Raw genomic sequence first — 109,346 nt, forward strand, 5'->3', positions numbered from 1 at the left:
CTGTGCCACTGAACTATATCCCTGGCTGGTGCATTTCAGATATACATAATGATCACATTCATCATAGGGAATTTGTACCTGTACATGGTATATCTTGATTCCTCTTTTCGCCCCAATGCCCTCTCCTCCCTTCAACTCTTCTTCCTTATTTACAAAAGCCTTGTTTCCAATTTTGCCTCTTTTCTCTTTTTTTCTTTCTTTTTCCTTTTCCCTCCTTTCCTTTCTCCCCCCCCCTCTTCCCTTGTTCCCCTTCCCATTTGAACATTTTCCATCCCTTTTGCTTTTTGGTCCTTACCCTTTCAGTTTCTCACAGCAGAGTAGGAGCTGCACCACTTGTACATCTTTTGCTTTAGTGCACTTTGATATGTATGTAGTGTGTTCACTGAGAGTGAAGATTTGAGTTTATAGCATAATTCTTACCGGGATGTAAGATAGTTTACTGCAATTCTTCATTGCTACTTGTTCCTACAGCAGTAAGTGGAGATTTGGAAGTTTAAATATTACTAACTATGTCTGTCCATCAGGTAGTGTCTCCCCCTGGTGAATTGCCCCAGGTGGTTTTATGTTAGATGCATCCACTTTCTTATTTATTCAGGCATGCCTGTTATCTTTCAAACCTCTGAAAACCTAACCAAGCAGATTCTTCCAAATATCTATGGGTTTCTATTTACTGGTAGGTTTATGTAAAACAAATAAATATGCATTTTGAACTAATACAAATAAAAATAATAAGAAAGCAAATCATTCTTGATATTCATTTTTTTTTCTGACTGGCTTCAAGATGAAAAACCTTTATTAATTTTCAGTAGAGTTAAACATCAAGAAAATCATGATGCTTACAGTGTGCTTTAGGGAGTGACCCATTAGGCACAAAGGTTCAACTAATGATGTCCCTGTGGTCAGTTCTGGGCTATTCTCGTCACGGATCTGCCACGTGGACACCTATTTTAAGTCTTGTTGATGTTATCAGCTGCTGTGAACCACTTACCACTAGCTCTGTTGACTCTCTCCCCATGTGGAGCTTCCAAAGCCAGGAGGAACTGTAAGAGGAAAGTTGTGTAAATCAAAACAAACAATGACCAACTGGGTCCCTAGGGAAGGAAGCCCAAAGAAGTACAAGTAGCAATTTCTGTATTAGAGTGAAAAAACAAAAGAACCCACATAGCGCAGTGAAGACCCCCTGCTCCTCAGTTTGAAATTAGGCACCCTCCATTTGAATAGCCATGAGGTCCTGGGCAAGTTACTCTCTTCTCTGGGCCTTATCCTCATAAGCCTCATTTTTTTTTTTTTTTTTTTTTTTGACAGGGTCTCACTGTGTAGTCCAGGCTGGGCTTGAACCCACTATGTAGCTTAGGCTGGCCTTGAAGTTGCAGTGATCCTCCTGCCTTAGCCTCCCAAATGCTGGGATTACAGGTGTGCATTAATACACCCAGGACCAGATGGGTTCTTAACGCCTTTGCATTTGTAAACTTTGTGTTTGTGCTGATTCTCCAGTGTCTTGTTTCCGGTACCACACAGAGGTACCCCGTGGCCCTTCCACCTGGCCTGGTTTTGGATGTGGTCCTCCATGTTTCCTTTCTCCCATCCTCATGCCTCACCTGCAATTCTTCTGTTCCTGGAAGGACAGGGCATTTGATGTTGGTTTTGGGCTATTTCCCAGCTTCCTTAGTCAATTCCCTTCCTTATTCAGAGATAAAGAACTGACTCTGTATGAATAAATTCTGCCAGTGTTGTTTGTCTTCTTAGTCAAGTTCAGAAGCTACAGAATCAAAATTGGACACTGAACGTCAGCAAGTCAAACCATTCATTTCCTCTCTGCATCACTTCCAAAAAAGTCCTCTCTCAGGCTGGGTGTGGGGGTGCCTGTAAGCCCAGCAGTCAGGAGGTTGAGGCAGGAGGATCGTTGTGAGTTTGAGACCAGCCTGGGCTACAAAGTGAACTGCCGAGCAAGTGCCTGTCTCAAAAAGCCAAAAAGAAGTCCTCTCTCTCAAGGTTTGGTTATCTTGTCACCAATACCTGACATGCCCTTGCACCCTTATTCATCCAACTAGTACCTTCTTATCTGTAAGATTCAGTTTGGGGGCCCTCTCCTCAGGAAACCTCATTTCCCACCCCACCTCCGCCTTCAGCCCTCCTCTGATTCCCCTAGCATCTCTTCTAGGTCCTCAGTATCTCCTCTTACCATGCCAAACCTTCTTGCAGCTTGTGTGTGTCTAGGTCACCTATTACCAGCTCTCGGCAATGTCCTTTGCTCTTAATTTGTCGTGGTTGTGCAATTATTGTTTAGTACAGTTCATTTAGGTCAGTGGTATAAACCTTCTCCTTCCCAAGGAGCCTCATTCTCCTGCATGCTATGAAATCCCTCCACACACTGGGCGGAAGCACCCCTTTTCCACTTGGGGCCATACAAAACAAAGGCGAACCCTTCTCCATCTGACAGTTGGAAAGACTTTTTAAGGCATTGTCAGAAGTCCTTGGAGTGAGGCCAAATATCCTCATTTCCTTTCCACCGTATGCTCTCAGGGTTTAAAATCTTTTTACCTTTTACTAACTCTAAGCAAATTAGTGTGCAGTCCCCAAGCAATTTAGGATAGGGATGGATGGACATTTGATGTATTGCTGGATGTGAATGAATTACTTTGGTCCCATTAACTCATCAGACGTCTAAGATCCTGGTTTTATTGTGAGGGTTCAATGATATAATACATGTGCCCAGCACAAAGAGGTGGTCCATAAATGTTAATCTTGATTATATCATTCTTCTTCCTCTTCTTGGTCTGTATTTTATCATGAGGGCTGACAGCAGACATTGACTTTCAAGTCAGTGAGTAATTGTGAAGTCCTCTCATTTGCTATCTTTCCAGGCTTTGAATCAATGGAGCTTTAGATAACTCATGTAATTAGAGACACTATGTCCTAAAGTCATTTGTTCTCTGAAATAAGCTTCAGGGGTTAACTTGTGTTTATACAAGACACAATATACAGTAGGACATGTGTCCTCACGTGGCCTGTTCTTCCAGCAGTGCTGATGGGTGAATGCTCTCTGATGATCTTTTCGTTCATCCTCCAGTTGTAACCAAAGGACACATGGTTTTCTAATGCTTGGTAGAATTACGAATTCCATTTGTGGGTGCAGAACGAAAGCATTGCTGTATGCAAAGGTAACCTCTCTCTGATTTCAACTCCTTGGCTCTGTGCTGCCGTAGTGGAGCCAACTGGCTCAGTCAGAAACTCCTTTGGACGTGGATTAACTTTTGCCCCATGGGAACTTAATTCTGCATTGAATTTGAAAACATTGTAGATTATTATGATCTAACAAATGCTGTGAGAAAAGCTTAGGAGGTGGATGAGTTAAAAAGAGACCCTTGGATAAAATGGTAATGCACTGGGATTGGTTGACTGGCATGTGAGACTGTTAGCAATGAAAGGAAAGGTAGCGATTAACAGCATCACAGGAAAGCTCATCCTTGGGGAAAGGATAGCAACATCCCTTAACAGGGGAACAGTGAGGGAACACCATGAGAGGCCAAGGCTTGCAGTTCAGAGAAGATACATACGAATGACTTACAGGGATTGAAGGAGGAAGCTCCAGTAGACAGTTGCTGTATTTGATAGAAGGAGGGATAGATGGAATCAGTTTTTACTTTGTTTTTAGACAGGGTCTCCCTACATAGTTCAGGATGGCCTTGAATTCACTAGGTAGCCCAGGCTGGTCTTAAAGTAGTGGTGATCCTCCTGTCTCAGCCTTCTGAGTGCTGGAATTACAGATGTGCATCACCATGACCAGCTAGATAGGATGAATTTTGATGTCCAGCTTGCTGAAGGAGGGGACCCCCACAGCAAAATAGGGGTAGGAAGACTTCCTCCTGGATTCATGACTAGTCTGGAAGCACAGAGTAAAAGATGGAAGGGCAGAGCACGGTTTAGGAAGTGGGAACCAGAAGAGCAAGAGTCAAAGCGGTGCTGGACCTCTGCTCAGAGGCTCGAGGCAGAAACTCATTCATAAGTTTTAGAAACTTCTCTCTTCTGAGAAGCTGTCAGAAGTGCCCTCGACCCTGTTCAAGGATTTGTCAAATTGCTGTAGGTCAGCCTGCAGAAGTGTTTGCTGACGTGTTCAAAGCAGTGGAAGTTTGAATCTTGCATAATTCAATTAAAATGTGTATTTTCTTGATAACTGAACCAGAAACCAACACAAAGAAAACAGGAAAAGGGGTGTGGGAGGATGAACGGCTGTGTGTCCCCTATGAATGCATTCACTGGGTAAAAACTGGAGCATTGCAGTGGACACAGCTTCTGCTGAGTCTTTTCTAAGGGGCCACTTGTCATTAGCCCCGGATCATTATGAAGGACAGCAGTCTTTGGAAGGACACACAGTGTTTGCTCATCACACGCCCCAGAGGAAGCAGTTTATGTTCCTCACAAAGTGAGAAATTGCTGAATCTAAAGGCTTCCCATGATGAGCAGCTTCTACAGTCAAGTCCAATCAAATTGACCTTCTAGCTTCTTCTTATCCATCTTTAGATTGGCGTTATAATAGCATGGGGCTTATGAAGTGCGGTAAGTATTTGAAAAGCTCTTTGAAGATAACAGAAATCTTTTAATTAAAATGAAGATATTATCATCTTCAATTATGTTTCTTTGCTCTCCATGGACCATGGCATGCTGGGACTTGTAGTTTCTGGCAGTTTCTTCTCCCATAAGTCAAGAGGAGCACTTTAGCTCCTGGCAGATACTGATGCTGATGACAGCCTGCTGCAGTGTGCAACAGTCAAACATTGAAACATTTTTCTTTTTCAAAAATTTCTTTTATTCATTGCTTATCTTGTTTTGGTACTATGTCGAAGGGTATGTGACAAAGGAATCTGAAAGTCAAGACTGTCTTCAAAGAAATTATTTTCATTGGCATAGATGACAATTAGTTCCTGCACCTAGACTTCCAGCTTACCACTGCCAAAATCTGGTTTCTCAAAAATCTTGGGTTTTGCATTCACAAGAATGTGTGAAGAAGTTGTTTTTAAAGTCAAGAGCAATGAAAAGAATATTTGCCTAAGAAGGAAAGCGCTGCCATGAAAATGAAACGAAATGTTCTCATGTGTCTATGATTTACCTGGGGAAGGTTATGGGAGGGAAAACCCTACTGGATAGAGGGGAACGCCCACAGAGTAGATAAGACTGTGGGGTAAGACATTGCACCCCCTGATCCCTCTTTCCTAGTGAGTTAAGATGATATTTACAGTTCCTTCCAGCTTAAGAATTTGATTTAGTTCTTATTTAAATGACAACAAACTGGATCAAATAAATAAAAAGCATGCAAAAATGGAAACGAGCCCCTTACTGCTTAATACTTTAAACTACTTAATGCATAATAAAGGGTTTGACTGGGGATTCTGAGAGGTGTGTATAGGGTCATTACCTCTAAGAAGGGAGGGGAAAATTCCATATTGGGGAAGCCATGGGTGGCCACAGAACCAAACAAAAGAGAACTGATCTTTGTTCCTATTTCTTGATACCATGTATGCTATGATGCTGTACTTCATTTTACCTGCCTCTCTCTTTACCAAAAGTTCTTCCCCCAAATATGGCACCACCCTGAGCTTCCTTCCTGAACTGAATCTTGTCATGGAAGTGATAGGTTCTCAAAGGGAATCCAGTTTCATTCTTGCACTTTATAGAGGAAAAAACAATGTACTCAGGATTACCATGTTGTGGCAGCATTTATATTGGGAGCACAGGCCTTCCGCCTCTCAGGGTGTCTTCTGTTGTGTTGTGGGCTCTCAGGAGAGAGAGACTGTGGCAAGTGCAGACCCTTTGGTTGTGCGTGGTGTCTGGATGTGACTGCTAAGGCACAGGATTTTCCAGAAAACCTGTACTGTTGACCACAAGCATCTTCGATGTCCCCTCTCCTCTGACAGGCTAGCTCTCCAGTTGGAAGGTAGAGAATGTGGCCAGAAAGTCAGTGGACATTTAGACTAAACACCTCTTAATTTCATGGTTTCAGCATGGAAGGAGAGGAGAAGAGTTCATGTTACTGTGGGGCGAGAAATTGCATTCATCAAAACTGAAAAAATTAGAGAGTGCCTTGAATTTACTCCAGGGTAGGAGATATTTCTGAGGAAACTCCTAGAGTGGGCTGCCCTCCATGTTCAAATTTATGATGGCAATACAACATATAATGCTTTTGAAGCTAATTTTCTATTTGAATTTGCTTGAGTGAAGAGACAACCTTGTTTTTCATACAAGCATGGATAATTAAGATAATAATTACGTATTGACTATGCTCTTGGTCCTAGTTCTTTAAGTTCAAAATTACTACAAGAACAATACCTGCAACTTTAAGACCCTGCAGATGGAGTCAAATAAAAGCAGGAAGGCTTGGTAAAGAAGACTCTTCTCCGTGGGATGAAAATTCTTAAGCAGTCTTTAGTAAAACAGCATAATATTTTGATGGCAGATCAGCTTCTGCATCAGTGTGGAGAAGAACTTGGGCCATGTTGCTTCACTCTCACTTTCCTCTTGAGGATCACTACTAAAAATCATAGCTGAGCTGTAATACCAGCTACTTTGGAGGTCAAGGCTGGAAGATGGTAAATTTTTGGCCAGCCTGGCAACTTAGTGAGATCTTGTTTCAAAGTTAAAAAATGTAAAGGGCTGAGGATGTAGCTCAGTAGTAGAGCACCCCTGGGTTCGATCCCTAGTACTGAAAGACAAAATGGAAACAAAAACTCAATAGCTAACTTTCACTGAGCACTGACTGAGTCCTCGGCGGTCTATCACACAACCCCTCATAGCCAGAATAAGACATTCTTTTCAAAGAAGAAGCAGGTTTAGGACCACATAAGCTCGGGCAGGTGGTAATGGTGTTTGTGTCTGAGCTCAGTCTGAGTTCAAGCACAGGAAAGAAGTATTTTCTAAGAGAAGTTTCTTAAACCTTGTAGTGGGCTGCCGGCTAGCACTGACCCTCCAACTCCACGGGGCTGAGAGTGCTGTGTATCTGCCCATCCAGGGTACTGAAAGGGGCCCTCATGCCTGCTGGATCCACGGTGTGGAGTGTGGCTAATGCACCCAGCAACTGGACTTTCCATTATATTTAGTTTTAGTTAATTTAGACTTACACATAACTACCTGCATGTGGCTAGTGCCCGTACTTGAACAGTGCTGTAGACAAAGAGTCTCATGGTAGTTCTAGAAGATTTGGATCTCCATTGCTGGCCTGCGTGCCTTTGTGAGCCTGAAGACAGTAAAGCTAAAGCAAAAATGCATGAAAAAGTGGAAGAAGAAGAAGAAGAGGAAGAGAAAGAAGAGAGGGAGAAGCGACTCTTTACTCCCAGAGAATAATTTGAACCTTAGAGCTTTGAGAGTGGGATTACTGGCCTGAGAGTTGGGGGTCTGTATTTGAAACTTTTCAAAGTTTTACTCTAAAATTATAACAATTAACAGTCTCTGTCTCTTTCTATCTATCTCTGTCTCTCTATCTCTCTCCCTCCCTCTATCTCCTTTCTTTTGTGGTACTGGGGATTCAACTGAAGGCCTCACAAATGCTTCACAAATGCTGTACCCTTAAGCTACATCTCCAGCCCCTATCACAAGTTTGAGGCCAGCCTGGGCAACAAAGTATAACCCTCATCTCCAACAAACAAACCGCTCCCAGTGGAACGCAATTGCTCAGCCTAGTTTGAATTTTATCAAGAACATCACTGTGGTGTATGATCTGGTGGCTTTGACTTTTAAAAATAAGTTTAAGAACAGTTAGATATTGCAGTTCAAAATTTTTTAGTTACTTAGAACTAAAGTCAATCTGAAGTAAATGACCCATATCTGTGTATGAATCTTTCATTCTATCTGAACTCTTTTTTTCATGATAGACTTTCTTAGAGCTGGAAAAGACATTGGTCAACCACATCTTCACTTTCCTTAGTACAAAAGTCAAAATGCAGAGAAATCAAGTGACTGGCTGGAGGTACTTTGGCTCTCTGCTGGAGCTAGATGCTGTCTCCTCACCGCCCCAGGCTTTGGGCTTCTTTGGACAATCTTTGAATTCTAATGGGCCCGCATTGAGGGTTTCATAATAACAACCCTCTGAAGCCTCCCTAGAAATTTCCCAATCAGAGATCTTTCCAAATAGCTGACGTTCTTTCCCTGTGTCTCAGTCTCTTATTACTCACCGGAGCTCTGATAAGCCCAGGACGAAAAAGGAGAGTAGATATTTTGTGATCCAATCTCTAGGATAAAATAATGTTTTCTAAAACCTGTGTGCAGAGATTTGACAAGAGCTCTTTGGAGCCTTCAATTTGGTTTCCAAAAGGACTAGCAAAACAAATTTTTCAGAGAGTTGATGTGGAAGCTTGTTACTAACTTTTACCATCCCTGAGAGTCCATGAAGATAGGAATGAACCTTCTCTAGGAACTTGTTTTTAGGGAGATAGAGGGAAAATCCCTCAACATTCCCTTAAATGGAAACCTAGTATGAGTTTTAAACAGAACAAGTGCATTGCTGCTTAGAAAGCTTGCTGTGATAAATTTTGAGAAACATAACGCACTAAAGAAAAATGTGAAATTGGAGTAATTTAAGGAGTTTTTAAAAACCCAAAGAATTATATAATTTAAGGATTGAACACTGCTTTAACAACACCAGCTAAGTTGTCTGTACTTTTCTTTGCAAGGAAGGTTTCTAAGCTGAACATGTGCTGAGCTGGGGATGATTTAGATGGCACATGTGTCCATGTGGGAAGGAGTGGTGGACTGGGGAACTGGGCAGAATCTTCTCTGACTACCAGGGCCGGTAGCAGGGGTTAGACACTGAGGTTAACTCAGTTGGATGATGTTAGATGAAGGAATTTTTCTTGGATCTTAAAATTGTTTGCTAGGGTTAAATTGGAAGGGGAAAGAGGAGGTAATTAGAACAGAAATCACAGCCATCTAGGAGCCAGAAAACTCAGATATCCCATTCTCCTAAAATTCCAGAGTTACTTTTGTGTCTTATCTCTCCAACCAAGTCCCTTAAGGGCACACACCTTGCCTTATATATTCTTTTTATTCCTTCTGCCGCCATCCTTGGGATTACACAATAAGCATTTGTTGGGCAACTAAGTTGTTTAGAAACTGGAATTGCAAGACTATTTTCCATTGTGACCTTACCAAGGAAATATGAGTCTTGAGAAAAGAAGTTTCAAGAGAGGAAAACGAAAGAAGAAGAATGAAAGGGCTAGGAAGAGCAGCGGCGGGGCCAATCGATTGTTTGAGGAGAGTGCAGGGATGACAGTCAGAAGATAAGTGCATTCAGAATTCAAACACAGCCTGTTTGGTAACCAACTATAAATTGAAGTGATGGCATGGGAGGTGTTGGTACCACTGGCAGCATGTGATCTGGGAGTGATACAAGAGGGCTGATCGGTTCTGGGGGAGAATCCAGTTGGCAGGAGCATTAAGATCAGGGCAAGAGAACACGAGGACCTCCGGGCATCCACATCGTGCACTCTGAGCCCGCCCTCCGTCTTCTGTCTGTGTCTCTGCGTGAGCTGACCTCAGTGCTCCCATCCTCGCCTCTGACTCTGTTCTTATTTCACGTCCTTTTCTTTAGCTCTGGATTAAAGCAGAGCTCAGACTTTCCCTTCAATACCGTCACATTTCTGCTCATCAGCCCTCTAGAAGTTGCCACAGTTGTTGGAGTCATTTTCCCTGAGAGAAGGAAGACACAGAGGAATTGCTCTTGTCCTAAGCTTAGCACTCAAACTGAATGAATGTGCCGGTGTTTTATTTTTTACAGGAATGCTGGCCTAACACATGAGTGAAGGACTGAGCGCTGGAGTAAGTCATCCCAGGTGTGAAACCCAACTCCCCAGCTCTCTGATCCCAGCTCTTCGGCTTCAGCAAAGTGAGCTGTAGTGCCTACCCGCTGTGGTGCTCTTGCCGGTGAATGAGACTCCACGAGAAAAACTCAGCGCCGCATCTGCTGCGCTCTCACCGTCATTACAGCACTTTGGGGCCGTGGGCTCAGAGGACAGCAGTGGAGTTGGTGCCAATCCTAACCCTGCCAAGCAATGACTGTCTTAATATTTTGAATCTAATGTTGGGCATTTGAAATCTGTCTCCAAACTAGAAATAATACAACCATTTTGTCTTCATTTTGCTGATGCTGTGATAGTAGGATTCTGAATCTTTGGAAGATAACGGTATTACTGATCCTGTCGCCTAATTGCCTTGATATTTTAAGATTCAGAGCACTTCTGTGTGAAGAAGAAAGCCCCTGTCACTAGCGTGTTAGTTGGAAAGACAAAAATATAACCCTTGATGTGGTGTAGCCAAATGATTTGCCCCACGAAGTGCTGAAATCCAGGCCAAGACAAACATTTCAATGTCATTTCACGTCGGCCTTTGTCTGCTGGTCCAAGTAAATTAGGAAATATGTAAAGAATTTAGGGGGCACAGTTACTGGGCATAGGAAAGAGGGTTTTCAGCTCACAAGAGTAACTGTTGCCTAACGTTTATATTAATGGACAGTAACAAAAGAAGAGGGTCCTTAGGGAAGGACAGTGCAGCTAGCACCAATAGGAAGGACTGAATAGCATTTCTCTACTTGAGAGGTCTACTCACATCTCCAAGCAGTCTCCACTACGGCACTTTCTGCAATTCAATGGCCAGGCAGCTGTCCCACCCCCGGAGGATGAGTGGGAGTACGTGGGTGCCGTGGAGAGCACCCTGCTACGCTACACCTGTGGAGAAAAACACTACTGGGATTTAGGGAGTGTTTTCCACCTCAGATTCTTTTCCATTCTGTTTTCCATAGTTTCACTTTCCTACTGGATCGGTAACACAGGCTCGGTTCTTACAACCCCACCACCTCCAACATTTGCTTTGGGGAAAGAACATAATTTTAATCCCTACCCATGCAACCTACGATTTTAAAAAACAACGCCGTCTGTGTTACTACATTCTTCCTCCACTGGGGCAGCTGGTTAAGGTACTTGAATTGAGTGGCAGAAACGTCCGTGTACCAACTTTGAATTTAAAGAGAAAAATAAAGGTAGGGTGATAGGAAACAGAGGGGGTAGACATTTTTAAGATGGGGAAGGGGCTCTGGGGCAGGAAGGGGGAGGAGAAGAAGGAATGTACCAGTTCCTCAAACTTATGTAATTAGTATGCATTGAAAACATATGTTAATGCAAAAGCAGTAATTCAGCAGCAAAGACACCGTGTCTCCTCCCCAGGTCGGACAGCCAGCTCCCTCTGACCTGCTCCCGGGACCCCAGGTCATTCTGGGCTCATCTGCTCCCCCTCCTCAGCCCCCGGTCAGGCTCCAGATGCACAGTTACGGGAGCCAAGACATAGGGGCTGAATCTTCACTAGGCTTTGTGCCCAATGCCTCTACCAAATCTTTCCTATGCAGAAATTCTTTTTTGGCTTTTGGAACCCTCCCAGGTATTATTTGCTCTTTTCCAGCTGCCTTCTTTCCCACCCACTTCACACTCCTGTGCTGCTCCTGCAATCCCAGCGTCTCGATGGCCATCCACTGCCTCCCTTCGCAGGCTGAGCATCTCCTCCGGCTAGGTACTTCTTTACTGCCTCGTGTCAGTTTGAATAAAAAACCGGCCGAGGCATCTCTGACCGTGTACTCCCAGCCTCCCTGAAGGAGGGAACCGGTTCTTCTCAGAATCCGCTCTGCCGGGCTTGCTGCAGCCTAGAGTGAGACTAGCCTGGAAGTGAGGGTTCAGCTTATAATTTCTGCGCGGAGGAACTTCTTCTTCATTCCATCCTCCCACGATCTTTGTTCCCTCTTCCCATCCGAGAGCAAGCATGCTTGGTCTTCTCGGCTGTTCTCAGGGCCTGTCCCACAGCAGGCTCCACAGCAGAGCAGGAGTATCTGTCGAGTGGGTGCACGAATCCCTTGTCTCAGGCGCCTTAGGACCTCCAGATCTTCATTCCATCTGGTCTCTCCATCTTCTCATCAGGAGCATTGGCACCCGAGATGCACACTCACACACCAGTGTTTTGATCTACTGTGGGAAAGGTCACTACAGGGAGACTGGAAGCTTTCCATTCCCCCCGCATGCCCACCTCTGCCTCCCTCGGGTAAGCGCATCCTAAGACCCGTCAGGGGAACTTCCCAAATCCCCTCTTCTGTGTGTGCACGGTGGAGTCCAGCTAATGCTGCAGCCAGTGAGCGAAGTGGCCTGAGCCAGGTCGGAACGGGCGCCTGTTGATGAGTGTGACGGCGGGTGGGGCCCTGGAGGCTGGCAGCTGCCGAGTGAGTGGCTGCAGTGTGTTTCAGCTGTTGGAGGGCAGGTAGTCACAGCGTCGCTGCGGTGTGTGGGGTGACCATCCTCTGTCCCTGGAAAGGGCTCACTGTTTACACGTACTTTCTATGTGCAACTTGCTGTACCTCTGTTTAGATTCATGGCTACTGACTGGGAGCAGGAAGGGGAGACAGGCAGCCCCAGACCAATCACCTTCTGCTTGCTCCTTTGCCATCATGGATGCAGTCGTTTAAGACAAGTTACCATTTGTTTTCCACGTGCTACCGAGTCAGCCTACATTCTGTACCTCCAACAGGACGCGGCGGCGCGGGAGAGGCAGGACCTGGACTTACAATTAGTCATGAAGTGTATGAAATTTATAATAGCGCCTTGGTATCCTTCAGGATGAAAGGTGCTCTGTAAATGTAAGCCATGATTATTTCTTGACAGCCAAATACAACATTTCCACTAAACACTACTTAACAGTGTTGCTTTAAAGATATTAACTGAGCCTTTCAACTATACAATGCAATTATCAGTCTAATTGAAAATAATTGGCTGATGTAAAGGATGAAAAATACCTAAAACAATCGGGTAAGCAAAACATTAAGAAAGTTAAGACTCCACTAAGTTAGAAGTTTACTGTAGTTAAAAAAAAAAAAAGAACGCCAATCAACCTGCTTTGTCTTGACAGTAAACATCCAAGTGAAGTGTGAGATTCAGGTAAGCCTATAATTAACCCTGAATACAATGGCTGATAGAGGGAGAAGCTTCATGAGTTAGCTTACGCATCCCTAACGGAGCTTTCCATCAAAAATGTTTCCTCTCGCCTTGCAAATGCCATTTTGACATTATTTCCATGGAATAAATCAAATGCGTCAACCACGCAGCTCCCTTGCTGCTGGGGGGAAACGAGGTTTCAGCTTTAGAAAACATTTGTTGTTGTTGTTGTTGTCGCCATTGTAGACTAACAAAGCTCGGTGAATTTTTTCTTTTTTGAAGGAAAGAAGAAAAAGTGGCGGGAGAAATGCGAGCTGCAGACGGAGGCAAGCCTTACAAACTGGCACAGCCTTATCAACTGCATTTCATGGTTTTCTGGAATCTTTTCAAGGGAGACTTTCCTTTGTCAGAGACGGTTTAAGCTTTATATTATTTAAAGCTGTATTTGAGAGTTTATGAAAATTGCTTTTCAGTTTTCCAGACTCTTACAGCATCGACACTGATGTTTGCTTCTTGTGAACGTGCCTGCTTGCTGACAGGACGGCTGTGGGGTTAGCCCTGCGTTTTACTTTCTCCTCCCTTCTGCTCTCCTTCCCGCAGAACCCGGGGAGCGGGGAGCATCTCTCAGGGCTCTGCCAACTTCCCCTTGCCACGGAAGCAGGAACTATGGCCAGAGCCAGGCTTGTGTTCCGTAAGGTGACTGTCAGTTTTGTTCCTCAGAGGTGGGTCGTAGACAGACATCCTTCTGGTGTCCGGACGCTGCACAAAGCCCCCCACGCCTCTCTTCTTTCCTGTGCGCTCTTGGGGGGCAGGGGCCGAGTTTCTTCTGCGTCGTTTTCAGCTCTGGGCTCTCTGGGACACATGCTCTCCTTTGAACACCCGCATGACCAGTCCTGTGATAGAATATAATTAAATGCACAATCTGTCTAATTAAACAAAACAAAACATCTCCAGCCCCAGCCAATGAGTCATTTATTAAAATAATACATAACAATCAGAATCCTGCGATCAAAGAACTGAGACACCTTTGTAGTGCCATGCGGTATTTTACCCGGAGAGTCATGACTTGTGTGCATTTGTCCCCCAAGAGGAGCTATGACAAGGACACTGAATTTTAAGACATTTATTTGGCTTTAGACTTACTGTGGGTGCTAAATGGGTTGTAAAGAGTAGATACGAATTGCCTTAAGAGGACAGCCCACGGCCAGAAAATGTACTATTTTCAGAATCAAGTCTTATGGCATTTGTTCTTACGATGAAGAAGTAGGAGACTGCAGAAGTGTAATCTTGGTTAGATTTAATTCTCCCTAATCTGTAAAATATTATTCCTAATGAGCTATTTTATATATATATATTTAAATATAAGAATATATAATTACTTATTGCAGTAGTCTCCAAATCTATCATCATGTATGCATGTGCATATGTATGTATGAATCCTCTATCGTGGTGTCTACACGTTACCAAGGTGACATGTTTTGGGGACCAGTATTATAACATTGTAGTTACAAAATAATAAGTGAGAAGGAAGTATTTTAGGATGGACCAAAAGGTAGCACCTTGAAAGGAGAATGCAAGGTTGAGCTGAGAATTGAGAGAGGAAAGACTTCCATAAATTGCAGCAATGCTTTTCTTGATAGGAGAGCGTCTGGTGCCATGGAAGTGGTGCTCTTAAAAAATGAAAGTATTTGCTAAATATGGCATTAGGATGGATGTACGTGCCAATGAACAAACTTTTTTAATTATGGGAGAAATTAGTTACTGTTTTAATTACTTAGAAAGTGATTATATTGAAGCGTTGCCCGACCCCCCCTGCCCTCTGGGTTGCTTGAACAATTTACTATGCTCAAGAACATTTTCAGAGAAGAGTTTCTTTAAAAACAAAACTCAGTTTTGGGAAATGAAATTCCTGCTCCTTTCTTGCATGACAAATACCCATTTTAGTCCATGAGATTCTTGCCTGAACCTCATCTTAAGTGCTGTGATGAAAAGTGAAATTTAAGTATTTGGAAAGCTCTGCAGGAGGTCAGGGAAATGATCGATAATAAGTGTGATTTGTTTTGGCTATTGTTTGAACTTCTAAGCAGGGTCACTTGAGACATCTGCTGACTTAATGGAAACCGAAGGTACTAGAAAAACTTGTGAGCAGTAGTGGAGAATCAGATACGTCCTGTGGAACATTGTCCCTGTGACTTTCAAACAAGGACATGCGTGCATCATGCAGGCAAAGTATTCCAAGTGCCAGCAGTGTGTACCATCTTCACTGACTGCATGAATTGTTCGTTTGTCCTGTAGCTTATTTATTACTTCCTTCCTGCTCTTCCCTCCCATACCCTCCTACACGTGACTTAAGAAGTCATCCTTAGAAACCAGGTCCACACTCGGAGTTGCCTGGAGGCTTTTGTTGAATGACCATGTAAATAGCAAGAGCAGTTCCTTGAAAGTTCCAGGGAAGACTCTTTTTTGGAAGGAACAGGAATGTAAGAGTTGAACATGTAAAGCAGAAATTGCCCAATGAGCTTGTTAATATGTGGGGGCTGAGACTTGACCCCATAAGAGTCACCAACCACAATGGAGGTGTTTTGGCCATTTGATATTCATGAGACTGGAAGGTTTAGGATGAGCTGAAGGACTAAATACAAGGGGGTTGGCTTTCTACTGTAAACACCATTATCATTTGGAAATCAATTAGCTGCTTGCATGGAGGGAATGAGAAGACGGGGGGCTTCTGAACTGCTATTGTGAGCTGGGCTATTTGCTTTAATTAAGAGGAGACAGAGTGGATTACTGTCTCCAAGCAAGGAGTTGGGAAGAGTCAGAAAATTACACTTTACCCTGTGAGCAACAAAGCCCAAGCAAGAGACAAGCTCTGCATCAGGCCAGTCTAAAGCAAATTAGCTCTTAACCTGGCAAGTTTCTGAAAGACGCCTGCCCCAAACAATTAGGAAAAATGCAAAGGCTTGGCCTGTCTCCAGCTTTCGGCTTGTGTCTAGTAGGTCTTGTTTCCCATCAGGAAGATGTGTGACAAGCGCTCCCTTGTCATCTACTATTCAGATGTAGAACTGAGGGGAGAAATTAATTTCAAATCAGATCCTCAGTGCAAACATTGGTGTGGAATCGTTTTACTAAAACATGAGTGCAAGTTAATAAATTTCTTGATTGGTCAAATGAATGTATATCCTTTTGAGCTACAGTGTCATCCAAATAGGTGTGTGTGTGTGTGTGTGTGTGTGTGTGTATTTTCTCTTGTCTTTCTGGATTCTCCTAAAAACCAAGTCACTCAGAAGAGCTGCAATCAACTTTCCCATTTGTTTGCTCTTTAGTCCATCTATGAAATAAGTAAATGTTAAGGGCCAACTCCTGTAGGTGTCAGGGGCCCAGGTTCTGGGAGACCCTTGAGAACCAGATGCAGTGCGTCCTTGGAGAGGGGCAGGAGTAAACGAGAGGTCTCCTGAGCACACAGGAGGAGCGGCCTGTCTTTGGGAGACAGGAAAGCTCTAAATCTTGAAGGAGAGTTAGAAATAGTCAGAAGGCAGTCTTGCTGGAAGAAGAAATTATAGGCAAAGCCACAAGGTGCGACGGAGTTCCAAGCCTTGAGGAGCTGAGCGGGAAGAGTGTGTGTGTGTGTGTGTGTGGTAGCAGGCTGGAGCGGTGGGCCATCACCAGACACGGCGTGGGCTTAACAGGGAGGTGAACTCATGTTTTCCTAAGGATTGGGGGATCCACTGAGTCAAAGGAGCACAGTGATTAAACACAAGTACAGACTGTAAAAGATGATTCTGGGGGGAAATGGTTTGCAAGGGTGCAGTAGGAGGTAGGCAGGTATCTCATCATTCAGATGGTAAATGTTGGTCCCTTGGACAAGAGCATAGTTGGGATGAAGAAATAAAGGACTCTTTTTAAAAGAGAGGAACCAGAGGCAGGTGTGGTGCTACATGCTTGTAATTCTAGTACTCTGGGAGGCTGAGGCAGGAGGATCACAAATTGGAGCCCAGCTCAGGCAACTTAGTACCTTAACACAACTCTGTCTTAAAATTTAAAAGAATTAAAAAGGGCGGGGGGTGTAGCTCAGCACAAAAGTCCTGGGTTCAACCTTTACAGCACAGAGAGAAAAAGAGAGAGAGAGGGAGAGAGAGAGAGGGAGGAAGAGAGAGAAACAGAGAGAGAGGAGACAGGAGAGAGGAGAAGGGAGAGAAGAGAGAGAGAAGAGAGAGGACTCAGCTGTTAATTGGAAGGAGGTCTAGGAAAGAACATGGAGAAGTCAAAGATGACCGCAGATTTCTGGTGGGTCCGCTGGGCGGATGGAAGTACCAAGTTTCCCTGATAAAGAGCATTCGGGAAGAGGACTGCCTGTCCCTGGTGGGGGTTAAATGTTCAACCTGAAGCAGTTTGGGCCCTCTGAAGGTAGTGTGCATGCAGGAGTTTAGTTCTGCAGGTGGCCAGAAAGAAAGCAACTCCGAGAGAATAGAAGAAGCTGAATTACCTTAATGTCACTACAACCAATCGTCATTCTTCACTGATTGGTGTTTGAGATCTTACGTTTGTGTGACCATTCAGTATTCACTGGAAAAAAACGAGGGTAGTCTGAGGTTTGGTGCAGGAAGCATCATTACGTAAATAATATTCCCTAAACAAGAAGAATAAATAATTCCCAAGTGGGTTACTTGTTTTAAAGAGAACTAGGTGGTTTTTCTGATGTATTAACACATTACATTTCCCCTTCAATTGTTTCATTGTGGTAAAATACACATATTGTAAAATTTACCATCTGAACCATTTTTAGGTACCACTGATTTTACCATTTTTTTACCACTGATTTTAGTGGTATTATAATGTGCAATGGTCTCCACCATCCCCCCATGGCTCATCTTACACAACTAAACCCAAACAATTTTGAAGTTAAAGCCATGGGAGAATGATTCTCATTCTCCCTCCCCAGCTCCTGGAAACCGCTCATCTACTTCCTGTCTCTATGGTTTAGACCTTAAATACCCCACACAAGTGGGATCACACTGTACTTTTTCGGGTGATGGGCTTCTTTCGCTTACCACAATCTCATCAATATTCACCCATGCCATAGCAACTACCGGAATTTCCTTCCTTAGTGCTGAGTAATATTCCACTGTACTTCTATATCACATGTTGCTTGTCTGTCCCATTTCTTCATGGACAAGTGGGCTGCTTCCTAGTTTTAGCTATGGTGGACAGTGCTGCTGTGAACATGATGTACAAGACTTTTTTCAAGGTCTTTTCATAGACCTTGCTTTCAATTTTGTTGGAAAAATTCCCAGAAGAGATTCCATCAATCCACTGCTAATTCTCTCTTCACATGTTTGAGGAGCTGTTACATATTTTTACTAATGGTATGCAAGGATCCTGATTTCTCCGCATGTGTGCCAACATTTCTTATTTTCTGTGTTTTGTATAATTATGCGTTTAATTAATAAGACTGATTTTGTGACACATTTAATCATAATATTTTGTACAGGTTTATTACTAAAATGATAATTAATGATTTCATATACAATGTTTCCTTTAGTTTTTGGAATGAACATTATAAAACTTAAAATTTTCTGTAATCTGTCAGTTATCTAGAAATAGCTCACCAGGGAATGGTCTCACAGACAAGATACTAGTTAAAAGACATCTTTAACTTTCACCCAAGTGCTGAAATAACATTTTAGACAATTATTGCTACTTCACTCCAAATGGGAAGAATTAGTTACAAATTTAAACTATCACTTGATAATCTCTAGGCAGGCAGTACTTTTATGGCTGCTGTTTTAAGACAGGGTCTCACTATGTGGTCTAGGCGGGTCTTGAACTCGTGATTCTCCTACCTCAGCTTTCTGAGCACCAGGATTACAGGCATGAGCCACCATACCCAGCCACCAGTGAGTTTCAACCAAAGCAAACTGCTTATTCAAAAATGCTCATGCACCAGCTCCTCGCGAGGATGAGAAACCACTGTCTGCCCAATAGATTTAGTCCTGTCTGTAGTGAACTCAAACGTTCTGTATTTAGGAAAGGCAAACTAACTCTAGTACCCATCAGTGCAGAAAGACGGATTTCCATTGAGTTACAGAGCTGTTGTACGAGGTCTCCACTGGGACAGACCCACTTCCAGGGCCATCTGTGCTTGATCCTTCCCTGGAGCAGTGCAGATCTCCTGCACACGTGGCACTGTCTTTCTTTCCTGGTGTGTGGAAATGCTCTGCACACTCGTCCTCAGCTGAGCGTACCATGCCCCCTTGCTCCTTTAGACACATCGCACGCTGCCCGCAGGCAGGACCCACTCATGCGCCTTGTGTAGCCGCCCCCAGTAAGCAACCGTCAACACCCCAGTGGTGCCATTCCTCTGGGTGTCAGGGGGGTGAGGGCGCTCTTGGACCACTGCCTGCTGTGGTTCTGCAGATTAATCAGTTTTCTGGATGGATTTGATGGAAATCTCACATTGTTTTTACCTTCAACATCTATATGTCTATTCTATTAAGTTGTGATTGCTCAGAACTAAGTTTTCAAATTTGTTTTCCGTGTTTTATAGCTCTAGCAATCCTTCGTATGCTCTGCTATGCGCTAACGTGTCCTTTTACTTGTTATCTTTCTATCACTGTCTGATTGTAAGCACCATAAAAGAGATTAGGTCTCCTACTTTCCTAGCGATTCTCCATATGCTCTTATTCTCAGAGAATGTGACAAGATCCTAGTAGGAAACACTCAGCCGGGGCTGGGGATTTAGCTCAGCGGCACAGCGCCTGCCTGGCAAGTGCAAGGTCGTGAGTTTGATTCCTGGTACTGGAAGAAAAATGAAAACAAACAAACAAAAAAAAAAAAACCCAAAATGAAACAGTCAGCCCTGATTGATAAAAAGTGCAGAAAGTTGATTCTAAGGTAGAGATGAATAAATAGTGAACAATGTAATGTGTATCGAGTATAGTACTTGTTCAAGTTCAAGACAGGAAGTATCCCATTGAGTCATCCTACCAATCCTGCAACTGGGGTTATAAATGTCATTATTAACCTCATTTTACAGGTAAGAAAACTCAGACATGAAAAAAATAAGTCCTTTGCTCAATGTCACCCCGCTAGTAAATGATGCACTTGTAATTTAAACCCAGGTCAGCCTGCCTTAAAACCCAGGCTGTGCTTTCAGCTATCTACATTGTGCCGAGGGCCAAGGGTAAGATGTAAGCTTGTGAACACTGCTTTCCACGTGTGACCGGAAGACAACTTCACCTTTCACAGCTGTGCCTGAGATCCCTCCCTATCCAGTGCAGGAACAAAAGAAACACCATTTAAGGCAAAGATTAGCATCATTGGGAGTGATTTGTATTTGTGGGTTCTTTGCGGCTAACTTGTTGTGTATACTAGTCTTGGTATTCTCGACTGAAAAGAATCTGAACCAATATAAATCTTTAAGCACAGGCTCCCCAGACAGCTGGCCACTCTGCACTAAACTAGTAATCATTGTCTCTGAACAATTAAAGCTGCCTGGTTGGCCAGCTTTTGTGCTCTGGTGTGAAGACCTACTTGGACTGACTTGGTGCTTAACCTATGTTACTGAGCAACTGATCAGATCAAATAAAGAGAGTTTTATCCCTTTTATACCACTCAATTCCGCAACACATGTTTCTCTAAAGAGCATAAGTTTTCCTGATAAAGCCAAATCATTCAACATTTATATTCATTACCACCTTAGTGTATAAACAATCTCAGGCAGAGAGAATTCACTTGCGTAAAATATTGATTGATGTAAATTATTACTCTACTGTACTTTGGACACAATTGCTGGGCTACTGCTTTGAATTCTTGATACATATAAAGCAGCTACAGTCAGTGGTTAGAGGCAAATTCAGCATCTCTGTCCACATTGCTTTAGTAGACTAACAATACTTCTGCGAAGAAAGGATTTGTTTCTTTTTTTCAGTCCATTGCAGACAATGTAAAAGACAACAGAAGTATTGCTATAATATCAAAGCACAATGAAAGTTTCTAGGTATTTGTGCTCAAGTTTTGGCTTACCTTGTGACCCCCAGTGATCAACAAGTCGTGGTGGACCACACTTTGAAAGTCCCTGTCCAGAAGATCTCTCAAGGTTGTTTTGTTCACATACCTGGGCCTTGGCTATTGTGCTGTAATTGTCTTACAAGAGAGTGACAGAAACTTCATGATGATACATTGCCCGCCCCCCAGATCTGGATATTTTGAGACACCCGAGGAGCACTGCAGTCAAGAATGGGACACTGCCAGCTGAAAGGCGCTCTGCACCTCAAGCTTGCTTCAGGCCCTCTACTGTTTCCCACAAATGAGAACGGCCAGGTTTCATTTTTCTTTAAGACAAACACTGAACTAAAAATTATTCTAGTCATATGCAAGAGAAGTCAGCCCTTCTTTGCAGAGGTAATCACAGCCTTCCTCCGGGGTCTCTCCCTTCTCAGGGAAGATTTTGCCCTTGCTGCTGCTTTAGTTTCAAAATGCAGACCTTACAAATGGGCTAGGATTTCTCCTCTTCTTGGAAATGTGAGCTCGAGTCCTGAACTGCCTGTAACTTTGGGCTTCATTCTGTATCGTTAGCAGGAGGAGGAGCAGCCCAGCAATGGGGTCAGAATGTTAGTAGCAGTTGGCCTCAAAATGTTGACGTTCTTTGATCCAACAATGATCATGTCTGAGAATTTACTCCAAGAATATATCTATTCTTGAAGAAAATAACCACATAATGAAGACATTAGCTGATTTATCACTTGAAAATAGAGAAATGGAAATAACCTGAAGATGCAAGTCTATGCAAATGACTAAGTCACATGGACTCATATGTAACAGGAAGATGCCCAGAAATTTAAAATAATAGTTACAGTAATTATGTAGAACACAAAAATACTCATGTGAATGTTATGGGAAAAAATTCAGCACAGCGCTGTCTAAATCAAGATGAACGTATGTGTTGGGCTCAGCTGCACTGCTCTGTAGTCTGCGTTGCTCTGCTCGGAGCCACCGTGGGGTGTGGATCTCCACTGCCCTCCCTGCCCCTAGTTTCCAGTCAGGGGGGAGCTTGGCAGGACGAGACGGGTATGCTCCTTCCTTTGTCTCCCGGGTTCCTGCTCCCTCCCACGGACACATCTATTTAGGTTTCAGCTTCTGCTGGGAATGGTGGTCTCTCCCTTTGGAAAGATTGTTCCTTTCCTTGTTTTCCCCAACCTAAGAATAGAGGAGTTATCTCATATTCTTGGTTTCTCAGCTTTGCTGTCATTTGTGCAAGTAATTCCTTATTTTCATTGTATTTTAAATAGGTATAGGTGATCTGTCCATCCCTCCCTCCTTCCGTCCCTCCCTCCCTCCGTCCCTCCCTCCCTGCCTTCTTTCCTCCCTCGTTTGTTTGGACTGATGAAATGTATATGTACTTTGGAATCTGCTAGGGCTATATGGGAGACACTTCCCAGGTGACGAAGTGGTATAGAGAAGAACCACAGTATGGGAGCAAGCCAGCCAGGACACTAGAGGTTAGCAGGGGTGGATATAGTGGAAATACTACCCTGAGCGTCAGAACTGGGAAAGAAAAAACACATGTAAAGGTAGACTTTCCCTACCCCCACCCAGGACAGAGAACATGGGAGAGACTGTGATGTAAAACTAGAGCAGTGGTGTGGGTTCTTTGAGCCTAGAAGACCGGAGGATCCGTACATGTTGTGGAAGCCCCCAAGGTGACGTGTTGGTGTCCTTATGCGGTCCTTCCACTTGTGTCCCCGGGACCTGTGGCGGAAGTGTGTGTGACTTCTGAGGCTGGGCATAAGAGATACAATGGCTCCACTCTTGGACACTTTGCTCTGGGTAGAGGTGCCTGCTGTGCCAGTAGGACCTTTAAGCAGCCTTGGACAGGGGCCCCCGCAGCACGACAGGGACCTCCTGCTCACAAGCAGCAGCAGAACTGGCAGGGGTCACCCGGAAGGAGGAGCCTGCTGGCCCAGACCACCTTCGGACGCCTGTAACAGCTTGGCTGAAACCTGGAGAGCAAATCTGAGCCAGAACCGGCCAGCTGCTCCTGAATTCCCGGCCTGAGACATTGTATGATATAATAAATATTCATGGCTGTTTTAAGTTGCTCAATTTTGGGGTGATTGATTAAACAGCCGTAGAAAACTAACAGGCACTGCACATATTTGGTACATAGTTAGTACTTCAGATAATGCGATGCAGATAGCCCAGCATTCTTTCTTCCTTGTAAATTGTAATGCCTTCCTTTTAATCTATACTTTTTGCTAATCTGGTGTCCCAGGGGAGTTCCTCTTTCCAGATTTCCTCCCCCAAAGCAAACCATGGGAGTAGCAATAATTTCAGATTAGTTGCTGAAATTAAAGATCAGTGCAAAACTTCTTCACCTTTTACCTTTTAAACTTTTTCATAGCTGAAGGTTAAATCAGTCTTTAGCTGTTTCCAAAATGTTTACAGATTCACTGTGGCTACCGATTGCTTTAATTTCAATCAGCACATCCTTAGGACTCCTGTGAAGCAGTGCGGGAGAGTGTCCATGAGGACACCACTCCCAGCATTCACAGGGGCCACTCAGAGGTATGGGAAAGGTTGTCGGGCAGACAGGCAAGCGTCTTCTCAGGGCCCATCAATGCCCTGGTGTGCCTTTTGATTAGCTGCTGTGTATTTCCTCCTCCTCCTCCTCACAGTAGCCTCCCGCCCATCTCTCCACTTTCCCCATTGGAAAATCCATACCCCAACCTTTCCCAGCCTTGAGTCTGCCTCTGGAGATTTGGGGAAGCCACTGGGATCATTGTTCACCTGGCAACCAGGCTGCCTCCCAGGGTACAGAAAAGCTTGGTGGGCGTGGGTGGCTTCGGTAGCCTGTGAACGGGAGAAGCCATGAGTATTGTACTTCGTGCCAAAGGTTAGTGGCTGCCCCTCCCTCGGGAGGCTTGGTTTGGGATCCTTTCTGTTCACAGTGCTATGTGTAACCTTGGCATGCAATCAGCACAGAAAATATTCATTATTGCCTGACTGTCTGCTGAAGACAATTTCAATTATTCTGGCATTTCAATGGATGAAGAAGCCCTTTAGGCTGGCCCAGGAGATTAGCCTTAAAGGCTCTGTAAATTAGGAAAGTTACAATCAGTATATTATCTGGCAGGCAGCTGCAGAATACACCATTGCAAGCAAAGGGAGACAAATTGCTATATTCCGGCTGTGGTTTTGATATATCAATTTACAAGTTGAACATACACATTTGTGAAAGAACGATTTTGCCTTTCCTAAATCACTTTTAACTGCCTTGTACTCGAAGTTTCTCAACCTGTAACTTGAATCGTAGCCTCGCATTGCTGACGTTTTGTTTTAAAGCCCAATTTCAGCCAGGAAAAAATATTGCTGGGCACAGAGCTTAGGAATTAATCTTTCCTAAAGTTATTCAAATAATATAATATATGGCAGTTAATCAGAAAATTCCATTTGCAGAAATGTGAGTAATGTCCCATATAAAGGCTTTTCCTTTAATGGGATGTTTTTCATGTCTTTTTCCTAGATTCACTCCCTTGTGATAATTATATGTGTTGAATACATCTTATTTTATAAACATGCCTGATGTGATAAGTATGAAAATAAAAACAATCACCACTATAACATATCGCAATATTTTACAGATAGTTACATAAGTAAGGTCCAGTGTTAAGTAAGTTTTTAGTGATTCTTCAAGAATACTCTGAACAATTCTCAGAGCTCAGATATTGATTAAACAATAGTTGCTTTTAAACTTAAAAAATATCTTTAAGGTACCTTTGATTTTGATTAATGCATGCATCTATGCCTAAAATAAAATTTATATTACCTGGCTGAGTTTTAAGACATTTTAATTTTTCAGATTTTAGGAAAAATTGTTTAGGAAATGCTGTGATTTTGTGTCAGATAGTTGAAGTTGTATAATAGGCTTATGTGCCATATGAAACAAGTCAAGAGATGTCAATCAGTATTGAAATATGGATAATTTTACAAAGTTATGTTCTCCTGTAAATATCTGAGATGATTTTCACTGCTTGCCTATGAAATTAAGAAAAAACACCCCAGTAAATAAAACTCCAAAGTCAGCTTCTTTGTTTGGGAAATATTTACATTTACTGGAAAAAGCAGATAGACTGGTTCGGCTATATCCTTATTCTCAATTTATTTAATAAATTTTTATAAGTTTAATTAAAAAATGTATATGAGGTATTCGTTTGATGGTGAAGGGTTCTCTTCAGGTGAGAGACGTCTGGGGACCCTGCTCCAGGGACAGTGTTCAGAGCACCTATTCCATCACACTGTCCCACAGAGCTTGTCAGAAAGGTGTTTATCAATCGATAACATGGGATTCATTTCTCTTTCTTTCTTGTTTACAGAACCGGCTTACCCACCAGGGACAGTGTCTCGTCGTTTACAATACCCAGGAAGTGCCCTTCATCACAGCCCCCGAAGTTTCGTTCTGTCCTTCCACTGAGCGCTGTGCTGACATATTTTCTCATGGGAACCGTCGGGCTAGTTCAGGCAAGCATCTGCAATGCTTAAACGGACAGTTTCAGCCTGGAGAATTTAAGAGACAAGCAAAAACAGTTTTAAATGCCCTGTAAGATAATAATGAAAGACATTTATGAAGAAAAAAAAAAAAAAAAGAAAATTCTAGTTAGTTTGAAAGCCAGGGCCCTCACTCTAGTTTGACAGCAGATGGATGGCCAGCTCAACTAATCCTGGTTTACTTCCCAACTTGGATTTGTCTCACTGGTCCAGTAAGATTGTGAGGGTTCCCCCCAATCTGGTTAATGTTCTGAACCAATGTTTGAGTTTTAGACTAATTATGGGCCAACCACTGACATTTTTTCTATAATGTGAAGACTGCTGCCAGCAGTAACTCAGTGAGATTTAACATAAAAGCAAGATAAAACAATTAAACTGGAAGAATATTTGATTAAGTGGATCACTGATTTATAGTGAGGTAAATTGAAATTGAAAGGAGAGTGAACTTTTTATGGCAATCATATATTATGTTCATTATGAGAGACTCTGGGTCCTTTGTGCTTTTGTGACTTAAAAAGAAGTAAACCAGTTTAAGGAGAGTAATCCTGGCAGGCATCATTTTTGTCTTCTCTTGAGTTATAGTTTCTTTTCATTGCAAAGGTTAAATAAATCATACACAAGAAAACCCATTGCAGAACATGCAATCAACATTTGAATAGGCAAAAAAGTGTAGGAACAGGCCACACTTGGCAAACACGCGTGCAAACAATTTTGTTTTGGTGATAGAGCTCGACATACACGTCAGTCGTCATTTATTTAGCATTTACAAGAATTGTAACCTGGGCAACATCCCTTGAGGGGTCTTCAGCCTGCCGTCTAGTGGAGCCATGAGCTTGGTTATCAGGGTTGGGGAAATTGCTCAGTGGCAGTGTTCACATGCCTCCTCTTGCTCTGTGCCTGGCTCCACTGCAAGCTCTCCTTCACTTGGAGTTAGATTGTTTCTAGAGCCGGCTTCGGCAGGCACTTAGCGTGCTCTTGATGTCCCATCCACCAAACATCTGGCACTTGATTTATCTAAACAAACAAACAAACAAACACACACACAACTGCTACAGCTGTAGTGTTGGTGTGACGTCCGTGGTCTACTAGAGGGTTAGCAACCTAGAGGGGTGGGTTCAGCAGAGGGGAGAGAAAAGGAGTGGAGACACATGATTTGGGGAACTCAAAGAGCTTTTAAAATAAAATAATGAAAGCAGTCTACAGTCCCAACACTCTGGGAGGCTGAAATAGAGGACTGTGAGTTTGAGCCTAACCCTAGGCACCTGGGGATCCAGCTCAGTGCGAAAACACTGCGTTCAATCTGTAGTGTCACAAACAAAACAAAACAAAACAAAACAAAACAAAACAAAACAAAACACAAACAACCAGTAACTTGGTGTCCCCCCCCCCCCAGGGCCTATTGAGGAGGGAGGAAGGACTGGGGAGATGCCAGGGGGAAAGGACAGTATTTGCAGAGGTCCAGAGTGATGTAATGAGGTCATTCTCACGTGATTGCTCTCACACGCTTGAAGGGACAGAGGAAATCCGAGGAGGAAACACTGACTGCACGCAGACAGCATGCAGCTCATCAAATTGTCTAGTCACAGCCTTGATTCTTTGATGGCACCTCTAAGTGACACTCATTCATTTCTACCCAAATGTTATTTTATTGCTATTAATTTTTTTAACAGGAAGGAGCCACCAACACAGTTAATAACTCAAAGAAAAGTCTAAGTTGAGTGCCGGTCCCTGACGCTTCCCTCTGCGGGTGTGTGGTCCTGCAGGGGCCTCACACTTATTTCTCCCTGGCCCTGGCTTACCTCTGAGCACAAGGTTGGGGTGATCAGACAAACGGTGCCCCTGAGATTGCTAGTTCCAGTAGGGAAGAGATGGCTATACTGTCAGCTAAATCAGGTTTCAAATTTCTGCACCTCCCCCAAAGAAAAGTTCAATGAGTACAAATGCTGGGGGCTGATGAGCAATTAGTCTAAGCAGAGAAGGTATTTTCTGCCTTTCAAAGGAAGCAGTGGTTAGAATTCCCGTGACCAAGGCATAAACAAATACACAATAGAGATCTCGTTTTTGTTGTTCTTGTCAACAGAGTGAGCAATGACATCCACTCCAATTTTGTCAGCATGCTTTTCATTGCCAAGAAACGTCACCATTGTATCAGGGGATACTAAGGCCATCTGCGCATTCATTTACCCCGACATTTTTCCTCTTGGTACCTTCATTCAGGACACCTGCTTTGGAGTCATTTAAAACAAAGTGGTGATTCAGAGATGAAAACTGGAGAAGAGTGAACGCGTAGTAAGGGGAGAGGGCAGTGAGGAAAGAGGGTTGCTAGGATGGCATCTGTGTCCTTGGCCATTCTGCACCCCAAATCTGCCTTTTGCAAAACAATTTTTGCATCAACATTGTTGGTCCATGAACACTCTTAAGCTTGTGAGATCCAGTGCTTAACAACACCTTTGGATTGTTGAAGGTCCTATAAAGAAAAATGTAATGTATTTATAAGTGGGCTTCTGCTGAATGAATTCATTAAGTTTATCTACTCAATTGGCATGTACGTGCCACGGCTCTTTGCACTTCTGGAGTTACCCTGTGCAGTTCACAGAGGTAGAGGCACAACACCCACATCTTAAATTTAGCTCACGGTTTGAGGAGATCCAGTCCATGGTAATTAGACTCCAAGGCAGGAACTTCATAGAAGAAAGACAGCAGAGCAAATCTCCTTATCAGAGCAGGTTAACAGTGCCAGACTGAAATGGGAAAAGGACCATATCTAGTACCTACGGCCATGTCTCCACGACCCATCCAAACATACCCAAAAGCATGCTTTACCAATCTGCTGGGCATTTCTTAAGCAAATGAAGTCAATGTATCAAGATTAGTGGTCATGGTGAGGAAGAATGAGGGGTGAATGGGAGGAGAATTGCTACATTATAAACTTATGTACACATGATATAAGCATATTTTTCACACAGGCAAGGTCTCAAAACTGCTACCTTCCACGGAACTTCTGGAGGAGGATCTCCCCCAAGGCAACTAAGGAAACCAAGCAACAAGAAGATCTAAGAACCAGAACCATTCTATCATAGGGGTGAACCCAAGAGAGAGGAAATGGAAGCCCTCTAAATGCTGGTGAATGGAGATGCCAGCATATCAGTGGGGGGCGGCAGCCAAGGGACCATCAGACTCTGTCAGGAAGATTGAGTGCCCAAGAGGAGTGTTCAGGAGAAAATGAATTGCATAAACTATCAGACATACTTGAAGAACAGGACAGAAATTTTAAGATTCTTTGGAGCTGTGTAGAATTAAGTAGTGGTAGGTTCATAGAAAACTAAGCAGCTTAATTACAATGCAATCATTAATCTTAGGAAATACAAAAAGTTAAATAAGGAAGGAAGTGCAAAGGCCGTATATGTACAGCTGGACCTTAAATTATTTTGCTTCAGTAAGAATAAATTAAATGATAAATTCCTGATTTAAATAAAATTATAATGTGACTTCAGTGGAAGTGTAGGGGAGGGGAACTGAAGTGAGAGTGAGAGAGAAACTTCTCAGAATAGGAAGTCATAAAATAATTAAAAAGGAAAAACCAAGAAATAACAAAATATTGTTTATGAATGTCAAGGTAAATACTGCAAATGAGGGCCAAAGAATTGCAAAATGTTAAGTAAGTGGCTTCAGGGAGCAGAACTTACGCACTGAAGGGTTGGGACAGGCACTGGAGTTTAATTTTCTAGGTTTTATAGCACCATCTAACTTTGGGGACAGTGTGCACTCTCCTTTGGTAAAACATTACATAGTTTAAAAGCCTATCCGGTAGAAGGATATACCCTAAGGAAGTGGTGATTTGAATTTGACAAATCCATTTGGGGCTTGTGGGCCAAACCCAGAAGTTTGAGGACCATCACTTACCTTCCACTTGCCAAGGTTCAGCTTTGGGAGGAGAACACAGCGCATAAGGGGCATATTTGCAGTCCTTGCCCGGAATTTTATCTCTGCTTCCCCTATTTAAGTTGCCTAAAGTCTTCTTTTCCTTTTGAGCATAGCACATTCTTCAGAAAGGGATCTTGTATCTGGAAAACCCATTCAACTCTTCCCTTTTGTGGTCCAATAATTTTACAAGTATATAATTAGGATAAATGGAACATTCTTTAAAGTTAACCTTCGTCAGCCTGAGATTGTGTTTGCTTTTATTCACAAGCCCAATGCAATATCTGGTACTTAGTAAATGCTCAGTGAAAGGATGTAGAATCAAAAAGCCAATCAAAACCATACACGGAGCGCTTAAGAAGTCCCCAAAGCCCCCTGAAATGAACATGTCACAGCTAGTATTCTTCTCACCACCTTTTCCTTCTTAATCTTTTCTGTCTTGGATCCAGAACAATGATTTCCAAATGTAACTCTGATCAGGACACCGCTTTGCTTAACAACAATGGATTCCCATTGCTCTCATGTAAAGAACAGGCTTCCTGGTGGGCCCCGCATGGCAGGCACCTGCCTCTCCGAGTTCATCTAGGATCACTCTCTTCCCCCTGTGCCTTGTTCTCACACTGTGTTCCAGACTGGAGTCTCCAAAGTGGTCCTTGCTAAGCTTGACAGCATCCTTCCTTCTTCCTGTTATTAGGCTTCAGTTTGCAGGTGATCATCATAGGCTCTGGGGAAGTGTTGTCCACCATCCTCAGCCAATGCTTTCTTTCCAGGTTTCCATAGCAACATCTGCCTCTGCTGTGTTCTGTCACTGTTGTAGTGTTATACAAATTGACATGATAATTTTACTAATATCTGTCACCGGCAGGAGAATATAATCACCTCGTGGTCAGGAACCATGTCCAAGCAGGCATTTTCATCCTCTGTACTAACGCAAGGCACTTGCCCAATAAAGAAAAGACAGAGACAGGTGCTGGTAGGCTGAGGCAGGGAGATGCTAAGTTTGAGCCAAGCCTGGGCAATTTAGTGACTTAGCAAGACCCTGTTTCAAAATTTTAGGAAGAGCTGAAAATGTAGCTCATTGAGAAAGCCCTGGGTTCAATCCCCAGTACTTGAAAATAGAAAGGAAGGAAACACAGTGAAGAAAAGAAAGAAAGAAAGAAAGAAAGAAAGAAAGAAAGAAAGAAAGAAAGAAAGAAAGAAAAGCAAACAAAGAAGGAAAAGGAAAGACAGGAGGATAAAAAGGACAAGTTACATTAGTAGGGACGGCATCAGAATGGGGATGTGTTCAGTGGTTAATAATGGTGGCCATGGTAGTCTGAGGTCTGACTATGTACACAGAAGACTCAGATGTTTTAAGAACAAGCTGACGAGCCACCGTTTTCCTCTGCCTCTGAGTCACTGCAAGTGCAGGTAGCTCAGGGTGTGTGCACCCCTACCCCGCCACCCCCACACAGCCAGTGCTCTGGCCTCCAGGTTGTTCTACCAGGACTGTGGTGATGACTCAGCATCCCACCACTTCCAACGCTCTTGTCAAAACCAGTTTTCTGTGAATCTGAAATTCAGAAATTTGCCAGGACAGGTGGTTGGTGGGAGTTTGGGGTGGGTGAGGGGGAAGTGCAGCGACCTCTCCGAGTCCTGGGAACAAACACTTCCAGAGCTTCTTGCACCTCCAAGTATTTAAATACCTATTTCATACTCCTGAGATAATAAGCCTTAAGCTTCCAAAGATGGTAACTGTTGAACGTTTGGGTGCTGGGCTATTTGATTTCTGGCTGCTTAGAAGGTACATGCTAGTTCTGAAATGTGGCTATTGTGGGCAAAATACTGACTCATACTTTTAACATTACAAAGAGCCATTCCATCTGAGAAGCTGTGAGAGCAAGAGCTGACTTCCTTATGAGAAGGAGCACATCAATCTAGGACAAATCAAGTTGTTGAATAGGCTTGTCTATAAATATAGACCTTTCCTATTCCTTCCTATAGGGCAGAAATTCCCCCCCACTGGGTTCAGAGTGAAATTATTTTCTTTGGCACTGCTTTTTGGACTGTTTGCAGTCAAGGTGCATGATGCAATGTTCACTAGCTCAGTGTGATTAATATGGAAACTAAGAAATTCATCCCTATTGAAAAGGTGTGATTATGGCTTTCTCAAAGTTTTATGCAACCCCCCCCTCCAGAAAACAAGTGGGTTGGAACTTCAGAAAACAGCACCAGAGAATATCACAGAAAATTCTTCCTCTTCTTACCTCAGTACAGAACTTCTTGTGAAACGTTTAGCTAAAAAGGATTTTTAAATCTGTATGGTCTTTCTTTACAGTGTTATTCTGCTGATGTGAAGGCACCATCTTTGCAGGCCAGTTTTCTCACTGTTTTTGGGGAGCTCGTTTCTATGCTGTCAAACAGTCTTAAAGAGATGCTTCTCTGCTATCAGGAACACGACATCTTTCCTTTCAGTGCACTGGATTTACAGGTCTTTCCTTCTGTACCTTACTATGTCAGTAACAACATCAACAATGATATTATCAATGACAATAATAAACACGACCAACCAATATTGAGTTCTTGCCCTACTTCAAACAATGAAGGAAACTCTAGACTGTTATTATGCCATTTCACAGATGGGGACAACAAGGCTGAGAGCAGTTGTGCAAGTGGTAAGTGAAAGTGGGACCCAAATGTCAGAAGCTTTTAAATAGCATTTTGAATCATCCTTACCATTGTTACTTGGCCGTCCATGTTCCAGTCATTCTTCTCTGGACAAGGAGGTCAAAATTCTGTGGCTGGCTTACTACAACTGGTCCCTGCAGACCCTTCTCTAGTCCGATGAGTGCCTGAGGGTGGGGAGACACAGCTGATTCATTTTATATCTTTAATCTTAGATCCGAGACCAGCAAGGAGCAGGTGCTTCGTCTACATTTGGTGAGTAGATACACAAAAGTGGTATAAAGAACAGCTGAAGTATGTTAAACAGAACTTCCCTTTTGAAGTTGATATTGCTGTCTTTTCATAAAATGATGCCTACATTCTGCTGTCCTTGTTTGTGATATATACAGAGAAAGGGACAGAACCAGGATTAGATTGCAGAGACTAAGCTCATAAACCCAGAGGACAGGGATAGCAGAGTGGACCTGGGACTCCTGTTCCCTTGGGATGTTTTGGGGACACGCACTCAGCCGGTCCATTGCAGTCCAGGTTCTAGGGGCATAAATAGGCTGAGGGGTTGGTGGGTTTCTGGGGCAGTTGTGCTTGGTCATCACATCCTGCCTTTCCTCACTCCCAAATTCCAGACTACGTACCCACCTTTGATGTCTTGATATAGGAGCTTCAAAGTATCATCAACTTTCAGAAAGAAACACAAAGTCATATGTTCAGTTTTAATCCAGTGAGCAGTAGTCTCCAATCCTGCCATCATTTAAATCTGAGCTGGGAGTGTAATAAAGGTACTCTCTGGGGAATCCACTAGGCTAGCACTTCCAGCGCACATACACTAACACCCATGACCTTTGCTAGAAAGGAAAGGGGGTTGACTCGAAATTTTTTCTGCTTTAAAAGAAAGTTTAGCAACAGCAATAATGTCAGCAGAGTCCTGTGCAGAGCCTCTTGGGCAGTTGGGGAACTCCCCCCACCCCATTCAAGTTTTCTATTCTGTCTCGCTTTGCATGGCCTTCTGCCTTTCTGCCCCCAAGGTCTGTTGCCTGGGTGTGTTACTGGCCCAGGCCCACTTGATTTAGCCTGGTGATCCAAGACACTCTCAGGGTCAAATGCGTGTTTCCATTTAATGGACAATGAACCCCGCTCTGAGGAGCTGGGTAAGCAAATGGCTTCAGGGCCAAAGTCAAGACTCCAGTCAGACTCAGATCCACGATCCTTTGCTACTCAGCGTACCTCTCACATTACTAACACTGCCTCCCATTTTATTTTACATTTGCATTCTCTTCGGATTATTTCAGACTCAAAATAAAACAAGTACAAAACAAGGAATTTTCTTCAAATTTAAGTCCTTAACTATAGTAATTAGATTAGTAAGAATACATTTCAGCCACACTGTATTACACACTAATTTATTTTTATATTCCTATTTTTAATATATGTAGGTCTATGTTATTTATTGTTTAAATATTTACATTATTTATACACTAATTTACTCTGATCTTAACTTTGAAATAAGCGTATCTTTAATATTTTAAGAAAATAGAAGTCTTGGGTATTACCTCTGTGTATTTGACATTGGTGACAAAGATTGCAATTATCTATTTTGAAATTTCTTCTCTTTGTTTCCCCAAATCATGATGCTTAATTTTAGCTGCACATGTGGTCATCTACTGTAAGGAATACATTTTCCAAGGGCTGTGTGTCAAAGTTCTAGCTAATGAATCTTGGCAGGAAGTGTCAGAAATTCCTCTTCCTCATTCGTTCTGGCTGGAATGCAGATGTAAAGGCTGGTGCCTGGAAGCCATTTTAGAGTGTTTGACAACATATTAGCAACAGGCAGAATGACAGAAGGAGCATAAGGCAGTAAGGACCAGCACATCATAATACCAGCCTTGGTCAGCCTCCTTTCAGATTTATTTTTATGCTCAAGAAAAATAGAATTGTGCTTTGTTAAACTCCTATTTGTTAACGTGCTGTATGCAGCCTAACCAAATATGACTGATACAACATTTTTGTGACTTTAGAATTACTGACCCAGAATAAGAGAGTATTAGAGAGTTCATTCACAAACAAGGTCACAAATGGCAAAATTGATCCCCAAGGATGAGAACCCGGACGACATTCCTGAAATTTCAACCAAATTATATAGGATGTTTGGAATAAGCAGGGAACAAAATTCTGCAAATAAAACATGGAATATATTCTTATTTCCTTTAATTTTATTTTCCAAAGAAAGCATCTGTTAGAGGAAATAAAACTTATTCTCTGGCCCATGAGTCCATTATGGAAGTTTGGATTAAGGATAGAATGCTAAATATTGAGATAAAAAACATTCTTATTGCTGGCAATGGAATCTATAATAGCACGCAGCTGGCATGTTTATCTAACTGTCAACTGCTCAGGGACATGAAAATTTGTATGTTCTAATGAAATCTGTGTCACTTATTTCTAGTTTCACATTTTTCTTTATTATATTAGTGATTCCTTAAAGATTGACAATAGAGAAAAAGCCCGAGATCCTGAGTGATTCTCCTCAAGCTTCTGAGCCGCAGAAACTTTGCACGCCAATATTAAATCTTACAAACAACATTCCACTCTGAGGTCAGTCTCTACCTTCGAGGTCAGTTGCACCCATGGAATCGCCTTAATTGTGTTGCGCTGAGGCAATGAAAGTAGATCTTATGCAACGCGGTATCACTGCTCCTGCGGTCTTGTGCAACACCAGGGAATCTTGCAGACTCTACCTGCAAGGCAGGGCCTGGGGCCAGGAGCTCTCCCTGAAACATCAAGGAAGCACAAGCCCTCTGCAGGGTAGGACTGTGGCCTCCGCTCAGGTCTCATGGGCTCCACACTGCCACTTTAGCTCTTTCATGGGTGTGTGGTGGTCATAGTCATTTCTCATTGTATGTGTTACTGTACATATTCATTACTAAGCAAATTACAGCTCACCAGACTAGTGACTTAGTTTTCCAAGTCTGTTTTTATGAATTATTAAAAGCCTGGGAACTCTGAGTTGATGTTCAGACCGGATCAATTAAATCTTTCCTCTGAATGATTTATTCCTAGACACTTTGTGCTGTGTGTGAGTGTGTGTAAGTGTGCGTGTGTGTGTGTGTGTGTGTGTGTACTTTGGATGAGAACTGTAACATCTTGAGGCGTTTTTAAAAGACTTAAGATGAATGGATTGAAATGATTTGCTAGCTTGTGGACATTTGCTTGTTACCTTTTGGCACTGTATGCTAAAGTCTGACTTTTTGTAGACCTCATTAGAGAGACATCAACCCTGAAGTTGACTGTGGAAATTCACTTCCTCCCTTGGACTGACTTGAGTAATTTTAGTTTAATTGACCTTACAGTTGAGGTAAAAGCCCCACTTCCTTTCCCGGCTTATCAAAATGGAAAACAACATGGTTTTCTGGAAAAATTTCATGAAATGTGTGATACATACTTGCAGAGTTCAGACAGTTTTGGATGTAATTCTGGAGGAATAGAGAAGACAGTCTCTTCTGAATGCTTTATACTTTCCTACTTTTTCAAACCTAAGAGGAAACTAAAACCAGTAAACAACTATCACTTTGCCTGGATATATATATATATATATATATATATATATATATATATATATAAAAACATAAACACTGGCCTTGTTCTACTTTCAGAAGCCACACTGTTAGTCATCAAAGAGAAGCAAGCCATGTATAAGGAGCAATTATTACTCAACAACCGAGTCCTCATAACTGACCCACACCCTCTAGTTAACCATTTAAGAGTGGTGGAGGATAGCATTTCACCTGTTGCAATTAAGTCCAACATGGCCCTGGGACGCTTAGATAGCCACCAGCACTAACTCTTCCAAATCAAATTCTTCCAAGTCATTTCTTGACTATTTACAACAGTTAAACTATTTTTGTGGAAGGGTTGTAAAGATTGCCATCTACGGCATTCTTCTTCCTGCTGGGAGAGATTCTGCTTTCAGCTTTCCCTGGATTCCCTTTCTTTAGCAATCAGATATGTTCAATGGGGTTGCCAGCTGGTGGAAGTGGTAGCAAGGGGTACCCCAGCAGTACAATGTCCCTTCACCATGGCTCTGATCAAGCCTGCACAGCTGTGACTGAATGGGGGAAATCCCATTTATTCTCGGAGACACAGCAAGGACTTCTCTTTATCCTTCTCATTTCTGCATCAAAGGGCGGCCTTGTAATTACATGTGATCTGACCACAAAGCCCAGGCCCATGAATGCAGCTTCACATGGAAGTACAGGGCCTCCAGTGGGCGATCCCTCCGATGCTCTTGGAGAGAGTGTGGCGTGAAGCTGGCAACCGGGAACTGAGGCAGTTTCTACGCGGTTGCTAGGGATGCCACCTGAACTGTCCCGATGCTCTGCACAGGAGATGAGGAAAAAGTGACATTCGGACTTCCCACGTGAGAGCGGAGTAAGTGATTCACGGCCCTTCTGCAGCATTAATCAGGCCTTGTTTACATGGAAGGAAGCCAAAGAGCTAGAGCCAAAGAGGTGTGTTCAGAGAGCCAAGCGGTGATGTCATCCGCACAGAGCAGCCCCAGCAGCCACTTAACTGGCTTAGAAGCCTTGTATTTAGCCGTGGAGCAAATCCCAGTTAAGTGTCGCAGAAACACCACGGCGTTTGGCCCTGTTCTTGGGATTTACATGGTTTTACTATGATTTGTTTGTTAAATAGCATAACATCATCATTTGTTGCTATTTCAACTGAGAAACAGCCTCATCTACTGGTAAAATGGCAACGAGAGAGCTTTAAATCCTCGCAGGGAGAAAGTGCATACCTGCGTGTACACACACAGACCCGTACACACTCAGAGCATGAAGGAAGCCCTCTTGGTCCTAGCAAGATCATGTTTTGTTAGTTATGCCAGTCCTATTTCTTCTTTAAAGATGTCACATGTTACAAAGGTTTGAACTAAATTTAATGGTGATGCAAGAATACTCAGGCTCTCAATTACTTGACTTCAGTATTTCAAAACAACTCGAACAAATAATTATTTCCTTTCCACTGGAGAGTTTGGACTGACATCTTCAGCCAGGGAGAACTTTGTTCTTGTATGCCAGTTGAATTCAACTGTATTTAAACATATTTTCAGAGCACTGCTGTGTTACTTTCTCCTGTGCAGTCCTGAACCCTGACTGCTACTAGGCGCTTATCCTCAGCTTCATCTTTGGCGATGTAAACTTTGTGCTTAGGTTCATGTATGGCCCCGTACTCATGTCAAGTACCAAACCCAGTGAGGTGCTGGGACCACAGTGGTGGAGGGACGGCGTGGTCCACAAGGGAGTCTAGACAAGTTAATCAATCTTTAAGGTAGAGGTTCTATGAGACACAAAGTGTAACTGGAGCCTTCTGTGTAATCATAGCAATGCTTGAATTATAGACATTGATTTTGGGGGAGAATCCTCACATTAGCTTTTCTGGATGAAAATCAAATACTTTCAAGTTATACTTTCTGTCCATTTTGAAAGGATACATCAAATGATCACAACAAAAGCTGTTCTTTTAAAAAAGCAAACAGCAACAAAAACAAAGGGTCAGGTTAATCTACATGCCCACAGGAGGTCGTTGAAAAATTAATCTTGTTGCTCTGCTTTGCACACAAAGACTCAGAATATTTCATGTAAAATGAAGAAAGAGAAGGACTTCACTTTATTTAGTCAATCACTTTGTCAGAAAGGGAAATTGCACTGCTTTTATCTTGAGTGTTCTGTAGGCAGTTTAGTAGCCTCTTCTTGGTGCTGTCCAGGCTGGGCTGGGGCCGTTGGTGGGGTGAATATGTAAATAAAGCAATGCAGTAGTCTACCGGGAACAGCGGGAGTACAGGGGTCCTCATAAGAGAATTCTTGGGAAAAAAGTTTGCTTTCAGGGTTAACAAATGGCAAAGCAAAGGCAGCAGGCTAGAAATAACCTGACTTCTTGGAAGCAGAGATCCTACTTTGTGATAGCAGCTGACACAACACTTAATCTTCTGAGACAGAGAAAATAGAGTTTCATGCAGTTTAGGAGATTTTCAGAACACTTTTTTGAAATCAAGGCCCTCTTTCTTTGGCTTTGGAAGTCAAATCAGGTTGGCTTGAGCTGCTTTAGTCTCTCCAGGGCAGGGCTCAGTCCGTACATTTTCCTACTTGTATTGGGACGCTTCGTGTCATTACAGCCTGTTCAGCTCCCGCGGATGTAGCATGGAAATGTAGTCCTATCCCTTTAACAAGAAAGGGGGCAGTTTCCTTACATCTTGAAAAATACGTTTGTTAATTACTTACTGAAGCAATGTCTGGCATTTTGAAAAAGGAAGAAGTGATTTGTTTAAAGACCCTAACAATAAGCCTGCTTTATTAGTACCATATCGCACGCGAATGTGCTCCTCCTCATGCTTTCTTTGGCAGAGATTATCAAGTGTAAACGCGTAGAATGAGAAAGTCACGATCCGGGGTTGCTAACCACTCAAGCCTCAGATGCTTTTTTTTTCTGTTTCAGGTACTGCATATTTTATCCTTCCTTTATTGATGTTAAAAATGAGTCTACATTGCCCAAATTGAACTGGTGAGTTGGTAATTAGCCATATAACTTAATCAACAAAGATGGGAAAACCCTTAACCATGAAATGCAAAAGAAAACTTTCAGCGTGTGTGTGTGTAAAATTAAAGAGAAGGTTGCTATTTTTCACTTTGGGCTATGGGCATATAAAATTGTTCTGAGAAAAATGTTGGTTTTCATTTATAAAACAACTAATAATATTAGGAGCACAGTGAGGAGTCAGAAAAGTCTAATTCATCAGAGCAATTGTACATGTAGGAAAAAGAGCCTCTCTTTCTCAGAAGTAATTATGGACTGGGCAATTTACTTAACTTTGAAACCCTTCTAATGTCACAAGGGAAACGTTTGAGTGACTGTTTGGAGCCTTCCAATGCCATGTGACTTCTTCAAAGAGCTCTGTGAGTAGCACACGCTTTTAATCACGCACCCTTCAGATGCCAGGTTCTATAGGTGGGGAAAGACGCTGGTTTTGTGATGCTTTAGGAGATGCTCGGTTTGGCAATTTAGAAAGACTCACAGGCCTGAGATAACACTGAGCTGAATTAGAGCTGCTCCTAATGTCTCCCAGCTCTGCCGTCCTTTTCAGTACTTTTCCCGGGAATCGACAGCCTCCTCACTGCTTCCCGTATCACAAACAGAGGCCAGGGTGGGAGAGAGGTCCCACCTCCAGCCACAAGCTGCCATGATAGCTGAATCCAAAGTTCCCTCTGCTCACAGACACGTTCTTAAAGAAGTTTTCTCCTGAGTTCTTATCAGCTGACTTGGGTTACAAGCGTCAACACCAGGGAGGTGAGGATGGGCAGGGTTGGGGGTGACTCTTTTGGCACAGTTGTTCTGTGGAGTGACCGTGACAGTGTTACTGATTGGTGAAAATCTCAAGTTAACAACAGCAAAATAACTAGAAGCACCTTGGCATAGAAAATGGCTCTCTTGAGAGTTTTGGGTTTGTTCAGAGATGGCTCTGGTCACAGATGTAAGGAACTGTTAGTGCAGGGAGTAGTAAGTCCAATTTTTTCTTCTACTCACTGTGTGTGACAGAAACAGCTTGGGGTGGGGAAAGCAGGTCTGTTGGGTGTTGTCTCTTAAATTTTACAAGGGTCTCCTGTGTCCCCTGTATCTTTTTGTCCTTTTACCTTGGGAGGTGGAATGGGAAGTTACTATGTTGCTATAATATTGAGTCTTCCAATTGCTGAACATGTTACGTTCAGCCATTTATTTAAGCCTTTAGATTTTTCAATAATGGTCTTACAATACGTTTATTAGATTTATTCTTCGATATTTTATTTCTGTGTGTGCTATTTTACACAACATTTAAGAAATGCATTTCTTGATTGATAGTGTTTGGTATGAAATGTCCTCCCTGTACTATGCTCATGAAATGCGTTCTGGAGGTTCTCTTAAATTTCCTGTGGATTTTAACTTGGTGGGCACTTATTTTTTCTTCCTCTCAAGTGGTATAGTGTAAGCCTGACATTTTCTTTATGGAGGATCTTAACATATAAATTCTGTTTCTGCAGTAGGACTGTTCACACTTTCTATTTCTTTTCTGGAAGTTTGGCTAAGTTTTATTTCTAAGAATTTTTCTATTTTGTCTATATTTCCAAATTCATTGGTGTAAAGTTGCTCATGGTCTCTTACCTACCAGTGTACAGAATTTGGAGTGTTGTCCTCTTTTTTTTTTCTCCGGTACTGGGAACCAAACTCAGGACTTTACACTTGCCAGGCAGGCACTGTGCCACTGAGCTACATCCCTGGTCCTATCCTTTATTTTTATGACTTCTCTTTTTTTTTTTCCCCCTTTATCACTTTTGCTAGGTTTTATTACACTGACAAGTCTTTTCAAGAACTTACTGTTGAGGGCTGGAGATACAGCTCAGTGGAACCGCACCTGCCTGGCAAGTGCAAGGTCCTGAGTTCAATTCCTAGTAATCCCCCTAACAACTTACTTTTGGCTTTTTTGAAAACCTAACAACTTACTTTTGGCTTTTTTGACCCTATTATATGCATGCTTCCATTTCATATTCTGTTCTCTTTATTTTCACTTCTTTATTTTTATGGTATTGGGGCTTGACCCCAGGGCTTTGTTAGACAAGTTCTACCACTGAGTATAGCCCCAACTCTTCTTTATGTTCTTTTAATTTATTTGCTTTTCTCCTTTTGAAGTGTGTTTGGTTATTGAGTTTTTGGCATTTAATCCCAGTATATTTAAATTCATGAATTTTGTGTAAGCACAAGCTTTGGCTGCTTCTGCAGTATAATTTCCTTCTTTGTAAGTTATTTTATATGATATACATGCGTATAATACAGGTTGAGGATGTGGCTCAGTGGTAGAGTTCTTGCCACACACGTATAAATTCCTGGGTTCGATCTCCAGGCCCCCCTTCACACACACATACACATGTGTGAAGCATATAATACAAAAATATGCACAGGGTTATTTTTAAAAGAACCACGCAGAAAATTATAAAATTGAAAAACAAAATTCTCTATTTCCTCTTCTAGTCACTTAATGTGATTTTTTTCTCTTTTTTTTTTTTGTCTTTTTGAGACAAAGTTTTTCTATGCAGTTCAGGCAGGCCTTGAATTCACAGCCATCCTCCTGCCCCAGCCTCCCAGGTGCTGGGACTATAGGTGTGTGCCACCACACCTGGCCTGATCATTGTTCCCCCCCATCTTTAATAATGTATAATTGACAAATAAAAATAAAACTATTTAAAGTATACAATGTGATGATTGGAAATACGTATACTTTTTTTTTTCTATCTTTTTGAGACAGGGTCTCACTATGCAGTTCAGGCTGGCCTTGAGCTCACTTTGTAGCCCAGGCTGGTCTCGAGCTCACAATGATCTTCCTGCCTCAGCCTCCTGAGTGCTGGGATTACAGGTGTGTACCACCAGGCCTGGCTAGAAAGACATATACATTTTAAAATTATTAACATGATCAAGTTAGTTAGCATAGCCATCATCAGCTACGTGATTATCATTCTGTGTGCTTGTGTAGTGAGAATGCCGAACATAGAGCATTGCAAGTGTGCAGCACTGTATCACTAAGTGCAGTCAGAAGGCTGTGCCTTCGGTCCCCAGAACTCAGTCATATTACAACTGAGAGTTTTACACGTTTGACCGACACCTTCCCATTTCCTCCACGACACCATCCTCCCAGCTCCTGATAACTGCCACTCTGCTGACTCTACATGTGACTTAAAAAATCCCACTTATAACTAAGATCATGCAGTATTTAAGTGCAGTCACATGGCATTTCTGTCAACAAGCGACCACATATATAATGGTGGTCCTAAAGATAATAATGGAGCTGAAAAATCCCTATTTTCTATTGACATTGTAGTCATGAGCAGCTATTTAAAATAGGGGGAGGGCTGGGGATACAGCTCAGTGGCACCACACCTGCCAGGCAGGCGCAAGGTCCTGAGTTTGATTCCCAGTAACAAAACAAAACAAAACAAAACAAAATGAAAAAAAACAGAATAAGAAATGCTGCAAAATTTACTATTTGTTTTTCTTTTCTCAAATATATAGCAGCTGCTTATCTTTGTTTATGGTCCAGGATAGTCATCTTCATAAAGCGTTTTGATCACATGACCCTTAGCTAGCACTCTCTTTCTTGAATTCCTGTAGCATCTTTTACTAACATCATCAGTCAGCACTTAGCATGCACCACCTTTGGCTCAAATTACCATCACTTCATAGATGACAGTTTTACATTTTCAAAGACTCCACATGAGCTCTAATCACATCTTCACACTTTTGTATCCTTAGTGACAGCATTTTGTACAGCAAATTCAATAAGCATTTGTTGGTTAGTTAATCATACAGCTGGAACATAGGTTATAGCTTTAGGAAGGCTATTTAACTCATTCCTAATAAGTACGAACAGAAGCACAAAATGCTTTTATACTTCCATTTTAATTGACTGATCAACTTCTATTTATTTAATTGATACATATCATGAAAGCTGAATATGTTTAAAAATGCAAGTAGAAGTTTGTAAACAATAGCTCTTCTAAATAACTTAGTATTTACTGGGCGTTAATTCCCATACCCAATTAATGTGCACTCTAAGTTAAAGTAGGATCTGCATTTTTTTTTTTTAGGATCTTTATTTTTAAAGTAAAAATGTCATTCAAAACAGTTGACTAGATTAAAATTTGTTATGGTCTACACAAGGGTGTCTGCTGAGAATCTTGCTCGTGGTTGAAGATGGTACACTGGGTGTGAGTCTTTTGTGCAGGTGAGAATGAAGAGTCTTGTGTAGTTCCCAGCTGTTTTTCACCCTGCGCCTATGTGCGGGCTTTCCTTTGGTTTGTGGTTATAACCAAAGAGCGCAGAGACTGTTTGTTACGCATGACCTCATGGGCTTGCTGATGTATGAGCTCTGAATAGCCACCTGGTGTTGAACTGTGCTTGGCAACTCTGCCCGTTGCTGCTTCCGTTATTGCCTAGCACTCTAGGGCTCAGCTCTACGGCGTGCAGTTCTGAAAGAGGTGTCCTTTGGTCCACTTTTAAAGAGTTTTTAGAAGGAAACAGTAACATTTACCTAACACTTATGATGGGCCAGATGTTGTGTAAAGTAAATTTCATTACTTTCCCATCTTGCAGATATAAAAATGGAGGCTGAGAGCCTAGCAAGCTGGAGAACGGAGAAGCCAGGCTCACATCCCAGCTTTCTGACTCCCACCTTCTGGATGGTTCCACAGGGCAGCCCCTGACAGGCCGTCCGCGTCGGCAGCACCTCTGCCTGGGTTCTATACACAGAAACAGTGAAAAGCACTGATATTTACCTTCGATTTAATGGCCTCTAATCAGCGGCCATTTCCACTTCTCTACTGTCCCTCCTTCTTCTGCCTTCCAGTGCCCTTGTCACAGCTCTAGTTCAGTCTCCTGTGACTTGTTCCCTAGACCGCTGCAGGTGTGTCTCCCAGACCCTTCACCTGCACCTGGAGGACCCTCCACTGTGAAGTTCCTTACTGACTCGCCACTGGCTGCTGGAAGAAGTCTAAGTGTCCAGGCCCTTTATCACCTCTCTAGTCTTCCTGCTGCTGTGCTGTCCTTCACATCAACGCACCACCAGGTCCCTCTCGGCAACTTCACATCTGTGGTCTTCTGCTCTTTCAGTTTACTTTGTGACTCCTTCATTGCCCCCAGTAGCCAGCTCAAATGTCCCCACTTTGAACGATATTTTTAATAGTCCTCCAAGAACTAATTCTCCCTCTCTACAGCTGTCTTCTATGCTGTTTAGAAAATTCTGATATAGCACCTATGATATTTAAGGACACTGTAATTTACTTATTCTCCCTTTGTAAATATAAAGAAAGTATATGTCCTTGTCTCTTGACTTTCAACTCTTTGGAAACACAGTTGGTGCCATAAATGTCTTTGGTTTGTGCCTAGCGGAGAACTTGTACATTAAGCTTTAATAAATGTTCACTAGAATATTTAATTAACTTTCTCAAAAGACTTTACAAAGACAAACAATTCATAACATCTCAGAGAAAATGCTTTTCTGGTGTGGTAAAACAAAACAAAAGCAATAGCGACACTATTGTGTACTTGGTATTTTAAAATTTAGTCTCTTTCAATTTGCTGTGGGTAAAAGAAGAGAAGATAAAAGGAGATGGGCTTGGAGGAAGGTTTGTAAAGAAAAGAGGATAAACTCAAGAGGACCAAGTTTCCAAAGATGGGGAGAGAGAAAGTTTCTTCACAAGGAAAACAAAGAGAAGAAAATCAGATGTGACAACCATGTTTAATTTAACATAAGGGTTATGCCACAAAAAAGTAATTATTTCATTTTTGGTCATTTCTGCTGTACAACAAAGTTATCAGTTGTTAATATCCATGTGGAAAATCTAAGGAAGTAATTGGGAAGGATGAGTGGTTGTATGTTGAAGGACCAAGAGGAAGAGAAAACAATGGAATTAGTGAAATCATCTTAAAAGTAATTTTGGAATGTTCCAGGATATCAAGATTGTCTGGAGATTTCCCACCTACCCACACCCAGGTAGGAATTTAAAAGTAAAATGAAAAATCTTTCAATGATGGTTCCAGTCCCTTACTCTTCTGATCCAATCACCAATTTAATTTGCAGGGCGTGGCTGTAATCCCAGCACTCGGGAGGCTGAAGCAGCAGGATTGCCACAGGTTCAAGGCCACCCTGAACTACATAATGAGACCCAGTCTCAAAAAATGAAACAAAACAAAACATTTAGTTAATTTACTAATTATTTACTTTGAGGGAAACTCTAACATTTGCATTGCTTTTTAGACTTTCATTTTCTGCATCTGGCTTTCGTGAAATATTCCACAAATACACTACAATTGACTTAATTAATTGTATTTTATGACTTTGGGTCAGAACGCCAGAATTTCTGTGCCAATTTTATTGTGCTCATTGAAACCTCGAGAGTATATTTCAGATATTGGCTTTCAGACCTTTCTTTTGAATACGTTGCTATTTACTTAGTATGTGCCAAAGCCACCATGTCAGTGTAATTGAAAACAAGCAAGAAGGAAGCTGGATGGCTCAGATGAATGGAAATGTGATACAGACCCTTCCACCCACAACCCGCTGGCTGGGATCCAGGAGAGGCTGATGGGGACTAAAAGTAATTACCATCTGATGGCTGGACAATGGTCCGTGCGAAATGAGCTGGTTATCTCTAGTCCAGTTCCTCATGGACAGGTGTTCATATTGCAGTTTCTGCCTTCAGTGACAGCAGCCCAGGAACTGAATGAGTCAGGGAGACCAGAGGTACCTTCTCTTTTATTTGAGATTGATGCCCGTTTCTGATACAAGGAAACTTGGGCTTCTACCCTGAACTTTGCAGTAGGTAAGCAGAGAATGTGACTGTGAATGTTTCTATTTTTTATATTCCATGAGTTCTAAAATAATATGTAAAACAAGGATAGTGGTTGGGCATTTTTGTTTTCTGTTTAATTAAAGTTCATGTGATCTTACCAAGGAAAAAGGCAATATTAGAAAAATGAGAGCAATACAAATGTTTTGAACACTATAATAATTTGCCCTAAACCCTTAAAAATTCCAGACTAGCCTTAAAAAACCACTGAAGAATAATAATGAGAACTCATTTCCCACATCTGTTGTAAAAATCATAGGAAATAACCAAAATCAGTATCAATAGTATTATCCATTCTACCAAAGCTGAAGATTATTTCCCCTATTCATTTAGCAAAAGATTTTTCCAAACTTTATAAATACTGTTATGTCTCTCCAATGCATTACCTCACAGGTCTCTTCTGAAAGGTATCCAAATTCTACATTAAGGCACTTGTGGGAAAAGTAGAAAAAATAAATGATTTACTTTAAATGGGATTTGGAAAGGGTATGATTACGGTCTGAAATGTATCGCACTGACATAGTAAAACTGAACTTCCTAATGGATTCTTAAATTTTGAGTAAGCACTAAGTCCATTTATTGAACTCCTTTCTGTATGTCTAAAAGTTACAATAAATACATGTATTTTTTCCCTGATGGACTTTCTGTACTGAAGGACGTCATGCATTAGTTGTCCAGGCTGTACTCAAAAACTGCTGCAAATGCATAGCTGGATACCCAACCTGAGTGTTAGGAGGCTCAAAATATTTTTTCTGAACTAACAATTAAGCATGTGAACAAAGAGAGAGCAATGCTTGGCAACTTAAAAGAAAAATGGCTAAAATCCACAAAGTAAAACGTCCTTACAGATGGACGCAGCCTCAGCCCATGACATTTTCATGCAATCAGGTAACCAGAGCTGCGCCGTGTACAGAAACACAGGCGATCTTATACTCTGCTGGTGCCAGGAAGACAAATACACAGAAGAACACACAATGGCCAAATTCAAACATGAATAGAGAGCTGGATTTCCATTGTTTGCTCACAATACCTCCTGGGTGGAAGGAAGGAAACAGGCTGTATTGCCTAATAACTCTAAATGCCCCCGAGAAAGAAAAACAGACAGATTCCCATTTTGGTGGTGCACTAGTTCGTGTGGCCAGCAGTTCCTGGTGATGTTTGTCAAGGGCTATTTTGCAGACTCCGCTCAAAGTCTGAAGCCATAAACCATCCACGTAGTCAGTGAGTCTGTCTAGCTGTGAGGTGTCCAAGGGTATGATTTATAATCTCCACCAAGGAGACATCTGCATGGGAAAGTTTGCTAATAAACTACGGATGAGAGAGACCAAGGATGGAAGAATAGTGACAAGCTATTGTTTCTCCACTTGGTTAGTTAAACATAAAAATGTATTTTGAGCTTGTAAAAGTTATGTTCGTGCTCTTGGCATACATTCTAATGGGGATAAATTTACTCTTTGGCATTTGGTCAATAAGAGCAATAAAATCAGAGCTTTAAGATAGAGGAGGGTAGAAGTCGTGTAACCTAAAAGCAAACAGACATTCAGGTAACAGCTGACTGATACTATGAAAGCAAAATGCTGTCACAGAAGGCTTCTCCCTGGACTCTACGACAAACTGAAACAAGACCATATATGAAGGTAACAGTTGCAAATTTTTTTATCTTCCAGTGTAATGGACAGTCTTATTTTTACTTAGTAAAGTAATTGGCCTTCAAAGAATAACACCAACTCTAACTCTCATAGTTTTTCCTTGGAATTTTCCAACTGCGCTTTGCTCTCAATGCCTTTGCTTGGCAGGCAGAGGAACTAAGTTGGTTTCAGGGTCTCTATAAAGTTTTATTGCTTTAGAGGACAAGCTGCTATGTGCAGCATAAACAGGAGTGCTAATCTTTTTCTGCCTCATCATTAAATTAGCCATCTGAGAAGAGGAACTGGTAGTTAATACTGTCTAGACATTCATTCAAGCACATAATTTTGAGTGAATTAAGTGTCGAATAATGTGGTAGGTACACATGCAATATATATAAGACACAGACAAGATATGTAATGCTTGCATCCATAAAATATGTTTAGAGCTTTCCTAGAATCATTGTTTAGTTTTTAATAATAACTTTTTAAAAAGTAGAAAGAAAGAAGCAGAAGATTCTTGACTCTCTACCGTGAGGTAGCTCTTTCTAGTAATGAGTTCTGAATTCTCTTTTTTAACAACTGATATAGGCTTTGGTTTGTTAATTGTATGATATTTCATTCAACCCTTAAATCAGACATAAGAATAATACCTCTCATACTGTTCTGTAATGAGTCATTTGAAAAATCATTAATGTCATTTGCAGACTTTGTTTCCTAATTAAATCTTAAGCAACTGAATTTTGTAAATGTTCAAGTGCTCTTTGGGGATCATTTATATCAATGTTTTGAGCTATGTATGCACATGAAATGCTGATATTAAGATAATGGTGACAGGTAAGCCATCAGAATGTCTTATGTGCATGTGTGTGTATACACAGGAGATTGATTTATGGGCACTAAAAGAAACACCATTAATTTGATAGTAGACCCTAGAAAAATCAATTGGCTCTATTGTTTCACCTGTTAAAAGAATTCTGTTTGATTTGTCCACTTTCTTCTATCATTTCCATCTTCATAAGAAAATCCTTTTTTTCTAAAAAAAAAAAAAAAACAAAAAACAAAAAACTGCTTTGAGCTTGATAGTTTAAATGGGAAAAAATGAGTGACTCACTGCCCTGATCACTTTTTGGCAAAACTCAAATTGAGCTCTTCTGAGGAAAGACATTGCATTATTTTCAAAATGAGTAAGAGTCTTGCATCTTTCATTTAAATTAGCTATCTTTTATCTATGGCCTCAAAAATACCTTACCTTCCTCCCACACCCACATTCACCTACTACTTTTCCAGTTTAAATTCAGTGTCTTCAATTTAGGAACATTTATAAAAATTGTAAGACATCCTACAATGAAAGAAACTAAGAAATTCCCATTTTATCATCTTGCATAAGTCCTAAGTAGGAAGCACTAACTTCAATCCTACCTTGAAAACTTGGAGTCCCTCCTCGTGAAGCAGCCTTCAGAATTTCTGCACAGTTGAGACGGATGCATTATTTTGACGATATCTTACAATTTTAGACAAATCTACCACATTGCTCTAAAATAAAGAAAATAAGTAAAAAACAATAACCTTACACAAGCTGAAAAAAAAAAAAACCCACTGAATTATGCCTGATATTTCAAATCCTTCCCAACTCTGCTTATGCCTGTCTTAGAAAAATGATGCCCGTGGCTATATAAATAGTTAGGCATAGGTCTTCCACGAATCAACACCTTTTTGATGTAATCAAAAGAGGAAGCACAGAAATGTTTATCAAAAGGCACTGAACGTTTTATAACCTCACAAAAACGGAGGTCTAGTTCTAGTTGGAAATAGAAATTATAGCGGTACAGATTCCATATGCTTTACAAGATGTCCAATGTTTTTCAGGTTGATCTGTGAACCAGATTCTCGCTCCTCAAGCTATTTTGTCATCTTTATTTACTGTCTACTTGACCCCCTCCACCTTTTCCTAAGTGAGGAGGAGTGGGCTGGCTTCAATCCCCAGGATCTGCTTGTCGAGGCGAAGAATCTAGGGGCTGGCAGTAGACGGCGGGCTGGGGCCTGTAAAGGCAGGGATGCGGCAGCTACGATAGGTGTCAAAGGGCAATTCGTTTTCTAGATAACTTTAGGTGCACAGAAGCAGCACGTGGCTGGGGCTGGTCTTCGTGGATGAGAAGTGGAAGTGGGGCTTCAGAGGGTGCCTGAATTATTCTCGAGTGCAGACAGCTACGAATGGACCTCCAAGTGGGGAAACAAGGGACCCCAGGAGCAAACGGGAGCTCTCCCTCCCTGGCACCACCAAGAGCACGTAGGTCACCTTCAGCAACACTGACTAAATTACTGCAGGGCTCTGGTCTGAAATTTGCCTTATGACCCATTCATTGTATTTACCTTCACCGGCTCCTGCAGTCCTCTCCGCGTTTCCCTTTTCCCTACCCAGCCCCTCCTGGAGGAAACCCGCGGAGGATAAGCATCTAGCCTGGCATTCATAAACTCTTTTTCTATTGGTGCCAATCTTGAAAAGCGAGAGTCAGAAACGGCTCGGTGAGAACCCGGCACTGTCCCAAGGAGAGATGAGGGAGAGGGAGGGGAGGGAAGCCAGATGACACACGCAGCTCAGATGTCTCCCGTTTTCCACGTCAGGAGGGAGCCTGTGGTGAGGAGCTCAGAAGGGCTGATACTGTGATTAGGAAGAAAACAACAGACAATACTTCCTCTATGAAGGCAGCTTAGTTCTTTGGTGCAATTCAAAAAGCAATCAAACAAGTGACTCTACAGTGGAATTTCTCCACCTCTCAGGTTGTCTGGCCAGATTCAAGGGCCAGCGGGCTGCGGCAAACAGCACAGCTCCACAATCAGAGGCTGTAATGGGGTTAAATAAAGACATACCAGAGGCCAGAAAAAACAATAAGCAATGTAATCACGTTGTTCATCAAAAGATTACATAGAAAAACAGGAAATGATTAAAGACAATATCACTAAAGGACATCCCTCCGACGCTGTGCCTTATAAAAAGCACAGTCATCCTTAAAGGTTATAAAGTTTACAATGATGATGATTTACTATAAAGCAGTATATAGCTCTACCTATACCACCATGAAGTTGTTGACAAGCCACAAATCTCTATGAACTAACAACTTTCCATGGGTGGTCTCTTGGGTTCCCATCCTTAAGGCCACAAAGGCAGCTGCTTCCCTGAGAAACAGAGTTTTGAAAGCCAACTAGGTAGCGCTGCAACACTCTACTGGCCCCTCTGGTTACCCTTCTCGTTGTGTACCTGCCACATTCTCCAGGAGGAACATAGATGGAGAAAAATGGAACCAGGAACACTAAACTAATCATGTCTGATCTGAAAAATTGGGACTGTTTTTATACCCTATGTAACTAAGCCTTTGGGGAAATTTAAAAGTTTACCAACTAGTAAGAAGTTAGGAAACCTTAGCGATAACAAAGGGGTTCGTTTAAAAATTGGTCTTTGATTTGGGTCTTTGAGACAATAATTTTGTAGTATTTAAGCTTTTCAATGGTAAGGTGGTTTCCCCTTACTTCGATGGAGCTATACACAGCAGAATTGTATTAAAGCTTCAGCTGGTGCTCGGAATGGTTTCGCCTTGCCACATGTGAGTGAGCTTGAGGCCCCTCTCTTCGTGTTGTGCAGGAGACTTCTCTGTTTGCTCCTCTAGCGTTCAACCAGGCTTCACATGGAAAATAAAAACCATGCCTTATATTCAGGCACTGAGGCCATGCATCCTGCCTGAGCCTTTGTGCTCATGCGTATGTGATAATGACTCCTAAAAAACAGACAACTCACCTACAAATGTTTAAGGACCACCTGAAGCACAGCTCCAAGTCACAGGCAGGATGATAACGCACCAGCGTCATGGGCAATTGAGATGGGTGACTGGGCTCTCACCTGGGCTTTCCATTTGGAGGACATTTACACGTCAGAAGATTAGCGCAGTGTCTGCAAATGACATTGCCTTCTGTGGCTTAGTGCATTCATAAGCCACAGGTAATTGAACGTTCTTTTACTGAACAGGTATCTTTCTAGATTGTATTAAGCAATAATTTGTTCCGGTATTGTTTCCTCAAAGCAATTGCTTCCTGTGGCAACTGTATTGTACTGCGAGGCATTCGGAACAGAATGCAGGGGTAAGCACAATTTGGGGACACTATGGGAAAAGACCGAGAATGGAATTCAGAACACAAAGGGACAGGAAGCCATACATCATCGCACAAAGTAACATTATGACGTGGTGGCCTTAGAAGGGACCTCCACAGTGCTGTAAGCTGTAGCCAAAAATACAGCAAGAGCTTGAACTTAGAAATTGACTCCGAGCCTGCCTTGAATGGCCCCTGGACACCTTGGCCTTTGTTTATGTCAGTCTTTGTTTTGCTCGGACAGTACCAGGAACCTCACATTTTCCTATTCTGAGTATATTTCTGTATTCATTGTCCTCGCGATGCCGTTACAGCTACTAGTTGACAACTTGGCCTCATGGATAAATGATTCTCTATTGACTATCTTCCTTGTCTTTTTCTCTGCTTATTAAGTTGAATTCAATTCTATTGTTTTTCTGGCCAACTCCGTACAAAACGACCCCCTTTAGAAACTACAAGAGAACTGAATGAACTTGGTCTAGGCAACTAGGCTGACTTTGGTGGTGAGCAGGAATATTCCATAGGACAGGAGTCACACTGATTTGGTTGAGACAGAGTTCCTGGGTCCCGTCCCAGCTCTTCTGAAAGCTTGCTGTGTGACTTTTAGGTAAGTCATAACCTTTCTGTTTTTAGTTTCCTGAAAAGTGGTGATAAAGCTGCAATGCTTTTCATCCTTCTACCTCTGAGGAATTGTGTGAAGGTTAATTAATTGTCAAGACTGCTGCATATGGGGTGTGTTAAGGAAATGTCAAAAAATGGGACAAACTAGGCAAAGGAGAGAAAAAGGAGTGATTATGGAAGAAGTGCTAATTTTTCAACATCTTCAAATTTCTAGGGCAGTTGTCAGGTAAATTTCCTAAATTTAATCATGTTGAAATTATGCAGATGTCAAGTTGGTTATTTTTAGCATCATCTGCTTCCATAGGCTTTTATGAAGGAGTCTACTGGTTTAATAATTGTATTTAAGCCTCTGTCAAATAAAGCAAACTCTGGAGGGATTTTTGTCTGCAACTATGAGCTTCACTTGACCATATGATTAGGGATATATTCAGTTAATGCTCACACAAAGGAAAAAACTGTTAGTGCTTTCTCTGTGAGTCTAATTGCCTCCAGCCAGGTTAATGATAGTTGGTAGAAAATTATAGAAGTTGAAACAATAAGAACTACCACTTCTTGAGCACTTAAGATGGTCTAGGTCATTTGCATTATTTTGTGTATCCAGAAAAGTAACCCAATAACGGAAGTGATGGCTTCCGCTCCCTGACATCCCTTTCACTGTATCTGCTTGGCAGACAACTCACACCTCTGCAAGAGCTTGGCCATGGCTCGGGACAGGTGTGGTCATGGGCCCGGGAACCTGGAGCCGGTTCTTAGGGCACAACGTGTGCATGACTCGACTACATTAGAGTCAGGCTTTGATCAAGTGGGCCAACTGATAGTGGACCAAGAAACACATACTTAGGCATTTAAGGTCAACAGAAGTGACTAAAACATCAGTTGGCTTGACGGTTCCAGCGTCTCATTAATGGAAGACAGCACGGCTGGCCTGTGTAATTTAGCTTTGAGCATGTAAATATTCATTTAACTGGAGATGGACCAGAGGATCGGGAAGAGAGCATAGCATTATAAAACTACTAGAGCTGTCTCATTTTTAGACAGGTTTGGTGGAACTGGGGAGGTAGAGAAGGAAAAAGAACGTGTATGGACGTGTGTGTGCGCATGCGCACATGCGCGTGTGTGTAGTATCTTCTTTGCTTATTTACTCTGCTTCCACTTGGACAACCTGGAGGGAAGTGCAGACCAGAAGTCCATCTTCCTCCTGAGGTGTAACCGGTCTAAAGACTTCATAGGGTTCATGGTTACTAAGTCAACCAGAGCACTTCCTGGAGAATTAGAGTGGGGGATCGTCTTGTTTCCCTGCGGCGGAGATGGAGATGACCCTCGACCCCTTCTCAGTCGCAGGCTGCAAAGAGATTCACTTCTTTGACTCTTGATACCCAGAGTACATTTACCAAAAGTGAAAATAATTTTCTTTCCCAAATGCCTGGGGACAGTAAATGCGCAGAAACCGCAGCTTGCCAGAGAAATGCGACCTGCCCTATAAAATCAGCGCTGTGGGCGAATAGTAAACATAAAAGTTAGTGTATTTTGGGACACATAAGAGCAAAAACACCACGGGAGGATGTTTTCTTCCTTCTATAAATACCTGCATCTCTTCAAGGCATTCGGGAGGCCTTGCGTCCAGAGCTGGCAGTGTGGGCGGCGCGCATCTCCACCTCAAAAGTTGAAACAAAAACAACACACACCTCACGGGGAGCAGCACCTGTCCGTGTCACACGCATGTTGTGGAAAATGTCCGCGGGGGCGGCGGCCTGCGATGCTCATGTGGGAGTCGCAGCGCCTGGATCTTGAGGTGCCGGCGAGTGTAGGTAACTCAGCCAGAAAGCCACACGCGCCCCGCTATTTATAGCTTCCCGTGGTGAAAAAGTAAAACCAAAGCGCGGCTTCTACCTGCTGCTCCCAACTGAAGCTAACAGAACGGATAAGACCTCCTTCTGGTTACCTTTGTAGTCTCAACGGACACAGTGACAGAAGTGATGACTGCGCGCTCGCCTCCTCCCGCGCGCACAGGTGAGCGAGCGGCCCTCGACGCCCGGCCTCGTCCTGGCCCGGAAAGGCCCGCGGGTCCCAGGCCCGGAGACGCACAGGATGCTTTCGCCGTGCTGTGTTTTTCAGGGGAGTTTATGATGTACATTCTCTTTCAGAAGCACCCAAGTCAACAGCAAGGGAGTATGTGAAGCTTTTGCGTCTCAGAACTTCCCCCCTCCTCCCTACCGCTTCAGTGCAAGCGCGCGCACGCGTGCACACGCACACAACCATACACGTGCACGCACACACGCACATGCACACGCACGCATACACGTGCACAAGCACACGCACAGAATTGCACAATCTTCACCAAAGACCACAAACAAAACCAAACCAGTACCGGATCAGAATCGTGCCTCACAAACGAGACCCCAGGGCCGCGGAGGAGGCAGCCCACTCCCTCTGGAGTTTCCTAGCGCCCAGCCTCCGAGAATCCAGGCACCTGGGTCTGGACGCACCCCTTAGCCTCGCGGGATGCCAGGGCGGGGTTTCTCAGGGTCTCGTTGGCAGCGAGAGCTCATCCCTGCTAGTACTGCTGACAAGAGCTCATGATCTTTGCAGAAGAGTCAGGACCCTGGGTGGCAGTGGGAGGGGGAGGGCTGGGGCGCTGCGCCCCACCGCGCGGCCCCCTGCGAGCTAGCGGGTCCCCAAGCCTGGCAGCTCCCCAGGCAGCGCAGGCGGTAAGCAGGAAGCTGCGGCCAGGGCTGAGTCGCTCAAAAGCTACTGGAGCTAATAGCTTGTGGTCAAGAGGAGAGCGGCAGCATCTCGGTAGTGATGGGAACACTCGCAAGCATCGTCAAAACAGTTGCAGAAACATGCTGAGCTCTGCACTCCTCGCGGGGCCGGCTGCAGCCGCGCTTGGACTTTGCTGGAAGCGGCTGCAGCCGGCCCCGCCCCCTTGCCCGTGTCCAGCCGGGGCCGGTTTTCTCCAGCCCGGGGGGGGAGGACGGGTGGGGGAGTAGGGGGGCGCCGAGCTGGAGGAGTGGGTTGCAAGTTTTGCGTGCGACAGGCTGTGTGCAGGGGTGCAACGTGTTCCCGAGCCCCCGAGCCCCTCAGGGTTGGGCAGCTTGCTTCTCGCCCCCCATCTCCGGTAGAAAGACGGCTTTCCCTGGTGTAGAGACGTGGGGCGATAACTGTGGGCCGCTCAGCGCCTCAGAATAAGTGCGTTGGGAAGCAGGCCCCTTCCAGGAGCCGGCCAGGACGTGAGCGCGGGACCAGCACAGAGCGGGGGTGTGAGTTGTTCACCCCCACCTGACTCTTTTTCTCTTTACCCGATGAGCGTTAGAACTACTCTCCACACTTGGGGCAACAAGGAAGCACCGGCCAGGCAGTGGAGAGCAGGCACTGTGGGCGTGAGGCTGGGCTCTCACCCGGCTGACAGGGGCAGTTAGTTCTTCCTGGTCTGCAAACAGGGCGACCTGTCAGCGTGGGATAGCGGGGAGCTCACTGCCCCTCCCGGCCAAAGGCCAACCCAAGTCCAGAGCCCAGCCCTGAGCCAGAGAGAAGAGCACAGAGGCAGCGATCTTCTCCGAGGTGTACCTGAGAATCCTGGCGGGAGGGTTAAAGCCTGCTAAATACATACATCGCTTACTTTATTATTTTATCTTTTTGTCTTTTAATTGTGATAAAAATAAACTTTACCGTGTTTACCCAATTTTAAGTGTTCAGAGGCATCAAGTACACTCACGTGTTGTGCAGGGTGCTTTTAAAATAATACTTAAAGGAGCTCTGTAAAGCTGGGTGTGGTCGCACACACAATCCTAGCATTCAGGAAGCTGAGGCAGAGGATTGCTGCAAGTTCGAGGCCAGTCTGAGCCACATAGTTCAAAGTCAGCCTGGATTACATAGTGAGACCCCCGTCTCAAGAAACCAAAAAAATATATCTTTACATACATTTCCATTGTATGTTTGTTCAAGCTTAGTCTGTACTTTCGCCCCCCTTCCTGCCAAAAATTGGATCCTTTACATTTGCAGCCTGCCCCATCACCTTGCCCCCGCTAAAGTTCTGAGTGTGTCCCCAAAATGAGAGTCTTAATGAAGCCACTTGGCTTGCGTCTGGACAGGATGGCTTCGGATCTTCCTTTCTGTCAACCTCCCTGTCCTTTCAAGCGCAAGGGAATTTGTAGTCAACAACCCGGATGTGCCTTGCTCTTGGGTATCAAGGGGAGGTGAGAAGATAAAGAGAAGTCCAATCCCTGATCTTGGTGTAGAGCAAATTGGAGCTCAGAACAGCACACCTCTCCCTCGCACTCCTGCTCTGACCTTGATCACAGATCAGAGGACTGACTGGCAGGAGTCGCTGCACCCGCAGCTCCAGCCCTGCTTTTCCACAGGGGCTGGGAGTGGGGTGAGGGTGTGCCTGGCTCCATCCTGACGCGGAGGGAGGAAGATGAGAGGTTAGAGAACCAGAGAGACCTTACCTCTTTCTTTTTTCTTCTTTGTCTTTTTTGGAGACAAGGTCTCACTATGTAGTTTAGGCTGGTCTTGAATTCACTTTGTAGCCCAGAGTGTCCTCGAACTCACACTGATCCTCCTGCCTCAGCCTCCCCACGGCTGGGATTACAGCATGCACCACCACACCTTGCAACACATCTTTTTTGAAAAAGGGATGAAGACGGAAAAATTTGAGAGTGTATGAAGTTGAATTTTTGTATTAAGATTTCTTTTCTTTTCTTTTTTTTTTAGTACCAGAAATCAAACTCACGATCTCACGCTTGCCAGGCAGGCGCTATTCCACTGAGCTATATTCCCAGTCTCTTTATTAAGATTTCTAAACGTAGCTTATATTGCTTAGATCTTCCAAACCTAAGAAGGCCTTAGGGACCTGCTCATCCAAACACCTTCAATTTGTTAAAAAAAAAAAAAGTGAGGTTGCTGAGGCTCACAGAGGCCGCATGAGCTTGGAAGAGACAGAGCCAAGCTGACTGCTGCTGCCAGGCAGTCTTCACTCACCTGCTTAGTGGAGCTCTACTGAGCACCTACTACAAGGCAACCTCAGTTCCAGGCCCAGTTTACCCACTGGTGGAGAAAGAGGCAAAGACTCCCTGCTCTTACTTAGCTTATGGTGTGCGGGAGCCCAAGCACCTTGAGTGTATTAACACATTTCACTTCTCGACCCCTGGGATGTTCTCATCCACATTTTGGAGGAGGCTGAAGCACAGGAAGGAAGTTGCAAAACTTACATTCGCATTTAACAGCCGGACTCAGGGGCGCATACTCTGTGATGAGGGTGGCTCATACACAATGGCTTGTTTACTCCTATGGCTTGTTTGACATTGTTTGACATTGTATGACAATATGGCTTGTTTACTCCTATGGCTCTATGCTAATGCCACCTGCTCAAAACTGAGTCCAAAAACCTCACATTATGTCCTATCACTTCATTCACCTTGCAAGAGACAGTTGACTGGGATCAGGACAGATACTTTCTGAGAGTTACTTCTTGTTAGAAATCTACTTCCTGCAGTCCGTATCTCTCACCAGGCAGGTGGAGTCTAGCTTTCAGTTGTATCACTGGAGTTTTACAAAGCACTTTCATACCCTTTCCTTGAGTTCCAACACAGTCCTTTACCTCTGCTTCACAGAGGTACATACCAGGCTCAGAAAAGTCAGGTGACTGCCCCAGTGTCGCTCAGCAAAGCTGGGACCCAGCCCAGGCCTTCGAAGCTTATTTCCTGCCAGTGACAGAAGCTCACTTAATTCAGAGAGAAGTAAATTGGCCCTTCCTGGATAACAGCAGATATTATGTACTTGTGCGGGACTGTCAGATGTTTGATTGGAGAAGAACAGTAGATTGCTATCTTCTACCTCAGTGAAGAACCTGATCCAGAGCTTTGCCTTACTTTCATTTCAAAAGCAAGTATCCATCTGAGAAGACAGGGAATCTCTAACTATAATAGTAATCTAGATTAGCGCATCTTTCTCGGAGAAAGTCTGTCTGATTTTTTCCCCCCTCACCCCATCAGAAGTAAGAGTTTTAGAGAAAAGACTTTAAAAAAAAAAAGAGAAGACTTCGTGTGGCTGTCAGTATGCTTTCTCACATTAAGCAAATTTATAGGAAAACTGTGGTAGAAAGTGATGGAATTTGGTCCCATGGGGAAACGTGCGGATGCTGGGGCATGGGCAGCCTCAGGGCTTCCTGGAAACGTGTTCGTGAGCTTCAGCGCAGCCCTGTTGTGACCTTTCCCTTGTCCTTCCCTCCTCCTGCCTTTATCGCTTTCCTTCCGAATGTTTTCCCACTAAGTAGGGCCATCTCAGACATAAACAGAAAGCATTTGACACCGTTCCCCCATTCAAAGTAAGAACAGCCTTATTAAGTCTCAGAGAGTATACATTTTAATATATAAAATATATTAACACAATATAATATTTTAATATATATTCTTGTAAGTATCTTACTGAATGGGAAAACAGCGAGAAATTTGAAGCTTTTTGGCTACTAAGATATTTCTATCTAGGCACATGATAAATAGGGAAAGGGAGTCACAAACTTTTCACTCTAAAATTAGATCACAGACTGTTTTGGGCAGCAGGTGTCTACTTATGACTTCAGTCCAGCAGTGGAAAAGGGACAAAGGCACTGTCCTGGTTGGGGCTGGGGGCGGGCTCTCTAGGGCATGTTCCAGGGTTGACTTTCAGTTACACTGCATGTGTAGGAAGGGTCCACCTGCGACCTCATGGCGGAAGCACATATCTCCTTGAGAACTATCTAGAACCCTTCAGAACAGCGAGGGCTGCGGCCTTTGGCAGGACTGAGCAAACCTCTCCTTGAGGGATAAGGCCTGGGCTTGCTTTCCGCAACCCCCAAAGTAAACTGGGTGGCGTTCTTCAAGCAGAAATGCCTCCATGGGTCCCCTCAAGCAGTGTCGTTCTTTTACTTATCAAAGCTATCACCAGTATCAGTAATGTACTTTTTAAAAATTGTGGCAGGAGAGCAGATCTCATGTTATGTGTTTTTTAAACAAACTTTTCAGTGGACACTACTGCACTGTTCACAGTGATCCTGTGTCGGATCCCAACCCTACTATGCATTCGCCTTGCCTCCCTGAAACTCTGTACCCATGAAGCAGCAGCTCGCCTGCTTCCTTCCCACTTCCCCAGCAAGCGCCACTCTATCGTTTGCTTCTGTGGGTTTGACTGCCTCAAATACCTCACAGAAAACAGTCTGGAGGTTCTCTTAAATCGATCAACCGATTAATCAATCAATCAACCAACTAAATCATCTAGAAACCCCACTTCTGGTCATTTACACTACACAAGTAATTTAATGTCTACGTTGTCAACAGTGTTCTCCACAACGCTGTTCACTTTTAGTGGCTTTGGCGTGACCTTTGGTAGGGCCAATGGGTCCCTTTGCAGGAGGTACAGTTTCACAGTTTGGTCTCTGAGAAGTGAAACTCTGTTCAAATCATTTTATTCGGGCTTCCCTTAATGGAAAGGGAAAGTTCTGTTTTAATGTGAACCCATTTAAATCCAACAAACCAGAGGATGGGAAGTGATGACAGAGGGACTGTGGCACAGGTTCTTACCAACGATAAAAACTAGAAATTAAACTTCGTGACTATATGACATTTTCAGTATCACTCAATCATTCTTTCAGTAGACTTCCTATGGGTTTATAAGAGAGCAGCTAAGATGATATAGATGTGCTTAAAAATCATACTCAACTGGCCTGTTTTAGGAGTGAATGATCCGAGGCTCCAACAATCCATGTTATGACTAGGTATAAAAATATGTATAAAAAGGCAGATACTCTCCCCTCCTCTTTTTCTGAAGGGGACAAGGTGTAAGTTCCATTTGTATTGTAAGTTCCGTTTCTAAGACCAAAAAAGAAGGTATTCTGTTTTCCTTCCACAAAGCAACTTCCACAGACAAAATGGAGTATGTGCCCCAGTCTATAAACACCTGAGCTGGGCCAATCCTACTGACGTTCACCGTGTTTCCATTTTTGCTTCTTCTTGTTGTGTCAGGAAGACAGACTTGACTTTTGCTGGTGCTTTCCATTTGTGATTTTCTCTTTAATTTCCTTAGAGTCATTTTCAGAATCATAAATTACTCTTCGACCCTTTCATGTTCATCTGCCACTCCCTGTTTAGAACATAAGGCTTCTCAGCAGTGCCCTGCAGCTTCTAGCCTGTGCTTTAGTTCCCATCTGCCGCGACCTAGCTGTGTGGCTTTGGACAAATGACTCCATCTCTCTGGGTCTCTTGATTTCTCATCTCTGAACTATGGGTGTTAGGTTGCAAAGGACATACCTCAGTTCCTGGGAAATCTAAAAGTGATTATGTTTACTAGGACTGGTGGGTGATTTGCACCGACTACCAAAGACGCAGGCATCACAGGATTTTACTTCAGCAACGGGAACTCACGGGTAAGTTTGTGAGAAGAAAGCTTAGGGAGAGGGTGAGGTTGATGCCTTTCTTGAGAGAAAAATTTAATGTTAAGTTTCACTGTCTCAGAAGGTATTCTAAGGCCAATATATAACACAAGTATTCTCCATTTTATTTTCTACAATTGTGTAAAAGTAGAAATCAGCCTTGTTGAAATCTAGGTGTGTCTATGTAAAAATGAAATTTGAAACTGAAGTCTCTCAGACAGAACTAGAGAGCAGCTAAAAGTTTTCTCCTTAATTAAGAAGGTGCTCACAAATATGGCATGTTAGAGCCATCCACCTGCGTCATTTCTGCGCCTCGAAGCTGCTACCATTGCTTTAGATGGTAAGAATGGGGAGTCCAGGTGGTTGTTAGTGTGTGAATGTGTGTGTGTGTGTGCATGCATGCATGTGTGTGTGTTCTACTTCTACCAATGTAACCTCATCTGGTTTCCTTTAAACACCACAGAAGGTTTATGATTCATCTTTAGTTGGAGGGAAGGGAGAAAATAGAAGTCGTAGAGGGAGAATGATGACAATTCATTTTCATCCTTCAGTTTAGTTTATTAAAATATCATATCAGTTGTTTATTACTTTGTGAAAGCGACTGTACACTCATATATTGGGCAGAATGAGGTTAGTATTTGGGAAATGATGGTGTAAAACACAGTTCTTAGACATCTCCACTTAAAAGTAGATACTGTCAAGGAATAGACTGAAGTTTAATTAATTCTTCAGTCGTAAACGGAGCAAGTCAGAAAGTGATCCATTAAAATAGAAATGTGGATAACTTCTGCGTGCAGCAGTTTTGACATTTCTCTGGGATCAGTAGATGAGACTGATTTTGTACATACTTCACTGCTCTTTTCAAAGGAGAAGCACACGGCAGAGTTGAGGCTCTGGCTCTGCTCTCAGGCAGTAACCTTCTGTTTCTTGTGAAGTGGATGTAACATTTAATATTGTGAGAAATTGTATATTTCTGTATTTACTCAAAATAGTTATAACCCCCTCTCCTTTTAATAGGGAAGGTAGATTGGATAAAAATCCACAGACTAGAACTCTAGCACTTTGACTTTTGCTGATCAATATGTTTGTGACCTTGCTCTGCACTATTGCAGTCAATAATTGGTACCTCTATAAATTAATGTCACTGACTTCAGATGAGCTGTTGTAGGACTGTCATCCCATTCTCTTTCGTGGGTCAGCTGGTTCTTCCACTTTTCACAATGACATCGTCAAATGTCCACCACACTTAAAATCTTTGGTCTTCTTTCTTCTGCCCCATTCCATCCTGCTTCTTCTATTTCAGCTAATGATCTTGGCTCTTATATTATAAATCAAATAAAAATTATCAGATGGGAACATCTTCAAGTTCCTGGTATCCAAACTTGAAAAACAATTTTGTCTATGCTTAATAGTCTTCCTTTCCTCTGTTAAAGTGAAAGAGGTATCTATTCTCTCAGCTAAAACCAGTCTCCATCTTGCCTTGTATCCCCTCCCCTGCCACCTTTTTGGGAAACATTATTGATGATCCTTTTATAAAAAATTTGTTCTCTCTCTCTCTCCTCTCTCTCTCTGTCTCTCATCTTTCTAAGGCCTAAAGTTATATTCACTTCCCTCAAGCTTTCAAAATTTTTCTCTTGAATCTCTTTCCTCCGTTTCTCTCCTCTCCCTGCTATTTCCTTTAAAAGGTTACACTCCTTTTTCTTAGTTCCTTCTCACTCCACAAAATCTTGTTGCTTCATTGAGTCAGTTTTCCTTAAGGTTACCACACACCTCTATGTTGCTAAAACCAATGGTCATTTTTAGCAGGAGTCATCTCCACCTGGATATTTCAAAGGCACTTGAACCCAACATGCCCAAATTTGAACCCAGAATCTTTTCCTCTGAGTCTGACACTCTTTTGCCCAAATCCACTTAGCATAAGTGTATTTATGTTATTAATTCTTCTGTCTTGCTTACCCTTTTGTTTCACCTTCCGTGTATCTCTTGGATCCATCCACTCCTTCGTGGTTCATAGTGTTCTGATTATTTTGTCATCTCTATCATAGACAGTTGCACTATCTCCTTGACTGGGCTTCATACGCTCTCATCAGTGGAATCGAATCAATCTTTCTGAAATATGCGTTTCAGCTTGGTATTTTCTTGCTTAAAGCACCACGGCTCTCATGGTTCTTGGGCTATAGGCACATACTTTTGCCTCTGCCTGAGACGCTCTTTTCCCTTTATGCTTTTTAAAATTGATTCTTTTAGGCAACCACTTCACGTGATCTAGCTGAGCCTTTCCGAACTCCCCAAACCCAAGTTGGTAACGGCTGCTCTTATCACTGTGGTGAAGTCACATTCGCGTGATTGCTGGATTTATCTAGACAGACATTATTTCCTGAGAGGTAGTTCATATGTCTTTGACTCATCAGTAGATCTCCCGTGAAAGAATAAGTTCACAAATAATGGATTTCTTGAAAGCTGTGCGCTTCTCAGGGTAAAGACAGAAGAAAGAGAACAGAAACATCAGCTTAGGTCTGTTTTGTAAATGTGGAAAAATTCTCCTCCTGTAGTAGAGATAACTAGCTACCCATCACAAAGTTATGCTTCTCTTTGGTAGGTGGGAATGACTGCTGAGAGGCCCTGCCTTCCCAGCTCCTCTGCATCGAGGCCTGGGTGTGTGATCATTGTAGCAATGAGATACAGTGTCTCAACAAAAGTTAAACAATCTGGCCCTCCACTGACTTACTTTTATAAATAAAGTTTTATTGAGACACATTATGCTCTTTTTTACACAACATCTAGGGTTGAAGCTGCACTGCAAAAGCAGAGTTGGGTACTATAGTTGCAACAGATCCTGTGATCCTCAGTGACTACATATTTACTATTTTGTCCTTAGGCAGTTTGCCAATACTTGGTACACTGTGTTAAACAATTGTAAATTTGGTGTTTAATTATTACGGCAAAGAACATTATCCTAATTAATGTACCTCAGTATGTGCATTATGTCTCTTTGTGGCCTTTCATCAGCAGATGCTGTCCTTCACCAGGTATTTCTTGAACATCTTTGGTATTGAGGACACCTAGGTGAATGAGATATGGTTCCTGCTCTCAAGAAGCTTATGGTTTTCCTAGGAAGATAGATGAGGAAAAGAGATAAATAAATTGGGAATTAAAATACTGATATAATGGCGGCAAGTGCTGAGGACAAATGACACAGTAGTAGAGGTAGTTATTCCAGATTGGGAATGGTATGGGCTACAGAACAAGTGGTGAAGTAGCAGACCCTGAAGTGGGAATTAGTGTGCAGAAGTTTATCATGGAGTACCCAATGCTGGTAGTAGAATGGAAGCAAGTAGGAAGAGGCAGGGGAGAAGTTGAGCAGTGACAAAGTCCTTAGCCAAACCCACAGGGAGCTCTGCCTGATGAGCCCTGTAGAGTTGGGGCAAAGGATTTGAATTTCTTGTATCAACCAAGCCATCAGCTGCCACCTGCTTCTAGGAAGGAGGGATATAACCCTGTGTGAGGAGCGAGTCCTTGGCTTAGTGCTGTTCCTGAAGAGAAATTTGTCAACAGGACTCTCAGAAGCTCGGGAGTAAGGTCTTCCATGTCAAAGGGGCATCTGGATGTGTATACAAGTCAACAGAGAAAGGGCCTGTGACACATCCTTGCGGGGAGTAATGACTAAGGTTAAATCTAAACTTCAAGCAGAAACTTTTTACCTTGTCTGAGGAGGGTGCAGGAATGGATGATGGAAAGTGCCTAAGGTAGAGGGAATGGTATTTTCGAATACCATGAGAGAACACGAGGAGATCAGAAGCAGAAATTCCATCCTACTGACCAATCTGTCTTTCCATGAGGGTGCGTTCTACCTCGGCCAGATAGAGAGAGACAAGGAATTTACCAACAGGCATGACTCCAGTTGATTAGCAATTGCAGAACACCTACATTCCAAGGGCTCCAGGTCATAACTAAAATTATCTTACATTTTAAAAACCAAATACCCTCTACCTAGGTGCCGTTCAGCTAGGCCTGCAGCCTGGGAGCAGCTTCACAAGACCTGTATTAGGAATGTGATAGCTTCCTCTCACACAGTTTGAGTTAATTACCTCAAGACAATGGCTCCTCATCCAAGTCATGATTCCTCTATACCACAGAATTCTCCATTCTGCTCAGAAACCTGTCTGCTTCTTGCCAAGCAACTTTGATTGACTGGTGCAGATGTGAGTGAAATAGTCAAATCCTCTATCCCAGTGGAAAACAGCCATTATATGATTTATGAACACAAACATGGGGCGTATTTAAATGGTTAAGCAGGGTAACTGGTGGAATGATGGGGTTACAGTTCAAAACAACTAAACATTGTTCAAAAACCTAAGATAGATGAGTTGAGTAGCTTCTAGAGCAGAAATATTTTGCAAAATGTGTTTGTTGTAAATATCCTGAAAGACTGTCTCTATATTTTAAATTCCACTTTTTAAGCTCTGTTGCTCTTAAGTATATTGGTTATCAGATTCCTTGAATGGATAAATTGTGACTTTATCACTAAACTTCTGGCCAGCCTCTCCTACCTTTTCATTTAGTTACTGTATTGATTCTATTGTATCATACAGCATTGTACCCTATGATAGTCAATTTAGGCCAAGCTTGGAACTTAGAGATCATATATGTGTTAGTGTGTTTTATGAGCAGAATATTTAACATTATAATAAACATATAGATAAGTATATTTTTATAATGTTGATTAGATGATGTTTGTTTGTATAGTAACCTAAATTAAGTATAAAGCACAGAAATAAAAACAGCCTTCTTTTAACCATTGACTTGACTTGAGGATAGAGTATTGCAGATTTAAGTCTGCCTGTGTGACCTTACTACCTCTTTTAAGGGAAGACATGATGTAGGTATCCTAACTAAAGGTCAAGATATTCCTAAGTGTTTTCCTAAATCACATAAAGAGAGCCAGAATTAGGATAAAAGTTCTATTTCCAACTTTGTTCATTAAATAGTTCATTAAAACTATTTCTCACTTTGTTTACAGTTTCCCACTTTGTTCATTAAAAAAAGTGACAAATGCTGATGTCTCTAGTATTTTTGATATCACAATTCTTAGAAGCTGAAACATGATTTGGAGGCTGAAGAATACAAATTCATCTAGTCTTCCAATGCTATAGAACTAGAAAATATTGCTCCAGAAGATCCCCAGGGAACACTGTTTCACAAATTCCTTCAAAAGCTATTAGGACCTAATAATTCTTCTATAACTACCTCCTTTATTCCACATTATTTTCTTCTATAGACTTATGGTTATTTCCTTGAATTTCTTTCCTTTCTCAAGGAGGAATTTTGTTTTTTCTTTGTCTTTTTGAGACAGGGTCTCGCTATGCAGTTCAGGCAGGACTTGAGCTCACTTTGTAGGCCAGGCTGGTCTCAAACTCATAGCAGTCCTCCTGCCTCAGCTTCCTGAGTGCTGGGATTACAGGCGTGTGCCACCACGCTCGGCTTCAAGGAGGAGCATTCACCATTCTCTACATTACATTTCCCTCTTATAATCACTTCTGAGCTTATTCAGTGTCACTTAGTTCCATAAGATAATATTTTGGCCCCACTATGTTATTGAGTTTCTTCTTCAGACTAACGATAGTCTCAGTCTACCATAAATGTCATTGGTGATATTATTCTCTAAGTTTATGCACTATTTTTGTCACTCTTTTTTGGATATTCTCTAGTATTTCTACATTTCTCATAAGTTAAGAAAAAGAATCCCTCCTATGTTACTGAGAACTCACATCTTTCCTACTCCAGACCTAGAAAGGATCTAGTGACAACCTCATGTAGTAAACTAGCCATTTTTTCTATACTCTGTCTAGGTAATTAGACCAGTGATCAATGTTCCTTTCTAGTTTTCTTTTCTGAGTTGTATTCTTGAACAACTCACCCCATCTTCTCTTCTTTTGAAAATTGATTTTTTCTTTTTCTTTTTCTTTTTTTTTTTTTTTTAAGTTTCTTTCCAGTACTGGGAATCGAACTCACAATCTTGCGCTCGCCAGGCAAGCACTGTGCCACTGAGCTAAATCCCCAGCCCCTCTTTTGAAAATTGAGTAGCCATTTAATTGAGGCTAATGAAGTCATTCAAAAGGAAGTTGATTATTCCAATAACTATAATCATACATTGCTTTATAGAAAAAGGGTAAAGTACTCTTGCCAGCTAAGATTCTGTGAGCACACCTACCTTTGTAAATATAGTATACTGTGAAGTTGTGTTGACAACAAACCCCATGTAAACCAACGGCCCTGATCACTTTTCAAAAAATCTTAGATTTAGTGGGGGAAAGTCTGCAAAAATTTACCCCTCTAAGAGTCTACCACTCCTCTTCATAATGATGTCTGGTTGTACTATGTAGGTCCAACCCCAGCTAGTGTCTAGCTGGTTACACAAGGTGCTAGTCCTGCACTGAATCAAATCCTTCTGCTTTAAATACCAATTTCTTATAGCAACACTGGAATCAACCAAATTGTTCCAACCCCCACTCCCCTTTTAATAATAAAAAAAGCACTATTAGGAGCATTTGGTGCTTTGGTTACTTTGCTTACATTGCTTCCTGCGTATCTAGACAGACTTTCAAATCTCCTCCACCCCCTGCTGACTGGCACCACAATAGGTTTTATTGTCAAGGGTGCCGGGGTGTCAGACTACTAAGCCAGAGCTGGAGCCCCTGGGGATCTGCTTCTGAGGACAGGGGTGTTCTTAAATCCAGTCACCTCCCTCCCTGCCCACCCCAGACTTTGAAAAGCAGGCACTGTGCAGACCTAATCAAGCAGATCATTAGGCAAGTGTCAAACCTGGTGTGAAAGAGCTGAAGGTCATTGCACTTGGTAAGATGGGACACCTCCTTTTAATGGTCCTGGCATCCCCAAACAAAAATATAAATCGGATCTAAAGTTCAGTGACTTTTTCAGGTACAGTGGCAAGCATTTAGCTGCAAATGTGCTGAGAGGGATATAAAGAGGAACTAGAAATGGATATGTATGAAAAGAACGTGTTCTGTTGGAGAAGACTCTAGGGAAATAACGAAGGGTGACTCAGGTTTATCTCATTTGAAGGCGAGTGTTTTTCTAGATAAGATGGTAGAGTTTAAGTTTCCATCAGTGTACTGGGACAAACCAGCAGGTTGTGTTTGTAAAATGTATGGCCTACAGGGTGGAGAATCGATGGAGGTACAGAATCTAGGAAGGCTTTGTCTAAGACGTGAAATCTGAATGAGCCTTGGAGGGCGTGTAGATTTGGAATAGGAAGGCACAGGGCTGTGGCAGGAGGTAACCAGGACCTTCCTGGTCCTAATGTGAAATGGCATGGGCTCAGACATCACGGGGCACTTGCAGGACAAGGACAGCAAGCACTTCATTGTAGCCTGAAAGCAGAATCCGTGTCTGGAGAGGTCAGAGACTGAAGTTTGCTTGTGGCTGAGCTGCTCTTGATTTGGTGAGGTTTTGCGGGGAGAACGCAATGATCTGTGCTTGACTTCGGAAAGACCAAGATCATCGAGTTTCTGGCACACAGACTGAGTAACTTTTGTAACGACAACCCCCAAAGTTTCAAAAACTAGGCAGATGAAATTTTTCCTTCCAGGTTTGGACGTTAGAGACGGCTCTCAGGGTGGGGTGGATGAGGCTTGGCTCTCAACTATGGGTGCCAAACTGACAGGGTCAGAGCAGCCTTCTGGTCCTGCAAAGGTCGGGCCAGACTGCGCCTCTGTTCTTACCTCTGAGGGCAGGTCTTATGCCGAGGCTACCGTCAGCTCTTCCTTTCAAGGTTACAGAATTTGCCTGAGCTCTTTCCAACCTTTCTTAGTAGAGCCTTAACTCTGGTTTTGAACTTTAATCCTGGTGTAGCTATGTCTATTGTTTATGATGTTTAAGAGTTTATCTTTGGGCTCAGGCTCTGCCCTCCTAAGCACTGAGAGTCGCTGCTCACTTCCAGACACGCGTCTTTCTCCCAGGCTCCAGTTCATGCTTCTGTGTTTTCTTCTTGGTACAGAGCTCTGATCTTGGACAAGGACCATCAACCACCTGCAGTGCATATCCCTTTAGAGAGGAATTGGAGGTTTTCTCCCATAACTCCTTTCACTGATACATTATTCATGTTAACTTTAATTTGTTCTACATCCATGAAAATGCTTACTTTGACTTTTAGCACAGGGCCGATCGGCATCTTATAATGGGCGTGCCATACACACACAAGAAATTTTAAGAGACTTACTTATGAAATTGTGAATAATACCGTAATCTTCTAGGAAGCAGTTAAGGGTAATATTCACTTCCTAAGTTTATGAGTGAGAAAACTGACAAGTCACTTTACCCCGTACATACTTTAGTCAAAGTGAAAAGTACTTTGAAGAAAAGATTACAAATTCTAGGCATGAATCTTCAGTGCTTTTGTTACCTCCTCTGGAAACTCAAGAATTTGGCCTTTACCTTAGAGATGGGTGATTCAAATCCTGACTTTGTGTAAATATAATCTCTTGCTGCAAGCTTTGTGCATTGACTGTTTTATTCTTTGGGGATTTTCCTCAGTGTTTCCATTTATGCTATATATCTGTTCCTCCTCCTTTGACCTCTGCACTGAGAAGAAGTAAAACATCCTGCATTAGCATGACTTGCTAACCTGACAGGTAGTATTTAGCCATTGATTTATGGTTTCTAACCTACATTAGTTTCCATCCCTCGCCACGCATCATGGAGACCCTGTGTGCTCCGAAGATGCTCGATGTTTTTAATGGATGTGAACTTAACCATTAATGTAACATCGCTGGTTTAATGCAGATACTTCTGTTAAATGACAATATAATTACTAGTCATCGGCAAACCTCAAAAAGGTTGGGAGGTTCGGTTCAGTTAAACACCCGAAAGCTCAGATCCTTATCTGAAGTTTACCCCTTTGAGTTTGGCAAGTCCAGGCTGGAAAACTCTCCAGATCTGTCTAACATGAGATTTCTGTCAGCAATTCCCTTGTTCTCTTTCTGAATTTCAGAACCTCTAGTTTTCAACCTTCGTTTCTTGAGTACCGTACCTATCGTGCCACATTCAAAGACACAATGGTCCCCACCAAATTTAGCTCAAGGAAGTGGAAGACAAGGTGGAGAAAACAACTGGAGAAAAATTTTATGTTGGAAGAGAAATGCTCCTTTCTTGTAGTGTTAGAAATTGTTTTGCCTCCCTCTCTTTCCCAGATTCTTGTTGAAAATGTTTTCTGCTACAGTTTTTTAACCATTTCCTCCTGACATCACAGCGGGGCAGGAGGGCACTGCTGAAGATGACTCAGAGTTATCTTATTTGAAAACAAGTGTCTTTTGTTTTCCTAGAAAAAAGTATTAATGCTTCAACTTCTTTCAGTGTACTGGGACAAGCCAGCCAGCTATGTACTTCAAAAAATAATTAAAATACTGTCAACACTGAGTGTTTTATGTTTAGTTTAGGAGGTAGGTGGCATCAGTGGTGGTTTTTCCAGTTGTATGTTCCTCTAAGTAATTTTTTTTTTTGTCTTGCTTTTGTTGTCTGTTCCACGAGATGGTTTTGAAAGGAGAAAGAACCTTCGGTACATGTGTGCATCTCCCTCCGGCTTGGAGAAGTGATATGGTCAGCTGTACCATGTGATGATTTTTGAGCTCCTGAAGGAAAGGAAGACTATGACATAGTGTAGCACTTGGTTCTCCAAGTGACACTATCGCACATTGAAATGCACGTATGGTGCTTGTAAGGAGACTCAAAGATTCTTAAAGATTCATTTAGAAAGTTTGGCTTCATGCTAGAGAAATTTTAGCTGATATGGAGTTCCAGTGATGATATTGCCAAGTCTTACTGTCCAGCTTCAGCTTGGGGAAAATGTACATTGCTTTTGTTTTGAGCAAGATTTTTGAAGTCTTTTCTAAAAGATGTACAGATCATGATTTTAAAAAGTAATAGAGTGCTACTAAAACCCAAACAGTGCTACGAACTTAGAGTCCAGTGGTATAATTTTGACCTTAATAGAAAAATTTGGAGGAGAACCTTAGACAAACACAGATGGTTGATTCCCTAATGTGGCATCTTGACACAAAGTTATGATTCTTACATAAGTGCTATGTCTTGTTCCTTCCAATTTATTGATTTATTTCTGGTAGTTTGGGCACTGTTGTATTTCTACAGCTTTTGTAAGGCTGGAATATACTGGCCTCTGTCTCTCCTTGGGGATGGCTGATTCCTTCCTTGCAGACCGTGCATGTAATACCAACTAGAGAGTTTGCCTTTTACCTGGCTGTGTCCAAAATTCATAAAGTTATTGCAGATAACCTTAATTGGGTGTGCATTTCGACAAGCACTGCACACACAAATTCCAGAGGCTTGCCTTACATAATGCACTAGATGCACAAAATCATTACTAACCAGAAGATGAACAGCAGACTCCTTCAGAACTCACTACCACGTTAGTTAGTGGGAATTCTCACCACCAAAGACAGGGCGAGGCCGTGGCCACAGCCCATCAGAAGTGGCTGACTCTATCACCATCTTTAAGCCTTGTTCTCTTGTGTTGGTAAAAAACGAGGGCAAGGTGAGCCTGGCTTCTCCTCTGGTCGAGCATCTTTGTTTTCCGTGGCAGGCTTTAAAAGGGTATTCAGTAATGCAACCAAGGAGGGCTTTTCCATCATTTAAAAAGGGCTCATTATACTCTGCAAATTGGTGAAGTGCAAACAACACTGAGAGGGTCTGGGTTCCCACATAAATTAGCTCAGTTTGTGCAAGATGAAAAATGCTTTGGCCCTAACTGCCAGCACTACAAACACAGCCCAGCTTGGAAAAAAACAAGGTGTGCCCGCTGCACCTCTTACATCACTAGCAATCATAAAGATGCTGTAATTAAAACGTAGCTGACAATTTGCTTAATGATGTGCGAGGCAGAGGAGAATCCAAGCAGGGACCCCATGCGTGGTTCACCGCGGTCTCTCGCCAGTCCAGTGGCAGCAGCCCCAGCTGGGCCCTGCGGACTCTTCTGCACTTGAGAAAAGGGTGACTCACCCAGAGACGGAGGGAGGGGAGTGAAGCCAAGCCGCTGCCTTTAAATCAGCAAGACCATTTTCACCATAATGAGTTTGTGTGAGTAAGAAGGTGCTTAGGGTGTTTGGGAACCATTCATTTATAATTAGCCAGGTAGAATTTAAGAAAATTAAACGATCCTCCACAATATAACTTGGACCAATTAACAACTTTAATTAGTTCACCATAATAATATGAGGTACGATTTCTAATTTAGTCTTCTTACTTCAGAATTACTATCATTATATAAGAAAAGACTCCTTTTTTCAAGTTGGTGGGACATGAAGGTTCAATTGGACCTGACACAAGGCAGCCAGTCCAGATCTCGGGATAAGCTCCCTAGTCCAGGTTGTGCCGCAGATTCCTCTCCGACCCTTGAGCAACCACTTGACCCCATCACTTCCTGATCTGCAAAATTAGGAGTTCAGCTGCCACTTCAGAATGATTTAGATTTGATTCCTGACATGCACTCTACTTTTGCAAAATTTGGAAACACTCTAGGTACTTCCAGGATTAATAACAAACCAGACCTCTGTCTTATGAGGGAAACGTTTAAAAGTTACAATCAGTGTTGAATTATACAAAGAGACAGACAGTAGACAAATCTTAGAATCTGACATCACTCATCTCCCCTCTGAAATTTCTAAATGATTTCATTGTATTCATTTATCAAAACAAATCGCTTTTGAGTCAAAACTAGAGGAGTGCTTGTTTAATTTCATTGTGTGGCCCTTTTAGGGACATTCACTGGACATCAAAAGCTCATGAATGTGGAAAATGCTTTCTTGGAGGTGTTTTTGGCGATATGACACATCTGCTTGAACTGTGAGTTTCCAATGAAAAGCATGTGGGGTTGACTATAACGCCAATCCAGTTAACCAGATCTTGGGATAAGCTCCCTAATTACTCCCTCGTTACTTCTAGAAAAGCAGGTCTACAATAAGTGGGGAAGTAATACAGCGTTTTGTTCAACTCAAGAATGGGGTTTATATCTGCTGAGATTCAAAGCTTATGTGTGAATGTTAAACAGTTTCAAAAATTGGTTTATATGACCATTGTTGGAACTTTCTTTCATTATCTGCCAATACTGATAAATGCTACATATAGAGTAAACTATATCAACTTTGAGAAGAACAGCAATGGCTTATATTTTAATAGTTTTAAAAGGAATACATTGTTTTACTTTAATTCAATTGAATTATTATTTTTCCCACAGGGTTTTGTAACTTTTTTATCTGTTTATGTTTGTCTTGGTACTTTTAGCCTTTTATTTACAATATTATGGCAAATAACTTACTTATTGAAATGTGATCAGTAGAACAAATATCCCAGATTATGATTTCTGATGATACTGGTCATAGAAAGGACAGAAAAAGAAATGGATATATTTTGGAGTCAAAAAATTCTGAATTTAAATCCTGCTTCTGCAATTTATTGGCAGAATGACTTTGTTAGTTATTTAATCTCTCTGAGCTTTAATTTTCTCATCAACAAAGCAGGAATACTAAAGGCCCTCTCTCCTAATCGTTGTGTGAATTAAATAACATCGGAGGATGGTGACATGACTGATTCAGAAGGTACCATGTAACTGGCATTGACCGTATCATAACGTACTATGTACAACTTGGCGGTGTTTCTTATTCAGCTTTGTGTACCAACGCTTAGCTTCTTTCCTAGTGCATAATAAGCATTAAAAAAGTTTAGTGCATGATTAAACAAAATGATGCTTTTAAGAAACAGATCTTAACCATTTTGCCCTTTCACATGCATCGTCTCATGTACCAGAAAGATACTAGAAATGTAGAGAAATGTCCAACATTTGATGACAAATGAGTAAATATAACTTAAAGATATTGGCAGGTTTTCCAAAATAAGACTCGTGATTCTGAAAGTTAACTGAGCCCATTTATTTCTTAGTAGAGATTTTTCACATTTAACACACTTCTTCATACAGATTCATTGAAATAATCAATAAAAATTATCTAAGGATTTATCTTAATAAAGTTAAGATAATTCATCAGACTGACTTATCGGCACTTACAAGGCACAAACAGCCAGTTAAACAATGGCTTGTAAGTGTAGTTCAATTTCTCAATACTGCCCTCAAATATGCCGTGCCAAAGATGTGTAACCACTAGCCAGTAGCCAATAGTGCTAAAGAAAAAGAAAGCAGCATGTTTTCAGTAAACTTTTATGGATTTAGTGGTTCATCCTTTTATTCAGACACCCCTCAACAGTTTTCTGGGTTATGCATCAATGCATCAACCATGTAAGTCAAGAAGAGAAGCACAGTCTTGTTTGAGAATATTTTCGTGGTCCGTACTTTTGCGGTATGGTCAGGAACTAGGATGATACACTAAAATTTATCTGCAGAGAAATGTTAGTACTCACTCAGGTAGCTCTTGACAAATGTGGAGGGAATCATGAGTTCTCTTGTTTCTATGAGCAGCAACATGGTGATAGCGAGGGCTGCGGAGCGGAGACAGCGAGGGGGCTGGGGAAACAGTGGAGCGGAAACGGAGGCTAAAAGACCCATGTAAGAACTTCTCTGCCCCAGAAGCGCTATTCTTGACCAGTTCTTCCCACTCCACCAAAAATTATAATCTGGAACACTCAAAACTTTTAAGCATTTCAATACTATTTAGTTGGTTCTTAAGAAAAACTTTATGAGAATAGGGCTGAATCTGTAGCTGGAGGGTAAAAAGTACACGCCTAGCATGTGTGAGGGAGACCCCAGTACGACCCCCAACAAATAAACAAAAGCTCAGGGGCTGGGGATTTAGCTCAGCCGCACAGCGCCTGTCTGGCAAGCGCAAGGTCATGAGTTCGATTCCTGGTACCGGAAGAAAAAAAAAACAAAAGCAAAACAAAAGCTCAGAAAAGCAGATAAACAAATAAACCATTTTAAGAAAGTGGAGAGGGGCAGACGGACTATTATCCAGATTTCACATGGAGGGAAGTTAGACACAGTACATGTTTGTGACTCATCTGTGCGGCGTGTCCCAGGAGGAGTGTGGAGGGGCAATCACTGACCTAAGAGGCAGGTGAGACATTCTCAGAAAGTGGCACTACTGCTAGAATCTTCATTGTTTGACTGGGAGATCTTCATCCAGTAACCACTTGAGCACTTTTATTCTCCCCCTGCCTTATAGTCCAGCAGTCCACTTAGTCAGTCATTTGATTTCCCAGCTGCATTACTAAAAATAAATGGATGAAAAGAAAACTTTTCTTGGCAGGATGCTTGACATTTTGTCTTCTCGAAGGCTTTCTGATGTGCTTACTGAGAAATGGCGTCGGCAGGGTGGACCTCCGGAAAGCCTCTCTCCTTGGGGCCACCCCTTTCCGCAGGTACCTGACACTGAATTTAAGTAGAGGATCATAGGAGAAGCACAAGCCACGGCTTAGTAGGGCATGAAAAGGGCACGGGGAGGTGTACGTTTCTGTTATGGCTGTGGAAAGAAGAGTGCCTTGAGAGATTCATAGTAACCTATTATCTTTAGCTTTTATTATAGAGTTTACAAATGCAAGCATATATTGGGTTTGGATTTTAGACTTTGTGAGGAATTCATTGATAAAGTAAAGGACCCTAGAAATACAATACATGGGATTTTACCTTGTTATTCTTTTAAAGAAGGAAAGTCAGATTTAAATATCTAGGATCAATTTCTATTCAGCTATTAACTAACCACTGGCAGAATCTTCTGTCTCCATCCCTTTCTGCCTAAAGCTTCCCTCAGTTCCTTCTTTTTCCTCTCCCTCTCTCCTGCCATGCCTCCCCTGCCCTCCCTCTCTCACTTACCCCTTGCTTTTCTTCCTTCTCTCTTTCCTCGTGTCTCCTTCCTAATCTTGACCTTTTCTGTACAACTCTTCATTCAGATTTCTCCTGTACTGTGTACCTGCGGTGGGTCAGGAACCATTCTAGTCTCAAATCTGCTCTGAATCGTCTCTCTCAAGTCATCCTTCCATCGGTGTCTCACGAGCCCACTGAACTCTACTTTTCGGTGCTTTCACTTATTCCAACTAAATGTGTTTCTCTCTGGCACCCACTCCTCTCCCCTGGCAAAATACGACGCTCAGGTTTCAGAGGAGAGCGATGACCTGCGTTGGCTGGTATTTGCCTAGGCACAAGGGGCAAAATATTTTTCACATTTGGAAAAATCAGTAAGGAGTTGTACTTGACAAGTAGAGAAACTTTCACACTAACACCTACTCACTCATTGTTTTGTGCTGAGTTTCTCAAAAGTAGGAAACGTTCTTTTAGGAACCTCACACCATCTTCCTCCATCCTCTGCTTTCTTCAGAGGATGCTCAGGGCAGTCTTGGCAGGACTCGTTTCTACTTTTCTGTTGGGGGCTGGTGAGGTCATAGACCAGGAAGACGAACTTCTGAGGCACCTCCTTAGAAATATTAACTAGCTCCTTCAGTGAGAAGCATCACCCAGAGGACAGCATGAATGAGTCAGAGTGAAAACATGGCTTTGGAGGCAAATAAGTGATGGGGTTAAAGCCCTCAGGTTGTCTCAGAGCAAAAGGAATATAGGTAACACGCCACCCACAGTGTTCCTCAGAGTGTAGGCACTAGGATAAGGCACTTGGGCTCCCTTTACTGGACAGTTCCCCACTTAAAAATTATGGGTTGATGCATCAGTTCTTGGGTTTGCTTTCTGAGCACCTCTAAATTTAAATGTAAAACACTGCTTGGGAAAATGCATGCAGAAGGCAGAGCATCTTTTTCTTGGGCTGTGTTCTAGGTGAGTGGAAACAGATGACTGTTGTGAGGTAAGTGATAAATTAAACTTCTCATTTGTCTGTTTCACCTGGATATCGAGTGTGGAGGCTGAGATCTAAGGATAAAGGTCGGCTTTTCCTCTAGAGTTTTCCATGAGTGGTCTACCAAAAAGCCAAGACGAGGGCTGGGAGCATGGCTCAGCAGTACAGCACATGCTTAGCATCTGCCAGGCCCTAGCTTTAATCCCCAGCACTCCTCATGGCCCCTAGCCCCGAAAGCCAAGCAGAAATGCAAGTCACTGATTGTGGAATGCCGACATGGATGAGAACTCTGCATGCTTAAAAGGTAGGGAAAGTTTGCTATTGAGAACAGAGCTTTGACCACAGATTTAAAGAAATAAGATTTTAATTCTCACAGTCTCATTGGATAAGGAAAATTAAAGGATAAAATAAGCTGTATACATGTTTACAAGTGCCATAGTCAAATATAATATTCTATACACAAATTGATTCAAAAAACGGTAAGATCTCAATAGGTAAGTGGGCAAATGATATGAATTTAAAAGTTGTGAAATTAGTCTACAGACATGAAGACCTTAATGAGAAATACAAATTGGGAAAAGAATACAATACTTTTTCTTGTAAGGTCAATTCAAATCATTTACCCTAATGATGCTGAATCTGTTCCTTATTTATTCAAGAAGAAAATATATTTTTGTAATGACAGATAGTATTGAGCCTATATCTGGGTCCTGAGAGATAGCCAGGGGAAAAGTATTCTTTTGTTCTCCAGTTGTTAGAATAGGTATACTTAACTGCAGTGATTTAACTCTGTGTGTGTGTGTGTGTGTGTGTGTGTGTGTGTGTGTGATGGGGCTTGAACCCAGGGTTTTGTGCATGCTGAGCTTGTTCTGTACCACTGAGCTACACTGTTAGGTTGTATGTGTTTTAAAGTCCAAAGTAAGATTAGTAGCCTCTTCCCTCCTTAAAAGTTACTATTTGCTTTGTTTCTTTCTAGTGCCAGTCTCAAGGAAACATTTCTGAGTGACTCACATGTGACTTCTGGTTTTCATCCATGGTTGAACATGAGCTTCTCTTACTTCTTGTTGGATATAAGCTGATTGATTTCACCTGTGAAGTCATAACTAAATATCCCTTGTTGGATTCCGTGTAAGCAAGCTTTAACTCTCCTATCCAGTAGCGTCAGTGTGTCTTGGGGCTAAACAGCTGAGCCCTTGACACTTTATGTCCCTGACCATGCCCCTTATTTTCTATTCCAGGTTCTTGCCTAAAAAATAAAAAAAATACTTCTTCATATAGCAGTGTATTACTGATCAACCCATCCAATGGATCAACTGCAAGGAGCTACAAAAAAATGTGTTTCAAAGGGTTTATTTTTATTTTTTATTTTTTATTTTTTTTGGTTTTTCTCCGGTACCGGGAACCGAACTCATGACCTTGCGCTTGCCAGGCAGGCGCTTTGCCGCTGAGCTAAATCCCCAGCCCCTCAAAGGGTTTATTAATAAGAGACTAAGGGATAAAGAAGTTCACTCCAGGGCTCTTAATCCAGCACCTTTCATAAGCACTAAGTTTATTGAAGCTAAATAACAATAGCATGTGACAGATTATATTTGTATGGGAAATCACAGAGAAAACAGCAAAGACACTGTAAATTGAATTTTTTTTCAGATAATGAAAGGTTCTACTGTATAGCCAAGCTACAGTCTATTACAACAAGTCATTGATTACTGCTCCAGCCACCCTCATTTCTAATTCCATTGGTGAAATAAATGACAGCCTTTGAGTTTGTCACTTTCTTGATATGCAGCAATAAGAATGGTGAATTACTCTAGCATTTAGAATAGCCAAGCTGATAAGTGTCCTTCCTCTTTGGCATCGCATGCTGCAAAGCTTTAAGTAGCAATAAGTGTAATAGCCATCTTCTCCAACATGTGCTACCAGCAGTTCTTGGGAAGGCTGAAGATGCTCAAATTCAAGCTGTTCTCGCCATTCACCCTGTGGTGAGCTGCAGCCGTGGGCCACCCCACACGGTTACTGTCCCCACTCAGCTTGGGCAGAAGTTGGTTTCCTCCAGGACTCCGCTGAAGCCAACGGTTGTAATTCAAATGACAGCATCGCAAGTGTCCTGAAAACCAACTGCCTTGTATTTCTAGGTGCATGTGTTGTAATGGCTGTCAAAGAGAAACAACCCGGCAGGTTATCTGGCTTCCCCATCTTCTCCAGGTGTAATGCAGTCATTCATTTTGCTCACTCTCTCTCTGTGCTTCAACCCGGGGGAGACCACAAACTGAAAAGTACACACTAATCTATTTTTGCTTTCTGTTGGTCTGTTTGTGGGAGTAATTGTTTCACACTCAGTGAACCACAAATGAGTGTCTGTGTGTATAAGAACTTTTTAAGAGAGTAGAGGGGCTATATTCTTTATGTGTTAGGGTATGAGCACTCTATATGTGTAGGAAGATGTATGTATGAGTGTATTTGCCACATTATTCACAAATAGTTTCATTCTTAATTCTGGGGGGGTGTAGTTCATATTGAATTTGTTTTAATTGAAGCCCATTACTAGTAGAACTACTCTGAGGTTGACCTAAATCTTTTCTCCAGGTGTTCACAGTACTGATTTGCATAACTAATCCCCTCTTCCCTGCTCCCCAAAGAGTGCACAGGGCATTGTCAGAGAGACTACTTTCTAAAATTTCTCAAGGATGGTATATAACTAAGACATTTCCAGATATATGGGAAAGAAGTTAATTCATTACATACAAGCATGCCCCGTGGGAAACTGCAAGACCATAGGTGCAAGTGTACACACATACACACACACATACACACACACACTACACACGGTGTACTAAAATATGGTACCCAGTGCATGAACATGCGAACTTTCTGGGGCAGGCCAATTTTCAAGCATTACTATGATTGCAGTTTTTTTGTTTGAGAAGCCCTCTGTGAAGCTCAGGTTACAACTTCTATGTGTCTCCAATTATTGATATTTTCTTTTCCAACCTTTCTCTTATAGCAGGAAAATAGGTTTTCTATGAGGCAGCCCATGAGTCTGCCCTGCCATAGAGTATGGAGTCCCTGACTGTAACCAAGGTCTCAAGAGAAATATTCTGTAACTGGATTAAACTTAAACTATTGGCATGCGGTTTTTCTATGTGGTTTACCAGGACATGCAATATTTTGAGAGCATAAAAAAATTGCTGACCAGTCACTGATAACAAGTGTAACTCGGTAAAATGAAATAATATAAGGGGCAATCACATATGATCTTGGTACAGCAGATCACTGGCCAGAGGCAGACAGGAATCGCTTCCTCGAGCAGAATGATGTTATGCAAGAACCAGAATTTGTGGAGGAGCCTGGAAGTCCCTAAGTTCTTGCCCAGAGCAGGAGGTCTTGCATAGGACAGTCAGGTAGAGTTGGAGGAGGCTCTGCCTTTGGTACTTTCTGAGCACGCAGGCAGATTTATATCTGACCCTCTGTGCTGGGGAGGACTGTGTTGTTATTTCTCTGACTTGCCCCCTTGTTGGTCTTACTCAAAAGTTGGTGACAGTGGTGATGAAATGCACTGTACCCCTCAGACTCATACTCTTTTGCCTTTGACCCTGATGTTTGGTTATATGAGATATTATTTTCTGAACAAAATCAGACACTATATAATATTTTGCATTTTTCTCAGACAGAAAAATAGAACAGATACTGTGATACCCTAGCTGCTGTTTTTTTGTTTTTTTTTTTTTGTTTGTTTTTCTCCGGTACCGGGAACCGAACTCACGACCTTGCGCTTGCCAGGCAGGTGCTTTTGCTGCTGAGCTAAATCCCCAGCCCCCTAGCTGCTGTTATTCTGAAATATATGGAATAGTTCTGTAGATTTACTTCTTTACCTTAACTCTGTCTACCTTAAACCAGTCTTTCTCAGCCTGGATTCCTCAAATGATGACAAAACCGCGTTGTTCGTGTGAAGACTTTCTAAATTTTTCTATAGATGGTAAGTAATTAAGATGCTTCTAAATGTCTTGGAATGAAGTTAATTCACTGCATAAAAGGATGTCCTATGGAAAACTGTAAGCCCACGGGCTGATACAGAGTTATCCAATGCACATTTTAACTTTCTGTGTCCTATAGCCTATGTTACCATCACCTATTGAAGCGTGAAAGCATTTAGTACACAGACCCCCATTTGTCCCCTGGTTGACTAGGATCTTCTGTTCAGAGTTCATCTCTTTTGAACAATGGCTTAGTCCTCTCCTTAAACCATTTCTTACCTGTTTGGCTTTATTGACACTCACCTGTCTCCTTTCCTGAACTCCGGTTCTGTATAGGGGAACAATGGGTGCTGTCAGGATCTTATCAGTAAAGGAAGATTATAGGAGTTAGTAAAAGGAAAGCCTTCAGTAGCAGGCCACTTAATGCTTAGTGTGCTGAAGAAATACACACTCAGAGTGTTTATAAGGCATAATTTAATGCAGGAGATTTCAGCACTCTTGGAAGTCTGGTGGAAAAGCAATGTTTTTATTTCATTATATTCATTAAATACCTAGTGTGTACATACATGGTAGATGCTAGACATGGCAATACAGTGATGCGTAGAACAAGTCTCATGTTCCCAAGTTTTTACCGTCAAGTTAGGAAGATGAATAAGCAAACAAATACAAACAAGCAATTTACAGACCACAACATGTAGGCCTTTCCTAAAGCCCAGGAAAAGTCATGGGTGAGATAGCTGGGGTGGGAGGAGTGGTTTGCACCTAAAACCAAGTTGAAGAAGTTTTTGAGATCATCTATGTAAGAAAAAACCTGAGCACCTGACCAAAGCACTAATAAAAAGAAAAGGAAAAACTAGCATGGATATTGATTGATTTAAGATATAGATCGATTGATGAGTGAGTGACAGAATATGGAAGGTAAGGATAACTCAGGAAATAAGGAAGTAAGGATAACTCAGGGATTTGTGGTCCAGGACAGCCTGGAAGGAGCGGGCAGCCGTGGAGGAGAAGGGAATTCCTGGAGCAGTCGGTCCTCGAGCAAAGAGGGGAAAGTTCAGTGCTGACTGTGAGGAGCCACGTGCCTCTGTGGTGGAAATAGTGAGCCACAAGGCTATGACGTTCAGAAGGAGGTTACTGAGGGGATATCGATTTGGGAGTCATCAATATCATCGGCATTGGTGGGATTTTCAAGGAAGAACGGACAGAGAAGAACAGAGGTGTGAAGGCTGTCCTGAGAAAGCCGAAGTCAAAAGAAGAGGGGGACACGGAGGAGCAGAAAGGCAAAAGGCTTCGCAATGAGAATACCCAGCCCACATAAATCTGTCAGTTAGCAGTTCTCTGCAAGCAATAGTCACTAGCTGTGTAATTCCCCCGGGGCAGAGGCCGTCCTCTTTGTCTTAGTATCCCAACATCTTGTACTGCTGCCTACACAGTAGATGCCCAGTCATGTGCTGACTGGGGAGACGCAGGTGCTCATGGAGGAGGCAGTGAGCAGAGTGTAGCCAGCAGCATAACGTGTTCCAGGAGGAGGCTGTCTATGTCCACTGTGTCAGAAGCCACCAAAAGGGAGGCAAGGTAAGGACTGAGAAGTGCCTGTTATGTCTGCCAATTAGTAGGCCGTTTGTGACAGCGGAGACAGAAATTTCAGAGGAGTAGCAGGAGTGGAAGCCGGAGTGCAGAAGGCTGAGCAGGAAAGCATGGCGGCAGTGAATTTCCCCACTACTTGTTTCAAGGAGCTGGAAGGGAAGAACGCCATGTGCACCAGCAAATGGCTGGTGCCCCTGACATTGCACGAGGGGTTGAAAGGGACAGCTTCAACAGGTCATGTGACTTCCAGGTCACGTGACTTATCCTCAGCCAGGCTGGGAATCCCACGCCTGAGCTGGAGCTTGCTGCTGTGACCTCTCCAGCATCAGTTGTTATCAGTTGTTATCAGTTACGGTGCTTCATACATTGCTTCTGGCTGACAAAATGCATCAATTTTAACTGTTGGACTTTCATGAACTTGGGAGGAAAAGAGGAGAGAAAAAAAAGGAACAAAACAAGGGTTGCTCATGAAGATACATGATTCCTGGGATAGTTTTATCCCCTTTTCCTGCGTATCTTGAAACGTTACATATTAGTTCCAAACTGTCAACCAAAAATGTTGTCTCCTAACCTCCAACTGGTTGGTGATAAACTTATTAAGGAATAATCTTAGGCAATATAAAGTTAAATGTCCAAACATAGTTCCCCTGAGGGCCATTAGATTATGTTTATTGAAAACAATTTATATCAATAAACCATCATGACAAAAGTAAAAATGACTATATGAGCAAAACAAAACAATTTCCTCTTCAACTCTTTTTACATTCGGGAAGAAAATAATGCTTAGACCTAGGGAAAGTTTTTATTTTAATACTTAAAACTTTTAAAAGCATAATCAGGACAGCTAATCTGTTAACTATAGACATTTAGTTAATTAATAACAATTTTAAAACAGTGGTTTATTTGATTTAATATTATATATCCATTGCCACCACAACTTTAATAGTGGATAATTTGAGATATCTCTATAAATCAAAGCTTGGGGAATTATTTTAAAGAGGTTTCAATATTTATTGCTTGTCTAGGCTTATCCTAATTGAAAATGATTTGAGATCAACCACTTTAGAATTAATAGCTGATTCATTTCAATGTGAAAACGCATCAGTTTTTCATGTTAAAATCCCTACCTGGAGAACGGACTGAAGGAGTTGAAAGGGTGATTTTGTGCTATAGCATATTACTGGAGGGTCTGATTAGCTGAGTTAGTAGAATAAGTTTTTTTTGTTTTTGTACTGCATTTTTATTGTAAGATAAAAATGTATGTGTGGATGAAAAGTGGATAGTGGATAGAATTCTTGAAAAACTCAACTTTCTTAAAGCTTTTGAAAATATATTTTCAGGTTACACTGCTTGTACTTTCTTTTTTAAAGGAAAAATCACAACATTGGAACAAGGTATTGACTGATTGTCATATACCTCCTTGTATACTGAACGCCCATGGTTATTTAATCATTTCCTTTCTTTTTAACTTTACATTTATTTGAAAACTACTTATAACCTCCAAGAGACTGTGTTAACTCCATTCCACGTTACATGATCTACCTACTTATCCATTTATCCAGCTTTTTCTTTCTCCTTCCTTTCCAGATTTATACTAAAGAAATACAGAATTTATTTCTCAACATAAAAGTTAACCTGTTTGTTGACATGATTTATAACGGCAGCTGTCTATATTTTTTAAAATCCAGTCTTCATTGCCCTAAATTAACATGTGGTTAAGGTCTAACCACAGCTCTCACAAAGCCCAGTTTCCCAGGCCTGCTCTGTTTTACATTTTTGTTTCCTTGCAGTTTCTCACTGCGGCCATGCAAGTGCACTGGCATGAGCTCACCTCCTCAGAGAAGGGGGTTTCGGGAGCGGACTGAAGACTGGGTGCCTGACTGCAGGGCTTCCAGCTGCGGCGAAGGCGTGATTCATGCCCGATGGTACTTTCCGCAGGTGGAGGGCGGGCGCTGTCTCTGCATGCTTCCATCCCCGTGCAGGTCTGGGAGCCAAACTCCGCCCTGCCCACCTATTTAGCCACAGGCTGCACGGACCTGCTCAGGTGTGCTTTGGAAAGAGCAGCGGGGGGATTGCTCCTAGATGTCTCCCCACTGTCCCCTGTGACCCCTGGACACTCTCCTCCCGGGTTTGAGGTGGTTGGTTCAACATTTTTTCTTTAACCCTTGCAGGTCTGCTCAGAGGGAGAGGAGCATTTATTCAATCCGGCCGTGTGCATCTGGATGCCTGTTGTGAGGAGCGAAGTGTTAGTAACCAGACCGGGATGGATTTAGTCGCCAGCGTTACACACGCAGAACATCTGTTGTGCACCAAGAACGCGATGGGCACTGTGGGTACCAAGTGAGAACACAGCATCTGCTGCCCAGCCGGTCTCACGGCGTAGGAGAGAGAGTAAAACTGCTCATAGCTATCAGCAAAAGAGCACTAATTTCATGCTGCAAAAGTGACACAAGCTGAGCGCTGAAGGCGCGAGAGGTGGTGTCCGTGGTGAAGGAAGCTCAGGGAGGAGAATGAGAGAAGGCTTCCTGGAGGAGGCGGTATTTGGACTGGTCCTCAACAAACACACAGAGCTGTGCTGACAGAGAAAAAGCAGACAAGCTTTCCAGGTTTTCTGAGAAAGCAGCAAGTGTCACTAAAGCAGAGAGTATGAGGAGAGAAGGTGGCTGGGTAGATTCAACACAGCATCTTCCGTGAAGATTTTGGTGACCAGTTGAGACCTGGGACAAAGTGCTGTAACATTTTGCCATCAAATGTCACTCTTGTACAAAGAGTGACACCGCTGCAAGAGAATGCTGAATATTAAAAAGCAGAATTTTCAACTTTTCCGTTCAGGTTTCAGTGGAGGTCAACAGTAGACGAGAAACTCTGACACACATAATAAACCGTTCGCTGTAAGAAAGCTGCCTTGTACGGTTACTCGCTCTTCAAAAGGGAGCTACAGGACAGAATACAGAAATGGCTAAGTAATTAGCGCATGTGTTTAAATCAGTAAGCGTAACACTGTCAGACTCCAACAGAAATACAGTGTAAGCTCAACTCTGTACCCCTAAAGGTGTCACAAAGCCAGTACTAAGGGAAAAGAATCTCTAATGGGTATCAAGATTTTTATCTAGTGCTTGCTGATTGTCTTGTGCAGCATTAGAAGTGCTGATTTTGAGGACCCCACTATACCACCCTTGTTGCCTTTCACTATGAGTTTTCTAGCCTAAACACAAGCATGCCTTGTGTCCCTTACAGACACATGAACAGAAAAGCCTTCTGGTGAAAGACATGTGGTTCTGGCTTTGGACTGCAAAGGAAGCCCATGTCATCTTCTACTTGGGGCTCTTGAGGACAGGATGGATGTGGTCTGGGATAGTGTGGGCCTGCCTGGGGTCAGGTGCTCATTGAGGAAACCCCTGGAGCTTTTGAACACTCTTATTCCTTGTGATCTCAAGAGTCTTCCTTAGGTACCTAAGCTTCTGCTAGGTTCCTAATCCTCTGCTCTCCTGTGGATACTTTCAAGAGTGCTGCAGGGGTGCATGAGCCACAAACCATGTTAATAGTGACCTTGCTTCCCTAGCAATTGTTGGCTTGTGTCCTCCAAAGGAGATGAGGGAAGGGAAAGCGGGAAACATTGTTTCTTTAATTTATATTTGCCGTACTGAGGATTGAACCCAGAGAGCTCTGAATATTTTTTTAAATTTTATTTTTAAACATGAAAGGGGGCTGTTATGGTGTATGTCTGGATGTCCCTGCAAAAGCCTCATACAGCTATGGGGTGGGCTTCTGGAGTATTTGATTGACTCCTGGTCCAGTGCTGGGATTAAGGGTGTGAATGCTACATCCGCCCTAGGGTGGGCAGCCTGTGTACAATAATGGAGGGAAAGAGGTTGCTTGCTGCTCCTCTCTTTTGCTATTATTGTTTTTGCTGTGTTCTGTGGCCATGAACTGTTGCCCTCTGCCATGTGCCACTCCGTCTTGGAGCCAGCCGAGTATGGACTGAAACCTCCACATACTGTGAGCTAAATAAACCTTTCCTTCCTTAATTTTAGGTGTCAGGTATTTTGTGCCAGCAACGAGAGAAAAGTAACCAAGACAGAGGCCTCACTAACTTCTACAGAACGAGACTGAACTTGTGGTGCCTCCTGGGTGGCAGGGATTGCAGGTGTGTGCCACCACATCTGGCTAGGAAACCTTTATTCTGCTTCTCTCCTTAACAGATCAGGAACCACCAAGGAAATGGCAAATCATTACAGCATAAGGTTTAATTCTCATTTTCACCACTTACTCAGGTCAGTGAAGGAGCTACTCAAAGTTGTTTCCTCACTTTTAACACAGGAACAAAAATAACAGTGATCCATCTACTAAGATGGGTGGAAAGATTAAACAATATAATGAATTTAATACCTGGTAGTGAAAGCACATGTGTAAGTGTGCATGTGCACCCGTGTGTGTGTGTGTGTGTGTGTGTGTGTGCATGTGTAAAAGAGAAAGAGATGGAGACAGGCAGAAAGACAGAGAGACAAAAAGAGTGAGACAGCTGATCGATGATAGAGTGAGAGAGCTGACCAGTGATGGAGTGAGGGAGCTGACCAGTGACGGAAAGAGGTCTTTGCCCAGGAGTTTAGGGCATGGAAGTAGCAGGAAGGAGCTGTAGGCTGCAGGACCACAGGGCTCGGGAGGAAATGTGATGCAGGTGGCTGATGCTGTGGCTTGGGTATGGGCTCTTGCTGCCAGGAATTTAGCTCAGCAGCACAGTTCCTGCCTGGCAAGTGTGAGGTTGTGAATTCAGTTCCAAGTACAAAAAAAAAAAAAAATGGATATGGGCTGTAGGGTGTCTCCTGGGTGTTCAGGTATTGGAAGTTTGGTCCCCAGTGTGGTAGAATTACTAGGTGATGGAACTTTAAGAAGCGGGGCCTGATGGCCGGTAATTAAGTCTTTGGGAGTCCACCTTGTAGCTCTAATGGGACTCAGAGTTAGTTCTTACAAGAGTGAATTGTCACAGGCAGCAGGTCTGGTCCCCAAGTCCCTCTGTCTTCCTGTCTCACCACATCATTATGATGACATTTGCCCGCAGGTCCTTCTCAGAGACTGAACCGACAGGGCTCTTCAACCTTGGACTTTCAGCCTCTGAAACTTTGAGCTCCATAACCTCTTTTCTTTATAAATACCCAGCCTCTGGTATTTTAGCATAGAGATGGAAAACAGAATAATACAACTGCAAGTGGTGTAAATTTGTAGGTGAAAAAGTCAAAGGCAAGAAGCTCTTCATGTTTTCATATCACCATTTGCATGTTGCCTTTGCATGAAGCTTGATTTGAATGTTCACTAGGAAGGGCTGCATCCTCAGCCCAGATGCAACATCTCTCTTCTCTGTGTCCCCCTAGGAGCACTTACCTGTGTCCCTCTTGCCTTCCATGACCACAGATGGCCTTGTACTGCCTGGAAGACCACTGTAGGTACTGTGGGTGTGAGAACTGTGTCCCTTTGGTTCTAGTACTAGTTTTGCTTCATACCAGCTAAATGCTGTTGGGAGAGTCATTTGACTTCTTTTTTGGTCATGCTTCTTCTTCTATAAAACTAAACAGCTAGGCTAAATGTCCTAAATTACTGCTTAGCAATTAGTCACCGAAAAACACATATTAAGTATCAACAATAGAGCAGGCTGTATTCATGGCTCTGGGGATGCAACCATTAGCAAACAGGCAGCATTCCTTGCTCTTGCAGAGTTTACTAGTTGAGAATTGGTTCTATCACTTTCAGTGGCCTTCCACCAGCCATCTAAAGCTTGTCCTGGCCTGATCCTGCACCCTGGGATGGCAAAGACTCAGCTGAGTATCTGCCAGCTCAGGGATTCAAGGTTGCACCTGGAAGACTGAAAATTGCCGGGAGCTCTTTTTGGCATCACCTGAGTGATACCTCCAAATCCACTCACCCTGGGTCCTCGCCTCCCTCTCATTACTGCAGAATAAGACAGCTCCCGTCCCTTGCGGTTCCCTTTCTTGCAGATGCTGTACCTATTTGAATGGCACCAGAATCCATAGGCTACAATGGAAAATATGACCACCAGCATCCCTTGGGGGGATGTGTGGTGAACCAATCCAGTGCAAGCTTGTTTTCCAAAGCAATAATTTTCCTTGTTAAAAGGGAGAGAGAGAGAGAGAAAGAGAGAGAGAAAAGTTTTGAGATTTCTAAAACTTCTCTGTGTATCCTCTGAAATCAAATTAGACATTGTGGCTTAGTCCGGGACAAGGTGGCCAATCACAACATCTCATGGCTTGTGGCCATTCGGCAATGTAGCGTTACACTGAGCTGTGAAACTTGTTGCTGGCACTATCTGACCTTTAGCTGGTAAGCTGGAATTGCTTTACGTCTCGCTTCCACCAGACTAATAGCACTTTTGAGTCCAGCTTAGGTTATCGCTTGACCTCCCTGAAATCCATTTCCAAGGTAAAAAGGAAGCCTAATTGGGAAAAATTCCATTTTTAATGAAACAAGTCTCAAACAAATCTGATGTCAGATTTTCCTATGCCACCCCTGTTCACCTGTTAACACTGGTGCCTGGGCACTTGGTCAGAGTGAAATGAGTAGGGTTTTCTGGCTACTTCTGGGCTTTGGGGGCTCATTGTGTATTGAATTGTGTAGAGTAGCAGAAGGGGTCTGCTGTGCACACGTTATTATTATTTTTGGCTTCTAGTTTTAAGCCTGTATAATTAAGGCTCTAAAGTAGCAAAAAATTTGTGAAATCTTAAAAGTCGCCAGTTTCTGCACTCACAACAAAATGAAGGAAGTCCTTACAAGTCTATGTCTATAGGTACTTCGGTGTGGGTAATTTACATGCTTTAGAAAATTGGATTCTGCCCCATACTAAATATATTTTCAGTAATCCAGGCCTCTTGACACCTGTCAGAGCACACATGAGTCTGGCCAAGTTTTCTGCAAGCTGAGAAAGCTGTCCAACTAGCAGAAGCCCAGGGACTTCAGTTTTGGTGGAAGGATACCAAGGCTCAGATTGTAGGTAGTGCTATACTAGCAGGGCACTGGGGACCTCTGGGCCAGTCAAATCCCTCCTCTGTCTTTGTAAAATGCTGTGAGCCTAAGCTAAAGGCCCCCATCCCCACTGGCCCAGTAACAACAGTCTGAGAATCTATGGACCTTAGGATCCTAGGGTTAGCTTGTCCCTATTAAGTGTCTTTGAGGTCAACTTAGTTGCTGACATGGCATTGGTAGTGATGGACAGGGTAAGGAAAAGATTTTTCCTGGCTGGGAGTTTATAAGAACAAAGCACAAAATATACCCACCAGCTTCTAAACAAAAGCAGCACCATGTGTCTTCAAAGTTTTGGTCCGTAACTAACATCAGAATCCTGTATTTGTTTTCTCTCAAAGATCACTCTTAGTGGAATCAGTGTCCTCAAGTCAAGCTGCTCTGTGGAAGCCACAGCCCACACGGCAGGCAATTTAAGAACATTCTAATTTTTATTTTGTGATTAGCTTAGTGTTTACCTTGCAGATAGAAACAGCTAAAGCGAAGTGACACTTCGGAAAGACATACTGTGCCATATATCAAAATTGCCTCAAAAGATTTTGAAGATGAATTGAGGTTTTATTATGTGAATCTTCATTTAGGCTCTGGCTCTTGTTAAAAACAAAACAAAGCAGAAGAACAATGACTGGGACGTTTGGAGAAGGTCCGTGAAAACAATTTAAGTTTACAAGTAAATAAATAGTTCGCGGTTGAAAATCCTCTATGAGGATAATGAAAAGTGACTTAAATAAATCAGAGATGGAAGAAGCTTGTTTTACTATGGTTTTCCAAAGGATGATTTTCTTACTTTCTTTCCTTCTGGATTAAATGTTCACATGACAGTAACATGAATAAAAAATCATATATGCCCAGTTCCTTCTTTTAAACCCTGCTGAATCCCATATGTGTGGAGACATAGCATTTGTGTTTCCTGCGACTCTGGCTGGTGTTAAGACTTCTGAGCAGCCAGTATCTGACGGAGAGACACCGAGCACACGGATGATGACTCCTGATCACACAGAGCAAGTCCGGTGCTATGCTTTGTCCTAGGGCAGCCTCTTTTACTTTGGTCCAAGAAGAGGTCTGAAGGAAAAAAAAAAAATCACAAAATTTACTTATTTAGTTTCATTTAATTTAAGATCTTCGAGCCTTTTGAGATTTATATAGATAAATGGGATAAATTATATTATGATCACATATGTAATATTATATGTCATAAAATTATACTGCCTTTCATTTGAGTTCCTTACTCTGTAGAATATCCTTCCAAACATTCATTCCAATCATTTTCTCAGGAGAGGAATGAAGGATCAAGGGGCCTTATTGTGTGAAGAAACCTATTAGCCAGTGTTGCAAATTTTGGGTCACAAGTGTCAGCTATGTCTTCTGTTAATCTCATTCCTTCAGGGTGTGCACGGGCTGTTTCTCACATGATCTCTTATCTGTGACATATCTCTAGTGTCTCCAGGTACTCTTCAGGGAACTGAAGACAGAGCCATTTCCAATGTGAATGAGCACAATGGAGGATTTTGGTGGCTGTTATGGTGTAATGTTGAACGTCCCCTGAAAGGCTCTTGTCCTTAAGAGGTTCATGTGTTCAAAGGAGGGACTTTTGGAACTTGGGGGCACTAAACGCGTCAGTGGATTGATCCATTGGTGAGTTCACAGCTGAACACACTATTGAGGAGGTGGTGGGTGAGTGGGGACCTGGGAGGCTCTGCTCTTGTCTTTGGCCCTTCTCCTCTGGCTCTTTCTTGCTCTCCCAGTTTCCAGGCTGCCATGAGGAGAGTAGCTTTTCTCTGCCATGTCCGTTTACCATGATGTTTCTGCCTTGCAGCCAGCCAGCCATGGACTGCAGCCCCTGAACCCACTAGCCCAATGAGCCTTTCCTCCTTCAAGCTGTGTGTCAGGTATTTGGTCACAGCAAGCTGACTCACACAATGGCCAAATATATACACATATGAAATACATATATGAAAAATATATTAAAAATGTATATGAAAAGTTGGCTGTAAATAAATGCCTCTGAAAAGAAAGCCCGTAAGGAAAGTTATTCACTTTAAATGAACGAATGTCAAAAACCAAGAAAACAAAGCAGAACAGGAGCATTTGGAAAATTCAGCCTCCTAATCTTATAACAAATAAATTATATCAAACCATGTGCTTAGCTGCATGAGTTTTGTTTTGATTTATTTTATAGACTACCTTGAATCCGCTGAATGGTACCAGTGGGAAATACAATCAACTTTGGTTTTTACTCCTCTATTATGGGGCTTTGTTTCTTTTGAGTGTGTTTGCGCTTCGCTGTATTTGTAAGGCTGATTTTTCAGTAGAGCAGGCAGGGTTTACAAAGCAAAGGAATTTCCATTTCCACTGGAGCTGAAGCATTGCTAAAATGGCTGGAGCATTTGTTTGTTCTAAAGGGGAAAAGCACACTGGCTATCACAGAAAGGGTTGGCTCCAGCCGATCAGAAGAAGGACATTGCAGCCTCTGGCAATGACCAAATCAGGGGGCTCAGGACATCTCGGTGTCATTTAATTATCTCCAGGTTCATGCTGCTTATTCTGCTACCTTCTGTGCTTCCTCACATGGGGACTTCCTCTGGGTCTTGGCTAACGCACAGGAATTTGATGTTTAGAAAGTCACTTTCCTGTCCTTATAAACAATTCCATCATAATAACCTGGCTTCTGGCACTACAAGTTCATTTAAATTTTGCTCAGCTTGGTTTACAATTAAGATTTAATTAGTAAACTCATTACAAAGACAGGAAATCTCTGACTTTCCCCTAATTCTCTTTCAGGCCTTAGCAAGGACCCAGCCTGTCGCTTTGGCTTTTAGACATTTGCACAAAGTTTTCTGTAAACACTGTTATTTATGTTACTGTAACTGCAAGATAAAATGTTGTTCTTTGCCTTTTGAAAATAGATGGAAGTAACATAGTCACTGAGAATTTAGTTTCGAGTTCTTTATTTAGAAAACATGCACTGTTCCTACTCTTTAAACTTTCTAGGCTCTGAGAGCATTCTTTGGATCCTTCCAACTTTTCCGAAATGGTGGGAATAGCAGTTCAGGCTAGTGGAGGGAAGAAGGGACAACTAAGGGAACGAGGCATGAGGTGGGAGGTACTCCCGCCTGACCCCCAGAGGGGCTTCACCGCCCTGGGCTGTGTCTCCACCACTTCTGGATCGCAAAAGAGGGAGTGCAGAGCTCTAGGCCCTTGGACCCAGGCCTGGAGACCCCAGGACGGCATTTGCCCCAGAGCTGAGAAGATTGAGGGGTGAAATGCATGCACATTTGGCTTGCACAGAGTTTTCCAAGGTTGGAAGCCCAGGACTAAAGCATTTCAACTGATAACCTATTTATTGGACAAAAGCTCGGCAAACTCACCCTGAGAAAATGAGGTCCCTTAGGGAAAATAATGGAAACTCTTGGATTAGAGTTTAAGTGTTATTGATATTCTTGATGCAGCAAGACTCACATTAAAACATTTACTTTGACCACACAATGATGATTATGTGACATCTAAAAGAGAAATTTCCTTTTCCTGTACAACTTACTGCAGCTTGCATCCTGCAGAGAGCCAAAGCTCCTCCTGTGACCTTTGGTCCTGAAGGAAAGTTTCACATGGTTGGGTGAGTGGCTCCTTCTGACAAACTGAATCTTTTAAAGCGTGCCCATTAGCAGTAACTGCAATTTGTTTCCTATTCTAGGTATACATTTGGAGTCAAGAAGTAGAGATTTAAAAGTTTTTTGAACAATTCAGTTGCTATGAAGAGGCATTATTATTCAGTGATTGGTATGACCCTACTGTTCGGGGCCTCTCAGGGAAAGAAAATTTGAATCAGAAAGGTTAAGTGACTTTCCTGAGGTCACACAGCAAACTTGTAGGCGATGCTGACTTAAAGTATTAGTTTATTTGCTTGAGCTGTGTGCAGAGCTCTGGGCAAACTCAAAGGCAGAAGGCGTTAGCACTTGTAAAAAGCAAGCTTGTGATACTTAGTGGGTGTTTCTCCTGGGCAGACTCTGGACTTGGTGATTTGACAGTTTTTACGAGGCTGTGGAATGTGTCAGTAGATAACACCGTGACCCTGAAGAGAGAACAAACCAAACCCTTTCCTCTGGGGAACCTCATCCAACGTGCCATTGGAAATTTGCAGTCACCAGAGAGAACTCAAGCTGAAAGTGTCCCAGCAGCATTTGGAGAACACGGACCTTCGAAAGGTGGTGGTCACAATAAAGAGAAGTGGGGAAAGCGGTTGGGTTGTTTCATTGCACAGTTCCCAGTGATCTGGGAAAACAAAGAGAGACTTCCTCTCCCTGCCGCCCAGACCGTGAGCTTGGCAGGGTCAGGACCTGGGGTGAGGACACACGACTCGGCCCACGTGGAAGGGCTCGGTTCTGGCTCCAGATGCGGGATGTGGAGCCATGGAGCCCAGCCTGGCCCAGTGCCAGCTTTGGCAGGGAGGGGGCTCTGGATGGCTAGGTCATGCCTAGGAACAGGAGGCCAGAAGCCGGGACAGGAGAGCAGCGGAAAGGAAGACGGTGCAGAGCTCCAACTCTGCAATAGAGAGAAGGGAAGCAGAAAGAAGGAGGGTTCAGAGGAAGAGAAAACCCCCAGGAAAACGTCAGTAGTGGAGGGTAGTGGCTCGTTCCGGGGTGACAGTTTCCCAGTGAGTGTTTGCTGAATGGCAGTGCAACCATCAGAAGCCACAGCAGATGTCCCTACAAGTGGCTTCGTGAGCAGCAGAAATAAGCAGAAGATCTGAGCCAGGAGCCCCCTACTTTCTCTGGATGAGAGCTTCTACTCTGGAAAGTGGGTGAAGGAAACTTTTTTTGGTGGGGGCAAATGAACCAAAGGCAATGCACAAAAACAATGGTTTTTAAAAAGAAATTCCTAGCACAATGGGGCATTTAAATAGGGACTAGGTCTAGATTGTATTATGGGACTGTACACTTTCCTGGGTGTGACTGTATTCGTATGCTTACAGAGAAGACTGTCCTGACACTCTGGCAGCGCATCACGAAGCTGGGCTGATGCCCCATGTGAGTGAACCTTGGGGAAAGGTGTGGGAGTGTGAACACACACACACAGACACGCTAAGCAGGGGGCGGTGAGGAGAATGGTGGAACCAGTGGGCTTCTAGGCAGAGAGCTGATAGTTCCCTGGACATGCAACATTACTGATCGTACAGAGTAGCAGAGGGTGCAAGTAGTAAATACGCACACAAAGATAGCTGTATGCCAGGATGTTCCCTGAGGGCTTTCTGTGCGTAACGCACACCGTCACACCAGCCTCTCTGGGCCACAGTGAGAGGGACTACCCACGGCCCCACAGAAGCCACACAACTGTATTGCGATTAAAATCCCAACAGTGTGATGTCAGAGATTTGTTTTTAAATACCGTATCATACTTTGCCTCTGTTTTTATAAATACTAAGGAAATGTTATGTTTACTGAATCAAATTCATGAATTTCCCCTCATTAGAAGTTCCAGCTCAGAGTGGGGAGGGCACCTCTGTTCAGCTGCAATAGAGACATGCAGCAGGGCACACATTCAGAGTACCGCACCTTTGGGTGTGAAGCTCAGCGGCTTGGCCTGAGCTGGGAGAGCCAAGTACCAGCGCCCATAAGAAAAAAATGATGGAGAGATCTCCAAAGACAGGACCTAGCATTAAAACTGTTCTGGCAAAACATACATCCCAAATCAAGTCGGTAGGTATTGTTTTTACAATATCAGTGTGTGTGTGTGTGTGAGAGAGAGAGACAGACAGACAGACAGACAGACTGAGACAGAGAGACAGAGAAAGAGAGAGACAGAGAGAGAGAGACAGAGAGACAGGGATAGAGATAGAGCCAGACAGAGAGAGACAGACATAGAGAACAAAACTGGAAAAAGGCATGAATATTGACAAGAATAATATATTTGTGTCAGCTACTAAAATATATCTGCGGGGAGACCAGAAGACAAGCCTTCCCTCCCCCAGGGCATGGCCAGGACAAGGTTTGTGTAAGCCAGAAGAGCTTTGTTTCTACGGCTGTTTCTAGATTTGCACATTATTGTCCTGACTTCCTTTGTCTTCTTGTACATCCAAACATACAAACCCCTCAACTCTTGACCTCTTCCTTTCTTCCTCTTTTTTCCTCTTAAAGTGTTAAGTGGAGTAGACTTAGGGAGATTTGCTACTCTTTTTCTTCTCTTTGAGCCCCACATTTAGAAGGTGCTCAAATACAGAGACTCCTATTCTAACTTAAAACTTTGGATTCTTAGCAAAACTTGCACAGGCCCTTCCTCACCTTCCAGAGCCAAGGCCCTGCTTCCGCCTTGCCAAGCCTCCTGCCAAAGTGGTCCATCCCCAGCACTGGTTTCAACACGTGAGTTGCTCAGCATCTGGGGAGAGGCTGTGTTCCTGGGGATCAGTCAGGGCTGTGGTTTACACTCACACATTCCAATAAAGACTCTGTTTGATTCTTATTACACTCGGACAAATGTGAAGCTCTGTAGGGTTTGACGTCTAATGTCTGCTTTGATGCCCCAATTGCCAATGTGGTGTGTATAAATACTCCTCCTCCTTTTTTGCAGATAATTTGATTTATTTCTACAAACCAGTTAAGCTATTCCCAGATTTCTGCTACTTGTTCAATGAGAATATTATCAGTGAGTCTGACAAATACTTTAATATTTATGTGCTATACATTATGATATGGAAGATTAAAAAGAAAAGGTAAAATGAGCCAGGCACAGTGGCACTCACCTGTAATCCCAGTACTCTGGGAGGCTGAAGCAGGAAGATTGCAAGTTTGAGCCCACCTTGGGCAACTTAGCAACTTATAAAGACCTAGTCTCAAATTTTAAAAACTTAAATGAAAAGGACTGAATATGTAGCTCACTGAAATGCCTAGTATTGCAGAAAAAAAAAAAAAGAAATAGCTCCTGCTTTCAAAAAGCTTACGGTAGTTAGAAGGACAACACACATTCTTTAAAAAATGATAAAATATAGTACAAGGCAAGTGACAAGTGACAGATATTTAATAAATACTCTGAGTATCTGGTGTATTTGAGGCACTATTCCAAGTGCAAGATCTCAAAAGTGAACAAGAGAGACAAAAGTCCTGCCCTCTATGAACTAACATTGTAGATGACAAAAAAAAAACAATAAACAAGCGAGTGCGGAAACACATATAGGATGTTAGTAAAGTAGACGATAAAGGAAAAGGCGAAGCAGGAAGAGGACAGTAACTGCTTTGGCAGTCGTTAACATTTGAAGCTGGATTTCCGAGACAAGCCTTGATGCACACAGGGTCACTGTGAATAAAGACCTGAGGGGCATGAGGAATTAGTTATGCAACAACATAAAGAAGGAATATACTGGGCAGAGAGAACAGCCAATGCAACGGCCACCGGGGAGTGTAGGGAAGGAGGCGGAGTTGGTGTGGGTGGAATGGGTCGGGGGAACAGGAGGAGGAGAAATCAGAGAAAGGACTGAGATCCTCATCCAGCAGGGCCTTGGTGATAGCCACAAGGACTTTGGATCCTAGAGATAGTGGTCCATTAGATGAATTTGAATAGAGCAGCAACATAATGCGACTTGAAAGGGGTGGGCTAGAGGCAAAGGCCCATCCCGGAAGACTAATATAATAGTCCAGGCAAGAAAGAATCTTGGCCTAGAGGGGAGAAGCACGGAGAGGGCGAAGGTGGCTAGGCAGGACTTGGAGCAGGTGTGGAAGCAGAGGCCAGTGTTCATGCTTAGTGCTGGGGTCTATGTCAGAGTACGAATGGTGCTAACACCAGCCGAGGGCGGCAGGACCCCCGCGGAGCAGGTTTGGGGAAAGATGTCAAGAGCTCAGCTGTGGACGTGTAAGTGTGAAATGACTGCTGCGATGACGAGTGGAAATGTACCCGGCAGCTGGATTCAAATGAGAGATTTGGATCAGAAATATTAGGTTGGAATTCATCAGAACTTAGAAGACGTTTAAAAACAAAACTACCTGGAAGCAGTGGTGCATTCCTGTAATCCCAGCGATTCAGAGGCTTAGGCAGCAGGATTGCAAGCTCTAGCCCAGCCTGGACAACTTAGTGACTTAAAAAACAGATCTTATGTCAAAAAAAGGCGTGAGAGGGGTGGGGAGCTGGAGATGTAGCTCCCTGCAAAGGTCGTGGGTTCAATTCCCAGCATCACCAAAACAAAACCAGAACAAACAAAACACAACAACCCTAAATGGGTTCACCCATAGAATGTGTACAAACAGGCAAGTGGGAATGTCTGGACACTGAGCTCTAGGGCGCTCCAGCAGAGAGAGAGAGAGAGAGAGAGAGAGAGAGAGAGAGAGAGAGAGAGAGAGAGAGAAAGGAAAGTTGAGAACCAAGGAAAAACATGATGCAGATGTGGCTGCCAGGTGATGAACAATGTTAAAGAAGAGAGTAGTGAACTGTGTCCAATGCTACTGATAGTCAAAAGGGGTGAGGACAGAAGGCTGATGATTGGATTTAGTAACATGGTGTCACTGGTGACCTTGATAATGTAGTTTCCCAGGAGAGCGATGGGGTAAAAATATGCAAGAGTCAAAGGAAGGGGGCTGGGGATTTAGCTCAGCGGCAAAAGCGCCTGCCTGGCAAGCGCAAGGTCGTGAGTTCGGTTCCCGGTACCGGAAAAAAAACAAAAAAAAAACAAAAAAAACAACAACAACAAAAAAAAAAAGAGTCAAAGGAAGGAGCTAATTTTTAAACAGCAAGCACAGTATGTTAAGAAGTTTGCTGTCAAGGGAAAGATTGAAATGGATAAGGAAGGTAGAGGTAGAAATGAAGACAAAAGCTGTTTACACTGCTGTTATTGTTTTACTTTTTAAAGCAAAAGAAATGGCATGTTTGTACGCTGATCTAATAATGGAGGAAATTTTAATGACCGTGGGAAGGGAGGAGAGATTTGATGCAGTAATGTTCTCTGAGGAGGTGCGACAAGTCCAGTGCCCAGGTGAGGGGAAGAGATGGGCTCAAGAAGGCAAGCTAGAATCTGAGAACCAGGAATTCTGAGTTCCTGACCTGAACGGACCTGAGGTCAAGGGTATGCTAAGATTAGACCTGATGGTCCCACATCAGATTTTGGAGCGGGAGGAGAGAGCAAAGAGAGAGTTCCCCGGATCACAGAACATTCCAGGTTCCCACTTGACTCCCCTTCATTCCTCCCGATGGAGATGTGAAGTTGTACAGAGCAACGGTCGAACCCCAGCTCAGGACTCTCTGTTGACTCCTGCCCACTGTGGCCCGCATGGGAGTCTGTCACTTTCAGCTTCTAGGCAAACTTTGATCTTTCATGGCATATGCATTCATGGGCCCGTTACACAGGTCCAGCGTTCCTCCAGCGCTGGAGCTGCATCAGGTCCCACAGTTCATCTGGGTGCTGGATGGACCAAGCATCAAGTGGACCACCATTAGCACCACAATGGACCAGAAAGGGTCTTCCAGATTTTAACAACAAGCACTGTTAAAATGACATCTTACCCACAAACTCCCAACCCAGTTTTCCAAAGAATTTTATATATCTGATTGAATAAAGAGCAATTTAGACCTCTAGCACTGAATGACCCAGGCTCACACCGGAGATGGGAATAGGGTGTGCTGGGCCACCTTGCTCTTATCTCAGTGGTGGCATCACTTCTGAAGCTTCCTCACAGAGCGCTACCTCCCCAGAGTCAAGAGACCATACTCCAAGTGGCCAAATCTGCATGTAAACATTTAAAATCCATTCACAGGAAGTTATCATTCATTTCCTCATTTTCATTATTCAAAAGCAAATAAAATCCAATGTACAATAATGAGAGCAATATTTGCCAAACAGCAGATGACAATAAGGAATAATAACCTAATTTATTTAATAATATGGTTAATGGTTTAGTTATATTATGCATCTTCTTCAAAAGCAACACTACTACTGCTAAGAGGCTCTTTGAACTGTTAAATAGAGTCATCAAATTCCCATTATGATTTTAGGACTCAAAGACCCCAGTTAGGAGTCCCTGTGGCATAATTGAAATATATAATGAAAGGCCCCTGGGTTCTTCTCTCTCACCAAAGAAAAGATCATCAAGGTCTTAGTTGCCCTGGAGGGTTGAGGGAACTACTGGCTCTGATGAAGATGCAGAGGTAGGTGTGTTTGAGGGCCTGGGAAGGAAAGAGACATCTTGAGAACATTAAGTCATTAAGAGTAGGTTTAAAATGACAAGGTTACTGAGATCGGAGCCCCAAGGGGACACCAACTACTGAAAAGAACAGATGAACAGCAAATTTTACTCATTTTTATGACACGCTACTGAATAATAGCTTTTTATGCACAGGACTGGAAATCATCAGAGAATCCAAAAGAAGAAACTATGGCTCTGTTGCTCTGCTTCCCTCACCCAAATCCTGGCGCTTTCTTACAACCCACTGTAAATCTGGACGTGGTTAAATTCCCAAAGGTCATCTTTAACAAGTGTGGGTGCTTTTGGAAGAGTAATAAATTCAAAGAGGATTTCCCAACTTGGACAGGGTATTGGGGTGAGGGAAGCTGTCATGTTAGAACACTCAGTTTGGAGAAACATTTACTGTTTTCTAAAAAGTAGTTCTATTGAAATATAACCGATATATTAAAATCTGCACATTTAATGTATGCAACTTAGTGATCGTGTGTGTGTGTGTGTGTGTGTTTGTGTGTAACCGTGATAGCCCCCACATAGTGAAGGTAATGATATATCCATCACTCCTAAAAATTTCCTTGTGTCCTTCTAAAGATTTACTTTACTTTTGTTTTGGTAAGAACGTTGAATGTGAGACCTGCTCTTTTAGCACATGTGTAAGCACTGTTGTGTTGGTAACTCAAGGCACTGTGTCAGTCTGTAGCCCAGGCTGGTTTTGAACTCAAAAGGGTCCTCCTGCCTCAGCCTCCCAATGCTGGGACTACAAGCATGCACCACCATGCCTGGCATCTACTGCCAATCTGGAGAACTTATGTGCAAAATGGTAACTGTATACCCATGGAATAACTAACACCCGCTCTCCCTTCTCCAGCCTGACATGCACCATTCTACTTTCTGCTTCTGTGAGTCTGACTGCTTTACACCTCAGGTAAGTGGAATCATGCAGTATTTGGTTTCAGAGACTGACTTTTTTCATAGTAAAGGTACAATGTTCTCCAAGCCCATCCTCACTGTAGCAGAAAGAAATGAATTTCTTCTTTTTAAAGGCAAAATAACATCCTGTTGTGTATGCACACCACACGCTTTTTAATCCATTAACCTTGTGGTAGGCATTTAGGTTGTTTCAGTATCTTGGCTGTTGTGTATTTGGGGAGCACAGCTATCTCCTCAAAAACTGGATTTCAGTTCTGTTAGATATATTCCCAAAGTGAGGCTGCTGGGTCACGTGGTAGTTCTATTATTTATTTTTTTACAGTGCTGGGGATTGAACCCAGGTCCTTGCATGTGCTAAGCAAATGCTGTGCCACAGAAATACCCTCCCCTAAGCCTATTTTTAATGTTTTTTAAGGAAGCTCCATACTGTTTTCATTAGGGGTGGTATACCCTTTTGTATTTGTGCCAACAGTACACAAGATTTTTTGTTTCTTTATATTCTCACCAGTACCTTTTTAGAGAAGCATTTACTCTTAATACATGATTTCTGATTTTTTAAAAAGTGAAAAAATATTGTTGTCACAGTACAGATAACATGAAATAAATCTGTAGGAAACTGACTTGGCCTAAAGAAATGAATCTCTCCCTTGAGGACATATTCCCAACAGAGAAGCAGAATCTCAGCAGAGGAAAGTATGGGAATTTTGTAGAAAGAGGGCAGGAATTTTTAAAAAGTTGAGCAAAATAAATCAAAGGCTCTACAGAATATTTAAAAATCTGTCTTTTTTTTTTTTTTTTAAAGTGGTAGTCCCTCTTGCTTATTGGCAAGATGAAATGAAGGAAATCAGTTTGTAGTAGTCACAACATCACAAGAAGGCCGAACATTTCCTGAGAGGGAAACAAGTCATTACACCTGATATATTTTATCAGTTTATCAGCAGCTTCGAAGCAGCTGAAGTCTTTCGAGGCAACAAGATTTGATTCCTGGGCTAGCTGGAAAAAATTTTTCAAATGAAGAAACTTTCTGCCTTTTTCTTGAACCCTACTTTTTTTTTCATCACAGTTCTTGCTAGTGACTCAAGCATGTTTAACCTTAAGTGAAACTCCAATTTGCAAAATTGCACGGGCTTGTGGTATAGCCAGCTCTGGAAAGATCTCTGGTCTATCCCCATTTGGACTTAGCTCCTCTGGCACTTGCTTTGCTTTTCTGCTCTGCCTACTTGCTTTACTTCAAACTTGCTTTCAGGAACAAAAAGGGTGCACTTCCAAAAACTGCTTTCTCTCTGGTTCTTAGCAAGATTTAAACATTTGTAAAGGAAATTCCTTGATTCAACCAAACTCTCCTCCTGTCCCTGATTATTAATAACCATATGAACATGTGGTTTGTGCGTAACTCTCCGTGAAGAGTGAATAAGATTTGTTACAAGGAGAAATAAATCAACACCTAAAAGACTGAAGTGGAGGACAATCTAGTTTTCCTGAAAATGGTCACCAGCAGTTTTGTGTGACTTGTCTTTGGTCCCTCAGGATATGGAGCTCACCCTCAAGCAAAACTATTCAGCGGCCTGGAGTTTCACAGCCAACAATGGGTGCCAGCTAGTCTCCTGGGACTTTTGTCTTCCTAAATCCAGCCCCATGATAAACCTCTTGTTTGACATACCCCTCTCGCTGGTCCCGGATCCATGAGACGCATTGTGATTGGCTCACTGTGGCCAAACAGAACTGACAAGTTCCTTCCTCAGGGTAAACAGCATCGGCACTCAGACGCAGTTCAAAGGCTTTACCATCCCACTGTGGCTATTCTTTTTAGGTGGGCAAGCAGGGCCGGCTCTAACTTCTAATTAAATGACTTTATTCTTTCCTGACATTTCTAATTTTTACTAGTGGTGAATACTGTCTAATTACTCCGCCAGGGGTCTGTTTTCACAGCCCTTTTGTTTTCCTGTCCTGTCCCTGCCCTGTTTACCACAATAGCCATTAACCCCTCAGCCTTGTTTAATGTTGCTGCCCTTCATGAACAGGATTAGTAGAATGAGTGGCCTCATTTATGCCACTTCGGTGTCAGATTTCTCTCGGCTTTAACCTTGCTGAATTACTCCTAATCTGGTCACCACGGTATTTTCTTTGGCTTTGACCCCTCTCGTCCTCGCGGTGGCCACTCTGTTAGCTCCCTCGGAGGAAAGACCTAGGCACGCAGGGGCCTCCCCCGGCGGGCGTGCGCGCTGAGGCTGTGTGATGTCACGCCAGCTGCCGGGAATGACCCCGGCGAACAATGTCCCGCCATCAGGCAGGATTTCCAAGGCTGCCAAAGTGAGGCCGCGTCCTCCTGCTCTCCAGAAGACAAACCCCTCGTGTTTCCGATTGTTTCCCCAGACGCTTGCTTCCTTCTGTTGGTTCCAGCTTTAATAAACTAATGAATCATCCTGCTTGCTTCTGAGCCCAAGTGACTTCCCGCCTCAGGTTCGTTCTAGAATAAGCCTGGTCAGAGATCTGGGCAGTTGCTGGGCGGGAGCTTTGTTGCGGGTGTTGTTCTGTGAGCAGGTTATTGTTTGAACGTTTCTTATGGAAAAGAATCTGAAGGAAAATCTTCCAAGTGCCTTTTTGCTTCCTTGATAGCAAACATTTTGGTCCCATTGAACCAAATCCCCTCATTGCTTCAAGGCTAAATAAACGTCAGGTGTGGGTGTCACTAACTGATCATCCTTTCACACCGCTGGGATTTTCCTAACGCGGTCTCCACTATTAAAAATGACCCATGGGCGTCCTTTAGGTAAGTGCTGTTGGTATCAGGGATGGAGGGAGCAAGTTCTTTAGGCAGCTTGCCTGGAAATGGGGACTCCTGGGAACCTGAGTGGCCTGATTCCCTGCACACCTCCATTTCCTTTGAGGCAGTCCCTCGGAACAAAGGACCCTGTCACCAGAGCAGCTAAAGAGCTCTAAGAGACAACATTGCTGGTGCCACACAAGGGAACCAGCCGGCCACGCCAGCCAGCTCACAGACAGTGTGTGGTGCCAGTAGGAGCTTTTCTGCCTCGTTGGTCTTTGAGTAGATCATTGCTTCCTGTCCTACGGAAAGCAGCAATGGAAGGACAGGAGGAGGCCCCGCTCATAGGCATTGTAATATCTACAAATAGGAGACAGAGTTCATTTTCAGAAAGGTATAGTTTTTTCTCTTCAAGGATATAGAAGTTATCCAGGCATGTTTAACTCAGCCAGGGTATCATACGTTTCCAAATAACCTTGTCCCCTGCTGGAACTGGGCTTGGAGACAGAGTTAGGAGAGGAGTAGCAGAGAGAGCCTGCTTTCTTTCCCTCACCTGCTCCCCACGCCCCCCTCCTCCACCATTGTGAAAGCCTTATTTGGGAGTGGAGATTCGGTAAGGACCTTTCCATCGTATATCAGGAAATCTGGGGTTTTGTCCTCTCTCTGTCACTCACCCCGAGGAAGCTATTTAACTTTGTCGCACTATCTTCCATCTGTGACGGGAAGCAAATTCTGCGGGGGAAGGTCAGAGGTTGAAAAGCGGAAGGTGTGACATTTGAGCTGGCCAGGAGGGTGAGCAAACCTTAGCTGGAGGAGGGGCGAGGCGGGAAAGGAGGGACCGCGGGCTGGGACTCCTAGCTGAGGCCTCCAAGGAGGAAAGGCTGGACAGGAGCTCCAAGAGTTCAAGGACATTCAAAGTCCAGCAGGACAGCTGCTGGCTGGAACTTGGGGGGCCTGTGGGGACAGGGAAGGAGACAGAGGCCAGATTAAAAGCTGCTTGCAGAGTATTTTGACACTGATACAGTGAGGAACCGATAGAGGGCTTGTGCAGAGAATTCGCTAAATGGCAGCACAGTAAGGGGCCCGAAGCACTGACGGCCGAGGAGGCCGACTGGGCCATCGGGAACTGTGGACTTCATGGACCTAGTCTGATGCTTTTATAGCACAGGAGAACACCCAATACTGCTGTTCTTAAAAAGAAATTACCAAACAGGGCATTCATATGAGCAGTAATAAAGCATCACCACCACCATGCCCCAAACATCAGCCTCATCATCCTGTCAGTCTTTAAAAAAAAGAGAGGATATGTTTTTTTAAAAAAGAGACCATCTTAAAATAATGGAAATTATCTAAATGTAATGAATCTGGCTTCATGAAGGAAAACCTTATTGATGTTTGTGTTGGTGATGGTGGTGGTGGTATTAATTATTTTGGTTTGGGCCCAGAAAAGCCCTTTCATAGCTGGCATGGGTGGTTATTTTGGCATTTGCAGACCATTAGTCAAGATAATGGGCTCTTTGGATGACAAGAGAAAGTACCAGGTGTATTTATGGGGACAAGGTACTCTGTTGGGGTTGGGAGTGGGTAGAGATGAAGAGAGAGGATGAAAAGTCTTCTAAGAATGCCTGCAAAGCACGAAGTGCTCAGTGAATGCCAGTGAAGGCTCATGTTGAATTTGGTAAGAGTCCTAAGAGCTAATCTTTGTATAATAAACCATCTACATGCATTAAGTGATTACCACTTGAGAAATAGATAAGGGAGGGATTATTCTACTCTTTTTATAGAGGAGGAAGCTATTTGAGAGGTTGAATGACTTGCTGACGCTTACAAATAGCAGAGCAAAGTTTGAACTCTGATCTGTTGACAGGAAGGAAAAATGTCACAGTGAGACCATTTGAATGTCAGTGGAGACTGGAGTAGAACATGGAGAGAAAGAGGAGCAGAGATTGAAAAATGTTTCGTTTCCTCACTTTTCTGCTACTTTTTTTTCTCCAATATATACTGGAGATTGAACTTGGGGCTTTTGCACTGAGCTCTATTCCCTGGTATTTTCCCTTCATACTTTTTAAAATTTTATGACAAAATAGAACAAAATTTCATTAAAAATACTAAGAGAATAATAATAGTTAATGCCCTATGTACCATTATCTTCAAAGTAGTTACTCAGAGTACAAGATATGGACATAAATGATTCTGTCTTACAAAGAAACAAACAGACAACAGCACAAAACTTTCTTTTCAATGATCTCAACCTTTTCAATTTTTTATTTTGAGTCAGGGCATTGTTAAATTGCCTCAGCTGTGTTTGAAGCTGTGATCCTTCTGCCTCAGCTTCCCAGAGTGGTAGAGTTCTAGACATCTGCCACCACCTCTGGTTTATTTCTCTACTTATCAATCATAGAAATGGCTGAATTTTGTCATTTGTCAGTATTATGAATATCTACATGAGTAGCGTAAACAGATTCTTTTGAGGTTTAGCACTTTCTGCCTCATTTGCTACTTGCATACCTGTAATGCAAACTATTGTGTACCTTGTTCCCAGTTGGCGTTCAGAGCAAGATGACTTTCTCTTTCCACCTAATGCCCATTCCAACTCCCTCTTATAACAGTTTCTGCATAAGCCAGTATGTATTAGAAGGGTGAAAACTACCTTTGATATGAGCATTACTGTGGCACCTCTGCTTTCAGTAAGTCACATGACGAATTCTAAACTATGATGAATTTTTATTGCACTCGATTGTCGAATGGCGTTGTGAAGAGAACATTGGTTCTGGAATCTGATGGTGCTGAGACCGTACACCGTCACTCTTAGCTGCCTAAACTTGGGTAAGATACGTGTCTTGTTAGAATCTCTTTAACTTCTGGGCAGCTAAAATAATTACAGAAAATTCAATAAATTTGCTTATGCAACAATAAATTACTGCCTATGAGGTGCGAGGCGCATCCTGAGTGCTGATCATGTAGGTGAGGAAGCAGAATACATGAGGTGTCTGCTCTCAGAGGGTTTACATTCTGCAGTGACAACTGCTGCTAGCTGGTACGTGCCTGACATATTGCAGATCCCTAACGTGTGTCCTCGATGTCTTCTGACTCCAGTCCGCGAACACATCGAGAGGGCTGACAACCTCGTGCTGTGCTTTTCCGGTTGGAATAGCTTAGATGTCTAGGCTTGTGCTGGCCAAGTCAGTAGCCATGCACTACAGGCTGCCTTTGGGCACTTGAAGAACATCTAGTGTGACTGAGAAACTGGCATTTTAGTTTAGTTTTATCTTAATGACTCTAAATTTCATTTAAAACCTAAAGCAGTATCAAATACTTTTTATGGTAGGCTAACCCTATTTTTGTTTAGATTGGACTATATTTTATTTTAACCATTGAAAATTTAGTTTTTGAATGAATATGTGCTCCAAGTATAAAATATACATCTAAGTTTATAGAATCACTAGGAAAAAGTATGTAAAATATCTCAACAATCATTTATATTTACTTCATATTGAAACAGTATTTTGGATCTGTTCAGGGAAAGAAACTATATTATTGACATTAACTTTAGTTTTCCTTTTTCAAATAGGCATTATAAAATTTTAAATTGCATTTAAGGCTTGCATTATATTTTTATTGGATAAAACTTCTAAAGACCATATTGAAAATGTTTCTTTCCTAGGAGTAGAATTGCCTTTTGGATGTGTTTATAGGTGAGGTACAAAAGTCATGTAACCATAAGTCAAAACTGGAACAAAGTGAGATAACCATCTTTGTCTGCATTTTGCCTATAAAATTGAAATAAAATGGTGTCTTAATTGTACACAAAATTGTTTTTTCTGGAATTTGTTCAAACAACACAGGGAAAAAAAAGAAATAACAAGATCACAATGTCAAAAAGTGAAATGGAAGAGTTATAAGATCATCAGTGTTTTAATGATTATGTCTGGAATTGGGGATTTTAGAGAAAGTGACAAATGAGTTCTGTCTTTTAATGGGAGAGAGTTGGTTGATACTGTATTCTAATTAATTCTCTATGTTTCAGATACTAGCTAGGAATTAAATACATTTCCTTTGTGACCTTTCTATATGATACACAGCAAATTACTTCTTCATCAAGTACAAAAACAAAGTTGACATACACATTAGTCTCTACATCTAATTTATCATGGTGTTGACAATAAGTAATCCATCCAATTAATTATTTTTCATTAAGAATGCTCAAGAAACTCCATATACAAGTTTATTTCTTTTTAGTTGGTATCCCTCTTCAGAAATGGTATGGAGAAATAAGTCCATATTTTATATAAATTTAGACCTTAAGCACCAAATTCTTCAGAAAGACCTTACCTGGGAAAGGAATAAATGTGTGGATCCTCACCTTATTTTTTACATGTAGACAGAGCCTGACAAGGAGAATGATGTGTGAAAATCAAGCTTTTGATGCATCTTTAAAGTCTAAGGAATTACTTCCTAACAAAAATGAACTTTTCACTTCCTTGCTGAAGTTTTTATAGTAAGATAATAACAATGGGTTATGCTTCATCAATATCAAAGAATAAAAGTATCAGTCAATACGTAATACACAGTACAGTCTGCCTTCATGGATTCCACATCCATGAATTCAACAAGCCAAAAGTGAAAACAAAACCAATAAAAACACAACAATAAAAAGCAACAGAAAAATACAGTGCAACTATTCACATTGCACTTGGTATTCGAAGTCCTCTAGCGATGATCTGCAGTAGATAGGAGAATGTGTACGAAGCACAGTGGTGTGTGCACGTGTGTGTGATATAAGTGGAAGTACTATGCCATTTTATGCAAGGGCCTTGAGCAAATTTGGATTTTTATTTTTGCAGGATTTTAGAACAAATCCCTTGGAGATTCCAAGGGATGACAATATTCTGCACCCGTACTATGTGTACCGTAGTAACAGTACATTGTGGTTCACAGCCGTGGTCAGCAGGAAGATTTTCTAAATGTCTTTAGCCTTTCACCTAACACCTCCATCTCGCCTGGTGGTCACCCTTGCTGAGCAACACCCATAATTAACTCTTTGAAGAATCAGGACATTTTACAACAGGGCCCAAGTGGCTCTGGGTCTGCACTGTACAGCATCAGAAAAAGTGTGAGTCAAATGTCACAGCAAAGTGGAAGAATTACTGTCATCCACCCACGCCCTGCCAACTGAGCTGACTTCTTTGCGGTCATCTCTGTCACTGAATCCAATGGCCTCTTTCCCTTCTTTATCTGACTTGGCTTTCCTCCTACCTTTGTTTTGCCCCTTGCACCCTTTCTTTCTCATTTCTGGATTCTCCTTCTCTGTCCTCTCTGTCAACTTCTCTCCCATTTGCATGCTGGTGTTTCCCCGGTTCTAACCTCCGTGTTTCATAGCTCCTCCTTTCATACGCTGTAGGCCCCCCAGTTCGAAAGCCTGACTTGTGATTCGGGAAGGTAGCTCACCTGGACAAAAGCCAAGCAAACAAAAGGCGCCTCTGAAATTGTCTTCCTTCCATTTCTTCCCTTCTTCCTCTATGTTTGTTTTCCCTTGGCGGTTGGCATCATGGCCCACCCACTGCCGTTCTTGACTTTTCCATTATTTTCTGCATACATTCAGTTACCGAGTCCCACTAATTCCCCTTGAAATATCTGTATCTCAGCTCTTCGCTACCTCTTGGCTTTTATCTCACACCTCTGATCTTTTTACATGGTTATCAAAATATAGTTCTACAACAGAAATTTGATTGTATCATTCTACTCTTTAAAGTCTCACCATTTTTAGGAAATAATCCAAACTCCTTTACAGGTCTTTTATGAGCTGGCTTTTCCCTGCCTACCTTTTTGGTTTCATCTTTGACTATTCAAATTCCCCTCGCCCCCCGCCCAACCACCCAGTGCACCAACTATGATTTTTTTCCCTCTGTGCTTTCAACATTCTACCCACGTTAATCCTGGGTACGGCACGGACAACTCCCACTTGCTTTAAACTTCTCTCAGGGGTCATTGCATCTGGGAAGTCTTGCCCGTGCCTCTTACTTTTTAGGTGTTTCTACCCGTCCTCTTTGGCCCCATGTGTGCGACTTTGGTAGGAGTCAGAGTTTTATTATCATCAATGATAAGTATCAGTCTCCTCAATCCATGTGCCTGTAAAGACCACATCTGAATCTTCAGCTCCACTAGACAGCATCAGATGCACAAGAAGTGGTTAATGCGTCTCTGTTAAAGGAATAAATAGTGGGCAGCCTGTGCAGATCTACAGCACAGGGGCATGAACTGGGGAGAGGGAAGAGGTCTGAGAAAAGAACTAAATTCTCTTTTTTGCTCTGATGAAGGATTTGGGAAGGGGTCTTTTTTCTGTTTTGCAAAATGCTTGTGTCTCATTGCTCAGCCCCAGGTTCTGCTATGATCAGAAGATTCTTAAAAGGAATGACTTGATTTGAGATGCCATCCTACATTACTCTGGGTGGACTGTAGGTCTGGTTAGTACTGATACTTTTTAGGTCTATGGTGGGATGAATTCTATTCCTCATTTTTGTACTGATCTACCCCAATTATTTCAGAGCACTTATGTGATCCCGCTAGGACTAAGTTCAGGCATATCTAGATCTGTTCAGCTCTCATTCATTAGGGAGTCCACACACTTTCGGAGTTGGTGTGTGTGCACATGTTTGTGCATGTGTGTGTATACAGACAGCTTAATATCTTTTTTCATTCTCTCTCCTTTCTTCACTCTTTCTTTTTGTTTTCCACATATTGAGTGCTAATTAAATCCCAGACATTTTCCCCAGCCCGTTATAAGCCTTACATTATCGTACATAT

General features: G+C 42.6%; 3 long non-coding RNA genes across 3 annotated transcripts; 2 read left to right on the plus strand and 1 right to left on the minus strand.

The window, feature by feature from the left end:
- Positions 1–25,050: 25,050 nt before the first annotated feature.
- LOC102011553 lies at positions 25,051–54,114 on the minus strand. Its single transcript, XR_260823.2, has 5 exons — positions 53,471–54,114; positions 48,544–48,657; positions 48,085–48,157; positions 32,130–32,245; positions 25,051–26,507 (listed from the first exon to the last, which is right to left on the minus strand). It is a non-coding gene; the product is annotated as an uncharacterized LOC102011553 (long non-coding RNA).
- Positions 50,241–77,373, plus strand: LOC102011776. The gene is made up of 4 exons (XR_260824.2): positions 50,241–51,871; positions 72,077–72,163; positions 74,575–74,686; positions 77,084–77,373. It is a non-coding gene; the product is annotated as an uncharacterized LOC102011776 (long non-coding RNA).
- A 2,552-nt stretch (positions 77,374–79,925) lies between these two features.
- Positions 79,926–84,545, plus strand: LOC102011996. The gene is made up of 3 exons (XR_260825.1): positions 79,926–80,080; positions 83,456–83,590; positions 83,837–84,545. It is a non-coding gene; the product is annotated as an uncharacterized LOC102011996 (long non-coding RNA).
- The last annotated feature ends 24,801 nt before the right edge of the window (positions 84,546–109,346 follow it).

The sequence above is a fragment of the Chinchilla lanigera genome, unplaced genomic scaffold, assembly GCF_000276665.1.
Source record: "Chinchilla lanigera isolate Chin_1 unplaced genomic scaffold, ChiLan1.0 scaffold00020, whole genome shotgun sequence".
Taxonomy (NCBI): Eukaryota; Metazoa; Chordata; class Mammalia; order Rodentia; family Chinchillidae; genus Chinchilla; species Chinchilla lanigera.